The 133,659-nt window shown below is 43.4% G+C and overlaps 5 protein-coding genes and 1 long non-coding RNA gene across 16 annotated transcripts in view; 4 read left to right on the top strand and 2 right to left on the bottom strand.

Moving 5' to 3' along the window:
• Window positions 1–10,118, top strand: part of LOC140251726 (uncharacterized) — a 31,896-nt gene extending 21,778 nt beyond the window's left edge. For 5 of the 6 annotated variants that reach the window (XR_011903463.1, XR_011903462.1, XR_011903465.1 and 2 more), the window contains 7 exons: window positions 2,093–2,254; window positions 4,303–4,434; window positions 4,795–4,899; window positions 5,622–5,715; window positions 6,047–6,138; window positions 6,658–6,902; window positions 9,988–10,118. This is a non-coding gene — a long non-coding RNA (uncharacterized lncRNA). Of the gene's footprint in view, window positions 1–2,092; window positions 2,255–4,302; window positions 4,435–4,794; window positions 4,900–5,621; window positions 5,716–5,738; window positions 5,990–6,046; window positions 6,139–6,657; window positions 6,903–9,987 lie in introns of those variants that run through there. The other variant, XR_011903466.1, reaches the window with a different exon arrangement.
• Window positions 10,119–15,044: 4,926 nt separating this feature from the next.
• On the bottom strand, window positions 15,045–15,964 carry HELT (helt bHLH transcription factor). Of its 2 annotated transcripts, XM_072336312.1 has the most exons (4): window positions 15,938–15,964; window positions 15,758–15,862; window positions 15,569–15,665; window positions 15,045–15,469 (listed from the first exon to the last, which is right to left on the bottom strand). In XM_072336312.1, the coding sequence occupies exons 1-4, from the start codon at window positions 15,962–15,964 to the stop codon at window positions 15,051–15,053; spliced, it is 648 nt and encodes a 215-aa protein (XP_072192413.1). In that variant the 3' UTR covers window positions 15,045–15,050. The 2 variants fall into 2 exon arrangements, with proteins under 2 accessions (XP_072192413.1, XP_072192412.1); XM_072336311.1 differs by having other exon boundaries at window positions 15,758–15,964.
• Window positions 15,965–49,546: 33,582 nt separating this feature from the next.
• ACSL1 (acyl-CoA synthetase long chain family member 1) lies at window positions 49,547–86,075 on the top strand. 2 transcript variants are annotated; one of them, XM_072335493.1, is made up of 22 exons: window positions 49,592–49,674; window positions 50,086–50,179; window positions 59,213–59,440; window positions 64,383–64,497; window positions 64,892–64,956; window positions 66,208–66,309; window positions 69,123–69,222; window positions 69,373–69,551; window positions 71,699–71,731; window positions 71,925–71,976; window positions 72,695–72,768; window positions 74,035–74,112; window positions 76,111–76,245; window positions 77,802–77,936; window positions 79,832–79,927; window positions 80,999–81,071; window positions 81,744–81,832; window positions 82,606–82,722; window positions 83,276–83,419; window positions 84,018–84,119; window positions 84,200–84,271; window positions 84,454–86,075. In XM_072335493.1, exons 3-22 carry the CDS (start codon window positions 59,243–59,245, stop codon window positions 84,592–84,594), a joined length of 2,100 nt encoding a protein of 699 aa, XP_072191594.1. In that variant the 5' UTR covers window positions 49,592–49,674; window positions 50,086–50,179; window positions 59,213–59,242; the 3' UTR covers window positions 84,595–86,075. The 2 variants fall into 2 exon arrangements, with proteins under 2 accessions (XP_072191593.1, XP_072191594.1); XM_072335492.1 differs by lacking the exon at window positions 50,086–50,179 and having other exon boundaries at window positions 49,547–49,674.
• Window positions 86,076–86,751: 676 nt separating this feature from the next.
• CENPU (centromere protein U) lies at window positions 86,752–97,371 on the top strand. Of its 2 annotated transcripts, none has more exons than XM_072335659.1 (11): window positions 86,752–86,982; window positions 87,860–87,977; window positions 88,725–88,830; window positions 89,709–89,796; window positions 90,873–90,942; window positions 91,257–91,374; window positions 91,744–91,822; window positions 93,751–93,798; window positions 95,038–95,099; window positions 96,015–96,171; window positions 96,883–97,371. In XM_072335659.1, exons 1-11 carry the CDS (start codon window positions 86,932–86,934, stop codon window positions 97,018–97,020), a joined length of 1,035 nt encoding a protein of 344 aa, XP_072191760.1. In that variant the 5' UTR covers window positions 86,752–86,931; the 3' UTR covers window positions 97,021–97,371. The 2 variants fall into 2 exon arrangements, with proteins under 2 accessions (XP_072191760.1, XP_072191761.1); XM_072335660.1 differs by having other exon boundaries at window positions 86,803–86,982; window positions 89,709–89,769; window positions 96,883–97,146.
• Window positions 97,372–97,685: 314 nt separating this feature from the next.
• PRIMPOL (primase and DNA directed polymerase) lies at window positions 97,686–111,861 on the bottom strand. 2 transcript variants are annotated; one of them, XM_072335657.1, is made up of 13 exons: window positions 111,671–111,861; window positions 107,615–107,799; window positions 106,508–106,599; window positions 106,054–106,195; window positions 104,660–104,807; window positions 102,405–102,695; window positions 100,688–100,850; window positions 99,552–99,649; window positions 98,891–98,977; window positions 98,709–98,817; window positions 98,322–98,404; window positions 98,198–98,244; window positions 97,686–97,955 (listed from the first exon to the last, which is right to left on the bottom strand). In XM_072335657.1, the coding sequence occupies exons 2-13, from the start codon at window positions 107,792–107,794 to the stop codon at window positions 97,686–97,688; spliced, it is 1,710 nt and encodes a 569-aa protein (XP_072191758.1). In that variant the 5' UTR covers window positions 107,795–107,799; window positions 111,671–111,861. The 2 variants fall into 2 exon arrangements, with proteins under 2 accessions (XP_072191758.1, XP_072191759.1); XM_072335658.1 differs by lacking the exons at window positions 107,615–107,799; window positions 111,671–111,861 and having other exon boundaries at window positions 106,054–106,190; window positions 106,508–106,597.
• A 76-nt stretch (window positions 111,862–111,937) lies between these two features.
• On the top strand, window positions 111,938–122,937 carry CASP3 (caspase 3). Of its 2 annotated transcripts, none has more exons than XM_072335661.1 (8): window positions 111,938–112,006; window positions 114,386–114,525; window positions 115,964–116,056; window positions 117,484–117,608; window positions 118,090–118,218; window positions 120,326–120,501; window positions 120,945–121,062; window positions 122,173–122,937. In XM_072335661.1, the coding sequence occupies exons 3-8, from the start codon at window positions 115,983–115,985 to the stop codon at window positions 122,397–122,399; spliced, it is 849 nt and encodes a 282-aa protein (XP_072191762.1). In that variant the 5' UTR covers window positions 111,938–112,006; window positions 114,386–114,525; window positions 115,964–115,982; the 3' UTR covers window positions 122,400–122,937. The 2 variants fall into 2 exon arrangements, with proteins under 2 accessions (XP_072191762.1, XP_072191763.1); XM_072335662.1 differs by having other exon boundaries at window positions 111,944–112,014.
• The last annotated feature ends 10,722 nt before the right edge of the window (window positions 122,938–133,659 follow it).

The following is a 133,659-nucleotide window of genomic DNA, read 5'->3' as shown; positions in this document are numbered from 1 at the left end:
TCCTCCTTCCTTTGTGGATGAGACCTTCTCTAATATGCTGTGAAGAAGCAACTTTATCTCTTTCTTCAATGCAAGATTTTTAAGTGGTTGACTGAGTCCAGCTGATGTGTGATCCCATGGGGTATTTCACACCTGATTTGCAAAGTCAGTGGTAGGTCTTCTGAAAACAAAACACATCTTTACTGAGCGAGACTATTGTATAGGAATATGAGGTCAGTGCAGGTATGGTTAATGCCCTTGCTGAGCCAAGATGGCCTAATCTACAGTGTACTTTTACAAAGCTGGCAGCTTAACCAGGGTCAGTTTTGTGTGGGAAGTTATCTGTCTTACCTGCCTTACTTGTAAAACTGAAAGAAAATAGGTATAGTACCTGTAAGTATGCATAAAACAATCACCAGTGTCAATTTGCTGCTGGATTAAGGCCTACATTCCTCAGAAGCCAAAGAAAACCTTTCCTTCAAATTAAAGAGGAACTGATCTGAGCAGGAGGTGGCATCAGATTCCTTCTGCAATCAGCAGTCTTTGTGCCAGGTTTAACTTCCATGCAGTACTTTTGTATAAAGTACATCATCTATACTGAATGTATTACTCGGTAACGACTTGTACGACCAAATAGCTTTCAGAAGTCATGGTGTTCAGCTTATGCAGACAACATCCAGGACCAGGACGAGTTTAGTGTAACAAGTTGTTCCCAAATCCAGCTCAACCCCAGATGTTAGCAGGCAATACAATATTCATTTGATGGCTGCCAAGGATTTTCAAGGCACATAACAAATTCACCTTCTGCTATATAAACTGAATGTGTGAAGAGAAAGAAGCTTTTTGTCAACACTCTCAGTTGCTTAAAACAGCTGCCAGATGTGCTGTCATGCTCGTAACTGGTCCTTTACTTGCAAGTTTTATATGATTTATTGGGGTGTTTGTTGCCATTATATCAATATCTTGGGTGTAATCCTGCCACTTTTGGCACTGATTAGTATCATTTATGAAGAAAGGCATTATGCAAAGAAGGAATGGCAAATCTGAAGGCACTGTGAGAGAAATGGTGCTTTAAAGGAAGATGCTGATGAAGTAGCATCAGGAAACGGTGATGGCACAGCCCTGGGTTTCTTTTTAACAGGAAATCCCACTTACTTAATTGGAATGTGTGAAAAGACCTGTAGTTTAAATACCTTATCATTTGGTGTTTCTTTGCATGGTTTACAAAAGAACCAAAGGGAAAGCCTGTTTCATGTAGCTCATGAAAGCAGTGCAAAACTTAGACAAAGAAAACCACATAATGCTCGCTCAAAGGAAAAGGGTTCTGCAGACCAAAAGGAGAAAAAAATCCAGAACATAGTTCCACAGGAAACCCAAGTGCTGCTCTGGGACTTCTCTTCTGGGCTGCTCCTTTGCTCTCCCTCCACCTCTGGCGGCACTTTGAAAGCTGCCATTGCCTCCATCCTGTTGCCAGGTTGTCACGAGTTCAAAAGGATGAGGATGAAGCTAAAGTGAGCTAAGAGATGGCCTGTATCCTTTTACATAGCTAGGAGGTTGGACTGTGCAGAGAGGAAAAGTGCCCAGTGATGTGGTTGTGTTTCAGGGCAATAGTATTTCCCCACTGACACTGTGGTGACTGAATTTTCGGCAGGATTTGGCAGCTTTTGGTGTTTTCATTATTTATCAACAAGCCCCATCTGAAGTTGTTTGTTTTTATTTCCTTTTTACCCTCATTTCCCCCATCTAAAACAGTAGGTTCTTAGGTTACTTAGGCTGCATGCAGGTTATTTTGTGCCCTCTGCCCTTTGAGCTCACCAGCCTGTGCTCAGCTGGTGCATCTCGACCCCTTTGGCTGAAGGATAAAAATGAAATACTTTCCTGTCTCGGAATGGCTGCAAAACTGGTCAGGGATCCCCTGCTAAAGGAAACCCGTTTGGGGTGTGGGTTTTTCATGCCAGATCCTGGTTTGCCATTATTGAAACTCCACAACGAGGCATTTACTAGCTTTGTCCCTATATTTACAATACCTTTTGACTGAGATGTCTAAGAGCTTTAAACATATGCTTTGAGCAGCGGACAGTTGGGGCTGACATTTGTTACAAATCTTTTTCAGAGGGCCGTGTGGAATCGTCCTAATCCGGGAAGAGCCACTGCCTCCCTGTGTGATCTGACAGAGTGACATATCACTTGACCTCGGTCGCGGCAGCTGTACAACGAGGTGGAAAAGGCGGCTGACGGACAACCAGGGGATGCCTTGCAGCACAGCTTCCGCGGGGTAAACACCACGGGCAAACTTACAGCTCGGCTTCTTTCTCACTCATCCGTGAGTTTTAGATCAAATTCAGGTTTTGCAAAGTTTCTCTTGGTTTTTTTTTTTATTATTATTATACAGTGGAAGCGGGCGTGACGCAGTCACCTACCGGCGGTTCCCTGCGGCAGAACAGCAGCCAGGAGGCCGGCTGTTGCAGGTGCCCGTTCCCGCTGAGTGCCTGCTCGCCGCCTCGGGACGAGGGGCCGCGCTCCCCGCCGTGGCGCCGCCGGGACTGCAGGGGGCGCGGCGGCTCCGCTGCAGCCGCACGGCCAGCCCGGTCCCCTCTCGGCGTCCTCACGTCCCCGTCCGCTGCCTTTATACCCTCTTCGCTGCCTCCGAGCAGCGTGCAAGCACGGGAGGTGATGCGCCCTCGAACGCACGAACCCATGGCAGTTCTATCAACTGGTAGTATTTAGAACCTCGCCCTTAGGCGCTGCATTAGTTTCTCAGTGATGGTTAGCCATTAAGGTATTGCAGCTGGGCAGATTTTTAATCAAATCTGTACTCTTTAGTGTTTTGTTTGTTTTCCTGGCAGATTCTAATCAATACAAACTATAGGCCAATTGCCATTTTTCTGTCTTGAATCAGGAATGGTGTGGTCTGCAGGACTAGGGAAGTCATCCTGCTCTTGTACTTAGCACTGGTGAGGCCTCACCTCGAGTACTGTATTCAGTTTTGGGCACCTCAGCACAGAAGGGACACTGAGGTGCTGGAGCAGGTCCAGGGAAGGGCAACAAAGTTTGTGTGTAAAGGGCTTGGAGAATGTGCCCCATGAGGAGAGACTGGAGGAACTGCGACTGTTTAATCTGTGGAAGAGGAGGCTGCAGGGAGACCTTATTGCTCTCTTCCAATACCTGAAAGGTACTGACAGCAAGAGCGGGGCTGGTCTCACTGGTGACAGGTGACAGGAGGAGGGAAAATGGCCTCAAGTTGCACCTGGGTAAGTTTAGGTTGGATATCAGGAAACACTTCTTTACTGGAGGGTTGTGAAGCACTGGAATAGGCTGGACGGTAGAAACTCTCCCTGCACTATTTTATCTATTAGCTCAGACACAGTTGAGAAGAATTTATATTATATGAAAGAACACACAGAAGTTGTGACCAACCACACAGTCTGAATGAGAAGGATTCATCCTTCCTTCTGCACGAGGTATTTGAGGTTGTATGATGTTTTAATGTTTGAAGAGCAACTCGTGGTCCTGAAATGTTATGTTTTTTAGGACTAAATGTGAACAAGGCTTCAGGGAATAAATATGCTGCTGGTTGAAGATGCTGTAGTTGTTCTGACCCTCCAAATTTTGAAGCTGGGGATTAAATTGGTGTTTCACTAAGTAGCACGTGCACATCTTGAGCGGTAAGGAAAATACAAAGTATATCTGAAAATGCATGATAACACAGAATCATTGCAGTTGGAAGAAACATCTGCTAAAGCAGGTTCCCTACAGTAGGCTGCAACTGTCGTCATGGAGCAGACCCAAAAGGGCAGATCTGTCCTGTGCTTAGTGCTGTGATGTTTGCCTTGCTGAGCAATCAGCCAAGCCAAACTTCCTCTTCTTAAGGGTCTTTGGGTCAGTTATTGACATTTTTATTGGTGCAAACTGTCTGGCTTTGACTGGAATTTTTTAATAACATCTTTCTTCATGATGTCTTGCTTTTGCATGTCTCTTTTTACAGTCTTCTACATTTTGCCCCTTTGCCTGATGACTATTAGAACAAGAGTCACCATCCATTTAAATGTACTTTATCTGGTGTTTTTCTTCCTAGAAGGGCATCTTTCTGCTTTATTGAAGTCTGTAGATCTGTTAGGGAAGGCCTTGAATCAAAAAGGCAAAAATCTCATTTGATACTTGAGAGAGCATGATTTTCTTTCTTAATTGATTTTATCACTTTGTCTACCTTTTAATCGTTGAGGAGATGTAAAAATCTCAGCACCCAACTGAACGTAAAAACATCACACCAGTTTTGCATTGGCTTTACTCCTATCCTCACACAGAATGCCTTTATATGGAAAGGGCCAACATCCCAGGAGTCTGCAAGATGTAGGCTGTAGATGTTGCAGCTTGAATTCATGAGAGGACTTTGCTGGAGCCTGAACCACGTCCTTCCGGCCCAAAGAAGGGCCCAACCTTTCCTCTTTCTTCAAGGTTGGTATGATATCCAGGTGTGGTCCTTTACCTTCTGTGTTTTAAAAATGCCAGGACTGCTGAGAAGCTCTAGGCAGAGTGGATCTGTACATCCAAATCTTAGTCTAATGATAGAATTAAAGAAAACAACATTAAGCCATGATACATCTTAAAAAACCCCAAAGCAATAGGTGTTTGAGTGTCTGACCTGCATGCGGGAAAGTAGAGGCAGAAGCAATGCATGAGCTCATGCTTTGTCCCTTGGCAAGGATGAGACTGTAGAACAGCCTTTTAAATTCTGAACCTAGTGTACTATGGACTGGTCCATATGGTTTCTATATTAAAAATAGGTGGGATGTTTGTTTGTTTGTTTAACAACAGAGCGCTGAAACAAACCCAGAATGTTAGAGATCAGCATGAGATCTTTCCACTCAGTCCTGTTGTTCACATGGAAAACTAGGAGGAGCCTATGAAAGAAAACCTTTGGTAATTTTATATCCTGTATTTTGCAACTATATACGACAGGACTTGGCAAGAAGGATATTTGCTCACAAGATTCCCTTCAAGGCTAACTGTTGAATTCTTGGCATTCCCAGAAGACTTATGTTGGATTGTATGAATTTAGCACTTTGCCTATGTAACTACGGAAAGTTCTGGATATGTCAAGGTCTCCCTACTCTAGTTTGTCCATATTCCATTGCTTAGATCTGCCTATCTAGTGTCTTTACAATCTGCTATATTGCAGCTTCATGAGTCAGTCTGGGCCATCAGGTGCCTGGAATAGTTAATGGATGGCTGCCATGCAGTTAGGGGGCAATTGCATATTGCATATGTGTAGAGCAAAGGGGAGTGTCTCCCAAGCATGCCTTGGCCAAGAGTGCTGATGAGTGCTTAAACTAAGACAGTTTAAGCCAGAGACAATGCAGGTGAATTGGATAGTCTTTGAAACTTGAAATCCAGTATGATATGTGACACCTCATTACTACCAGTAAGTGCTTCTCTTGTGAGCTGGGACTCTCTCTGATCTGAAACTGGACAAAATGCTGAGATTTTATGTCCACGTGGCCAAGGGAAAGGAGAGAGAAAAAAATGGGGAGGGATTAGAATGCTTGGCTTCTTTAAATTGGTGACATTATGTGAGAGGTTATGGTGATCGTCTGTAAATGCAAAAGCTTTTAAAAATTGGGGACTGTAAGATTTTATCTTAGCAGATTGGCAGACTGGATTTTTAATAGAGCAGAAGGGATCATCTGATCTATATCAAATCAGATGGAACAGTTTCATCTGACCCAACTTGAGCAGGTATGTTTGTATTCTCTTTTCAGCAAGGCACCCTAGCAGCCTGCATAGTAACACCGTAGTTTGGTAAGCTCCTGATTGCAGCGTGGCCCAACAGGCTGCAGAAGGTAAGTGATAGCTTGCGTGTGATGTGCTGGCGTTTGTATCAAGCAAATTCATCCTTGCTCATTAGCATTTGAGGGAGAAAGGAAAGCTGTAGACAGGCTTTCTGCATAACCTGTGTTTTTTGTCTGGGGCTGAGAAATTATCTCCCTGACCTTTTAGTGGAAGTGTTTTGGTTTTAGTATTATTAAAGATGTTTGCTCTTTAGAATACCTTTTATTTTTCTTGTTAGTACCCCTTGCTCCCAAGTGGCATAAAGAGCACCGTTTTTGGAGAAGAGGACCCGAGGATGGCCAAGAGAAGAGAAATGTGAGCAAAGCTGAAGTATGTAAGGTAGCACTGCACATAAACCTGCCTGTCTTGTTTGAAGATGCATAGATTTCTGTTCATCTTGGGGGGCAGTTCTATTATCCTCAGTGTAGCTCCTGATGATTGTCCTGAGGAAAGATAATTTGTCATGATCTGTCCTACTGAAATACCTGCAATCTGTTTCTGGATCTGGAGAGAAATCTTCCTTACCGGTTGCAGCCAGCCTTCAAGTATGTCTCTGCAGAAGGACGTAAAACCCAGCAGGACTCCCTTATCACATGGCATTAACTGACGTGGTGCTGTCATTTTCGATACATTTGACTTCTTGCCTCCAACCCCCATGCTGAGATCTCATGTTCCTTTTTTCCCCAGGGTCATGTCTTACACAGAGTCCCCACTGTGGCTTTGCTCTGCTGGGTCAAGGGAAACATGAGATGACAATTTTTGCCCTTTCGTATTAATGGTTAAAATTATAGAAGGGCCAAGAAGAGGTCGGTATGGATTTCATCGTCAACACTGATTTTATCATTTCAGGGGAACATGGAAAGATGGATCCGCTCCAAGGCTTTTGACTTTGCACACCTTACAGAGGGGGACAGCAGGATGACATCTCAAGGCTCTCCATCTGTCCCAGAGTGGCTGTTTTCTTCTGAAGAGCAAATGTGAGATTCAAAGAGCACCTGGCAAAAGCTTCTTCTAGTTCTACAGCAGAAGCATGGGAAACATTTCATGTACGTAGGAGATGGAGCATCCGTGCAGACAGTTGTCAGCAACTTTTTGTAAGTTTGGGGAAAAGTTATCAAGTACTGCTTCTCTTTCTGTCTCTTAAAAAAAGACAGAAAAAGCCTTCATTTTCTGCCATTTCCCAAGAGGCTTTTTATCTGTTTAAACCAACTAGGGATTTTTCACATATTGACATAAGCATTCATTTGCTAATTTGCTGGACATTAAACTGCACAGCATTCTCGAATGAGGCTGGAATACTTGGGTACTTAGTGCTGCTCAGACCCCGCATCATTCCCAGTACACATATGGTTTTCCTCCTCTATCTCCTAGATAAAAGTCACTGTTTGATCGCCTTAAGGGAAAGAATGAGTTAAATGGACCAATATTTTAGCCTTGGCTCTAAAACTGGGCCTTTTCAGAAACTCCTCAGCACCTGCAGCAGCTAGGTCATTTGCACATACATAAATAAATAAATTAACAATGAATAAATAATTTAATCCCGCCACACAATGCCACCTTGCAGATCTGATCCTTTGCTCCCAGTGAATTTGTCCATTCCTAATTCTTTTTGATAAAGTCCTCAGATACTTGCTGACTGTCAGTCTAATTTTCTTATTGTTTTCGCTTGATTAGTTCTGTATGACCTAAGGTCGCCCTTAAAATCCACATCTCTCGTGAAGACTCCGAAAGGCCTTCTTTTTTTTCAAAGGGATGGAAAGTGCCTGCCATTTCTCCGGACAAAAGCCTGGAAGGTTTTCAGTTATTAGCCTCCTGAAGCAGCCCTTTCGCTCACCCAAGCGCAAAAAAAACTCATTAGGGGGCACCTTTCTTTCTGCCTTCTTCATCTGATGCGTGTAGGGTTTACGTGTTGCAAGATTTTCAGGTCTCGGATGGATTTGGGCAGCCTCCCTTTTAACCCTGCCGGACTGCGGTTATGCCCTGGGCAGAGACTGACTGGCTGTATCTCTGTGCACTGAACCACCTGGAGACGCTTCATCCTTTCAGCAGCTGTTTTACACCCCACCGGTCTGCTGTCCTGTTGAGCACCTCTGCCTGACATACAGCACTGCCATACCTGTACCTGTCTTCTATGAAAAAGAGCAACCCAAAAGTATGCTGGCAGGTATTACAGTAATGAAAAGTTCTTGCTTACCCACGATGTTTAGTGAGGGTATAGTTGGTACAGTTGTCCCCAGAGGTATTGTAATTGTAAAGAGAAGTAGGATCAAACGGGTAGTGTTTTCTCTTTCAGAAAGGGGCTGCCTGGTTTCTGATGAGAGATCGCTACTTTGCCTGGGATCTGAGCCTGGAGAGAAGAAGTACACAGGAGCAGAAGGAAAATAAACAGGAAGAGAGCAGCACCAATAGAGCTTTTGTGGACAGATACTTTGTATCTTGCTCCTGTAACACTATTTCTCCCTGTCCTGCCCTGGGGAGCTGCTGCTCTTGGCGCTCAGGTACTGAGTGTGCAAATCCTTGCAGGTTCCATACCACCAACTGCATTACTTGTTCTGACCAGCTGTTAGCTTGAGTTTAGTGTAAAATAGTGTAGAAGATATGTGACCAGGAGAAATCGTGTCAGCATGATACCAGGCAGTCTTGTTTATAACTTTTTGCATCAGTGTCCTTTTAGGGGTATTCAAGCTTTCTGAATAAACTTGACCCATTAATTAAGAAGAAGCTTGAAGCTTTAGATGAAATTAGCTCCTAGTGTCTCATTCAGAACACTGTGTGTATTCTGCTGAAGAAATGTTGCTAAAAATAAGCTAAATCCATGGTGGGTGATGCTGTGCCCGGAACTCCACTCGATGTCCCACATGGAGAGGAGAGGATTGGCTTCTATTGGAATCAATGGCAAATTTCCCCACTATTATGTATGTGCTTTAAAATAAGGATTTTCTGATTTTGTGTGCAGGTTGCTCATACATGGAGTTCCTGAAGCTGTTTGCATCTTTTGTCCATGTGTACGAATGGGAGGGGAGTACCCTGGCTATTGTCATGAAGGCATCTGGGAGGTAAACCAGTGCCACAGGAGCTTCTGAGTTTGATATTTTGACAACCAGGCTATGGATTAAGGTACACTGGCTTTCACTGAGCATCTGATGGTTTTGTTTGAAATGGTGCTTGCTGGAGGTGAATAGTAAAAACACATTCTTTCCTCCCCTGAAATTCTTCCCACCTTCTCCACCTCTTCTATCAGTACATGCAACAAGTACAGTAGAAATGTCTGTCACAGGATAAACAGCCTCTGGGGTACCCGTAAACATTCATCAGATGTTTCAGTTCATTGGCTTCACTTGCTACACCTTCAGTTTGCATAGCAGATGCACAAGAAGAGGGACTTTTTTTTTTCCTTTTCTTTCTTTTTTTTGTTTCTTTTAATGAGAAACAAGTCTTGTGGGTGAAATAGAAAAGGATTTTGGTTGGTAAAGTTGCTAAAGACTGAACTGAACTTCTCGTGATTAAACATGGAGAAGTATAGCCCCTCTGAAATACCTGAGCAGGTAAGTAAGATTATGTGGAAGGCAGCAGTGAGGATGGGATTCAGCTGCCCTGATTTTTCCCCTGCCTATATAAGTGATTCTGACCTATTGATCCTGCATTCCCTCTTGATTCAAAGGAAGGAAAGAGATATGTTCCAAGGCAAATCAGCTTATTTTAAGGGAAAGTCTGAAATTGGTCTGGTCAGTCACCCACTGGAAAGGCCCATTCTTTCCTCTTGACTAGAAAAAGATCTTAGAGTGATTAATTCACTCTTGCACCTCTACCTTTGAGATATTTAATGCTTGATTGAAGTCAGCTGCTCATGAGTTTTGGCACCTCCTTCTATTAGCAAACCACTGAAAGGTTTTTCCTTTATGGTATGACTTTGCTTTATGACAAAATAAGTTTTCCAAGAACATGAATGAAGAAAACCCATTGGTCTCGTCCCATCCTTGTCTGTTTTTGTTTTTTCATCTGGTAAAGAATTAAACTCACCAGTGTCCTGGCTGTGTATCGATGGACCCACAGGCATGCTATATCCTTATATATAAGGCAGTTCTGAGGAGGTGCTAAAAGGGGTTTTGTGCTCTAGTAAATAATTGTTATTTTCCAAAAATAATTTATCATCTTGTTTTTTTCTTTTTCTCTTTGCAGTTACATGACTGGAAGACTCTCTGAAGAGCCTTTAAGAAGCCACGTGTTGGCAGCTGAATTTCAATCCATCCCAAATCTCCACAGCTTCCTGCTAGAAGAGGATGAAACTGACCACGTGCTCTCAAAATTCATCTCAGTCTGAAAAGGCAAGTTAACTACAAATCCATTTTGGAAAAATATTATAACAACAACAACAAAAAAAAAAAAAGCAAATGATTTTCAAAGGTGCTACAAATTAATGTGGATTGTTTCTTTGAGAAGAATAACAGCCTTTATGTTCTCCCAGTTGCCTGTCCTTCTAGCTACATCACGTATTTTTTCCTCCTATTTATGTCCCTTCTCTATTGCTTGTGGATCATATTCAATACTGTATGTTGTTTTGTGGAGAGGTGGTAGAAGTCCTTTCTGACAGCTAAAGGCAAAGCTGAAAATAAGACAGTTACTAACTATATGAAACATGTTATGTGACTAAGAAAATGAGCTCTTTGAAAAGGAGAGGCTAAGGTACTCTATGGAGCAGCAGATGGATTTGAGAACATGAAATATTTAAGCTGCCTTGCTACTGGGAGCCTCCTCACAACAGAAGAGTGTTCCTTTGGCCTACATCCTGCACATGGATGTAGGAGAGTAGGTTATTGTGCCCAGTTGTGTCATCTTTTCTTCATGGGGGAACAGTTAATGCCCTCGGCACAGCAGGCAGTAGGACCTGCTCTGCAGTTGTTCTGCACACGACTTCACTTTCACCATTGGAGTAACTCAGTATTTAGGACCAAGGTAGGTTACTTATTTTCCTTACATCTTTGCAAACATAGAGCTGTGTGGCTCAGTTAGTAACTTGAGCACCAAGAGCCATTGAAATATGGACGGCTTACCTGTTTGGTAAGGTCTTTGCTGAGGCAGCTCCATCATGCCTCCTCCTCATGTAAGCAGGTCTAGCTTCAGGGGTCTCCAGAGAGCTTTGTCTACTTGCAGCAGCTAAGGATTTGGTCCAGAATATACACAAGTAGGTAAATAGCTTATTTGTTTGTTCACTCACTTTTATATACTGACTTTCCTGCAGACAAGAATTTGTAACCAACTGTAAGCACTGGCACCTTAAGCAACATTTAATTGGTTTTTGTGCAGCTTAGCCATCTAACAGGTTTTTTGGCTTTCCACAACAAAACATATACTTTGGGTCTTGTTCTTTTTCCAAATACTTTCCCTCCTTCTCCAGATATCAAAGAGAATTTACAAAACTTTCAGTAATAAAACTCCAATAAAAGGTTGTTTGTTTTTTTTTTTCCTCTCTCTCTCTCTTTTCTTAAAGAAATGAGAAGGTAATGTATGAATAAAGTATGTGGTGTAAGAAAATTGTCATTACATCCTTCCATCAGAATAAGTTTTATAGTGGAACACACAGGTCTGTGATTTCCTTAGAACTTTCCAACGTACGTTTGTTTTGTATGTAATGTATGTTGTTTCAGGTTCTCCAAAGGCTTGTGCAAATGTGTAGCCTGTTCTTGATGAAGCTCATTGATCCCTGTTAGATTGTCTCTTTCTTGAAAGTGAAGTCGTGTGAGGTTTGTTCTGTAGTTTTTACTGTTCTTGTTCTTTCTACAGATCCCAGTTCTGAAAACCCAGCAATGGGTTTGGTAGTGAGTGAACTGTTTCCATCCTATATCCTTTGACAGCGAAGCTCTGCACCCTAACATTCACTCACAGCTATCGTGGCATCACAGTTGTAAGTCAGTAAGGTTGTACAGGTGGACATTTTAGATTGGGGGGAGAATTAACAAAAAGATGAATCCTGTATCTTAGCCATAAAATACTGACCCTTAAAGGCTGATTTCTGTGAATTCATCCTCTGAATGGCACTGATGCAGCATACGTGGGAAGTTTTGAGGCTCTGGCAAACCCACATCTAAGCCAAGAATCAGCACACTGGACTAGGAAATGCTGAGAAAAATAAAATGGAATCCAACCAAACAGTGGCAGAGATCCTATATAGGCTTGATGTGTGTATAGGGTGTCCTTTCGGTATCTAAAGGGGGCCTGTAAGAAGGAAGGGGACAAACTCTTTAGCAGGGTCCACTGTGACAGGACAAGGGGAAATGGTTTCACACTGATAAAAGGCAGGCTTAGCTTGGACATAAGGAAGAGCTGTTTTACACTAAGGGCAGTGAGACACTGGCACAGGTTGCCCAGAGAGTCAGTGGATGCCCCATCCCTGGAGACAGGCTGAAGAGGCTCTGAGCACCTGATGGAGCTGTAGGTGTCCCTGTTCAGTGCAGGGCAGCTGGACCAGATGGCCTTCAAGGATTCCTTAAACTCAAATGATTCTATGATTCTGTGGTAGTGCTATTCCTTCATGTGGTACCCCAAGCACATGCGTGTCCAGGAGAGGAGTATGCTGGTGTGAGGGCAGTAGTCCTCCCTCTTCCCTGGATGGAGAAAGGACCTCGACCCTGTCACTGTCCCCAGCTCAACTTCACGCTTGCAATTCAAATTTGGGAGTCCCCTATTTGATGTCCTGAGCCCGAACCCTAGCCACCTTATGCCTTTCAGAGGGCTAACCATGATACACTGTTTCCTTTGAATTCAACAGAAGTGGCTTCACTGGGGCAGAGTGATTATGAACATGCTTTCCCAAAGAAGAGGACCCGGGTTTTAGCCTCCAAGACTTCAAACCTGAGACTTCAGCTTCCTAGGAGGATGCCTAAGTGTAGGGTTAGCGGGGAGCTACAGGCTGCTGTGCCATTGAAGGCACTTCCTGCCATAAGCTTGGCTGGGAGGGCTTGGATTGAGCTGCACCATCCTCTAAATGCCTGCACCCTTCAAGGGCTGACAGGGTGGGTGTGTGTTGATGCTCAGAGCCAGTGGGTGACTGAGAGGCTCCAAATAAAGGACTGCGGTGTGAGTGGGTGTAACTCTTCCCACAGGCTCTGGCTTCAGCCCTCAGCCTCCACAACGTTCCCCAAACATGCAGTGACTGAGTTGTGGATCCCGTCATGCATTCCCTGTTCCCCTGCAGGATGCCCTTGGTAAGGAAGGCTTTTATTATTACATACTCATTTCCTAGAAAACTGCACTTTGAGTGATGTTCTTCTAGGACAGCCTTCCTTCTCCAGTCCCTTATGCAGCCTATTTTGCTAGTAATAAATGTGGTGATGATGGAGGAGATGGATGTAGTAGACATATTTGTGAGCTCTGCTTCTGCAGCTCCTGCTCAGCAAACACACACCTGTCAGCTGGGAGGTCTCCTTCCCACAGACCCTCTTTGCAAAGGAATTGCTGGTAGGCGTGCAGCTGCTCCAGCACTAACGAGCTCTCTCCAAATGAGGCAGCAGGGAAAGAAGCTGCTGTGGGCAGAGCAAGCTTTGCACCCAGGTGCCACAGACCCTGTGCTCTCCTGGTGTGAGCAGTGTGACCCTGGAGGAATCACAAAGCTACAGAACCTCAGTGGTTGGAAGGGACTGCAAGAGATCGTTGGGTCCAACCCCTCTGCTAAAGCAGGTTCCCTGCAGTAGGTCACACAGGTAGGTGTCCTCTGTTCTTTAGGGGGAGCAGGAGTGTGGTGGCATCCCACGGAGCAGGGGCACCAGGGATGACAGACCAACTGGGGTTGAGCTTCTGTGGGACAAGGGGCCACAGCAATACCCAAAGTCAAATGAAAGGAACCTTGTCATCAGCTGACAAGCTATCCCCAAAGTACTCCGCTTGCTTCAATTTAGGGGCTGTGGTGTGTGAAACAGGCTCTGTATCTGAGGGTGGGAAGCGCACAGTGTGTCACTGCAGCCATGGTTGTGCACGAGGGCTGTCGCAAAGCCATGGGAAGATGGGAGTGCTCCTGCTCAGCTCACAAACCTGTTCTTCACAGTGAAGTAAGCATGGCACCGGAATGCTTCCTGCTGGTTGGTGGCCTGTTCGGAATGTAAACTCTGAATGTAGAGTGGATGGAAACAAGCTGCTTATGTGTCTCAGTGACCTAACTGAGATGGTTTATTCCCACAATAGCCCGAATAAATCCTCCCGATGAATCAGTGAGTTGGAGGTGTTTTCAGTAGCACAGCATTATGGAGATAAGCGGAACTTCATCTACCGCCCAGGTGAGTGACAGCCGCATCAGTGTGAGGTGAGGAGCACCCGGGGCTGTGGTGTGGGGCCGAGGGGCGCGTGTGCGGGGCTGCGGGAGGCTTATCGCCGGCTCATTGTGCAGCCGGAGGGGTTTATCCTCCGCAGCCAAATGAAAACGGAGAGGACAAAAAAAAAAGCCATCCCGGATAGCAACATTCGAGATACAAAGACTGTCACGGGCCAGTGCGAGTTGGCAAAATTGTATGTAAATGACGGCAGTTTTGTCCGTGGTGGCCCTCTGCTAATCCCAGAGAGAAAATCTACTTAGCCGGGGAAGTTCTGTCTGATTTGGTTAACAGTGCCCGAAATGAATCTATTAATAATTTATACGTCCAGAGAAACACCGTATCTTTAATGCTACAATGTCAAAGGGGAGGGAGGGGGTCACGCACCCGCCCGACGCTCGGAGCACAACTCGCGCGGGGTCCGGTTCGCACGGCGAGGGCGCCCGGGGCTGCGGGCCGAGGCTGTTCCCGCACGGCCCTTCCCCGCTCCTCTGCGGCGGCGCTTCGGACGGGAGGCACGCGGTGCGCGCGGCCCGCTGCGGCGGCGAACCGTCCGTCCGTCCGTCTGTCCGTTTTCCTGCGCGCAGAGGCGCGGGCGGTTCATGATCTGCGGTTCATGATGTGCGGTTCATGATGTGCGGTCATCCCGCGGCGCGCCCGGCTCTCGGCCCCGCACCGGGACGCGGGGGGGACCCCGCGGGTGATCGGCTCCGCACCTCCCCGGCCCGTCCCGCTCCGGGCAGAGCGCCGTGCCCCCTCCGCCGCTTCGGGCCCCGCACCGGGCAGCGGCGCGGGCGGTGCGTGCCCAATGCGGGGCGAGGCGCCGCGCCCCGTAGCTCCGTGCCGGGGGAGGCCGAGGAAACTCCCCCCCCCGAAACACGCGGGGCCGGGCCGTCGCTTTTCTTCCGGCGCCGTCCAGGCAGAGTCCGCGGCGCCGCGGCCCTATAGCACGGCGGGGGGGTGCTGGCCGGGCGGCAGCCCGAAGGCGCCGGGGGGCGGCGGGCCCAGCAAGCCGAGGTAGCGGCGCTCCAGGCCCTGCGCGGACGGGAGGAAGGCGGCGCGCTGCTGCCCGGGGCCGCCCAGGGCCGCGGGGGCGGGCAGGGGGCCGTAGGGCCACGGGAAGGGCTCGGCGGGGCACGGCGGGCGCTCGGGGGGCGGCGGGAAGGCGGCGTCGGGCTCCGGCGGCGCGGCGAGGAGCGGCTCGGCGGCGAAGCGCGCCTTGGACTGCAGGAAGGCGAGGATGCGGGCGTACTTGGTGTCCTTGGTCTCCATCCGCTCCACCGTGGTCAGGTAGTGCACCAGGTTCTTCATGCACTCGTGGTAGCCGTAGTGGAAGTAGTTGGCGAACTCGGAGAGCAGTTCTGCGGGACGGGGCGCGGCGGGGCGCGGCTCCGCTCAGCGGGCTGCGGGGAACGGGAACGGGTCGCCCCGCCGCGCCCCCCCCCCGCGCCCGCACCTACCCTTCTCCCTGCCGCGGGGGAAGTCGGCCGAGTGCAGCGCCCGCAGGTACTGCACCGTCATCTCCAGGATCTCCGCCTTCTCCAGCTTGCCCGAGCCCTGCAACGCGCCGCGCCGTCAGCCCGGCCCCGCGCCGCGCCCCGTCCGCCCCGTCTCCTCCCGCCGCGCCCCGCCCCGCCGCCCGCGCCCACCTGCTTGGCCAGCGCCAGCGGCACGGTGCGGCCCAGCTCCGCCAGGCACCGGTTGATGCGGTCCCGCCGCCGCTTCTCGATCACTTTGTGGGACACGGGCGTTCTCTGCAAGACATGCGGCGCGTCACGGGCCGCGGCGGGGACCCTCGGGGCGCGCGGTGCGGGCGGCCCGGCGCTCACCCTGCGCTCCTTGAGGCCCGAGGCCATGGCGGCAATGCGGAGCCGCGCCGCGGGGCCGCTTATAAAGCCGCCCAGCCTGGGGGGGACGGGGCCCCCACGGGCCCCTGAGCCCAGAGGATTAGGGCGAGCCGCGCCGCGCCGGGGAATGTATGCATTAAAGATCAGGGGCGAGCGGGAACGAAGGGGCGAGGGAAAGAAGGGCCGGGGGGGCCGCCCGCTCCCCCCGCGTCCCCCCCACCCCACCCCCCACCCGCCCCGGGCCGCACGTGACGCCCACGAGCGGGGCAGGGCCGGGCCGGGTCGGGCGCGGCGTGCGGGGCGCGGCACCACCTCCCCGCCGCACCGCCCCGCCGTGCCGCGCTGACCGCCTCGTGAAGCCTGTCCAGAGTCATTACAGTAATTAAGTAAGCCCTTAATAGGCTGTTCCGCCCGACGGCGGGGAGAGCCCCCGGAGCAGGAGTGGCCCCGTTTGTTCGCCGGCTTTTCTCACGCGCCGCGGTGACACGGGCGGCTTTATGAGCGCTGGCAGCGCGGCTTTGTGCCGGCGCTCCGTGCGGCGGGGGCACCCGGCAGGTGTGGGCCCTCGGCTGGCACACGCCCCCCCGCCCCGCTCTCCCCCCCCACCCCCCCCCCCCGGGACCGCGGGCGGCTGCGGGCGGCCTTTGGCACACGACGCCGCTTTTTGTGTCGGCGCGGTCGCGGGCCGGGCCCCCCCGCCCCGCGCTGGAGAGGCCCAATTTGTAGCCTATTATCCTATAGGAAAATGTGCCATTGAGGAGCGTGAATGGTCGCATCGGGCCGAAATTTTAATAATGCGGAGCGAAGAAAAGAGGTGCAAATAAAGCGGGGCCCGCAGCTGGCCCGGAGCGCATTGTGCGCCGTCACCTGCGAGCGGGGTCGCCGACAGACCCGCCATTCATTTGCCTAATTTTGGTCAATTTAACAAACTTCGGGAGAAATTATTGTGGCATTGTCCGCCGGAGTAAAGCTTTCTGATCGAATTAACAGCGTGTTTTGATCCGGTAAATGTCATTAGAAAGAAAGAAACAATCGCGTTTAAAGGGGGGCTCCGCGCGGACCGCGCCAAGTGGAGACGCGGCGCGCACAGCTCACAAAGGGAGCACGGAACGGCCACAGGGCACTTTTGTACGCTCACATTGCCGAGGGGTTGTACACAAAAAGGCATTATTTCATACTTGAATACGTTTAATCCAACAATTGTCTATTTTCCGCAAACATATTTTCACAGCCTTCTCGGCTCCTCTCTCCGCCGCCCGCCCGCGCCCGGAGCTGCCGAGCGCACACGGCTTCCGCCTCCTCTGCCCGGCCCGGCCCGGCCCGATCCGGCCCGGCCCGACGGCGGGACTCCCCCGCACCCCTCCCCGCCGCCGGGCCCCGCGCCACCGCCGCCGCCTCCGCCCCGCGCCCCGCCGTCCCCCCCGGCCCCGCCGTCCGTGCGCCCCCGCGCCTCTCCCTCGCAGCCACCGGCCCCGCGTCGCACGGCGGCGGGAGGTGCGCGCCCGGCTCGGTCCGCTGCTGGAACCCGGGCCCCGTTCGGGGGGTTCGGGGGGCTGCGGGGGAGTCGCGCCTTCGGGGACGGCTCCGGGGGCGGCTCGGGGGGGGACCCGCGCGTCGCGCTGCCGGCGGCCCGCCCGGGTGCGTTGCGCTACATTCAGTGCCGTACAATGGGATTAAACGCACACCGTTATCATCCAAATTAACCAAACTCTGAATGCCAAACGGGGGGCTGGGGGGGGGGGGGGGAAGGGGGGGCTTCCCCTCTCTCCTTTTCTCCACGAGCGAGGACGGAGTTGATCCTCTTACTGTCTGTGTTAACCGCCAGCTGCGGGCACCTGCGGGGCCGCTTGTTACCCGGGGACGCTGGTTATGGTCCGGGCCGCCAGACACGGCCGCTTCGCCCCGGGACGCGGCCCAGAGATACGATACGGCTCCAGGACACTGCCCCGGGACACGGGGTGCGGGGGCTGCAGGCGGGGTGCAGCCCTGGGCCCGCCCCGGGATGGAGCGAGGTGGCACGGGGATGGACGGGACTTCCCTTTCCCCGGCCCCGTGCCGGGTGCAGGTGGAGCTGCCTCTGGGGCTCACGCTCTTGTTGCACTGCTGCTGGCAGGCGCCGTCCCCCTCCTGCAGCCCGTGTCAGCCCGGGGCTGCGTGCCCTCAGGCTAAGCTGCGGTGCTGCGACCTCGAAAGCTTTCTCCAACACGTGCCTGGAGTTTGTACCATCTCCTTTGCTGCCTCTTTTGTGCCAGCAATGAAATTCCTAACGCAGGCGTCGTATAGCTAACAGATAGGGAATGTATAGATAGGAAAGTGTATGGGCATTGATGAGAGCAGCCAGCACTGCCGCATCCCTCAAAGCCACAGTTGGCACAACACCTGACAGAGCTGTCACCATCGGATTTCCTCACCTACGGCACAGCTCAGGCTGTGTGCACCGTGTGCTGTTCTGGGAGAGGCCCTCAGTTCTGCGCAGGGACCCGTAGAGTTTTCCTGCCTGCAGCGGTGTGCAAAGAGCCCGCTCAGTGCTGCCCACATTGTTTGGGCAGAGCACACTCGGTGGGGGTGCTGTGCTGGGGGCAGGTGTGCAGCGTGTGCACCGTGTGCCTTGTGCTAGTGGGTCCTGCGGGTATGTGCAAGAACTGCTCCGAAAGTAATGCCTCCTGTTGTACGACAAGGCCAGAGGCGGATGTTGGTGGTATGGCAGTAAAGGCTGAAGCTTCCCACCAGTATTCCGTTAGTTTGTTGCTGTGTGACAGATGGCAGCAGAGGGCACTCGGACAGAATGGTGTCTGACATGGAAGTACGTGTGAAGCAAAGGGGTGTCACTGAATCCTTCCACGCAGAAAAAAATGGCACCCGCTGACGTTCATTGACACTTGCTGAACGTTTCCGGAGACAAACAGTAGGTGTGAGCACGGAGAGGTGGTGGGTGATGCTTTTCAGCAGTGGTGACACTGACATCGAGTCACTTCTGCTGGTGCAAATTGTCATGAGTGCAGCATGCAACCTCTCGTGAAAATGCAGAGCTAATGGTGGTGTCTGGCTTGAAAAAGAACGTTTTGTAGTTGATAAAATGCTATATTAAATAATGCTATTGTGCACTTTGTATCTGTTGTAGTTTCCATGGAAATAAATAGAAGGCGTTACTTGTGGAGCAACCTAGAGAATTTCCGTGGAAATACAATGTCAATAGGAGGCATTACTTTTGGAGCAGCCCACATATAATGATAATAAAATACCTACCCCTCCACTCCAGTTGTGGGCTGCAAAGTGAGAGTTTTCCCCTCAGCACAGCCCCGTAGCGCTGGCATACGCCTCATACACCTGAGTACCTGCAGTACAAAAGAGACTTGGACATACCAGAGAGAATCCAGTGAAATGCCATGAAGATCATTTATGGGCTGGAGTACATTTTCCTGGAGGACAGGCTGAGGGAGCTGGGCCTGCTCAGCCCAGAGAAGAGTCTGAGGGGGGATCACATCAATGCCCATAAATACCAGAAGGGAGGGGGCAGAGAGAACGGAGCCAGGCTCTGTTCAGTGGCACCCAGTGCCAGGACCAGAAGCAATGGACACAAAGTGCTGCACAGGAGGCTCCCTCTGAACATCAGGCACTGCTTCTGTGCGGGTGATGGAGCACAGGCTGCCCAGAGCCTGCAGGGTCTCCTGGGAGAGCTCCCAAAGGAGCCTGAGCAAGCAGCTCTGGGTGTCCTTTCCTGAGTAGGATCGGGTCGGAGGGGCCAGAGGGCCCTGCCCACCTCAGCCATCCTGTGCTTCTGAATTGCCTGTGTGAACGTGTAGCCCTGATGTAATTCCCTCCTGTTTTGGTTTTGGCATGAAGGAAGCATTTAACATTTTTCAAGTTACAGACTCAGCTCTTTTACTCTACTCTGAATGGGATGTAACTCATTTAGATTCAGGGCTTCTGCACCTGTGTAAAGCAGAATAAATGGGAAGGAAAGTATGGCCTTTTTGTTTATTGTGCTTCACCACATGTTGCATTATAACTTGACTCATTAAGGAGTCATTAACAGCCATTATACTTCTGCCTACTGTGTAAACAATGCTAATTCAATGGGAATTCAGAGCCTAATTCCCTCTAGAGTCTTTTATAACTCCTGCGGGTGACTTTCTTTCTAGCTGAAGTGGAATAGCGGACCCCTGTGAGAGATGTATGAGTTCTGAGTATTCTACTAATTGAGAGATGCCATAGTTCAAGACAGCCATTATTACAACCCCTCGGCACTGAGGCTAACGTGTGGAATGGAGATTTGATGGGCTTCCTTTCAGCACAGCAGTACCCCTCTGGCTTCTCTTGCTTCCGAAAGGCTGAGCAGATCAGTGCTGCTCCCTGCTCCGCTGCCTTCCAAAAATGTGCCAGTAAGAAGCACTGGGAAGGACAGACACGTCCACATCACCATGTATTGTGGTGCCTTCACCAACCTGAAAACTTCAAGGATGTCATATGCAGGTCACACATGGCGGGACTAAACCTTCCCCTGTGTGGAAGCACAGCCCTGAGTGCAATCTGTGAGCTCTGCACAAGGCCTGCACTGTTACAAACAGTGGCTGTTGCTATCGCTTGAGGCACAGTTACTGTCCTGGAGGAGTGTGTTTCTGGGCTGTCTCATCATTTGGATGGCTTTTGGCTCCAGTTTGATTTGTCTGCCCTCTCTGTCAGTCTATATCTATCCACCAGAAGGCCTTGGTGAAGCTCTCTGAAGCCTGATGCTGGGGTATCCATGGGAAAGGGCCGAGCTTTGGAGGGGTGAGGCAGAAGTACTCCAATTTTGCTGCTCTGATCTGGGCAGGCTGCAATTCCTCTCAGTGTCAGGTAGGAAGAGGGTAAGGAGCTCTGTTAGACTGTTCAAAGGAGGGAGCTGGGCTTATTCAGCCTGGAGAAGAGAAGGCTTCAAGGAGAACTCAATGCAGCCTTCCAGTGCTTAAAGGGAGACTATAAATGAGAGAGAGACAGGCTTTGTACACGGCCTGATAGCAATAGAACAAGGGAGAAGGGCTTTAAACTACCAGAAGGGAGACTCGGGATAGATGTGAGGAGGAAATTCTTTACTCAGAGGGCGGTGAGGTGCTGGCACTGCTGCCCAGAGCTGTGGGTGCCCCATCCCTGGAGGTGCCCAAGGCTGGATGGGCCCTGGGCAGCCTGAGCTGGTGGGGGCACCCATGGCACAGGGTGGGGCTGGTGGGGGGATTTGAGGTCCCATTTCCCCAAACCCATGCCCCAGTATATGCACTCGGAAAGGCTGCTCAGCCTTGTGCTCGTGTTTAACCCTCCCAGCAGTGTGTGTAGAAGGCAGATTGCTTTAACCCTCTGGCACACAACGTTTCCCAAATTGCTTTCTGATGGACAAGCTGTCGCTGTCCCTTGCCAGCTCTGTGTGTGTTGGTTTGCAGTCGAGTTTGTGGAGATTAGGGGTTGGCTACTGCCCTCTAGTGATGCAGCTCATTTCACCGTAGCCTGAGGTTTTCTCCTGTCCATCTGCTAAATTTTACCTTTGTGTGTGATCGGAGTCATGAAATTCCATCCACAGAGGCGGTGGATGCCCCATCCCTGGAGACAGCCAAGGTCAGGCAGGAGGGGCTCTGAGCACCTGATGGAGCTGCAGGTGTCTCTCTTCAGTGCACGGATTTAGACCACATGGCCTTCAGGGGTCCTTTCCAACTCAAACAGTCCTGTGATTCTATGATATTACAAAGTAATGTTGAACCAAAATTCAAGCGGTCTCAGGATTTACATCAGGTGATCTGTCTGTGATGCAGGCACCGACTGGTATGTATCTAAAAGTACAGCTGTTAGAACCTAGACATGCCATGTTGAGCATTTGTATTGCCACCTAGGCTAGTTCTCTCCCAGTTATTTGCAAGAGAATAAGCATAGTGATTAATTTATTGCTTGTACAAAGACATTTTGGGGTTGTATCTCATCTCTTTGCCTTCAGAATTCAGTGGGGCAGAGGTTACAAAATTCTTGGCATCTGCCATGGGGTATAGGAGGAAATCAGCAGCAAAGAAGTGTTGTGCAACCTACAGATATTTTTGGAGGTATGTCCGAGCAATAAAACATTTGCTTTATCTGCTGGTGGAGTTGCTTCTTATGCAGTCAAAAATGCCTCTTTTGAAAGAGTGTTTTGGAGAGACCTGTATGGGATCAAACCTTGCAAAGGTGTGAGGATGGCTTACAAATTTACAGGTTTAGGTGATTTACACAGTAACAGCCAGCCAGTAAATGCCTTTTTGTGTGAACATGAGACTGTCAGACGATGGTGATTCACCATTCAGCTGAGGGAAGGGGAAGAGAGAAAATTTAGGGGTGGAAAAAAGGGTGAGGGAAGGGAGAGCGTGTTTCAGAGAGTGCTGTTTCCAACTGAGCATCACATACCCCAGAATGACCTCGAATGGTCCTAAAAATAGCTTGGTACTGGAGATGGCAGTTTTTTCCTCAGTCTCCCTCGGAAGCAGCAGAGCCTCAAACTGGGCTGGGCATTGTGGTACAGTGTGATGTGGCACGTGCAGGACAACCTGAGGTCTTCTGGCACCGTGCCTCTCTGCTCAGGGGCTGCAATGCAGGGGTTGGTTAGGAGCCTGCTGTATATGCCTACATTTAAGGCTGTGTGCTTTTTGATGGAATAGGTGCTCTTCCAGCTGCTTGAAATGTCTGTTCAGTGCTCAGCTCGACAGGCAGAGAGCTGAGCAGCTGGAGATCCGCTGCTGAGGGGTTTTTGTTTTGCTCTGGTTCTGGGAAAAGCACGTGCACATGCAAGGTGAGACAACCTGATCTCTGAACGTGCACCAGAGGGTAGTAAACAGCTGAGAGTACCTCCCACGGCATGAGGAAAGCTCTTCTAACACACACAGACTCACTGCAGCAATACCAAGCCTAGAACAAACAGCAAATTTGAATTTTTCCACTGTTTGACCTCATTCTTAGTGTCTTTTTTCAAGCCCTGCACAGCTGCCATTCACCTATTTTAGTGCACTGTGCAAGGAACCAGCCTTCTGGTGCCTGCAGCTGGGATCTCCTTTAATTCTACAGGGAGGTGGGAGCACCTCCAGGACTCTGTGACTGCCAGCAGTACTGGCTTCGTGAGTAGCCAAACAGAAGGTGTTTGACTCAGGCTGACATGTAAACACAGCTCTGGACTTTGTTCTTCATTCTGCGTGTTATATAAGTTGGTAGCCTAAATTAACAATCTAAAAAGTCAACCTTCTTCCAGGGAACAGAGGGAGAGGGAGGCCCTTCTGGTAGTGGCCTGGCATGCTGAAAGCGCAATAATGCTGACATATGTGGTATGGAAAAAACTGGCACCAGTCATCTTTCCAGGGTATTCTCTGCTTTCTGTGCACTTTGGCAGTGCTCGCCTTTGTGCCTTCCTGATGATCATCTGCTTTCCTCTGCCACATTATCACTTCTGTGTGCTGGCAGTGGCTGAGTTACCCTGTGTCAGCGTGTGGGGTGCCTGCTCTGGGCCAGCACATTTTCATTCCTTTCTCATTCTGCATCTCCCCATGGCATCTTGCTTTTTTTTGTCTCAGATCTCAGCTATGTCTCGTTAGTGGTTCACCAAGCTTCTTAGTCCCAGCTCTTTGTCTCCCATGGGTCACAGCTCCTCTTACAGCTTCCCCTTTCATTTTGTACTCAATAACACGCTGCTCACAGGTCTCCATTTCATAGGGCAAGTTACTCTTCATTCATTGGTATAACATTTCGCAGTCTGAGGTTTCATCTGCCTCAGTTAACTGGAAGTGCCTCCAAAGCACTTTTGGGCTGCCTGTTACCAGACATTAATCTGCTTTCTGACAGCCTTCCTCTTTGCAGGGTCTCCGAATGGTGAAGTGTAGGTGACATCTCCAAGGTGACTCTCCTGGTTTTCTGTCCTGCCAGTAGCCAAGGCTGTGATGCAGCTCTGCATTGTAGCGTACAGTGCTAGGACTGGTTTTGCGGCAGCCACCAAAGCAGTTTCCCCACAGGACTGCCTTGCTATTGCTCTCTCTGCTTAGACTGGGTGGGCAGCTCCAGGAAAACAGCAGAGGTGCAGTGGCTCTGGAGGAGCTGGGTTTGGAAGAAGCATGGCTGGGCTTTTGGTTATCTTTTGGTTGGTAATGTGTGAACTGGTAAACCATTCGGAGAAACTTTAGTTTAAACTCTGTACTTGGACTTCTGCTGTTCCTTAGACACAGGTGATGTATTTTGCAAGGATAATAGAGTTAATCTTGCATAAACTGGCATGAGGTGTGTGACTTTCCCCTGTCACACTTGCCTTCTGCCGCTCTGAGCAGCTGTGGTTTGGTATGCGGGCTGTCAGGAGATTGTTGGTGGCACTGAGTGGCAGTGTATCCCAAAGGCTCTGCCTGGGTGGGTTCTGTAAGCCCTGCCTGAACAGGTTGCCCTTTAGGTCCTGATGGGCCCACCTACAAAACACGATGTGTATCGTTATGGCTGCGCGGGCCCTGGGCCAACAGTGAGAGGCAGGCATGGATAAGTGAGGGTGTTGAAACATGCAAATGTGAGTAGCAGTGTGCAAGAAGATGCACGTCCCCGCATGCTTCTCGGTGAACACTGCACTTGTTGTATTCCTGAGGGAACTGACATTGTTGTGTGCTCTTTTGTGCGCTGGTGTAGAATCCCCACATGGGCACCCTGTGTGCATCACGCCATCATCCTGAAAATGGGAGTCAGCTTTGGTAACCTCCTCCCTCCTTTACCCAGTTCTCTCTTGCCTCTGTTATCCTCTCCCAAATAACCTCTAATTATCTGTGCCAATGAGTGCAGCGCAATCCTACTCTGTCCCCTCAGGGCACCTCAGCATTTGTGAATGGTTAACTCAGATCTCAGATAACTCACTGCATTCTTGCAGGAAGCCCAAGCCAATGGCATTATTTTAACCTTTTACCCACTTAGCTTTTCCCATAACAGATACAATTCCCTCCGCTCTAGGCAATTTAAGCAGAAAAGCTGTCTTCCCCCCACACTGCTGGTGAGGCTGCAGATAGCACTGCTTCAGACAGCTCCGTATCTCGTGGACGGGCACAGATTGCTCCAAGAGGCAGTGTCACAACGGGATTGGCAAAGAATGATGGAGAGACAGAATGGGCCTGAGTTGCTACAGCAATCTGTTGAAATGCTTTGGAAAAAGCAGTGTTGCAAGTCAGGCAGAGGTGAGACTTGGACGCTGTGCTGGGAGAGTGGAGAGGACAAGGCCAGGCCCAGTGCAACATTGGCTGCTGAAGCCCCAGTGAGTGGAAAGGTCACAAAGTCTGCATGAAGTATGGGACTGCGCTGTGCCCTCTTACCCGTATTCCTAAAGACACAGAGAAGGGAGCACACCTTGGTCTACTTGTTCCCCTTCAGTCTGATTTATGAGGCCAGGATGCACATCAGATGTCTTCTGCTGAGTGCTATGCTTAAAATATGGCTTACGTTCATGCCAGTTTTCACAGACGTGACCTTGTCTGCTCACAGAAAATGAGCAGGGGCTGATGAACAGCTGTAGGAAGGGCAGCTGAAATGTCTTGGCTGCTGCACACACAGGTCAAGGGGATGTGTCTAAGTACTTCGTATCACACCGCACAAATGAACTGAGCTGGGAGCTTTCTTAAGTCTGCGGGCAATAGCCAAGAGTAACATGTTACTACTGCAGAGTGGGCTGATGGAAGACAGGCACCGTTCAACTCTACAAACCAATGTCATTGCTTTGAATGCAGTAGTTGTCTCACGCAGTGCCCACGCGGGTATGTGGTTCTGGATGTTTGCAGGAACATCTCCCAGCTCTGCCCCAGCAGCTTTGGGACAGCCCTTTTGCACACAGTAATCGTCTGTGTTCTGGAGCAGCACGCCACCAAGGTGTGCTCACATAGGTGTATGGAATGGGAAGGTGAAGGGCCACCAGATGGCACTCAGGAATCTGCAGCGGGTTCCTGGCAGAGCAGGTGTCTTCCCTGCATGGCCAGCCCTGCCCCACTCCGGGGACTCGCAGAGCCTATGCAGTCCCTGGAAGCCCAGCTGGTTCCTGCATCATCCCTCACAAGCAGATCTGCTCCTAGCTGCGGGCACAGCTCTTCTCTGGGAGGACCGTTTCTCCTTGGGTAGATTGTCCTGTATTTCTCTTCCAGCAGCTTTCAGGAACATAGACTGCTGGTGGTGGGAGAACTATGGCAATGGCAACACTGATACTGGTGGAAAAACAATGTTGACGTATGTCCATAGCACCCCAAAACCAACAGATGTACTGTTTGGGCTGGGGTAGTTGTGCTAATAATACATATCCTTTTAATTTGATGAGAATAGGGAAAAGATGGAGATATGGGAACAGTTTGGGCTTTGGGTTTTTTTGCTGACAGAGTGGTCCTAGAAATCTACACAGGCTTGAACAAAACACACCTTATTTGCTTTCAGTCTGATTGCAGTTGAGTTTGGTTTGAGAGAATAATGTGAAACAAAATGGCAAACTTTTGTGTCAGAAGGAAAAAGAAAATGCTGTCGTGAATGAGCAGTGAGGTGGAGGCCCAGAGCTGCTGATGCTGATGCAAGTTCATGAGTGCTTTTACTGAGCTCCGGGAAGAACCACAGTGACCGGGGGTCTGAATTCTCTGTGTTTGGTTTGGAAATAAATCAGTAGTCATTGGGACGAAATTATTTACAGCATGAAGCCTGTTGCCTGTAGGGAAAAATGCCATTCTACCTATCCATCCTAAGGTACCTAAGCAGTCTTCTCCTTTCCTGCCATTTTGCCTCAGGATCAGTAAGACAGTGGAATAAAACAGAATAAAACAGGTGCTAGTCCTAGGCCAGAAGCAGGGTCAGCCGCTGTGAAGATGGGAGATCTCCTGTCTGGTGATGTGGCAGGATGAATCCTCGTTACAGGATTTCTTCCAGAGATGATCACAGAGTCAGGTGGTGGGTGGCAGGGAACTACTAGGGCTGGGTTAGCTGGAGAGAAGGCTTCAGAGCAGTGAGAGCTAGTGCCATGTTAATGGGAAAGTGAAAGTGAAGCCATGAAGAAAGGGGTGAAGTGTAATCATTGCTTGCAAAGCAGATCTTGCAGGGTAAGGATGTGCCCCATGAAAAACATCAGGGTTTGCCACCAGCAGCTGGCAGATAAAAAGCAGCAAATCGCTAGCTATGGAGTCAGAGTGGGTGATGTTTGCAAAGGATGTCTTAAACCCTTCTTTTAAACAGAAGGGTTGAAAAAAAGGCTGTGACTGGAATGAAGCTGTGATGATAAGATGCAGTTGAGGGATGGGTGGCTCCTCAAGCATACAGTGACATTGCTGTGGATGATTGCAATGAATTGAGAAGACAGAGAAAGAAAGTTCTTGGATCAGAAGGCTGATGTGAAAGAGCTATGTGAAGTTCAGATAACAACACAACAGAGAAGAGATTACATCAGGCTGTGTGGGGAGGATGGAGATAGTGTGGACTGCAAGCAGCAGCAATACAGCAGAGACTACCCACCTCCATGAATGTGTTCTCCTCCCTTTCTTGTGTTTGATCCAGCGTGAGAAGTGTGAGAAAAACTAGATACTGTAGAGGATTTTCAGGTCAGGGTATATTTGTGTTTGTAAGTCTAGCTGCAGTGCTTGAAGGCAGAAAGCTGAAGTGTGATTCTCTTTCTTGTCTCATTTTTGAATGTAGTCTTATTCTTTGAGCCAAAATGAATTGGGTTTTAGCATCATTTGGAATTATTTTGGACTTCAACCACAAACAATGTTTGGATTCTGTTTTGACCCACATAGTTTTATGTACTCTTAAGTTTTCCTGTTCACTTGCAACTCCTAACAAGAACAAATACTTTCCTTTTGTCTCCCTGAAACCATTCCCCTATGACTTTGGTGGCCCTGCTAGGCAGGGGGGTTGAAACTACATGATCCTTGAGGTCCCTTCCAACCCGGGTCATTCTGTGTGATTCTGTGTGATTCTGTGTGACTTCTTGGGGAAAGAAAATCAAAGAATGACAGAATTGTTTGAATTGGAAGAGACCCTTAAGGGCCATCCGGGCCAACTCCCTGCAATGAAGGGAAAACCTACAGCTCCATCATGTGCACAGAGCCCCTTCTGCCTGACCTTGGCATCCACCACCTCTCTGGGAAACCTGTGCCAATGCCTCACCACCCTTAGTGTAAAACTCTTATTCCTTATGTCCAATCCATCTTTTAGTATGACATCATTTCCCCTTGTCCTGTAACAGCAGACCCTGCTAAAGAGTCTGTCTCCTTCCTTCTTACAGCCCCCTTTAGATACTGAAAGGCTGCTCTCAGATCACCCTGGAGCTTTCTCCTCTCCAGGCTGCACAGCCCCAGCTCTCTCAGCTTGTCCTCTTAGGGAGGCATTCCATTCCTGAGATCATGCACTCCAACAGGTCTATGTCTCTCCTGCACTGAGGACTCCCCATCTGGATGCAGTGCTCCAGGTGAGGTCTCACAGTGCAGAGCTGAGAGTCGGGATCACCTCCCTGGCCTGCTGGCCATGCTTCTGTTGATGCAATCCAGGATACGGTTGGCTTTCTGGCCTGCGAGGGCATATTGCTGGCTCATGTCAAGATGCCATCCTTAAACTCTCCAACTTGTACTGATAGCAGGGATTGCCATGACCCAAGTGGAGACCTTGAGGTTTTGTTGAACCTCACGAGTTTCTCCTGAGCCCACCATTCAGCCTTTCTGGGTGTCTCTGGATGGAATCTCATCCCTCAGGTGTGTCAATGCACCACATAGCTTGGTTCATGCTGGCACCTGTGTAGATGCCAACTTTAAGATAAAACATGCCTGTGGTGATATGTAGGATGGCCTTAATTTTGAAAACACATACACTGAGATGTTGCACTTAGTTTTGGAACCAAAGTAAACAAATCAGATTACGAAGTGAATTAGAATTGGTTTTGCAAGAATACCCACAAAAACAGTTCCACAAACCTACCCGACAATGCAGAAAAGATGCAGAGAATGATAATGAGCTATCACTCCCTTTCCCTTCTCTTTCTCAACCTCTCTTGAGATCAAATCTGACTTAATAAAATAATATCAGCTGATATGCATTAGCTCAGCTGAGCTTCTTTATGTGAATTCTTTGGTACCAGTGCATGATGTGATGCCAGCCTAAGTATTCTGAAGTGTTTTTTTTTTTAATGTCCACGCAGGAGAGTTGAACAGACCCACCAAATGGAACTGGCTTGAAAGCTGCTTGGTCTGATGAGTTTGGTTTCTTTGTGCAGACCAGCTTTTGGTTTTCATGCAGCAGCATGTCTGTTTACACCACACTATGTCAAAATATCTTGATAGTGATAAGTACAAACACATGTAAGCACAAAAATAGTGTCACACCCTATCAACTACAAGGCCAATCAGTATATCAAGGGAAACAATCCTCTCTAAATAATGGACTAAATAGATGTTGTTTCTGAGGCTGTAACCAGTTTATCAGAGTCAATTGCCCAATGGAGGACAGATGTGAGTAGAAAATGACGTTCTGGAGAGGAGATCAGAAGGTCGTATGATCAGGCAGGGGGACCCTCTAGCTCACAGGTTCACAGGTTACACGAGCAGTGAACATGCAAAGAGCTGAACTAGGCCCTGGTCTGCTGTTACTGGGGTCAGGGAGCTTGCTTCAGTTCAGCACCCTGAGCCTCTCTAAGGGAGCAGTGTGTGAGCTTTTCTGCTGCTGCTGTAAAATTGAATTTTGACCCCTCCAATGGGGAGAGCAAAGTGTATTGCTCTGCTTCATCCTCAAAGCAAGCAAAATGCAACATTGTCTAGACTGCTGAGAAGTGCTGAACGCTCAGCAACTGATAAACAAGGCTGTGGGAGCAAAGTCAAATCCCTGGCTGTAGTTAAGCAGGTAACAAAAGGACTTGCAGTGCTGGACTTCTGCACTTTGCTTAGGGGTAGTAGTTGGAGTGCAGACTCAGACAACCTTAGTGGGACTCTGAGGAAATAAACAGTGCTTTAGGACGCTGCTTTTGGGACCATTTGCAGTGAGAGATTCCACGTGTTTCTAAAAGCAGGCAGGGCATTTCGGTGGAATATTTCTTTTCAGAGAATATTCAAGATCAAAAAGAAGTCACAAAGCAGTGACAGAATTTCATAAAGAAAACAGGCCCAGGAGGTTTGCAACGTATAATAAAAGGATGTCACCCCAAGTAACAGAAAAGCTGTCAACAACTGGTCATCTCTTGAAGTTTAGTTTTGTTCTTGCAACAGAAGAATCCCTTGCAGCAAACAGGTTTCAGGAAAATGGGAGCAGGATTCCTGAGAGCAGGAGGTCAGGAGAAGAGCTGTTTTCCTCTCACTGCTCCTGAGAATGTTAGAAGAACATGCTGAAGTTCATGTTTGGAGAAACGGCCTGTGCCTAATTTCATCTACCGTTAGCCAATCCATCCATTGAACAATCTCTGCTGTCCTAATTCAGAGGGGACTGCAATGTCTCCTTACCTTTCCCACTCACTAATCATGATGAATGGCAGAAGAATATGAAAAACGTCAGCAGCCCAATTATTGCAAATTGCCCCCCAGCCCATCAGTGGTGTGACGTTATTTGTTATATGAATTCATCTGGGGACTTGTAAGAAGCAACTGCAAAGATGCTCAGACACCTGCCTTTCTCAGCCCTCCCACTGCATGCTGAATGTTGTCCACGTACAAGCGCAATTTGTTGCCTTTCCAAGAATTAGAAGATAAAGAAGACTAAGGGAGAGCAATCAAGGTCATTGATCCTCGATAGTACAATAAATATTCAAATCAGTCTTTAAGGCTCTGCGTAATGTAGTCCACCAATGTGTAAGTACTGCCATGCCATTGTAACCATTATATGTATATTAAAATACTGCTTACAATTAAAAACCCATCTGAAAAAGTGATGTTGAGCTTGGTAAATACAGGAGAGAAGCAAGAACTGTTGTAAGAGCTATGTGTCTTCTCTTGAGCCAACTGATACTATTGGAAAAAGAAGCTCTCTGACACATATGTCCTTTACAAGTTAAACACAAGCGGCAAACCTCAAGCTAATTGCAACCAGAAAGTGTTGCTCTGAGCTAACTTAACCAGGGTTATAAATTAACCTTTTATTTAAAAGTGACTGTAGATCGGAGAAGGCTGTAAACAAAGGAAGAAATGATAATGTTGTGAGTTCATCTTGAGAAGAAGGGATCAGATGGACATCACCTGGAACAGCAGATGGCAAAATGATGGGCTGTGAAAGCACTGCCTCTCTGATTCTGGCATATCTAGTAGCTACTGGACTACTTAAGTTTTGTTCATGCATTCATTTCTGAAGGTCTGTGGTAGGCCTATTTTATAAGGTCAGGATTGAGTAATCAGATGTGGGTGAGTTATCCTGCACAATCTTTTTGCCAGTGATTATGTACTTTTGTATTGTTTTGACGGGGTATTTCTGTACATTTTGGTTGAGCTCTGAGTTGGCTGCTGTTTGGGTTTGTGCATATAACCTGTAGGATGAGGAAGTATATTACAGAATGTATGTTCATAGAATCAATGGATTCTGATTAATGTGTGGTGAGAGAGAGCTTTTGGAGGCAAAACATGTAGCCAAATGCAAAGTATGCTGAAAGACTTTCTTAAGAGTTTCTTCAAAGCTTTTATGATGTGCTTCACAAGATGAGGCCTGGGCAGGACGGCAAGGAGCCACTGCAGCAGTAACTTTTTGTAACCCCTGAAAGGAACATGACACGGCAAAGCCTGTACAGCAGCCCTCTGATGCAAGATAGTTTTAACTCAATAGCAGGAGCTGTGAAACTGGATTTATTGCATTGTGAAACCAGTCTCATATCCAGGGTGGTGACAGGCTGCTCTTGTGAAAACCTCTTGAGCAGTTTGTATGGGAGCAAAGATGGGAGTAGCAGGTGCTCTGGTGGGTGCTGGGCCTCCTCTGCACGGCATCCAGCCCATGGGAGGGATGGAGGGCACCCCTCAGTGTTGCAGGTGAGGGCAGCTGGCCTGATGCTCTGCCCCAGCTGATGCTCCACAGCTGTGACTGGAGTACTTTACTGCCAGCAGCAGTGAAAGTTTCCTGCAGTAGTGCTTGGTGGCTGCAAGACAGGACAGCTCTATGGTGTGACATCTATATTTTAAATACTATCTGTGCTGTAGGTTGTGCAGAAAGGATGGGGTGAGGGGCTGTGGTGTCTGAGGTGTAACTGTACACCAAGGCTGCAGTGTGGGAAGAGGGAGGAAAAAATGAGCAGAGCCTCTTCAAAGCACCTTTGGGAAACAGGAGGTTTGTGCTGGAAGATGCATCTCCTATTTGCACAGAATTGATTACGGAGGGCCTGCAGTGCATATATGAAGCATATATGTCTCACTCAAATGGCAAACTAGCAATGTAATGTTGAATGAAAGGTTGCACGTCTGGTTGGAATCAGTTCCACAAGCGTGCAGGAGGCACAGTGCATGTGTGGTGCTCCGGGTGCACTTGTATGCATGGGCACGCCTGGCTGGGACAGAGCTGGAGTGGGGGGCAGGAGGGGCCGCTTGATTGGATGTGAATAATGGGCTTGATTTCCAAGCTTTTCAACATGAAACCTCGTCCCGTCTGAAAACCTTCCCGTTCTTCCTGTCTAAAAGCAGATTTCATGGCAAAACAATTCCAAGACTTTGGCTGTCATCCAAAGGTACTTGGGGCTGTAGTATTCCAGCTGATCAGCAGGCTCCTTTAATTTTTCTGTCACGCAGCCAAGATCTGGCTGCATAAAGATAATCCCCAGTCCTGCTTCACCATCTGAGATGACTTTTCCTTAGGAGCAGCACTGTATGAAGAAGAGTTCTACGCCTTGCTAAGTCTGGGCCTTCTGTAGAGTGCTAATGGAGATTACAGAAATGTTACTCTGAATTTAATATCTATCACTGTTTTGCCGATGGACAGAGTCAGCACAAAGGTCATAGACACCAAGTTAAAGAAGCGTGTTTAGCTTTACTTACATTCAAAGCAGTGAGATCATAAGTGAAATGATATAGCAAGACTAAAATAGAACAAGGCAATGCACTTAACCATTACTACATAAGATTAACTACAGTGATTAAGAAAGATGCATCACCAATTGCCTGAATACCATCATCCAGATCCTCTGTCAGTGGGGAGCTCTGGTTGCAGCTAGGATTTGGAGTCTCTTTGCTGGCAACTGGGAGGTCCTACGCAGTGAGTCCACTTGTAGGTGAGGTCTCCAGCTTCTCTACAAGCGGGTCCAGCTTTTACATTGTTGAATAAATAAGTTGACATGACAGTTAGGTGGAAACATCTGATTTCATTCTGCCTTGTAGGATTCCACCTCAAACTTGGCGAGGGCTCAAGGAAGAACCAAGGAGGTTTGTGTACTTGTAGACCTTGACACTATGCTTCTACACAAGGAAGGGTAATATATTCTCATAACGCTTTATCTAAGCTACGCCTCTTGCTAATTATACGTTTTGTCCAAGATACATATTACACCAGCGATCATACATATATTGCTAATGATTGGATACTGATGACATAATGCTTTGTGCTGAGGTTCATCTAGAGGTCAACTTTGGTTCGAGGCCTACTGTTCAGACCTTAGTACTTCAGTCTCTCTCTATATATACATATATGTGACAATATGTATTATGGATATCATATGTGCCCATCTGTATTTATATATATACTCATGTATGCATATATATATGACTTGATAGGAGTGTTGTGAACTGAACTGCAGCCACTTTGCTTTTTTGGTCTAGTCTATATGTATCTTGGATCCATTTGCTGAGTAAGGGCACGATCCAGGAACCGTAATTCATAAAAATAACCTGCCCACAGGCAGCAGCAGGCATCACTGAAGGAACAACAGGATTCTGGGAAAAGTTTGGAAGAGTCTGCCCTTATATTTGAGATGTACCTGAACAGTGCTGGGGGAGGGCAGGCAGGAAAGAGGAAAAGGAAGCCAAATGCAGCCCGGCAGGATGTAAAGCAAATGTAAGTAAATGTAAACTTGGTTCGTGCATACTGTGTTGCTTCCTGACATGATTCGCTCACAAGCAGAAGAAGAGTCATGTTCATTTTGAACAGATACATTACTTTCTTTTTAAACAGAATCAACATACAAACAAGGAACACAGTGAACTGAAAGTCTGTGTTGTTTAGAAGACAGTAAACATTCCTCTACATTACTAATACGGCAAGCGTGGCCAGTGCCTTGCATTCAGCGGTGGTCACAAAAATCTGCTAAGTGACAGCACACGTTGAAAGCAAGTGCAGAAATTTCATGGAGGACAAAACCTGGATGTCACTGCTGGACCTGCAGGCCAGGCCCAGGCTTGTTCTCATCAGTGCAAAGGCAGAGCCATCCCCCAGAGCTCCCTGCTGTTACCTGAGAGTTTGTAGGCGTAAGGGGCAGACCCAGTGTGTTCTTATTATCCCGAATTCCAACATTAGCATCTTGTCGTTCAGGTGTTCTTAACTGCAGGGAGGTTTTCTCTATTTATGCAGTGTATCTGACACTTCTAACGACAGCTTGTGTTATCACAGTGGTGAGGAGCCCCCGACTGCAGATAGGGATCTTCTTCTGCAAACAGAGAGCAGAACAGGCAGTCCCTCCCAGATAAACTCTGACCTAATTCGGGCTAATCCTGGGAAGGGTGACTGCTGCTGAAAGCTGCTGGGGAGCCTCAAGAGGAAGAAGACACAGAAGAGCTTTGTGTTAGGGTTTGACGCAAGGCAAAGCACAGCTATGCATCAGCTCAGCGTTGATGAGATGAGCCACTGGACGTGCAGCCTCAGCTTCATTCCTTCACAGGCCTGCTTATGTATTCATTTGCTGCTGGAGTAACATCACATAAAACATCAGCTTTATCACATCATTCAGTGGGAAGAAACCAAATATCCTTGGCTCGCAATCTCCTGTCCTTCCATTCATTTTTGCCTGAACATGGGTATCGTAGACCTTTTTCTTTGACAACAATCTTTGAGATTTTGAAATGAAGAGATTTTAATGCTGAAATATTCGTACACAGGGAAAGCACAGGGTTCGAGCTGATGGTTTTGATGTGTGCTTGAATGTGAGACCTGCTGGCCTTGGTGTGTCTGCAGTGCTGGCAGTGCCATGGTGTCAGCACATCAACTGCAAGGATGTGTACAAGAAGAGAAATACTGTGTGTGTTCAGCTGGGAGCAACAACAGTAAAAGAAGTTGCTCCATTTGCAGCAGGAAAACTAGGTTTTGTTCAGACTACTTTTGCATTAGTAATCTCAGATATCACACACATTTTATGCAGTGATAAAGGTCAAAACTGACAACTGCAAAATAAACTAGAGCACTGACGCTTGGAATCACTTTTATATCATTTTTTGTGTGTTCTTTAATGTAGTAATGGGTTAATAAAGTTTTCCAGGCACACACTTACCAGTCTGGGAGTGGCATAGCTCCTTCTTTTTGGAGGTGAATTAAGTTATACCAGGTCTTTTGAGTATCATGATATCGACACCGATGACCCATAGTAAATCCTATAATTGATATGGGATTGTGTCGTTGGCCACCTTTCCCTGAATTGCATCATGGAAGTTTTGCAATAAAGATCCAAACTATTGAATTTGAAATACAAGTAAAAGATCCCTGTTTTTTCAGGCTTACTCTCTGATGCCAGAGTAATAGAAAACAGGTACATACATTTATCCTGCTGCTTCTTATTGAAGCGGCGGGTCTTAGCAGCAGACACAAAGGTGAAACTGTGTCTGGGTTTTGTTCATATCTTCACCGTTCACTTATTGTGCAGGCAGGTCCACACACTTCTCTTTGCCCTTCTTTCTCAATCTGCAAAATGCCTGTAACGCAGCTCTGGGATTTGAGATTTGGGCAATGCTGACCAACGCAGTCCCATAGCAGTTTCAGGAACCTGGGGGAGTCAGCATCACTGTGACTTAGTTGGGAGCAGTCCTGGCTGGGGCTGTGTGTGTCAGCAAAAAGATGACCTCAGGAGGGTCAGTCTGAAATGGTGACTTTTCTACTAGCGACAATAACTCAGTGAAATAGCAGCAAAGATCTGTGCTGTTACGGAAGCAGTTGCTCTTGATGTAATCAAAGATGTACGTGCCTTTGGGCTGTTCCTGCAGCAGCTGAAAGGAAATTAGGAAATGCGGTTGTGAAAGAATAAAAACGTTGAGAAGAGTGCTAGGAACTGATTACCCCCTTGTCTACAGGAAAACAAGAAGTGACTGTCTTCTTCAGAAACCTGAAATAGAGTATGTCTGACTTCAAAGGGAGCAGTGGCAAGGCCGACTTGCTCCACCACCACCTCCTTAGGCAGACCCGGGCTGCAGGAAGGCCACAAGAAATCTGCACCAGGGTTTCTGTCTGATAGCCTTGTGTTGGTGGGGCTGGCATGCCTCCGGGAGGAGGTGGGGCTCACTGAGAACTGATGCACACAGCAAGAAGTAAAATCATAGTTGAAAACTGTTTCCTTTCAGATTTCAGTGACCAGTCACTACACTTAGAAGGAAGTTCCCTAACACGTCAGAAGCGTGTGCGGATCCAGGGTATGTTACATCTTCCCTTTCTGTTACTACATCCATCCCATGCATGACAGGCTGGTGATCCCTTGCAACATGTGGTGCCAGCTCCATCTTGTCTGGGCAACTGCTGTGGGTTTGTGTGCAGAAGCACTGAGCCCATGTCCTTCTTTCTCAGGTGTGTCCCCACTTTTCCCCTTACTGCTGTGTATAAGGGGCCTTTGCTTCTTGCTGTCCCCGTGTTTCTCTGATGGGGGCGAAAGCTTTCTCTCTCATGTGTAACTTAGCTGAGCTTACTGAAGGCTTCAAGGCCAGTTTGGCCTCAGTTCTACTGTGGCATGGGATGCTGCAGCCACATCTCGCAGCCATTCCTCACCCCCAGGCTCTCCGAAGCACGTTCCCAGGTCTGCTGTCCACAGGCCCCACACCTGTGTGCGGATGTGAGTAGAGAACAATACAGATGAAGCCTTAAAAATCATACGATCACAGAATCATTTGAGTTTAAGATACCCTAAAAGCCGTCTGATTCACCTGCCCTGCAATGAACCACCACAGCTCCATGAGGCACTCAGAGCCCCTCCAGCCTGACCTTGGCTGTCTCCAGGGATGGAGCTAACGTTTTGTTGACTGATAACTGATGTGTAACGCTGTCAGAATATTTCCTATCCACCATAACATGTCAGGGGCCATCTGTCCTCAGATCTTACCTGGCATGATATTACTCAGTGCTGTCTCACCAGGGGTTTATTATTGCGGGCTGTAAAATACTTGGATAGTAAAAGACTCCAGGCATGTAAGATACAGATATCAGTAACAGAATTCATCAGTCACCTACATGCTTAACAGTGGGTATTTCCTAATGAACACAGAAATGCATTTCCTGCAAAATGGAAACATAACTGGTTAAAGGAGTGAAAAATAAGGAAGCTTACCAGCAAACCTCATGCACCCTGGGACTGTCCAGTCAGTGTTGTTTAATGGAAGCTGATGCTGTTTTTGGATGTGCAGGTTGAACCTGGCCCTTCACAAGAAGATCTGAGGAGCAGAGGACAGCAAAATGTAAATTTCCGTGTGAGCCAGTGCTAGAGCATTTCAGAAAAATAACACTCAGTCATTTGGACTAGCAGCAGGGGATGTGTGCGAGCAGCGTGGCATGCCTGTGCATGTAAGTAGTTTCAGAAGTGAGGTCGACATGCAAGTGACGCTGGGAACAGTAGGGTAGAGCAGCCTGTTGCTGCAAAGAGACACTGTCATCCAGAATGTCTGTGGAGGCCTGGGGATGACTGAGCTTTGCTTTGGGCTCAACTCATTAGGGAGAAGAGGGGATTGCTGGAAATAACTGCTGTTGATTGTAATCTCTTACAGAACTCAAAGTTTAAAACAGAAGTTTATCCTGTGTTCTCATAAAAATGCTTGCAAGCCTAAGGAGAAAATTGTGTGCTTTCTTGAAGGAACCAGGGAGAGGTAAATGCAATGATATCAATGTTGGGCAGTTGGTTGGGCCTCGAGGCTTTGCAAGGTATGGGATGCTGCAGGGTTGCACAATGTCAAAAGAGAGCCCTGTAGCTGGATACACCTCTGCTTTTACCTTCACGCAGAATGGTATGGACAGCAGTAATCACCTTCCTTTCTTTGAATGGCAACAAATGAGAGTGAGTAGGTGAATGCAGTGCTGCTGGCCTGGAACATGAAGCGAAGGCACACTTTCAGCTGCACTTCGCCTGCAGGTAACTAACTCAGATTTAGATTGCTACACTGGCTGCAGCATTACTCGGCAGTGGTGCCTGGAGAGCTGTGTCCTGCCACGACATGGTGACACGTGGACTGGAGGCTGAACCATGCTGCCTCTCCAACTCCTAGTGACCACTGGAGTGAGCTGCAGCTGCTGTGCTCCTCAGGTTGTGCTTGTTCTGTGCAATGAGGCCAGATAATTGGCTATTCAGAGCCATCTGGGCTGCTCTGCCTATTGAAGTGGAGTGACAGCTCTAGACTAAGCTCATCAATTACCTAATCGTCTTGTGCCACTGATAGCACCAGCTCAGAGATGGCTCTGTAGCACTTACTCACATGGGAGTTTTCACTCTCCTTACATCTATGGGTCTTTAATACATCATGACAGGATGCATACACTGCCTGCAGGCCTGGGCAGCCTGATGGAAAGTTTCTGGGCAGCTCCCTTGGGTTGGAGTTTTGTACCTAAGGCTTTGTATGAAGCTTTGTCATGAGGATGATGACTTTCCTAGCCTGCAGAAGACCATTGGTTTTCTCTCCTTCTCACCTTACTCAAGGAGGGGCTGCACTGGAGAGCTGTAGTCTCTGAATTCACCTTCCCTGGCTGACAGCTGTGAGGTTATCCAGCAGCGCTGGTGTCAGCTCTGTGCTAATATTGGTTACTCCCTACAGAAGCCTCCATTAAAAGCTATTTAAAACACTGCATCTTGCAGCTCAGTCTACATTTTACCCATATACTATAGAAAATGTACAGCCCTGATAATTTCTAATGACACAGAGTGAACATTAGTTTCCAGACTGGCCTGTTGTCCTGTTACAGGAGATGTGGATTGACCATTTTGAGGTGGCCAAGTGACACGTAGCTGCGGTGTGACATTAGTGTGCAGGGTGCCAGTGCACAGAGCCCTACAAAAACAGGATAGTAAGTAATAATTAAGACATTAACAAATTTTCATCAAGTAATATATTTGCCCTGCTGAGGTCTTCCTGTCCAGAAGGATAGATATACCTGCAGGTGCCTAGTGCTTCAGTTATGATGTTAGAGCACTGATAAGGTGGGTAGTCACTATGTACTGTGCTTGTTTGTGGGCCAGCTCAGACAGGGCATGATGTTGCCGACTGCACACTTTTACGTTGTGCAGAGACCTTTCGATTAAACATTACTCCCTAATCTTTCTGAATTTCATGTACACTATGTACTTTGAGTTGATGTCCATATAAACGAGAATATTCCCCTCTTTTTTTTATCGTTTGACAGACGTGGGTATTGATTTAACATTCTTTTCTTTCCACTCAACCCAAGTATTCTTGTCGCTTGTGAAATTATTACCAACTCTAATGTTATGAAATAGACACAGGTTCCTAAATAAATCTCCTTCAAATGCACACACGCAGATGAATGAGCAAAACAGATAAAGGAACGTGATGGTCTGCAAACTGGAGTCATGCTGAAAATGAAACTTTCATAACAGTCCTGGGGCAGAGCATTTCAGTGACAAACATATTTCTAACACTTGCAACAGCAAAAGGAATTGCTAATCCTGACTAATCTACCCGAGCAAGTGCTTTTCTATGACTTGCGGGACTGAAATAAAATCCCATTTGTTTGCTTGCTTTGGAAAAGAATCAGTGTTTCTGCGTGGAAGGAAGCTGGACAGAAATTTAACTGCTGGGGAAGAAAGGGGAATTTAACAGAGTTGCAAATCCCCTAGTTCTCCCCACTGACCACATCTTCTCACTCTTGGCCCTCTTTCCAACTCTCAGAAAAACCCCTAAATCCTAATATGAGGTTTTATTTTAAGAAAAAAAAAAACAACAAAACAACCACTTACCCTAACTCAGAGGCTAGAGCAGTTTTGTAGTTACTGGAAAAGTGAGCAAATGTACATAGAGCTGGTGAGGGCGTCTAGAAGAAAGAAGAATGAACTCTTTTTTTAATTAGGGATTTAAGTTTGGCTTTGGTGTTGTTGTTTCAAAGAGGAAGTGTAAAACAAATTAGAGAAAGTCGTTCTGTTTGCCAGACCTTGCTGCGTTGAAAGCCATGGAAATCTTGTCTCGGGTTTCAGTGGAAGTAGGGCTGGAAATGTCAGGTTAACTGAGGTGCTAGGCAACAAAACTTTGTTCATTCTACAAGTTTTCTTATTATGCACTGTTTCTGCTGGAGTCCATTGTGGCACTCATTGCAGTCGATGGAAATCCCTCCTTTGGCTTTGGCTGTCTGGAGAGGATATTCCGAAGAGGTCTGACTGGAAAAGGCCCGTTAAAGAAATGGTGGGTGTGTGTCTCAGACACACCAGATAGAAAGGAAAACAGCTATTCCTTATAGCTGACAGGCCATGGCTTCCACATACTATGGCTGAAATCCTGGCTTTACTTCATCTTGGTTTAATATGGGAGGAACAGCACTCTGTATCCCTGGAAGAAATCAGTAACAATTCTTTCTTGAAAAACTATTTTTGTTGTGAAGAATGTGGATACTTGAAGTCTTTAATGTGTCAGGGAAACTTTGTTCATACCCATTCACATAGGTACTTTAAAATTCTATGGGAATCTTTCATGGATGTGGAAGGGAATTTTTCACTGCCTGGAGAACTTGTGCTTTAAGACATATACATTCTTAAGTTCTGGGTGTGTTTAAAATCTGACACATACAACTACAAGCATGGAAAAGGAGTCCTACCTTACTGTGGTTAAAATCCCCAGTAGACCAGTAAACAGCAATGGAGGCAATACACTGCACACAGTCTAATTATTTACATCCTAATCTAGACCACTGAAGCCACGAGAGAGATTTTCATCATCTCTAGGAGAAGCTGAATGAGGCTACTAACTAGCACCAGTATTCGTGTGTGTTCTTATACTTAAAATTGAGTTATTTCTAGTTGGTGTAGTGAAAATAAGGGGACTGTTACTGTGTGTGGGCTGGGCTGGACTTGTTGAAAAGCACCGAAGATGGTCTCTGCATTTTTATTCCATCTTCGTGTTTCCATTTCACAACTCTTATCAAATTCACCTGTCAGAAATGCCCTTGTGGTAGCAGCCATTTGCTGCAGTAGGTGATGACAAATTGCGGGAAACATCTGTTGCCATGTTTTGGCTGGGTGGAATTCCACCCTGAAGGTTAGGAAGGTAAAGTTTTTCCTTCATGTTCTCAAAAGGCTGTCGGTCACTGACAGATTTCTGTGGCATTCTCCACAAGAGCAGAGTGGGAGGAAAAGCTCTTTCAGCATAGGACAAACCCATGTCCAACATTGCTTTCTGGGAATGTGATAAAGGCCCTTTCATCCCTGTGAGAGCCAGAGCTTTTTTGATGTCGTGTGCCGGAGGAGAAGCAGTAGGTTGCAGAGCCGACCTTCGCAGTGGAGATGTGCTGAATGAACGGTTGGGAAGTTTGGGGTTGGCTGGAAGGCATGCTGGCATCTGACCAACACACGTTGTGGGTTTTGTAGAAAGAGCAGTGCACGTATTTAACCTTGTAGGTGTGCAGTCTGTAGAGTAAGCACAAAAGCGTTCAGCCAAAATCTTCCCTGCCTGTGCTTACTAGATAATATTCAGGTCATTGCAACTCAGTCAAGGCAAGCTGATTTCTGCTGCATTCCTCAACGATTTGTGCCAAATCATATATTTCAACCCTTACCGATTTCAGCTGCAAGTCTATTTTAATCTTACTTGCTTATTTTTTTTTTGTTGTTTTTGGTTGTTGTTTTTTTTCCTAACGTACTCAGCACTGCACACTAATGCCCCTGGGTCCTTACATTCCATGGTCACTTCAGACAAATAAAAGCTAAACTAAATCTGCCCCAAATGTGTGCTTTCTGAAGTTCTGTCAGCAAATCCTCATCCAATGGGAGCTGTGAGTTCAAGTAGTGCAGTGCTGGCTGGCTGCCACCTAGGTGAGATGGGAATGCGAATGGGACATTACGCTCATGGACCACCAACGTGACTGGCAGGTGTACTCCTCCATGACCTTGGGGCGAGCATTGCCACCTCTTGCCCTTTATACACAAAAGCAGCATGTGCCAGCGAGGGAGAGCCAGCTCTGGCTTCTCTGTAGAGCAGCAGACAGAGCCCAGTGTCAAAGCAGTCCCGTTTGGAGTGTGAGAAATGCCTGTGGCTGGCACAAGAGCCCAGTTTGTCACCTCCTGTCATTGCCCCCACCGGCCCTTGTCTGCTGGCCTTGCCAGTCCTGCCTCAAGGCGTCTGCATCCAGAAGTAGTTACCCTGAGCACAAACCACAGGCAGTGCTGGAGGCTCTCTGTAAGTGTTAATCTGAGAATGTGCATGCTCCTTTCACCCACCCCACTGATCTATTGATTTCTTAGCTCCTAAGTGTGTTTCTTCATCCAGGGATATGTTGCCATGTCTCCTTTGCCTTTTGGGGGGGAAAAAAAGTTATCTAAATAGTGACTCAGCTTCTGGAGTGCTTTTATTTTATTATATAGCAAAATTTAGGCTGGCTGTGTGTTTTCAATGCAGTTTGATTGTGAACATCTGGGATTTGCTATCCAGCTCTAATAACTCTGAATCTGTTTCATTAATCAATGCCTAGGAGCTCGAAAAAGGCAAGGACCATCATCCTTGTTGATTCTTTCAACAAAAAGCAGAAGTCAAGCATCGTGAAAACAATGGAAACAACAGTGCTGAGGAAGCCTGGGTGGGATTTTGAGATGCTGCCATGCAAAACTAATTCAAGCAATAAAAGATCACTCTACAGAAAATGTAGAGAAGCTGAGAGGAAACAATGCTGGAATGTAAAAGAGTAAGTAAGAGAAACAAGTGAATGTGCCTTCTTGTAGTCTAATATGGGCCAAATGAATTACAAAACCAGTGGGAAGGACTGGTAGAGCTGGACACTTCGGGTCACTCTATCATCAGGTGACCAAGAAAGTTAAGTGGGTCAGGAGAGGTGGGGGATAAAGTTTAGGGATGAAAGAAGAGAAAATAGGAAGATATGGTGGGCACTGTAAAAAGTTAGTGTGAATGAATGCTGCATGGGTTAGAATGATGACCAGCTGAGAGGTTTACAATAAGCCTTTGATATGGAAGCACTGCAGTAGTGTTGTATTGCTTGAAGACATTAATTTATGTTAAATCAAAACTGCTTTAGATTTTCTTTTAAACTTTTTCAGCATGGAGCTCAATATGCCCTAGTCCCCAAGAAGGGTGAGGCTAACTTTTTTCCTTAGGAAAAGGCAATAGCTGGAAAAATGGAAAGCTGGACATAAACTTTTCTTTGTGCCTGTAGCAGAAGCAGTAACTTTGGACACTTGTCCCTGTTTTGCTAGTGACTTTATGAAAATGGATTTTGCTATAGGTCATATGCCTAAGTGCCCGTAGCTGCTGTGGTGTATACGTGGCAGTAACTTATAGTTCTGTTTTTTTAAATAAAATATGGATCTGTATATTCACAAACTTCCACACCCATTAGATTGCCTTAGGATGAGCAGTCTTGTTGAAATCACTGAAAATTTCACTATCAATTGGAACAAGGATGGGATTTCACTCAGCGTGAAATCCCACAGTGCTGAGATTTTAGCTAGCTCCAGCAGAATGCAATGCTCAGGATGAAGCCTGGGTCTTAGTAGGGAATGCAGAATGCGCGTGTGTGTTGCAGAACTGTATCTTTTGTTTTTCTTCTTGTTAAAAGAGGACTGGTGCTTTTTGCAAATATTGAACATGTTGTGCTTGGTTATCCTGCTGGGCCAGATACATGACAAATTGGCTCTCAGGTCTTGCAGTGCGCATTAAATTCTGTAGTAAAATAAACTGGATAAGGAAGAGATACCCAAATAGATGATGAACTGTATGTCTCACCCTTAAACAATTGAAAGAGCAGGTTCCTTCCTATTTCCTTCAGAAAAGGCTTTTCAGAGATAACATAATCAAGTATGTTTAATGTTGAGGGGGAACATGGTATCTTCCATTTAGTCATATAAAGTGTGTGTTTTCACACAGAGGTTAAATGACCTTGAAATAGGATCTGCCATTGTTGCTTAGCAGAAAATATAAGGAGAGAAATTATCTTAAACACAGGACAATTTAGTTTTCTTCGTCTCTATCAGAGTTTGTTGCTACTAGATATTTCTAGACAGAGATTTTGGAAAGTCAGGTCTCTTAAGTACCAATATGTAGGTGCTCACACTATTAGGTAGAAAACAAAAAAGTTAAGCACTTCAAATAATAATGTTTTATAATAGTAAGTAGTTTCTTACTTGAAATATTTCTGAAGTATTCCTCCAGGCCCATCTCTATGTAAGACAAAGAAACCTCTTTAACAGGATGCACATTAAAAAGGATAGACAAAGAGGTATCAAAAGCATTCTGCACACTCTGGTTTAGGACCCTCCAGTCCAGATGATCACCTGAGTTCTGCATGTTTGTACTATCCGAAACTCTGAGGTCTCTGAGCTGGGGCTGTGAGTGTTGTATGCAAATCTTCAGGATGGGATGGGTGAGGCACCAGGTCAGAAGTGACAGCTTGACCTACCTGTGTTGTTCAGGAGCAGGATAGGGAAACTATATTTCTAAGAATGGCATAGCTTCTCATCTCTAATTCTTGGGTCCATGCGTGATTCCAGGCTGCATGCTGCCCGGTGCTCATCAGCAGGGAAACTGTGTTGGCACAGTACCCAGTAGCTGGTTTCTGTAGACAACTGGTTATGTGTTCAACTTCTGGTTTGATTAATGGTGATTCCTGGCAAGATAGATGTGGTCAAACAATGCTCATTTTCTGCTAATTAACAATATTCTGCCGGAGAGTATATTTAACTTGTTTTTCATGTCCATTTCGTTTAGAAGGGAGCTTGGATGGAAAGGTTTGTTATTCAAAAGCCAGACCTATTTGCCTTACCACACAGCATACCTAGGTGAATCACACCAGCGCAGAGGGAGGGTGGAATTGTTTCCACCCATCACAAGGGTCAATACAGGTAATTTATGATGAAGAGCTTTGACAAGATGCCATTTTAATTCCCAGATTGGCTTTTATCCCAAGTGAAAATGGAGTTTACTTACGCGCCTTGTTGTCAAATACTTTCATGGTTTGAACACTGGCCATCCTGATCTTATCCATGTCTACAAACCCTTTATTAAAAATATTCCCAAGGCTCACCTTCCCCACCACATTAGCCTGCACACTGGCTCTCCCTCTCACACTTTCTCAGCACAAACTTGCAGCAAAGTGTGAAGGACACTATACCACATGCGTATGTTCTTGCTCCCCATCATTTCTTCTCATAGTCCCCTTTTGGAACCTGTAGGTGCTAGCATGGAGTCAGAGGGGTCTGAATGAGGCCATGCAGTGCAGTGCTGTGCTGGTAGATCTGGGGAGGGATCACAGCTCCCTCAGACATCCTCTAGAAGCAGACATTTCTTGCTCACTCCTGGGGCTGAACTCACACTTGTGCACCAGCGCTCTTTGCAGTAGTTAGTAGGGTTGTGAATATGTGAAGAATGTGAAAATACGCTGTGTGCTTAGAGTTCATTTCTAGCAGGTACTTTCGATATACCATAGTCTTGCACTGTTTTGGGCATGGCTGCCCCTTATTGTGTTCAACATATTCCTGTGAGCTGCACCATGTAGCAAATAAAACAACACAACCTTTTCATCAGCCAGAAAGAACTGTGCTCAGGATATATTCCCGAGACAGTCTTTTATTTGTTTTTGGATGGAGACTTCACTTCCCAGCTGGAGTTGAAGCATAAATAAATATTTAACTTCTGAGCTTTCTTGCTCAGTTTATCTTTGTGTAATATTTCACTTAGTATTCAGACTGTGTTATGATCAGTTTATGCATTTCTGTAATGTGGCTTCACATGTCGTAGCTTCTCTGCTCAAGTAGATTTTAGGTGAATGCAACCTTTTCTCTCCTCTGTGTGGTGCCTTCAGCCCTCAAAGAGACAGACAGGGGAACAGCCATTGGGAAAATATTTTATAGAAGGAAAAGTTAACAAAAGGGCATGTCTGTCTTGTTTGTATTATGCTGCCATAAACGAGCAGCAGAACATCCTTATGCCTGGGGTTTCATTTGAACGGCTCAAATCTGAAAAGCTTTCTGTTGATTGCTTATACGAGGGAAGCAGTAAACTTGGGATTAGGCACAGCCTGGGAGTGGAAGAGGGGCAAAATGCAGCATGTGAAGCAAATGGACCAGCTTCAGCACAGTCGAATCTGCTGCTGGTTTATGTTTGGTTTTTCCAGATCTGTGTTTTTACCTTGGTACCTTATTGTATGAAGAAAGAGCATTGTCATTAGCCTGACGTGAGCAAGCTGAAAGAGCTGTGGCCAGGATGTCTGTTTTTCACTTGGTAGGGTGCTATTCCCCAAGAGCCCGCTATCTCCTTCCCATTCTGGGGGGGATCCTGTGTTCTCAGCGGGAGCTAGGCAGGGACTCTGGTAAACAAAGACAAAAACAGAAAGTGGAAGGAATAGTGGGAGCAGCTGGAAAACCCTTTATATATTTGGAAGTAAGAACACAAAAACCTTGAAAGTCAACAGTGCAATTACATTTGAAAAAAACATATGTTTGCAATTTTAGGTTGGTTTTCTAGCTCTGTTTCTCCTTTCTCCTCAAAATATCCCAAGTAAATTCAAGCATGCACTTATATATGTATCATGTCTCTTTTCTTCTATGCAACAGAAGTTTTACACTTTTCATTTCTCTCTGTGCTTTTATACTCTGCACTGGGGACACTGCTGCTGCTACAGTCCCCCTGGACTCCTTGCTCATCTTCCATCACCGAGGGACCTTCTTCCTGTGCCCCAGCAATTACCATTAGCATTTGTAATCCATTTCCCAAGTGTATTAAACAGTTACAAATGTAAAATGATAATTTTTCCATTTCCCACTATGGAGAGAGTTGAAGAAACATGAGAGATTATGCCTGTTCCAGTAGCTCATGCTTTTTAAGAGCAGTATATGATCGACATCTTGAAGTGTTTATTTACAAGGAATTTCTCTGGTTTTTCTTCCCTTGATACTTTAAGCAAGTGCAAGCAGATGCAGTTACAACATGGTAGAGGCTAGACAGCCCATTTGTTACATAAATTATGCACTTGGGATGGCTCTCAAAGAGAAGAGACCAGATTCAGCACAGCGATATGCATGCCCAGTAAATCTAAGTAAAAATAACACAGCTAAGTGATGTTTCTGTCAGACGCTTAATTTACTTCATCCATGATAGCTAATAGATGTTACTTCAATATCAGTGTTATTGTATCAGCACTGGGGAGGCTATGGCGAGCATGTTGGGTCCAGCCTGGACTTTCCAGTGCAAGAGGGACATGGGCATCCTAGAGAGAGCCCAGTGAAGGGCCATGGATATGGCAAAGGGATTGGAGCTTTTATCACACAGGGAGAGGCTGAGAAAGCTGGAAGGGCTTAGTCTCAAGAAGGGAAAGCTTGTGATGAGGGCACATCTTGTTGGTACACAGAAACATCTACTGTGAAGATAGAAAGAATATGGAGAAAGACTCTTTTCAGTGCTGCCAAGTGGAAGAACAAGTGACTGTGGCACCAATAGGAATATATCAATCCACAGGATTGTTTCCCAAGCTCCCCTGCATAAGACAGTCCAATATTGCCATAATGGATTTTATTTTCATACATACAGCTGCTACTTCCATTTTTCTTTATATGTTTTTCTAAGTAATCTGGTTGAAACTAGGACCCTTTCTTTTCTGATCAGAAGGAAAAAGCCAATTTCAAAGGGGACTGCAGTTCCTGGATGCATAGTCAGGTGAGTGCCAAGTAGAAACAGAGAGGTGTTGTGCAAGGCATTAGTGAGAGACACATTCAAATACCTCTTAGCTGGTGGGTTTGCAGTTTCATGTTGATGGCAGGATTCACAAAAGGATACAGATACATGATAGAGAAAGGTGGACACACAGATACACCTACTAGGAACCCATTTTCCAGTGGGAGGCAAGGCAAAGTTCACTCCAGTTTCTCTGAGAGGGCTGAAAAATGTGATTTCCATCCTTCAGAAACCGAGATGTGGTGAAGGATGTGATAATGAAGGATTAATTTACACGGTAGATTAAATCAGTGTGAGTTTTTGGTGGTTGGCAGATAGAAGCATTCATGAAATGGAAAAAGAAAAAAAAAGAAAAAGAAAAAAGAAAAAAAGAATTGACCATTGCCAGAGTTGTTTTTTTTCCACATTACTTGATTGATGCCTTCATCCAAAATTATGGACATGATGCAAAACTCAGTTGGCAGAGGCTGGCTCTGTCTACAAGAGCACAAAGTGCCACACAATAGCCAGCAGAATGCCACTGCTGCAGATAGATGATGGCCATGCTGTCTGTGCCCTAGGGCTTAATTCCCATCGCACTGACTGTGCTATGGCCTTCATGCCCATTGGCAGCTGGGTGTGCTCCTGGATGACAAGTTTCCATTTCCTTTCAGGAGAAAGGAATCTGTTTTGCATTTGTGAGACTCTCCACAAAGTGATTCAAGTGCAGTTAAGTGGGACTATGGGCTGATTCACAGTACGCTTCTCCTTTCCTCACTAAGAAGTGAACTCAGGCCCTGTCCTTCTGTCACACTTCCATCTCACGGGATGTCTCCTTCCTGCTGTACTCCAGTAAAAGCTGGAGCACCAGGAAAACAGGGGTTGTCTTTACACAAAATAAAAGAACCTCCAATACTTGACCAAATATTATGTATGTAAAGGAATGTGTGTAGTCTTAACCTCTCTCCCCCTAAAATAACCCAGGTAACCCATTAAACACCAGAGGGTAAAAACCAGGGCAATAGAACATGTACAGAGCAGTGGAACTTTGAGATTTGGGTTGATGATTTACCAATCAAGTGGGCTCATGAGGCATGCGGCCAAACCAGGACAGCGCTCAGGGCTTGCTGATATGACCCCACATTCTAGTCAACAAGCCTCCAACCCACGGTCCCCTCACAAGCAACATTTAGAGTTGGGTAACATGATTCTTGTGACCGCCACGAGCTCAGTGTCCCTTCTGAATGCTTTCTTCACAAAACGTGCATCTTTTCAGCAGAATAGTACCGGATGAAGTGCCATTTGCAGAGGTTTAAGGAAACGTTTCCCTCACCAGCTGTCACCTTTTGTAAGGTATAAGGGATTTGTCAGGTATCAAGGGGTGCGCCCTGTAGCGTGTACACTTTGCTTTGCTTGTGCGTCCTCTGCAGCGTGTGCCCACGCACACAGCAGCAATCCCACCAGCCTCCCCAGCTTTCTGCGCGGCTTAGGGAAGCGCAGCGCCGCTTTCAGCGCTGGGCAGAGCTGCAGGCGCGGGGCTGGGCAGGCCGTGAGGGCAGACAGCACTGGCCCGCAGGCCCCGGGAAGGAGGCAGGGAGGCAGGGAGGCAGGGAGGCGGGCGGGTTTGGCCTTAGCGCCCGCCGGGGGGCGGTGAGGGCGGAGGGGCGGGCTCGCCACACGCACACGCCGCTCCCGCCGTGCTCCGCTTAAATAGGGCGGCGCCGGGAAAGCCGCGCACAGTGCTGTGTGTTGTTGCCGTCGCTGTCGGAGGTGAGCGGGGCTCGGCGGTGCTACTAGGGCGGGGGGCGAGGAGGCCGCGGGCCCGGCCGAGGGGCTGGCGGCTGTCAGGGCCGCGGGCTGCTCGGGCGGGTGGCCGCGGCGGGGCCTGCCGGGCTCCAGCACGTTTCTGCCCCCCGCCTCGAGGCCGGGTCGGCGGGCTGTCACCCGGCCGGGGCGTGCCGGCAGGGCTGTTTGCCGCTCGGCTGGCGGCGGAGCGGTCGGTGCCCTTGCAGAGGCAGCCTGGGAGCCTCCGCGGCGCGGGCCGGTACGACGCGTATTTCAGCCTGAGCCGGGAGCGCTGTGCCCCGCGCTCAGTTGCCGGCCCTCGCCTTGTCCGTCTCGAGGAGGCCGTGCTTGCAGGCGTGCTCTTGAAATAACGTTTTTTTTTTTCTCCTTTCTAAGCACTCGAGCGCGTGCGGTAATGTGGTGTGAGGCAAACTGGCCTAAAATGGAAGGCTGAGTGACTTTGGCTTTGCAGGCCTCCTTTCCCTGTGAGGTAGGAATACAGCGCTACAGGGATTTAACCGAGTTGAACGATGCTTTTGTTCTGAGGTGCATACATTTCTTGTTCCTGTTGAACAGGACTGGCGACACTTGGAGCCTTCTGTTTTTCTAAAGGGCACGTGTGTGAGCCGTCTGGGCTGTTAGCAAAGCACTTGTGGACCCAGCGGCCCATCGGAGTGCTGGCCTCCATTGGGCTGGTGTCAGAGATAAGGTGGCCAGGGCTGTGAGAGAAAACAGTGACATCGAAAGTAACTGCTGCTGGAGCCTCATGGTGCTGTGCTTGTGCCCAGGCAAGAGTTAAACCATGTGGTAGCAGCTTATTTTTACCACACTGCTTTACAGGGAACGGGGCTGTCTCCTCAGCCAGCCTGGGAGCATTTGTGTTCACCTCCGCTCTTTGGAACGTGCCCTTGGACTTGAGACCTGAAGTTTCTCAGATCAAGAGATTCAGGTCAGATTTCTTGGATCAAGAAGCTTGAAGTGCAAGAAGGCATTAAGGTTACAGGGAAAAAAACCAATATTTTATCAATAATAGCATTACTAATAATGCAGAGACCTAAATGCAGAGTTCCTTGTGGAATTACACAGTTGCTGACTGATTCTTTAAGCCCCACCAATATTTAGCTTTTTTTGTATTGGAATAAAAAAGCAAAGTAGTAGCTGATTGGGGGTGGGCAGGGTCTAAAGCTTGTAGTTACAAGTAGCTTGTGTACTCAATTCAAGGTCTCAAGCATGTGGCCTTAGTTTATTCTGAGAGCTGCAGTGATTATATTGAATTCAAAAGGCAACTTCTAAGCTTGGTTGGTGCATTTTACAACTACAAATTGGCCAGCTGGAGTTTGGAAGTAGGTCAGCAGTTCTTGAAGCAAGCCCCCAAGTAGCCTTTTGCTTCAAGGTCAGGCACAAGGTTGGTATCAGTGGGCAAACAAAAGCAGTGATTCAAATGGAAGGAAAGAAAAGGTTTTAAAAATAGCTATTATTTGGGTAAGTAATTCTATTTCTTTGAGTAAAGTCTCCATAGTTGACTCTCCTACCTGGTCACTCTACTGCAAATTAATTATACATTGAATTTTTAGAGGAGATGAAGGTGTGTGCGCTTGGATGTGTTAGTCTCCAGTGAGAAGGCATGAACTTCTTTATTTTCCCTCCAAGATGTTTTAACTGATGTGTGAGCAGTGGAACACAATAGTGTTCGTTTTGGTTTTTGTTTGCTTTGTACAAATATTTGTAATACAAATGACTGGGAATGGGTGAACTCAAGTAAGGTTGAAGACATCAGATCTTTCAAATATGCAACAGAGGGTCAGATTCTCTCTGTTGGGAAATATAGTGAAGGGTGTACGTAGTGAAATAAATTGGAGTTCTGGTAGTCTGATGTGAAGCTGGCAGTTCTGTTCTATTTCCCTACTGTGCTAAATTATAAATGGAAATGCACAGTTTCTTATATTTTGCTCAAATATAAACAGTGGTAATGCCTCAGAAGTCCTCATAAATAGGAGGGGAGGTAGTTTGACCACTAGAAAATGGCTTTGTGTGGGAGTTTACTATGCTGCGTGACTGAAGGAAGCAGTGCTGTATAGTACTGACCTTTGCAGGCGGCAGTCTGAACCCTGCCTGCAGGCTGGGGGCTTGCATTTCTGCAGATCCAGCCTGACTCCTGAAACAAGGATACATGAGAACACAAAGGCTGCTGCAGTCCCTTGCTGCCTTTTGAGTTAGGAGTTACTTATCTGTGCAGTTGAAAGTATGATAGCAAGATATTAATTTCTGGTAGATCTGATTCTTAGTAGCACTGATACTCTGTCCAACACTGACTGAAAATTGTTCATATGGTTTTATAAAAATCTGGAGGAAAAAAAGCTTTTTTTTGTTGCTGGATTTTCCTAAAGTTTCCTGTGAAAATGCAGGAAGCTCTGTGGTAAGAAGCTGCAGAAAAGGACTTCTGGCTTTTTATATAAGTTACAGTTCTTAAAGCCGGACCACTTAAGCTTTTTTATCTTGATAATGTATGTGCCTTGTTTTGTCAGCTTGTCCTCTGCACTCAGGCTGCATTAATAGATGAGTGAGGTGGGATTAGTTTTCTGCAAAAGCAGGACTTCCTTGCAGGAGGGAGCACCTTAGTACCTGGTATCAAGGGACTGCTTGACTTGGCATAGCTTTCTTATGGCACTAGCACTGGGAGATCACTCTGAATCAACTGCTTCTACTAGGCACTTACTGATATGCCTGGCCTCAGTGTTACCAGTTCTGTTTATTTTTAAACTTTATTTGAATGTAAACATTATCTGGTGTGATGCAGCCTGGCTTAAGTGTGCCTGATCCAGGTTGCCCTTTGCTATGGAAGTCAGATGACAGAAGGGTGAATAAAAACCTGTTACTGTACAGTCACACATGAGCACTTGATGTGCACAGAGGACATTCTCAATGGTCATGCTCCTGGGACAAGTAGCAGGAGTAAGTTGGTGCAATTGAGTTGTTTAATGCCCCCTGAAAGCTGCCCGTTCAGAGCAATTGCCTCTGCAGAATGATTGTCATCTGAACTGTGTTTGGATTGAGATAAGTGAACACAGTGCTGTGATACACTTGCAAGCTTGAGCTTTAGGGATGCACGTCTAGTGGGGAGAGTAATTCAGGCTTCAAAATATATTTGTAAGCATCTTTTGCAATCACTGAAGGTGGGAAAATAAGATTGCTCAGTGACCTGTTCTGAGCATGTAAGTGCAGATCAAAGGGAACACTTAAGTTGGTCATTGTCTCAAGTTTTAGTACAGATTTCCTTGATACATAATATTACTGAGTGCTGCTGAAGGATGCCAACTGCACTGAAGACAATGAACCAGATGATTGGAATCCACTTGGTTTCTGCACTTAAACTTTAGTGACCTTACTGCTGTGTGCTCAGGTTTCTTGTTGGACAACACTAAAGGGTGGGAATACAGGTGTTCTTCCATTTGATAGCAGGAGGATTGTAGCCAAATGCCTGAGGACAGGGCAGTAGCTTTACTTGGTGGGGGACAGAGCCTTCACTCATCAAGGTCACATGTAATGCTTCTAGGTTGCAGCAGGAGTTTTCATTGCTTCAGTTACAGCTTATTAAGTAAGTGAACAGGTCCTGCTGCACAGGGCTGAAACCAACTTGCAGGCAGCTTCCTTGCAGTCATCTGCCTTGCATAAGGCTAAGCCAGCAGAGCCAACCTAAAGCACCGTGTGATGCCTGGTGTTTGCTCTGAGCCAAACTAGGGGATGCGAGCAGGTAAGAGGCTGCGAGTTGGGTTGAGGGAGGGGAAATGTGAGGTGAATGAATCCCTAATGAATATTAGGGACCTGCTGCTTCTTCTCTGTGTGAGGGATGGGTACCTCACTAACTTCTTGGTTCTTTCCTCTTCACTGTTGCAGGAAAGCGAATCTGATTGCTAACTTCTTTGAAGTGGGGTTTATAGCTCTGTAGGCTGGTTGAGTCGTTCAGGTGGTTCTAGGTAAGATGAGTTCTAGGCGTTTTTTAATTAGGAAAATAGAAAGGGAAAAGGAAGGCAGAACAGTAGATGGAACCTTGGTATGGTTCAATAATATTTTTGTTTGGAGAAGTCCTTTGTGGCTGAGGACAGAGTTAACATGTTAAGTCACATGATGAGATGCAGCACCACAGGAGACCTCTTACTGTAGTATTTTTGTTAAAGGAGACTTCAACTGAGAAATTCCCTCCAGGTCTTAATTACCAATGCTCCTTTGCTGTGCCTTGAGGGTGCTTGTGGTTTCCCTGCTGGTTACAGCTGGGCTCTGACACAGGCAGCTGTAAGACTTCATCCAACATACTGCCTTGACTGCAGGGTAGGGAGAAAAACCTGGGAGCACTTGCAGGCAGTATTTAGAGTTGCATGCTTAAGGTTTAATTAAAACTGGCCTTGCTTTCCCCAGCTGTGCTGCTTTTTCTAGGAATTAATGGCTATCTGGTCTTCAAGATGAACAAAAGCTGATCTAGCTGAGAGCTGTCATCAGTACTAACCTATGAAAGACTTTCTTGCTAGACCATCTCTTGATGTGACTGCACTGCCAGATTGGTCCCTGACAAGAAGGGGTGTAGGAACGTGCAGCTGGGGCCAGTGGAGCTGAATCAAATTTAAGATGATTACAAACTGCACCATGAGATTAGGATTATGCATCTATTCAGACAAGTGGTTTTCTTTTAGTCAGTAGCCAAAGCTATTTGTTGCACCCTCTTGTACTCTGTAAAGAAGCTAGAACATGATTCTACATTGATCTCCTGAAGGATGAGTGGTGAAGAACTTCAGTAGTATGGATATGTTGGGATCTCTGTGGTGTAACCTGTAGCAGTAAGAAAAACAAGATAATGCTCAGTAGCTTTGAGGCTAACTAAAGAATATATGGAAGGCTAATCACCTATTTCAGCATTTCATAGTGAAAATATCTTAGGGCCATACTGATAATGGTGAGAAACTCCAAATTACTGGAGCACTTCTTCTACGAAGAAGGGCTGAGGGAATTGGGCTTGTTTAGCTTGCAAAAGACTGGGGAGATCTCATTGTGGCCTGCCAGTACTTGAAGAGAGTGTATGAAAAGGAGGGGGAATGGCTGTTGACATGGATTGATAGTGAATAGGACAAGGGGGGAAGGTTTTAAGATAGGATGAGAGATTTAGGTTAGATATTAGAAGGAAGTTTTTTACACAGAGGGTGGTGATGCAGCACTGGAACAGGTTGCCCAAGGAGGCTGTGGATGCCCCATCCCTGGAGGCATTCAAGGCCAGGCTGGATGTGGCTCCAGGCAGCCTGGTCTAGTGGGTGGCGACCCTGCAGAGGGCTGAAACTGGATGATCTTTGAGGCCATTTTCAACCCAGGCCATTCAATGATTAAGCTGCCTTTCTGTCTGTAAGAGGCTCTAAAAATAGTGTGGCTGCTCCTTCTCTACTGTGTGGAAAGCTTGCATTTGTCACAGGCCACCCCAGTGCTGGTGTGCTCTCAGTGTTAGGGTAGAGGGGAGAAGGCCATTGGCTCTTGGGGTTGTTTTCTTGTCACTAAAGAAGCTGACGGCTGCTCTCCTGTTCTTCCGTTGCACTCGAACGATGTCTGGCTATGGATGGACAATAGGCAGGCTGCTGCCCTCTGTAAATAGCCCATTGTGTGCTGCGAGTAGGAGCAGCAAAGAACGGCCGAGAGCTGCCAACTTGGGTTGTTGCCTTGAGATACTGGCTCCACTGTAAAGAATGGGCCTGGGGTGTTGCGGGCTGTGCATTTGCACAGAGAGCTTGCTTTGTCTCAGCTGTGCAGAACTCAAGCTGAATTGTAGGATCAGTTTGGAGGGATGCTTTCAGGGCTGTGTTTGGGGAACTGCTATTGCCGGAGGGGACAGGTGATTACCTCTGACATGGTTAATCTTCCCTGTTATTAAAACCACTTACAGGTATCTGGTATTGTCTCCTAACTAAAACCAAACTAGCCAAGCTCTACTGGTTGCATCAAGGATGAAGTGTTTATGAGCTGCTTGGATGTTGTCCTTTCTATTCCATGTCTTCTGCTGCATTTAACAACTTGAGGATCACAGACTGGTACTTTTCATTCCATCTTTACTTCCTTTGTCATGTTTCCAGCCATGACACACAGTCAATCACTGTTTTCCATCAGGGCCTGGTTTCAGAGTCTATCTGTAGTCCAGACCCCACCTGGATAAGGAGCAAATGCAATAGTTGCATTTGTAGGAGAGAATGCTGTTTGTCAATATATCTTGTTGGCCTTGTACATACAACTTTGCCTCTGTGTTAGGTATTCCACTGCCAAGAAGTTCAAAGTGCTTTTCTCCAAGTGGATGATCTGTGCTGATTTTGCAGCTGAAGTTAATAACTTACTGTTATCAACTAATATGAACTATTTATTTCTGAACTATTTATGAACTATATATGAACTATGAACTACTTAATATTAACTATTATGAACTAATAGACTGTTCATTCTATTAGTTTTTTTTTATGGTTGAAGTGAAACGTGGAAGGAAAGCTTAAAGTCCAGAAGTGTGGAGATCCATAAGTGGCAATTAGGGGTGCCCAGACGTGAATGGGCTGCATAATTGGAAGAGTGTCTTATTAATTAGTGTTGGAGGGTTAAAGTAGCAGAGTGGATTGTATAAAGTGTTGCTAACCTCTTTTACTTGCCTTGAGTAGTCAAACATAGCTGGGCCCTTCCTTTTCAAAAAGGATTGAAGGCCAGATGATACCTCAGAATCACAGAATGACCCGTGTTGGAAGGGACCTCAAGGATCATGTAGTTCCAACCCCCCCTGCCTAGCAGGGCCACCAAACATACACCTTTACTAGATCAGGTTGCCCAGGGTCCCATCCAACCTGGCCTTGAACACCTCCAAGAACGGGGCATCCAAATACCTCCACTGAGAATACATTTGTATCTAGATATAACGGCTTTGAACTGCTTCCTCTGTTCATGGGGAAGGCCTTGGATGTCTGATGTGATTGGGACATGAGCTCAGTAATTACAAAGAAGGGCACTGAAACCTTGTGCCTTTTTTTGAGGGGCATATTCAGTTGCACATGTTTGGAGTATATTCTCCCTCTTGCATCTGAGTTTGCCTTAAATACAGGAAACAAGAGTTGGTATGACCTAGCAGGTAGTGTTAAAGCTAGGAATTGCGTAGTCTGGCTGAAAGCGTCCTAATGTCGTCTTTTTGTGCTGATAAAGCAGGAGGTGTAATAAAGAGTTTCCTTTGAGATAAACATTAGCAGTAAAATATATTATGTAACTGGAATTCTGATACATAACTGCTCAAGAATATTATATGTTGTAAATTACTCTACAAACAACTGGCTATGGAAATTGAAAGTGGTAATGCTTTTTCTTTACCTAGCCCTAACTTATGCCAGCTTCTTGGCTGCACTGGGACTTCTGTGTGAATGAAATGAGCACGTTCACGTCTATTCTTGGTAACTATAATGACGCAACAGCCTTTGGAAAGAATAATTCTCAAACTATGCTGCGTTTCTGAATTATGCAGTATGTATGCAGGACACATGACTAATGCATGGGGGAAGTAAGTATCAGTTTTTAAGACAGAGGTGTTTGTAGTGAGGCTTGGGGAGGAAAGAGTGAAGCCTGCTCTTAGCCCTCCCATTATAGCCCCCTCTTCTTCTGATTTGATTGCATAGTGCATAATAGGATATCTACTATTAACTTGTAGGCCATGCTTTCCATGTTGGAAAGTCTTTATTCTTATTATTCATCTGTGTATGTCTCATACTTCAGAGAGATGTTCTATGCCTGTGATGCAAATGAACATGATCTCATGCATAAAAAGCTGTGGCGTAGTAGTCCTAATTATTGAGACAGTAATTGATTATTTTTCCTATGCTAAAGGAAGACAGAGACTTTTCAATTTACTGTTCTTCTTTACCTTCCATTACTACAGCTTGCTGTGTTGCAGCGGGCCATACCCAAAGGCTGTGTGTCACAGTGCAGATAATGGAAAGGTAACTTCTGTAGTGCTGCTGTACAGTGTGCCTCGTGGTGCAGTCAGAGACACAACAGTGAGGAAGAGAAGAGGGCAGTGCCTACTGGCCTGGGAGCTCTGGGGTCTGGAGCCTGCCCAGAGATGGCATCAATCCCATCCTAACACTGCTCCTATCTCTGACCTGATTTCAGACTGTCCTTCGAACATTATGAAACTGTGGGCCCTTTGAACTGTTTTATGGTTTCTTTTTTGCTGGCTGTAGCAAATCTGAGTCCAAATACTAGTTAGTCTTTATGGACCAGATGAATCCTCTGCTGCCTAGTTGAATAACTGATGATAGCAATGAAGATTTCAATAATAGATTATAAATTAGAGATTTTTTATTTTCTATAGAAATGAGAAATCTTGACCTGGTATAGTTGGTTAGAATATGCATTTAGTTCTGGCCCCCTGCACTCTTGCCCCAAAGCAGTGTATTGTTTCACTCCTGAGCTATTCAGGCACATCTGATGTTCTGTGGACATCTTTGCTTTGCTGTCTGATGTGGCTCAGCCAAAATGAGCCAAACAAAAGCATCTCTTTTCTTGAAGAAGCAGGTTGGATACAGGACAAGGCAGTTCTGCTGCCCACTCATTCCTGGTGTGGCAGGTGATGGCTGCAACTGGTGTGGGTTGTCATCTGCCTGCTGCTCACCTCTAACCTAGTGGGCAGGAGCTGGTGACTGTGGCATGTGACAGACGTCCCCGGGGACCTTGGCTGTGGAGGAGGGCACCAGCTGAGCTGGCAGCAGTGCTTTTTTCCATGGCTGGTTCTTGCTGCCGAATATGCATGTCAGGCACAGGCTGGGAGTTGCCTCTGAGCTCTCTGTATGGATGTGACGAGCAAAACGTGCTTCCTGTGCTTGTTGATGCTGCTGCTCCTTGCATGCTGCTTTGTTCTGCTTTGTGGCCGACAATAAACTGGTGGTGTGACGCTGAGAGAAATGGGAAGCTGGCCAGCATAGCGCAGCCATAGGGAGATGCCTTCCATGAGCTTTTTAGCAGAGTTTTCTGTGTGTAACCGAAGGGAGATTGGAAAAGGAGAGGTCTTCAGAGGTAGAGGATCCTGCTCCTGTGGGGTTAGGGTGCTCTCTGTTGGCTGGTGCAGGAAAGCTAGCAGCCCTGCCTCCCTCCCTTGGAGTACTGTTTGACACTGACTGTAAAAGCAGCCTTGTAGTACAGCTACTCTACCAGTAAATATTTACTAGTTGTGAAATGCTGCCCTTCAAAAAATAAAAAAAAAGGCAAAAAAAAAGCAAGTGATTTGTTAACATGTGGCATCTTTTAAATGATCTCAAAGTCAGAAATTGCCTCCTGTCACTCTTACCTGATTTTTCTGAACCTAAAATTGCTTTTTTTATATAATTCCATTACAGAGTTCTAAAGATATTGTCTGGTTAGTGGCAGATAAAATCTTTTTGATAGGGAGAAGCTAGTAGGACAGAGCATATGTTGTTCTGCTACAGTAGTGAATCAAAACAACTTCAAATCTGTACAACTTTTCTTGTGTCGACAGGTTCCAGCACTGGGACAACAGCACTGAGCTATGATGCAAGCACACGACTTGTTTAGGCACATGCGGATTCCTGAACTTGTGGATGTCAGGCAGTATGTGCGCACCCTTCCGACAAATACCCTGGTGGGTTTTGGTGCTTTTGCAGCCCTCACAACCTACTGGTACGCAACAAGACCAAAAGCATTAAAGCCACCGTGTGACTTAGCAATGCAATCTGTGGAAGTAGAGGTAAGTGTCATCTGATACAGAACTCGTGAATGTTAAAACTGGTAGTGTTGTTCTTGCTTAACTGTGTGTTTAGGTGGTGACCTATTAACATAAACGTTGGGGTCAGATTATGTATGCTAGGGTATACTTACTGGACTAATACTCTTCTATTACAATATCTAGCTTATAATAGCTGACAGATGAGACTTTATATTAGGTTACAAGCATCAAGAGGGTACTATCTGTCCTGAAATGGTCTGTGGAAAGATGAGTCCTGCCAAGACATCCCAGCCATAGAGTAAGCTGAAATTAAAGCAATCATGTAATAATTTCTAGAGAGGTTAGCTTAGTTTTGTATTCTGATTTCAGAGGCACCGTGTTGCAGTTCAGTGGTGTTTAATGTTGCAATCTGATATCAAAACAGCCTGACGATTACCCAGAAGCACATATAGACAATTGATTATGTGGTTGTTTTGTGAGCAGCAGTCATCAGTTTTCCTGTGTGGCTTTTCCCTTTTTTGAAGGGGGGAGATAGCATTGCAGGGTTGAGATCTCCAAGTGAGATGCTTACTTTATGTAGGAATACAAAGATGACAGGTTGTTTGCATTTCTTGCATTCTTCAGAAACACCAGTTGTGGATTTTTCTTATATATGCTTGCAACCAAGGTGTCCCATTACAGCAGATTCTGTGTCAAAGGCAGTTTACGTAACTTCTTAAGCTTAAGAGTAGCAGTGACTGTAAACTAATGTAAACAAATGTGGCAGTAGTTTAAATTTTATGCATGTAAGCTTTCATGGGCTTTAGCAAAACAGACTCCTGTCAGCCTCAAATTGGGCATTTCTTTCTCTGTAGTGTTTGATACTGGAACTTTAAGAATGAAGCGTTAGCTGGTCCCTCCATCCAGAAGCTTATTTAGTAGCTGTTTAGTTCTTAATTCTTTTTTCATATGGTATACTGGTGAGCTAATGCACAGCTCTCTTTACTATAGGGAAAACATAGTAAGTAATGATCTGCTGTTAGAGTTGCACAAAAGGGAGGCAAAAACGTGATCTGATGAGATAGCTACAAAAATCTCTTTGGAGCACGTGTATATAAGGATCCAGAAACTAGAACTCACTTCTGGCAACTTTTCCTAATCTGGATAGCAGCTGTTTAGACACTGTGGGGAATAGTCTTATGGAACAGCACGTTTTAGTGGCAGCAGCAAACTATCAGTGAAAGTTCTCCAGCTGTGGAATGCCTTATTAATCAGCGGAGATTATATCAGTAGCGGACTGGGAGCTTAGCATTGGAAGGTAGTGGAACAGTGGCTCTAAACTGACTATTAAACCAGTGACAAATGTTTATGCTTGAGACTAGCCAGCAAGTGCAGCTCATGACCTCTTAGAGCTAAACTGCTTTTTGTCGCCAAATTCTATGATAAAAATTGTTTTGTTCTTCACTATGTGACCTCAATGAAATATTTAATTCAGTTATCTTTGTTGTGCTGATTGACATCTGCTCTGATCAGAGTAAGATAGGTAGAGCAGCATTACTTCCTACTGCCCCTTCCAAAAATGCATCAATAAATGACTCATGAGCATTAGATGGGAAACAGCTGAAGGTATTAGCATGTTTTGGGGATAAAGAGCTCAAATTTTAATATGTTGACATAACCAGAATCTGTCCTGTTTAGCTTGACAGTTCAGATAAAACCCTTCACAATATAATGTTATCTATATCAGAAAGTGGAGCAGAACACTATTCCTCTCTATTTTTTTAGTAGCAAATCAACCTGTTCATTATTAGTTAAAAATCTTTGAATTACAAATATTCTTTTTAATTCTATGTACATTGTTTTCCTGGTCTTTAATGAGGTTAAGTCAGTGATTGGTGTAGTGTTTCTGTATGTTCTGATGATAAAAACTTTTTCTTCTCCCGAGAAGCTAAAAACATCCTATTTACTGCTGTTCCAGGTCACTTCCAGCCTCTGAAAAACTTTGATTAGTAGGTCAGCATCCAGTAACCTATTCTAATTGACCCTGAGCCAGCACTTGGTTGTATGCTGAGTTGAATATGAGTACAGAGTTGCTGAAAGTATCTGCTTTCTTCTAGACTAATGTCCATTAAAATACATGGAGTGCAGTCCTTGAAGTATACTTGCTACAGTTCCACTTCACTGACATAAAACCTGCTTTCAAAGTTCCCGACTTGATCTTTTTTTTTTCCAGGAGAGTCTCTTCAGAGATAAGTGAAAGTTTCTCAGGATCCACTTGAATCTGTCATCTGTAGAAAGGAAGGCAAGATTTAATTAAGAGTAGTTATAGGTAACTATGATCAGACTGTATTGCTGAGACTCAGGCTGAATTGTGTAGCATATTAAGAATTTTGGTGCAATAATGATGCTAGCAGTGAGGCCTTAGTGTTTGTGACCTAAGCATCACTTACCAGTACATTTTTCCTTAGGAAAATAGAGAGTGGGTCTTGTGCTCTAGTGCACAGTTGACAACAGTATGTTTTGGCAGTAATGCTCATCCTAAATGGTCTGTACAAGAAGTTTCGTGACTTAATGGGGCTTTCCTAACAGTGTGACTGTGAATACCTGTTTAAGATATACCTCTGTTACAGAATAAACCTGTTTACTTCAGATGCACCTATTTCAAACCTGTGCCAAGGTTTAACTTTCAGCATGTGCAACTTAATGCATAATGGATCAGCTTCTTGTGACAGCCTGAAATGCTGCCTTAGCGAGTAACCCAAGGCTGTTCTCAGCATTAGTGAAAGCCTTGTTGTTTTTGGCTCCTCAAGAACACTTGAAAATCAAGAACCTTTTTGAGCAATTCCCTCTCTGCTAGGTGCCTCTGGGCCTCATTCAAATAGCATGTATGAGATCAGTCAAAGATTCTGGTCCTGAGGTCTGGATATCTGATTTATTATTATTTCTTTTTAGGACATGTTCTAGCAGAGGTGCTTCTTAGAAAAGCTTGCTGTGAACAAACCCTTGCCTAATGGTTGCAGAAATATTCTGGATAAGGACCTCTAAACCAAAACTAGACCAATGCTATGATGCTGCTTAATAAATGACTATCATTAAACTCACAAAAAAACCTCTTGTTGTCTCACAAGCAACTGTATTCCTCAGTGGAAACTAGATTTCCAGCAATCTTTGAATTTACTTTGCTTTGGGAGGAGGAATCAAGTAAGCAGGACCTTATGTTGGTTGTGCTTCCCTTTATTGGTAAAACTTGAAACTGATGGTTTGTTTCAATAGTAGTCTGTTATAATTTCTCTAATGTTCCTTTTTAAAAAGGAACAGTGCAGTCATCCCTGAATCTAAGCAGTGTGCTGTCTGATGAAGGCCCTGTGAAAACTGCTTTTGTAGTTCTAAGTAATAAGATGTGTGAGCTTAACAGTATGAGCTCTGATTAGAAGAAAACATTTCATGTCTGTTGCTGAGGAATGGCTTAGGGTGTGGTATTTTGCCTGATGTGTGAATTGTACTGCCTCTAATGTGATGCCAATACATTATGCCATAGATGTAGTGACATCTACAGTGAGACTCTGATTATGAACTTTGTGGCATGATCTTCCTCTGGCTAACACAAGAGGTGGTGAAACTGGGAAACATAGAAGCTGATCTTGGTTATCTGTGGTCTGCTTAACAAGTGAAATAAAACAAGCAGTCCTGCATCTTCTTTCTGGACAGATGTCATTGCCTATAGAGTAGGCACTAGTGTGAGGGCAAGTGTGCTCTTGAATTTCTGATGTATGAGTGTTTAGAGGTAAGCCAGTCATTAATTTGTTCTGGGCCATGCTTGGTGTATGCTTCTGCTTACAGTCAGAGGAGTGGCAAGAACTGCATTACACATAGCTTTTTCTAAAACAAGTTAGACTTGTTTTTGTATTTAAAATGTTTTTCTGTCTCTGGTGCACTGCTACTGTGCTAGCTCCTTTCCAGGTGTGTGTGATATGACACACAAACCTATGTCCCTGCAGATGAACTTGTGTCTTTCTATTTCGTATAAAAGTAGATGCTCTCTGGTTTTGGAGGGTACTTTGAAAACAAAATAAATCTTCAGCCTAGGAAGTGTCAGTGAGTGTACATGACTAGCCTTTTGACACCATCCATGATATCACAACACAAGCATAGCTTTAGGTAGTCCAAGACCTCTTAGTCAGCTCCTGTCTCTTTCACAGCAACCACTTATAAAGAGGATTTTTAGTAATGCTTCCTTGAAACTGTTTAACCAGCTGTACTTGTCATCTGAGTGTCTACTAGTACTTGCATAACTGCCGTTTGTGCAACTTCAGTTGGTATAAAATGAGGTTATTTAATCTGCTACCATAAAATGGACTATGTTGAAATTATTCAGTTCTTCTAGGCTACAACTGACAGTATTTTCAAATGCTCATCTGCTGAAAAATTGTGGTATTATCATAAATGCCTGTAGCAGGTCAGGAAATGACTTTCTGAACTCAGTTTTTATCTGGTATGAAGCATTTTACTGATGATACCGCTTGTTTTGAAGTCATGCTGATCATGCCTAAAGTATTTAGGTTTTGAAAGCTCAGTTGGAGCATGGTTGGTTTCTAAAAGTGATTGGAAACTTACTAGTTGGAGATAAAGATCTCAGTGCTAAAATGTTCCAATTGAGATTGGAGGGGTTGGAGTGCCATCCCCAAAGAAAAGTCCTGTCAAGAGTAACCAGTGTCAAAAGGCATTTTGTGGTACTTGTTCTGTGCTGTCTTATGTAGATGAAGGTAGTTTTGCCTGATACATCTGTGGTAATGCAGGGAGAAATCTGCCATACCTCAGTGATGTCCAGGGAAACCTTGTAGATCTCTCCCTGGTGGTGAAGTTCTCTCAAGGAATTTACCAGGGCTCATAGCAAAAATGTTAAGATGGATAATAAGTTTCTATTTCCTTCAGAATATCTTGTTCGTCCATGATGGAGTCTAACTTTCCTCACTGGTTTTCATAGGGTGAAGAGTATGCTCGAAGGTCCTCTCTCCTTAACAGTGATGAACTGATAACTTGCTATTATGATGATGTGAGAACAGCCTATGATATCTTCCAAAGGGGGCTACATATATCCAGTAAGTTGAATTTAAAATGCATTTTGTTAAGAGCTAAAGGTCTGAGCTCTTGACAAGCAGTTGGGATTGGAGAGTGGGGAGTGTCTACCTAGCAGTAAGATAAATACACTGAATGTGAGCATCTAGAAGGCAAGTCCAATTATGACTTCTTCTGAAAAACAGGGTTGTGTGAATGAAGTCAGTGCCTTGTTACCAATGTATCCTTTTCTGGCTTCCTTCCCTGCTTGTTTTCAACCTCCAAAAATAATAATAATTAAAAAAAAAACAACACCTGTCTTCAGAAGGTATCTGCAAAGAATCTCAAGATGTCAGCTTAATGCTGGTGAATGTGTAATGTAGTATCGAGACAGGCAGGGGTTGCATTTTGTTTAACCTTCTTTATTATTGTTTTTAGATAATGGTCCATGTCTAGGTGTTAGAAAACCAAACCAGCCATATGAGTGGATCTCCTATAAAGAGGTAAGTAGTCTTTCTCACTTAGATCTCCTTTTACTTGCTGAGACTATTGGTGCAACATCCAGTTGCAGTATGAAGTCTTATTTATGGGTGTTCTTAAATTGGTATCAAACCATTATGGGAAGACTTTTAGTTTCTAATAGAGTATCTTAAAAATAGCCTCAAAAATAATACAAGGGGAAGAACACCGCCTCCTGCACTTAGTTTACTTAATGTTTTGTTCCTGAATGTTTTTGTCTCATCTTTGCAGCCTAGCTGCTGAATTGCTTAGAATTTGGATGCTGCCTCTAAAGGGCTATGGCTTTAAGCTGGTATTCAGGGACTCAGACTGCTACTACTTTTACAGTAGAAAGGGCCCTACCTATGAATGTTACCTGTGCTTCCTGACTGCCTGTCTCTGGAGTGCTGAAGGACACATTACAGAGTGCTAGCAGATGTACTTCTACCTACGAGCACACTGCTGCTTTGTCATCACTAAAAATATGTATTCAAAAATATATCACCATGATAAACTTGAACAGCTCTGCACTTTCAGGCTGTTCCTGATTTAGTAAGCTGATGTCTTCAAAATTTGCATAAGCTTTATCTAGTGCATACTGCTAGGGTCACTTAAAGACCTTGAGTAGATAGCAGAGGTGACTTTCCAAGGTGATTTTACTGGGCATCTGTTTGGTACAGCCACATTAGCAAAGCATTTCTGGTTGAGGCAAGTGACTAATATGGGCTCAGGTAATATGCTGTGTGAAAAGAGGAAATATAAAACTGCCTTACCAAAAGGTTTGTTTATAGAGTAAACTAGATTTTTCCTTTTTATTCTCTTGCCTCTTGAAGGGTGAAATAGTGGTCTTGTAGGTGACTGAGTTCAGTGTTTTTCTGAAGAATGAAGCAGAAAGATAGCTTGTTTAGTATTGTTGTAGAGCAGCAGCATAAGGCTGAATCATTGCATTTCTAGTCATTCCTGCTTGTGTGAGCGTGAAATCAAGGTTTTTGCTTAACAAATGAAAGTCCAACTGAATTAAACATCTCTTCTGCAGCATATGGGATATAAGTGTTGTCTGTGTTCAGTTTATAGTAATGTTACTTCAGTCTTTAGTTTCTTCAAAATAAGAATATATAAAATACTCTAGAAAACCAGTGCCTACTTGACATTAGTTATTGTCCTTGTGAGACTTAAGGGGAAAAAAGTTTCAAGTATGGGTATTGTTGGAGATTGTCTCAAGTTTTCATTTGGCTTCTCTTTGTTTTCCCCCCCAGGCTTCAGACAGAGCAGAGTATGTGGGCTCTGCATTACTTCACCGAGGCTTCAAACCATCTCACAGCCAGTACATAGGCATCTTTGCACAAAACAGACCTGAGGTAACTGACGGTGTTTCTATTGGTGATCTAGCTGTTACTTCAAATGGCCGGCTCTGTTACTCAATTACCACTGTACAAAGCTTCCCTACTAAGAGTGCTTTTGGAGTCAGGGCAAAAGGCTGAGCCATTATTGTAGACCTGTAAGCCATAGACAGAGCATCTTTATCTAAGAATTGAAATGGATATCTGACATAATTGTTAATGTCTTTTATTTATATATATATTTATTTATATATAATAAATATATAAAAGCTGCATGCAGAAGATTAGAAGACAGTAATTATTAGGGAATCCAAATGAACTTAACAAATTCTTTTATTCTCTCCTCAGTTGATAGAGGAGGCTTGTTTAATAGGAAGTTAGTACAGTACTTATTTGATTTAATGCTTACCACAATTTGCTTTCTCTTAAAATGGCACTGGAGTACTAAGTAACAGAGAGATTGGAAGTCATGAGGTGTTTAGACCTTTAATGATGGAATGTTTGCACAAAGTTCTATCTTCCATCTTTGTTTTCTGTGGAAGAGGCCCTGGACATCAAGATTTTGGATTAGAAAGCCAAAAATAGAGAATGATTTGAAACTTAAGAAGACAGACTAGAAGTAGCACAATTAAAGATCATCTAGCAAAGCCAAATCTCGCAAGCCTGAGACACTAAGGGGATGTTTAGATTGACTTAATCTATCATAGTATTCTGGCAGTGATTCTAGATTGCTGTTATTAAACAAACATGTACCAGTTCATACTGCTTTTATTCTTAAAACTTATCCTGTTAAATCAGTTGAGTGAATGGTATTTCTGTAACCTATGTTTGTGATTAATAGTGTGAGCTGGTACTTGCTACTTTAAACCAAACTTGTATCAAGATAGGAGGATGGCTGATAAATTTTGTCCAAAATGTTGACCCTTTTCATTGAATACCAGCAACTGGATACTGTTACTTTGGGCCACCTAAAATGTTGCCATTCAAACAGTTGTATTACACTTTAGATATCTTCTGATTTTTAAAATTTATTTACTTATTTTTCTTCAGTTTGTCACTAAGCCATCTCTTCTGGAACTTAAAAACAAACAACTCTTCTCCCCCTCCCCCCCCCCCCCCCCCAAGAACAAACAAAACCACTAAAAACTAATTTGACAAATGACATTAACCTTCCTCTCAACAACTTTTCTTAACTCACACTACAAAAAACCAAACCTGTACCGACAAATAAATGCTTTTTCTTGATCTTAAATCTGGTAGTTTGCTTGCATTTTCCTGCTGGAATATTAGTTCTAACAGCTACAGGTTTTCCTCAGTAATAAAAGCAAACAATTGGAATGTCTCCAACTAGCAATCTTATAGCTTGTGGACTTTCTGAAGGAGGGCATGATGGTATGTTTATATATATCACAAAAGCCAAATGTACTTGAGTTTTATTGCTCTGGCAGACTTTGAGTTGGATCAGAGCTGGAAATAATTGTTTAAACCAGCAGTTTTAAATCTGGGACTTTCCCTACTGAAAACTACTGAACGAGTGTTGTGACATTCAAAATAGAATCATTAGTTCAGGTTATATAAAGATTTTTGTCAATGATTCATACTTTTCAGTTCCAGGAATGGTTGCTGGGAAAATCCCCTGGAGTCGGGGAGTTGAAATCCTAGCATGTTACCTCCAGAAATATTCACAAGAAAAATAAACCTGGATTATTAATGTCTACTTTTATTAACTGGACAACAGAATCTCCTCTGCAAGCAAGGAAATAGTGTTTTAGATTGAGAAAACAGCACAGTGAAATGTGCAGTTTCCCTCAGTTCACATTCTGTATCAGGAAAGAAATTGAAACTTCTAGCCTGCTGTCTCTACTCCATACTATCTGATTGGGGTTTGAGAGAAAGCTGAAGTGTTGAGGTTTAATAGTTCTATTTAAATATGGTTTTAGCTTCAGAAGCTGAAAAGGAAGAACCATGTTGTGGTGGTCCAGAAAACAGGATGTTGGTCGTTGTCTTGACAGTCACAGCATGCACAGATGGTTGGAGGCTAATGGGAAGCTTGACTTGTGTGTGGCTTCCAAAGTCTGTTACTGTAGTAGACATACCTACAGCAGAAGAACCAAATAGAAACTGCTGTACAGCTGCCCCTTCTGGTTGCATCATTATAGAATTAACGTCTATCATAGAATCATACAATGGTTTAGGTTGGAAGGAACCTTAAATATCTAGTTCCACCCCCCTGCTGTGGAAGATGGGGTTGCACCCTGTTATATCAAGGCTGAAGGCTTTGAATGCCTCTAGGGACGGGGCAGGTAGGTGCTGTCTAGGGAAAAAACAAGTTCAGTAGACCCCATTATGGCTAATGTAGATGTGCCTGCTTTATCTTTAATGCAGATAAAAAACATACCAGTAAGTTAGCTGGAATTGTGCTAATTTTATCAGATATTCTGTTATCTGTATATATTGCATGTCTGGTCCTCAAATGAGATGTAGGTAATGTACAGGTGAGAACATACTATGTGTGTAGAAACTTAGAAGTCCTTTATTGATTCATAAATAATAATAAAATTTTGAATGCTTCAGTGGCTTCCTTGATAACCTGAAGACAGGAAACAGTGTATTATTCCTAATCAGATTCCTACTGCTAGTAGGCAAGTTAGAGTTAGATAATTCTAATTGTTCTTTTAAGACTACTTAAAATTGCTCTTAAGAACAGTTTAGCTTTTTTTTAGTGAGAGCTTGTTTAAATGAACTTTGTCCTAATAGCATTATTATTATAATGCCACCGACTCTTTCTTAGAAGTTTAAGTAAACACAGTGACTTAAATCTTTTCTTGCAGTGGGTTATCATTGAACAGAGTTGCTATACATACTCCATGGTGGTGGTGCCACTCTACGATACGTTGGGAACTGAAGCGATTACTTACATTGTGAACAAAGGTAGGACATTTCTAATAGTTCAGCAATTGAATGTATGATGGGGCTAACTAAGAACTGATCTGTAGTTGCCTTCAGAAGTCTTCCATTATTGACTTCTGTTGTATGGATTTAGTCTGAGCTTGTTGCATTGATAATGTTGTTCTTCATCAGCTGACTTATCACTGGTTTTCTGCGACACACCTGAGAAGGCTAAACTTCTGCTAACTGCTGCTGAAAAGGGGGAAACTCCAATTCTCAGCACCATTGTGATCATGGAGCCTTTTGGCACAGATCTTGTGGAACGTGGCAAGAAGTGTGGGGTAGAAGTCTTCAGTATGAGGGAAATAGAGGTAAGCGTGCTTGATCTACTGCTTTAATCTCCCATTTACTTGTGAAAAAATAAGAGTGTCTACTGAACAGATTTCAGGACTAATCAGAGCATGTTGAATTAATTTCAAAATACCTAAATTCAAGAGACGGTTACACAAAGAGGGAAAATAACTTGCTAGTGTTATTTCACAGTACGCAAAGCGTCAAAGCATATATGCAAGATGATGGAGAAGCATGGTCCATGTGTAACATCTGATTTTAACATAAAGCCTTGCATGCATGGGTGGCTGAACTTCATCTCTGGAGGTCTCTTCCAACCTCTGCAATTCTGCGTGATTCTGTGATTAAGATGTAACTGTATGCTATGAATAATACTCCAGAAGTACTAATGCCTTAGAGTTTGTCTAGGCTTTCATAATGTAGTGGAAAAAAGGCATCTTCTGTACAGTGAATGCAGATGTTTCCTCATGCAGGAGAATGGTAGTATTATGTTCTGGTGTATGCTTATAGTAATGTAAGGGGGTTGTGACATTCGGGCTTTAGAAGTGGGAACTGCTTTCTTTAGCATCTTAATGTTCAAGTCTTAGGTTTTTATTTTTCTTGCTGGTAGTTTAGTCTGTCTCTCTGCTATTTTGTTCTGCATTATCATTTAACAAAAAGTCTCAGCTGCAAATTGTGTAGAATTCATCTTAATCCTGTTTCACAGTTTCACAGTATAGCCTATTACTACTGCTAGTGAAGGCTTGACTCACTAGGACCCAAGTATCTCCAATTAATTGTGCTTGACTTCTGCAGGAGTGTCAATAATTGCTGCAGGGTTTTTTGCTGTTTTTTAAAGGGAGGGGAACACGCAGTTTGACTGAACTTGTTCTCCTGGCAATCTTAACTGCTAGGTTAATAGAGCCACCTTCTGATAATGATGCATAACTACTAGCCTGTTGTCTTACACTATACAGTTAACTGTGTCTTAGCTAACTAGCCTCAGCAGTGCTGCCATGTTGAAAGATGTGATGCAGAGTACATGACTTAAAATGCTCACTGGAAAACAGTTGTATTACATGGAAGGGGGTGGGAGGAACTGCATTTTAATAGATTGTTACACTAAAGTCAGCTTCTTTCCTTGATTTGAGCTCTAGTTTTAGTATAGGAGGATACTTCCCACTGAATCATCTAGCTACAGTAAAACAAAACCTATCAGTAAATAATCTAGATGCTTAAGTGAATACTTTCAATAACGTGTTAAGGTCTTCACCATGCTGTTGTAAGAACACATGTTGGTGGGGGGTTAATATATAGTAATAGGTATAAAAGTGTGTAGAGATCTCAGCTGTGTATCAAAAGTAAATATTGGGTCTTGCTCAAAACAGACTGTAGGGAAGTACTGAGCTGCTGGTAGCACTTGAAATGCAGATGCTGTTGTTGTGTCAGCTATGTTGTCATAGTGGCAGGTTTTTTTCCTGTAATGCCTTTGAAAAGGCAGGCTTACTGTTTAAATGTTTCTGGCTGCTCCTTTTTTCCTTAAACTTTGTGTGTGGGTAATATAGAGATCTAAAAATTACCCATGCGCAAGGAAGGCTAGGGCTAATAAAGGAATGCATAATAATACTCTTGTGGATTTAGAATGTAAAGATAATCACCAAGTTGATGCATTCACACTCTGAGGGCAAAACTACATTTAACAAGAGGTCAATTTGAAAATTACCGAAGCCCTTAAATATCAGTATAAAAGGACTGTAAATCATCAAGAACACTTCCTGGGGAAATTTCAGTCTTAATCATCACAAGCAGTGATGTAACCTGCAAGATGCTTATTGAGATGAATACTGCTTTACTTGTTCAGTGACACACATCTTCTGCATGAGGTGCTGGATTTTGTCATTATGCTGCTCAGCCTTGAGCTTCTCTCATGAATGGCTGCTGTCTTTCTAGCTAGAAGGGGGTAGAGTGAATTCTAGTTATGTTGTATTTGTAGAACACTAATTCTCCTATATTCTTTAACATATCTTTTACAGCCTTTGTTCTGCTTCTGTAAGTTTAAAAAAAATATACTGTAACAGGCAATCTAATGATAGAATGTTATGGTATTTAGTAATGTAAATTACCAAATGTAGTCTTGTAAATTTAAAGCTCGTGACTCATCTGTCTCTCCCTTCTTTCCTTACTGTAGGAACTGGGAAAAGCACACAGACAAAAACCTATGGTATGTATGCAATTGATTTAAACAATTGAATCTGAAGTTAGGATGACTTGCTGGTTTGGAGTTTGGTCTATATAACGCTGTCTCCCATAGGTCAAAAATAACACTGTTATTTCAATGCTTGTATTCAAAGTCTTTTTTTTTTTTTTAAGCAATATTAACAGTAGTAATACTTTCTTTTTCTTCATTCTCATAGCCTCCAAAGCCAGAAGATCTAGCAGTCATCTGTTTCACCAGTGGAACTACAGGTATACCTAATTACATTCCGCATGACTGATTAACTCAGGAAGCCCTCCTACTTTGCTTTCCAAGACTCTCTCCTGCTGCTGCAACCTTTTATTTTCTAACAAGTGGCAGCTGGGGATATTTTATGATAAAGCTTTTTTCAGTTTTGCTTGATGATTAATACAGAGTTGCAATATTGTCAGACAGGAATCTTACACTTTTGGGTTTGAAATAAGTACTGAAGCTGTATTACTGTTAGGCTCTGGTTCTAACTTAACTGTGGTTTTGTAATAGCAGGAATTCTGTAGCTCATATGCACTGTGCACCCCTCCCCCAACTACTGAAAAACTGAAATGGAAAGTCAGCTGTTTAGGTAACTGCAGATAATGTGAAGCATATGACAATATCTTTCACTGGTAGGGAGTGAGAAGGAAGAATACAATGATATTGGTTATACTTCTAAAGCAGATTTAAGAGCAGAGTTGTCTGAGCTCTCCATAGAAATTTTGAATTTAAAAAGCTGATCTAAGAAATGTCTGTTTCTAGAGGATTTGTTCTTATTGAGTACTTACACATGAATTTAATGCTTTAGCTAGTAATAACTTTCTTAAAAATACATTAGTTAATTCTGTCTTTTCTTTAATGACCAGGATGGAACTGATTGAAATGCTATTAGCTTAATTTGGTAACTTAAAGGACCTAAGAAATTCATTGTTGTGTACTGATGTGCTTCTTCTTTAGGAAACCCCAAGGGAGCTATGATCACTCATAAAAACATAGTCAGCAATACTTCAGCTTTTCTGAAAACTACGGAGGTAACTGCAAAGTTAACATTATGGGTTTACTTGCATGGAGGGGAGCAACACTAAAATTCCACTAACTTCGGTCATAATATAGTAAGACTGAACTGAAAGTGTAACTTGTCAGCACTCAGTCCAGCTGGTTCAGAAGAGAATGTTTACTAAGGCCCCTTTCCTTTTACTTCATAGGATATGTGAGAAGCTGCATAATATAATTCATATTAAACTGAATAGATTTTTATTTCCCCATGCATGAATGAATGAATCCATAAGACTTGAATAGTTTTAGTTTGCATGGATCTTAGTGGTTTTTTTTCCTTCAGTCAGTTCCTGCTTAGTTTCTTATGTATGTAACTTGTGGATCAGGGATAGCAAATGTGTACCACTCTTGAATTAATGCAGATCTGCTAGCTCTTTGGGGAATATTCTTCCACTCCAAGGTGTTGATATGTTAGTAACTATTGGTCCAGCACAGCTGGGGAACTTGAAACTCTGCTTCTGGTTGTGTGGATGTGGCAGAAGATGGGCCATAGGGTAACTCTTGGACTGTTCCCCTTGTATGTTCATCAGTATGAAAAAGTCTAGAATAGTATAATTGCACTGCTGCCAAAGCCCATTCTGCTTAGTTAGATGTGGGCTGGTGTATTCAGCTGTGGTCACTGGCATGTCATTATATGCTGTTGTCTTAATGGGGAAACTATGAGCAGAGGACTGTATTTAGACCCCCCAGTGGCAAAGTCCTTCTTTACTTAGGATGTTGTAGGCCAGGAGTGTGTGGAGAAAAGAAGACTTTTCCTGTGGAAGTTCTGGCATATCTACTTTGTGTACACTGTGTGTAGAATTAATTCTAAATTAAGCAACTGGTCTCATGTTTAGGTCATGTGAGGTATTGCTGATATTAGCCTTATAGTAAACTGGACAAATGAACTTTGTGACCTACAGTGAATGCGTTTTCTTTTTTACCGTCCAAGGACAAACCACTTTAATCTCCACACCATTCTCTGCAGTGTGTATAATGATGCTTTATGTAGCTTCTCTCAGAACTGGTTTCTATTCATAGTCATGTATATACATTGTGACAATCTGAGCAGTTAGTGTATGTAGATGTAACATGATTACAGCAATGACTTCTAATACATATAGCCTCTTTAATGAATGAGAGACAGCAAAGCTCTATTTCAAACAAAACTGTAGTGAGGGCTACGCTCTAGAATTCAGGTGCCTGGTTTCATTGTTTAGCTTAACCAAAATAATTCTCTCTATTTTGCTTAACACTTTCAGAAAACATTTATACCTAGCCCTGAAGATGTTCTGATATCATTCCTGCCCTTGGCTCATATGTTTGAGAGAATCGTTGAGGTAGGCATGTTTGTTTCACAGAACTATTAAGAAGGTTGTTTTCTTACAGAGGTATACGTGATACAGTACTTGTTTTTGCTTTTTACACATACGTGAAAACTTGAGGTAACGTTCTGGAAAGCATCTCAAACATTAATTTTAAAGCTAGTGTTAGTGAGAAACTGGTTTTCTAGAACAAGAGACAGTCCTTCTGTATTCTTGGTGTCTAGAAATTCCCTCTTAATATAATCAATGCAGCACTAGAATTCCATGCTATTCTTTTGTCTACAAAAGCTATATAAATATTAATTGTATGTGGTGTCCTACTCTCTTAACCAGCTTTGTCTAAGCTTACTATTGCTTCCAATAAACTTGAATAAGAAATGAGGTATTTTGTTTCAGTTGAGTTTTTCTTCCAGGAAATGAAAACGGGTTTTGTCATTAGATGGCATTGAAAGCCAAAGTCTTCTTGAGTAGTTTTTCTTGCCTGTAAGGCAAAACCTGGAGTTGCACTTCTGGGGATGAGGAGACATCAGCTCTTCTCTTCATTGTGTGATAGAAAAAGATGTTTTAAAAGATGAAATGAGATCCAAACACTTTGTTCTGTATTCCTCTGTTGGAGGGCTCTACAACGTTGGTCCTTACATATGTATCTACACAAGGAGATAAAAAAAAAAAGCATTTAGAAGAAAGATAAATTTGTTACTCTTAAGTAGGTATGAATACAGGGTCTGTGAGGAACTGTCTTGAGTGTTCCTCTTGCAAAGTTGGTGTTAGCTGATCCAGGCTTCCTAAGGAAACTAGCTGGGGTGTCAGTAAACTTGACAGGACAAACATGTACTTGCTTAGCCAAGATGGTTGCTGCCCTCATGCATTTGCTGCTGCTTAATACATAGTGTCAAAATACAGGTGAAGAGAAGAGTAACTTGCACATTTTGTACAGGAAAGGTTAAAACATATGGCAGAGCTTGAAGGAAGAAGTGTTGAGGATGTGGAAGTAGTAAAAAGCTAGTCGGTACAGAAAAACACAAATGAGTAGGGATGCTCTTAAAAGAGAATAAGTAAAACTCTAACAAAATAGATTATTTTGGTTGTAATGCTATAATGTTATGGAAAACACAGCAATGACAGCATGGTAGCAGAGTCCCAGGCTGCAGCAAGTGAGAATAAGACCAAGTGCAGCAGCTCTGGATGCAGAAATGAAGGAAGAAAGCTGCTTACCTTTAGAAGGCCTCAGGTAGTCAGGGATCTCCAGAAGATATGCTTGCCTCCACTGCCAGCCATTCAATGAGGTCTGGGAAGGGGTGGATCCTGGCTCCACCCCTTCCAACACTCAGGTTCGTTGCATGCACCTAAGCTCCTCTGGGTTGGCCCTGCCTTCCACCAGGTGCTCAATCACTGTTCCAGGACTTACCATTTCCATTACATAGGCATAGTGGGTGGAGCCTCTAGACTATAGAGAGCATAGAACACTGCAGGATTAAGTCTGCCTCCGTGGATGCAAGTCTAAAATGATGCAGAAATAAACAGAGCCACTGCTTACGTTTTTCAACAAACATCTCGATCACCTAATAACAAACCCTGTTTGCAACCTTGTTGTGAGACAGGAGGGGAAATCAGAGTGTAAGAGAATACTGCACAAGCAGTTCACTGCAGGAATGTGAGCGACTTCAATTCAGGATTTTCTAGTACAAATAAAGGCAAAAAGTTCTAGTATATTTTTTGAGTAAGCTTGTTAGATATTGCTTTGAATCTTTTGCTACCTCTGAGTTCCTGGCACCAATTTATATAATCAGCTGCTTGTTTGATTAGGGGCTTTTATGTGGTATTTGTCTTTAGCCCATGTGCAACAGATGTCTTGCCATTTATCTTTCCACTCATTTAATAGTCAGAGAATGCTGTAAAACTTATCCACATCAGTAGATCCTGCACAGTCCACTCCACATTTAAAAGAAAGTATAGTAAGCATGATGCATTCTAACTCTATACATTTTCAGACGTCTTACTTTTCTTTAACAGTGTGTAGTTTTGCTCCATGGAGCTCGGATAGGATTCTTTCAAGGGGATATCAGACTACTTATGGATGACCTCAAAACACTACAGCCAACTATATTTCCAGTAGTACCACGCCTGTTGAACAGGATGTTTGACAAGGTAAGTTTAAAGCTTAGTCTAGAGTTGCTCAGAGTTTTGTGGGGCTTCCTGAAGTCTGTGCTGACATAGCAGAAGTAATTGTTGTTCAATAGCATCCCAGAACACTACTGTCTTTTTCTGACAGAGCAGAAAGTACAGGGAGTAGTGCTGGATGTAATAAAGCATTTTCAGGCAGCCAGCACTGGCATAGAAAAGTCTGACTAGGAGACTTGGTTCTCTCCAGCTTTATTAAGGGCTCACTGTTCTGCTTTGGGCAAGCTGAAGTCCAGTCTACACCATGAACTTAAGGCTTAGCATTTGCATGCTGCATTTCTAGTAGCTGACTCATGGAAGGGGATTTGCAAATCAAGGTCAGGTGTCTGCTATGTTTGCATGGACACGTACAAGTTTCCTACATAGCAGCCAGCAATTTCTAACAAGGTGAACTACAAACCAGCCAGTCTGAAGTGCTGGAGAGACAGTGTGTCAGTAGACCTGTGCTCTCCTGTGCTTGCTACTTGCCTTCTCAGTATCTTCTGCAATGGGAATTCAGAAGTAGAGTCTTTCTTGGCTCTTTTTATGGGATATTTTAAATGATCCTTTATATCAGATGGTTGACCTCTCTTAGGGTACAGGCAGAAGAGCTGAAGGACACAAGTAATCTGTGGTTGCCAAATAAATGGCAGACCTGTCTATGCTGTCTCTTTCATAAGACTAGAAGAACAACAAGTAATGCAACACCTGTTTGGTCCCAAACAAGCAGATAGCACAACTCTGATCACTTTGGAAGGGGAGGAAATTCCAAGACCGCTTGCAAGTAGTGCTTAGAACTTCGCCCCTCCTTATGCTCCAGTGTTCTGTATTGGAATTCTAGAAACAGGGCTAAGGTTTGGGCTTCCCTTTTCCTTTCACTGTGTTCTCTTGCTTGTTGTCCATGGTGCTATTATGATTTCATACCACTTCAACACGTTTTCAACCTCTCACACCCGTGTAGTAGCTTGGCATGTGAAGTTAGCAAGTGGAAAATCAAGGTGGGAACCCCCATAATGCTGAAGACCTGGGTCTGTCTGTAAGTGAATATGCTAATACTGGTCTGGTGCTAAGGCTACTATGAAGCTTTCTGGGAACAACCAGAAGGAGCCTTTAAAAAATGATCTGAAAAGCAAACTGATGTATGCAAGACAAACTGCTATTAGGCATCTCTTAACAGATCTATCTCTTAGAAAACCCCATGTTTTATTGAGGCGTGTATGTACTTTAGAACATAAGGATCATGCTTAATTGGCATTTCAACCAAGCTAGAATTAAAAACTGATGTTTTTGCTGCTAATATTTTAATGTATTTCTTCAATGGATTAACTTGTTCATGAAAATGTTGTGTGCAGTTGGCTGGGAAGAGAATTCAGTGCTGATTTAGATGAACACAAGGTAAAAAGGCCAAATGACAAATATCAGAATTATTGTGCTTACTAATAAGTTGTTTAATTGCTTGTTTTTCACTGAGACCTTATGCATGCTACTGTAAGGAGAAAAGTCTCAGACTATTGCACTCTAATTCTGTATAATCTTTTTAATAGATTTTTGGACAGGCAGATACATCACTGAAGAAGTGGATGCTGGATTTTGCTTCCAAGAGGAAAGAAGCAGAACTCAGAAGTGGTATAATTAGAAACAACAGTTTCTGGGATAAAGTTATCTTCCGAAAAATACAGGTATACTTGGAGGCCTAGATCTCTATTTTATGGATGTTGAACCTTTTTTTACTGTTGCCCTTATGTCTTCATTTTTATCTTGAAAAGAACTCCAAACATGCCTACTTTCATACAGAACAGCAGTGTGATGTGCTCTTAATGCTGGAGTCTGAAGCATCATTGTCTCATCTACTTTGTAGTTTATAGGTATCACTTTGCAATTGATGAATTTGATATGGATGTTTGTAGTGTGATATGGCTTTCATCACTCATTAAAAACTATCTAGCTTCTCAGAGTAAAACTAAACTCTTGTTCTTGACTGCATTAGGGGAGTTACTCTAAAAGTCTGGTGCTTCCTTCTTTAAAATAGAACACTTCCTTTGAAGGGAGGTGAATGTTAGTATTATATGGAGCCCCTACTGTCTCCTCACTGTTGGTCACTAGTAAGTATGCCTGCCATTGTATCTGGTGCTTTCTTGCAGTAGCCCTAACTCTGTTTGTACAGCACCCTCCTGTGGCTACTTTTATAGCACTTAGAATGTATGAGAAACTGATAGAAGGCAGGCTAAAAATAAAAACCTTCACTGCAAGGTCATAATTTATATCAGCTTCTGTCTGAGTCTGCATTGCAGCGATGTCACAGCATAGCCTTTGTAGATGTTATGTATTTGAGATGCCATTAAAAATATTGAAACATTTCTGAACTTCCATCTCTAACATTTATGGGTGGCACTTTGTAATCGGGTTATCTAGATTTATCCGTGATAGAGGCTGCTGCCCCTAGAAGGGGAGAAATGAACAAAAACAACGGCAGCAATCTAAGGAAAGAAATTATTTTACTAAATACGAGACACAATATGATACAATATAACTACAACTACTATATCAAACAAGGCAGAGAAAAAAGAAAGAGAGAAAAAGAGTCCCGGAGAACCGGGGGCCTACTGCAATCTCTAGGCGACAGGCTGGAACGTTGCTGATAGAGCGAGACGGCAGGGATGGAGCGCTCCAAAGCGAAAGACAGGGCGAAAAGAGGGACGTTCCAGCCTGGGAGCGAGATTATATGTGTGTCCTCCTCCTCTGGTGATTCATCTCTGGCCGCGTTGTCCCCTGGGATATGTAGTTTCCTCCAAGGGCTGAGTACTCGGGATGCTGCCATTCCACAGATCTGGAGCATGAACCTTCCACACTTCCGCATACCCTCTGTTACACTTCCACATACCCTCTGTTACACTTCCACATACCCTCTGTTACACTTCCACATACCCTCTGTTACACTTCCACATACCCTCTGTTACACTTCCACATACCCTCTGTTACACTTCCACATACCCTCTGTTACACTTCCACATACCCTCTGTTACACTTCCACATACCCTCTGTTACACTTCCACATACCCTCTGTTACACTTCCACATACCCTCTGTTACACTTCCACATACCCTCTGTTACACTTCCACATACCCTCTGTTACACTTCCACATACCCTCTGTTACACTTCCACATACCCTCTGTTACACTTCCACATACCCTCTGTTACACTTCCACATACCCTCTGTTACACTTCCACATACCCTCTGTTACACTTCCACATACCCTCTGTTACACTTCCACATACCCTCTGTTACACTTCCACATACCCTCTGTTACACTTCCACATACCCTCTGTTACACTTCCACATACCCTCTGTTACACTTCCACATACCCTCTGTTACACTTCCACATACCCTCTGTTACACTTTCTTATACCACCAAAACAGTTCATACCGCACATGATGTCATGATGTAGAATATTGACAGCACAAAACCATGACACACTTGTAGGTGGATAGTGGCTGAGGGTAGAATGTAAAAAGCCTCTAGAAATCTCTCTAAAATGCTTTTGGTGTCTGCAGTATCTTGTATCTGTTCTAGGCAAGTCTGGGAGGAAAAGTACGGTTAATGATCACAGGAGCAGCGCCTGTATCTGCAAGTGTACTAACCTTTCTGAGAACAGCTCTTGGCTGTCAGGTGAGTTTCCTAGCCTTCATTGAAAACCACAGTGCTTTTAAGGTACCTGATTAAAGACTTAATATAATCTGATCACTAGAAATGCTCTTAGATCGGTAGTTTTCTAGCATTCTTGGAAGCTATACAAGTGCATATTGTCTTCTAGAGATTCTCGTACCTCTGAGACTTCTATATTCATCTCAGGGTCTTTATGGTAACTGAAATTGACAGCTAAAGGGGAAAAAAGATTCATGGGCTGCTGTAAGCAGTAATTAATGTTCTTGAATTAAGTTTGTGGGTCTTGCTGTGCTTACAGAAGTATTCACAACAGGACCATCCCTGTCCACAGCAGGAAAGTTGGAGCTAGATGATCTTTACGGTCTATTCCAAGCTAAGCCATTCTATGATTCTATTGTAGAGGATCTTTTCAACGTCATGTATTGTTGCTTTAGGGATGAGATGGGTAGAATTAGATTGCTCAATTGCATTTTTCTTCAAAGCCTCTTCCAAGTATGTGCTTCTTTGAGGTTAAATCTGAAGAGGCTAAATCTGATGATGGCACAGGATGGAATAAATGTGGTGAAATAAATTTCAGTGGTAGAAAACATTGAAGTACTAAATGTTGATGCTTCTGTCACTTGAATTTCTTCAGTAGTGTTAGTATAGCAATGTTGTGCACAGAAAAGGAATTCTGTCTTGTATACAACAACAGAGCTGTGATGAGATACAGGGATTCTGTTTCTGGCTTTCTTGAGCAAACCTGTCCTTAAATAATAAGTCATTTCTAGTGCCTTTGTTCTTAGTCTCTTCCTGTTGCACTCTGTCACTTTCAGTTCTGATCTGTGCAGGTGTCACACATGGCATGTGAAATTCTGTGAAACACCGAGTAAGTATTGGAACTGAGGGTGGAATAATATTACTTGAAAGTGTGTATTGAAATAAAGCTTCTTAATACGGCAGTGTTATTTAGAAGATACTGAGGATTATGCTAAACTCAAACTTAATCTGGATTAGGAAGAAAGCAAAATACTTTAATGAAGAAACAATATTGGAAAGTAGGAATTCTGAGTAAGTGTTGGTTTTCCTTCCTAGTTTTATGAAGGATATGGACAGACTGAATGCACAGCTGGATGCTCACTGTCAATGCCTGGTGACTGGACAGCAGGTATAGTATTTAATGGTCTACATGCCTGTTGAAGTTCAGATTGCTATAGAAGCCCCAGCTGTGTGATTTTTATCAATTACACATGCTGTGAAGAATGAGACTATAGGTTTCAAGTAATGTAAGAAAATTTTGAAAGGCTCTTTTGTGGTTATTACTCTTGAAAGTATTACCAAACATTTTTAGCTATTTAACTTCAGAAATGTGTTGCCTTGTGAATTAAAGTAGGTGTAGGAGAGAAGTGGCTGTAGTATTAACTTCTAGTCTTGTATAATAGAAACCTGTTCGTAAGCACTGGAAATTCAAATGATGCTTTCTAGTGTTGGAACAGTCTCTGTTTGTTATCTGTTTTACTTCTAGCTCCCAAACTGTTATACTCCTGATACTTGGAATATAATGTAATAGTTTTCCTAATTTAAAATGTCTGCGGTATGGCTATACAGTAAAGATAGTGAGCCTAGGTACACAGTTCAGTTAACAATGTTCTGTGGGTATCTGAGAATTTAATGTTTTAGATCCAACAAATTAAAACTATTACTATACCGGTGTTGGTGTGGTGTGTTACCGTTAATTGTTTCTTTTTTTCATTATTATTACTTTAGTATATGGACAGCTTATTACTTCTAGAATCTGACAAAAATCCATTCAGGCTTTTAAAGAATTTCTGTTAAATAGGTCATGTTGGAGCACCGATGGCATGTAATATCATAAAGCTTGTTGATGTACAAGAGATGAATTACTTGGCTGCCAAAGGAGAGGGTGAGGTGAGTAACTTCAAAATGTCAAGTTTTCTTGGAAAGGAAAAGGAAAAATTCCCCAAGCAAGTAACTGATTTGTAGTCACAAATGACAAAAACAAGCAAAACGATTGTGCATTATTTGCCTGAGTAGAGTTGAATTGTTGGACTTTAATTCCTGGAAATGTTGAGGGGTTATCTTTTGTTGGTAGAAGGCTGTCTTTTGGCAAGTGGAGAACAGCATTAAGATTCTTGCCAGTTGTGTGTATGACCTAATTGCTCGCTCTCTTCAGCAAGTTTGGTTTTAGTCATTAGTCAGTTGCTTGCCTATTTTACAGTTATATTAATTCCCTAGAGTAATAGTTGGCCTACTATTTGTCAGTTGCTGTTAATATTTATTACCAATTTGGACTTGACTTAGAACTGGATTCTCTATCTAACTCTTCCAGGGTTATTCTAAAGTCCTGATGACTATTAATAATGTAATATAATTGTGTTGGCACTTTTCATAGCTTTAAAGGCATATTGTTATCATCAGAATCCCCTATACCCAGTTATACCCTAAGATTGCTCTTAAAGCTTTCTACTTGCAAAAGCTTTGTATTATATTTCATACCAATGGAAAACATCTCAACCTATGCCTGCCCCTACACCAAAAAAATAAAGCCCCTAAAATGAAAAATTGGTTTGTTTTTTTTATTACTGTAGTGGTTGTTGAAAACTGTTGGAGAGAGCATTCCTTACAAAAAATGATTAATTTTTGCTCATAGTAACGTGTATCAACAAATGGCTGTCTTTCAGGTGTGTGTAAAAGGGCCAAATGTATTCCTTGGCTATTTGAAAGATCCTGAAAAAACAGCAGAAGCTCTAGACAAAGATGGCTGGCTTCATACAGGCGATATTGGGAAATGGCTACCAGTAAGTTCATGTATATAGCTGAAAGGTATTCTGTGGCTATTAGCAATAATTTAACAAGTAATATATATATGATATATATAAAATATATTAAATACAATGAATTAAAACACAAATATGTAACATTATGAAGAGAATTATTATGTATAAAATTTGGGGCTAAAAATAATAAAAATATAGTGTAAACACGAGACTGTCTCTAGTTCAGGTTAGATGGGTGCAGAGCCTGTTTTAACCTTAATTTGACAGTGCTCTGGGTCTAGCAATATTCTTCTGTATTGTCTGCTAATAGCTTCCATCAGTAAACTGTCTTGAATTGTGCACAGCATTTAAGCTCATGTTAAGAAAGAACCTCAGCAGTATTGCTTCTGAAAAGCAATACTTTGTTCTTGAAAGCCTAATAAAAGGCACTTATTTCTGAAATAGAGATAAGTAGAGGCAAATTCTTGTTCATACACTTTAGTTCTGGTGCATTATGTGATCTGCTGTGATGCATTGTGTAGACCAGTTATCACTTGAAGTGCCTTTTCTGAGTGGAAATTATTTCTGTCAACAGAATGGTACGTTGAAGATCATTGACCGGAAAAAACACATATTTAAACTAGCCCAGGGAGAGTACATAGCACCAGAGAAGATAGAAAATGTGTATCTGAGAAGTGAAGCACTTGCTCAAGTGTTTGTCCATGGAGAGAGCTTGCAGGTGGGCATTCTTTTGGTTATTTAAAAAATAAACACAAGGGAGAGATGGTAGAAGAGGATTTTTCCTTTCCTCTTTCCTCTTTCCTCCCTACCCCTGACTCAGATTAGTCTTTACACTTAAAGTAGGATCCTAGAGTGGTTTGAATTAGAAGGAACCTTTCAAGGTGATATAGGCTACCCTTCTCTTTGCCATGGTCATATTTTACTAGACCAGATTGCACAAAGCCCCATCCAACCTCACTCTGAACACTTCCAATGTTTGGGCATCCACAGCTGGGCAACCTGTATTAGTGACTCTGTTCAGTATTGCACACTTTAGTTTTCCACCCACTTTGGATTCCACCAGTTACAGAATATGCTTCTGGATCTAGTTTCAGACCAGGTAGTAGAAATGAATTAATTTAATTGGTTACTCAGCACTATATATAAGCTGCTAACAGTGTACATGGGAACTTTAAGGAAAAAAGTGACATTGTTAAAACAGCAACCCAAAACCAGGCAGAAAACTAGTAGGAAGCATTTAGGAACCAGCATTGCTTTAAGCTTGAAATGAATAAACAAAACAGGGGGAAAAAAAAAGCACTTAAATTTCTTTTTAGGCCTTCTTAGTAGGTGTTGTGGTACCTGATCCTGAGGCTTTCTGCAAATGGGCCAAGAAGAAAGGATTTGAAGGCTCATATGAAAAGCTGTGCAAAAACAAGGTGAGTAAATAGCTCAGTAAATAGATAGCTATTCTGCATCAACTTTTTTTGGGCTGTACAATGTATTTTTGTATCCACAGGAGGTCAAAAAGCACATCTTAGAAGACATGTTGAGAGTTGGTAAAGAATCTGGTTTGAAGTCATTTGAACAGGTAAGATGCTGATTAGACTTGAACATCTAATTCTTTAAACAGTCTCTAACAATATAGTCAAACTAAGAACTGGTATTAATTTGCATTTGGAAATATTTTAAAGTAATTTTTTATGGCGACTTATTAAAAGTCTTGTGTATTCCAAAGGATGTAGCTTGGTTATTAAACTGTTTGTTTTCCAGGTTAAAGACATTATCGTGCACATGGAAATGTTTTCTATTGAAAATGGCCTGCTGACACCAACACTGAAGGCGAAGAGACCAGAACTACGGAAATATTTCCAGTCACAGATAGATGAACTCTATGCTAATACCAAAATGTAACAGTAGAACGAGTAAAGTGGCACACATCTGATGTCTACTGTTGGTCTTCATATCTGTAATTTGACTACAGTGAATATAGGGAAGGAAACTGTGCAATCATAAACTTGTACAAAAATGGGATGGGTACTCGCCATAGGAACACTGAAGAAATGGAACACTGCCTTACTGTCAAGTTGTGTTGCATACTGTTTTTATGGTGACCTACAATTTCCAAAAAGAGCCTTAACTATAAATGGTAACTATATATAAGTTATTTAAGACTTCATTGGCCAAAAAATGGGACTCTCCTTAACCAAGGAGCTAAGATTTTCTTATTGCCAGCATGTTTGCTGTCTGCAGTGTATCTTGCAGTTGTCAGTTCAAAAAAGGATTTGGCAGGCTTGAAAATGCCTCTAAGCATCTTGCCACCTCAGGAGGGTTACTTAGTCTGGGGGTAGGGGAGAGAAAACCCATCAACACAAAACCTCACAGTTATATAGCTGATATTTTATCTTAATTGGTCCTAATATTAACTGGGGTGAGGCAAGGGTTTCTTCCCTTCTTTATCTACAGCCAGTTCTGAGGCTTACTTTTGTAAGGTAGAAGTCAGGACTCTATACAAAGGAGACTGATTGATACAGGTTCAAGCTAAGCTTGCATTTGGTGACTCTGCACTAGAAGTGTAGATACAGTTAATTCAGCAAATGTAGCCTCTGCTGCATTAACACAATTCCAGAGTAGTGCCTGTCCAGGTAGTGGGCAGATTCTAACTCTGGCAAGAACACTAGAGATCTAGAAATAAAAATGATCTAAGGGACTGGGCTATGCGACAGTCAGGTAAGTATCGCACCTGTACCAGTCACTTGTTTCCCCATGGTGAATGTGGATTTAAAATGTGGTTTTTAAAAAGTGCCAGGTCCTCTAAGCAGAACAGCTTCTGACATAACCTCCATTTTCTGCGCTTTGTGTATGAGCCACTGAGTATTCTTCATGGAATAGCAAAATAGGTCAGGTAGAATGTTTTTTGCCTGATGCTTTGCGGTAATTGGAAGTATTCAGAGGTGCCAATGAACAGTGTTGGCACTGGATTGGTATTTGTTCAGGGATAAGAAACAAATTCCTAGATAAACTACAGAACGACTTACCTTTTTGTTTCAGAAATCAGCAGAAATAAGCCTTATGACAACAAGTCTTTTGCTATCCTTAACAGAGTTGGTTTTGCATTAGAGCTCATTACTGTTTTTTGAAAACATGGATATATGTAAGATACAAGCACAACAAGGTTTGCACTAAGATTTGTGTGATTGTAATGCACTACTCTGTAGCATAATTTCATACGTGTGTGCAATTAAGGTACACAAATCCGAGTCAACTGTTAGAGCAGTAGTTTGTTACATTGGAATTCAAATGTTTGCTTAGTGTTGGCTATTTCTATGTTTTATAAAACCAAAACAATTTTCAAAACCAATGAAGGAAACCAAAATAAATATTTCTGCATTTCAACTCCGTGAAGTGTTTGTTTAATCAAGTGAAGATGCTGCTGACTGACAGGCTGGGGTGCAAACTGGTAATTCTGATGAGCTGTGAAACCTCGTTAGTACAACCATACTTGTTAACATACTACTTACTACAAGATCAATGCTGTCTGTAGATGCTTCGTTTGGAAGGTAAATCTGTTTGATCTGCTATTTAGGTGCAAGATCTTGACCAACATCTGTAAAGAAGATATCATTATGCAAGCTGCCCCGGCAGTATTCTGTCAATGTTTTTATCATCAATATTGCCTTTGACACATGATGCACTTACCACTGTAATTTAAGTGAACTCTGTAGCTTCACCAGTCTTGCACTGCTTTTGGGTGGTTGGTGGCTTTGCGCCCTTGTGTGTGTTTATCCCTGCTCCCACTGTGCGTATACTGTGTACCTAGCTTTAATCTGGGGAGCAATAGGAACGAGCCCCATGGTAGAGGAAGCGTCACCAGGACACTGCCAGCACCGCACAACACGTGACCTCCAGCTCCGCTTGGGTGCCGCTTTAGATGCCGTGCAGGAAAGCCCTTCCCCCACCTCACCGCGGCCCTGGAGGCGTGACGGGGCGGTGCTGAGGCGGGCAGGGTTCACCGCCCGCCAATTGCCTCAGCCGCTCCTTCCCGCCAGGGGGCGGGGCGCCTCAGCCGCTCTCTCTTCCGCTTCCGGTGCTGCCCCGCGGGCCCTTTGAATCTGAGCGGCGCGGCCGTTGGGCGCTGTGAGGTGAATGAAGGCCCGGGGCTGCCCGTAGTAAGACGAGGGAAGCGCATCTGTACGCAGGGCTGTTCTTCGGCAGCTTTGTATTCAGCTGTGAGCTTAGCGGCTTAGTGAGATGTCTTCTAAGAGAAGAACGAAGAGAAATCGTTCTGGAAATCAAGTCAAGGTAAAATTCTCCACTCTGAGCTTAATTAACCCTATGCTGCTTTACCGTGCGTTTGTGCCGTTGGAGCGGGGCTTTCTGTCAGTTCCTTCTCCTCATGCACAAGCGTCAGTGAGAAAACGTCACCCCGTGTTTGCAGGTGAATGGAATGGTTACAGACGTTTGATGAGCGTATGTCCTGCCCTTGCTGTTGGAGTTGTTCTGCGGAATACTGATGTTACAAACTAATTCTAAGCTCTATGAGAAGCTGCGCTAGAGCTTTTCATTTTTAAATTGAAAAGCATTCGATCGGACAAACCAGGAATGTTGTGTGAATATAGAGGTGAAAGGAGATGCTTTAGTGCCTGAAAAGGGGAAGGCTATTGGTCATAGGAAGCAAGTATCAGACAGCTCTCAGATTACTAGGCGTATGTGCTTGGCTTTACAAAATAAGATAAACTTTACACTATGTATGATGCATATCATAGAAACATCCCATAGAATGGTGTAGTTTGGAGGGGACTTCAACACTCCCCCTGCCATGGGCTCAGGCTGCCCAGGGCCCAGCCAACCTTGGGCACCTCCAGGGATGTGGCACCCACAGCTCTGGACAGCAATGCCAGCACCTCACTAGCCTGTGAGTAAAGAATTTCTGCCTAACATTGAACCTAACCTAGCACAGTATGCTGCTTTTATACCATTACTTCCTTCTAGGGGAAAAAACGTGACACAAGGGGAAAAATTGTGTGCTCTGAATGTTCTGTTTTGTGGGCTGGTAGTCAATGCAGTCCATGTTAAATTAATTTCTAGTAAAAAAAAGAAAATCTTGAAATTCATTGTCTCATTTTGTCTGTTGTGCACTCAGTGGGATGACTGAGCTGTTAATGTTGTACCCTACTAGGTACACAAGGGCAGTTCTCATCCTCGCTGGAAATTTCTTCCACCTGAGGAACCTGATGTCTCAAGGATATCAAAAGTAGCAGGTGTAAACCAACTCGAGGAGCTCTGCGATTCATTTGGTTAGTATGAACTTGAATGTCTGACTTTCATCAGCTACGTAAAGGTGCTTCTTTGTCGGAGAAAAAAAGAGCTCAGTGAAAAAAGTCAGGTAAATATACGAAAGACTGATACAAACTAAAGCAAGGAAAGACTTAGTAAACCTTTCATTTATACCACGTGTACATATGTATATGCTGAGCTTTCATGTACTGTTCAGTTTGTAAAGAAATAAAGTTGTAGCAGCATTTAGGTTGGAAAAGACCTTCAAGATCATCAAGTCTCATTCCACTGCTAAGCCACATCCCTGGGTACCACATCCCCTTGTAAATCCCTCTGGGGATAGTGACTCTATCAGCTTCCTGGGCAGCCTCTTCCAGTGCCTGACTACCCCTTTCACAAAGAAACCATTCATGACTTCCAATCTAAACCTGCCCAGTGCAACTTGAGGCCATTGCTGTGACTTGTCTGCTGAGAAGAAGATACCAACACAGCCTTGCTGCAGAGCAATGAGGTCCCCTCAGCCTCCTTTCCTCTAAACAGCACTAGTTTTTTCAGCCACTTTTCATAGGCCTTGATATGAGTATAGACACTGAAACTTTTGACCACGGATACTTTTCCTAACCTTAAAATGTTCCTTATAGCAGGTATAGCTAGAGCGAGCAAACCTCAGTAATTCTAAATGCTGAATGGTAGACAGTGTTAATATACCTCTGTTTGTCTCAACAGATGGGAACAATTTTATACAGCTTATTTTCTCTTCTTCACAGATCAGCCTTTACACAGTACTGCTGTGGATGCTTGTGGAGAGGAGCACTCAGAAAATGCATCATCTAGTTATGGTCCAACTCCACAAAGGACAAATACAGAAAGCAGGTCTGGTGAAAAAATAATTGCCAGCATTTAATTTTTGTGGGTTTTTTTTTTTTAGATTAAATGGGAAAAACGTTCTGTTTGTCTGATTTCCCTAACTGCTTGTTAGACAGGGGCTTAAAATCTCCCAGATGGGGGGAAAAAATGAAAGAGTAAGAAAAGCAGGGAAGGTGAAATAGATAAATGAATAAATGAGTCTGCCTTCTAGTTGGTAGTACACTGGCTTAAATATTTACTGAATGAGGTTTTTTAAAGAAAAGAATGCCTTTGTGAGATACTAATTTGTCCATTAAATCTTGGTGTCATCAAAGGTTGAAAAGTGGTAAAATGGTAACAGTGGGCTAACAAGGTTACAGGTAAAAACCTGTTAAACTATACATGAGAAAAATAACTTAAAGCACATTTTAATGCAAGTTTTAATACTTTTCTTGTCGGTTAATTCTGGTTTGGTGCCAGTTTTAAATTCAGTGAAGGTCTTATTTGAAGGAATTAACTGGACAGTTATTGTCCTTGTGAGGGTATTCATTTCTCTTCTATTTCCCCCTCAGCTCTTCAATCCCCAAAGGACTTCTTTGTTCCTCCTAAAATATACCAAGTAATAGTTTTGTCACTGCTTCAAAGTTTCTCCTCAGAACAACGTGGCTATCCCAGTGGTTGGTTAGAAATGATTTCTAGACTGTTGTGAGCTTTTCTGTTGAGGGATCAGGATTCGGCCCCCTTTATGTGCTATCGGAACCTTTTAGCATGGTTTATTTCTAGGAATCAAACTGCACACAGCAGTACAAAATGTTCCCCAAATATTTTATTGATTGTATGTGGGAAATAATTTTTCTTCCTCAGTGTGTGGTTGGTTTACACATGGGTATTTTTCTTTTTTCTAGTGAAAACATGCACTTGAAGATGCCTGAAGGCAACGTTCACGACTTCAGCCAAAGTGGTTCTGTACGTGAGCCCCTTATGGAGAAGCTGGTACAGAGAATGCTGCGCGAGTGTATTGGTCAATTTGATTTTAGCTTTATGCCATACCTCCACTGGGTAATGGCAGGGAAGGAAGACCTTTTCTTTGCTGTATAGTACTTAGTTGTGTCCCACATAGGTAAACCTAATAATATTCTTGTGAAATGGCCAAGTGTTAGGCCATATTAAACCTGCAGTGGTCAGATCAGTGGGGAAGGTAATAACCGGGGTCCTATAGTCCATTTTATTGCTCGTTTGGGAATACGTGACTTTCTCATTTGTAATTTTTCAAATGAGTATCATTACATCTAGAAAATATTTTTTCAAAGAATGCCATGCTACATAATATATGAATTGCTTATTCTTGTTTGGTACTGGAGAGCACGCCTGTGGGAAGAGTGAATTTTTCACTGATTAAAATGAATTTTGAAAGTACGTTAGAATTAGACTAAAGCCAATTGATTTTGAATGAGTGTTTTTCCATGCTCAGACCTCAGTCTGCATTAGCAAAATACTTCTGACCAGCTGAGCTTCTGGGTCTATGGAGAACTACCTATCCACAGCCTTGAGAAAGTAAGCCTGTGAGAGAAGAAGCTGTGCAGTGGTTTGTGTAAAAGCTTTTTGTGTCCTGAAATTCATTGGAATTATTGAGTTACGTGTACAATTCAGGGCATAGTGTTAGCCTTTCATCAGTAAGCTGCACATATGAAGAGCTGTTGTAGGATTGTATGCATGTTACAGAAAGCATTCAAAGTCTGAAAATAATTGAGGTGAAAAGGAGCTGTTATCAGAGGACTGTTACTATTGGTACTTGTGCTGAACTGAGGGGCCTTAAGCTGCTTACCGCTTTCTTCCTGCTGTATGGCCTGTACCTGTTGTGTGGCTGGGCAGCTGCTGTCCCTTTGCATCGTAATCACTGTGCTGTGATTCTGGTGAAACAGACCTAAGTAAATGTTACTGACATTTCTGTCATGAAATACTGGAATGCTTCCCTGCATTCTGCCTAATTACTGTCTTACAGAATTTTAAATGAATGCACTTAGGTTCTTCTTAAAAGTTAAAAGTTAATCTTCTTTTTTGTATTGCAGAACACTCCAAATACTACTCAATCCGGGGTGAAAAAGAAGGGACCCTCAAAGAAGAGCACACCAGATTCTGGTAAAGTAGGCCTTTTAAAACTCTTGTATTTCTTTTTCTCATTCAAGATCAATATTGAAATGATTAAGAGTAAGTAATAAGTTTATATGATTGATCATTCAAATGTTTGTGTTCCCTGATAAATTTATAGTTTCCCAAAATTCTTATAATTGCTCAGCCTAAAACATGGAATAAGTTAATATTTTCCTTTATGAAAAGTTTTATATTAAAATGTTATTAATTCTTAGAAGTTATTGAACCCAGCATTAAAATAACTGTTATTTCAAAGCGTGTACCTGAGCTATATAATTCTTGTCTTTATTCTGCTGTTACAGTTAACAGCCCATTATCTGTAGAACTTTGGTGTCCCAATGAGCTGAAAAGATCATCCAGGGATATCACAGAACTGGATGTTGTTCTGGCTGAATTTGAAAAGATAGCAGCAAACTACAGGTAAACGTTCTGCTTTAGTTTGACTGAATGCCCAAAGGTGTATAAATAAATAACATGTTTTTTTGGATGGTGGCTTAGTTACGTTCTGGTGTTGTTTTAAAGACTGATAGGTTTCTCTGACACATTTTTTTACACGTGATCTTAAGGAGGTGATCCTCAGGAATTTGGAATGTTTCTAAACATAAGAGCAACACATCTTAGTTGATGTTTTCCAGTGTAGAAAGTAGATTGTTGCTAGCACATGGATGCAGCTTCTTGTACTACTAGCTGTTTAACATTGGGCTGTACTTGTATTCGAAAGAGTATTTCTCAATGATATTTCTCCTTCACTAAAACAAATGAGTTGTTTTATCCCTCTGATTTCTCCAGACAAAGCATAGAATCCAAGACTTGCAGAAAAGCTATCAGTGCCTTCTGTTCTGCTTTCAAGGACCAGGTCACTGATCTTGTAAGTACAAAGTGAAGATCGGAAGTGGTAATGGTTGTAGAGGTATGTATTACACAGCAATGTGTATTTTCACTGTAGTGAAAATGCCAAAGGCTTTACATTGCCCTTTAAGTGCTTGCTTTATGATGCTTCACACTATCTCTTGTCAGGTTGAATTAAATGAAAGCACAGTTGTATGTTGTGATTTGTTGCCTCTTTGCTGACTTATATAAGAACTGCATTTAGACATGAAATCATGAAAACACATAGCAAAATTATCAGTTTTTCAAGCTGTGGACTTATCTATCAACCATGGGACCCTCTAGAGAGTCTCCCCCTCATATAACTCCAATGTTGCACAAAGGGAGACAAAGGGAGACAGGCACTGCCCCAGTAAGAGAAAACGGTAAAGCACATGGGGTCATTTAACAGGAAGGGGGGGCATGCTGGGCTCAGGAGAAAATTAAAACAATGTAAAAGGGATATCAAAAATTTTCCTTTCCCAGACAGGTGTACCAGCACCTCAGTGTACCCCTTATGGGAGGTCCCACTGGGACAAGGGCAAATATGCTATGTAAACTCCCTACTCACTAGTGGAGAAATTAGAAATTTTAAGAAGGAAATGAAATCTTTATTTGAGGATCCAATAAGAGTAGCAGAACAATTAGATCAATTTCTGGGGCTTTCAAAACTTTGGTCCCACCAGGAGCCTCTGGTAAATACAAAAGTGGGACCTGAAGGGGAAGAAGTTGTGATTTTAGTTGATACTGGGGCAGCTCATTCGTTGCTGGCCCATAAAGTATCAGGACTCAAATTAACAAATGAGGCCTTAAAGTTATCAGGGGGAGAGAGAACCTGGATGACAGTACCAATTTTTGAGAATATTAGTGGATAAAGATGAAATTTGGAATCAAGAAAAACATGAAATAAGGTCATAAAGATAAGGGTGGAACAGCCCAGGGAACTGAACAATATGGATTGCTAAGAAAAAGTTGTATGGTATTAAGGGTGTGGAAACTGAAAAACTGTATTGCTTGATCTGTGGGTTTTGAAGGGAATGGGACAAACTGCTTTGATGGTCTAAGAAAGAGTATTTGCTAATGGCATACAGGAGTATAATTGAGGGTGTGTGGAAGTGTATCTGAAGGTACAAATAGTGGAATTGTGTACAAAGGAAAAAGGGTTAAAGAGAAAGTGCGTTTATCTGTGCTGGTATGAGAGCAGCCCCCTGCACTGTCCCCCCCCCGCAAGAACTCTTGAGTGAGAGAGAGCCGGGGATGGAGACTGTTGCTGTAAACAGCAAAGGGGGAGGTGGAGAGGAAGGGGCAATGGAAGTGAGAACAGCCTTCATGTGCAGAGATGTAGGAAACCTGAAATCCCAGTGTTAGCACTGGACACCTCTGGAGAGAAGGAGGTGAAACTGAAATAGAATGTTAGTAGTTTATGTAACAATGAGAGTTTGGAAAGTGAGAGAGCATGGGAAGACCTATCGCGTTACAGCACGAGATCTCGCTGATGCCTAATACAACACCCCCCCCCCACCAAACTACTAGCTTGGAAGACTAAAAACTAATCTCACTAATTACAGCTAATAAATAAACTTTGTTGTGATAAGTAAAATGTATGAATACTAACATCAGAATTCTAAATGGTTCACTGGAATAAGCAGGTTTAATATGATAGATGAATACATTAATTGTAAAAGAAAAGATAGCTTAGGTAGTGTTACACAGTGGATGAAATGCTAATTGGTGCAAGGTGATGAATGGTGTGCAACAGTCTTCCTCTGGCATGGGGAAAGAACTGATAGACCACTAAGATACCTGTAATATTAACAGTGTTTTATTAAATAGCTTCTTGATGTGATTGCAAAGTAATTCTTGCAACTGTGTTTTTTGGAGTATAGAGGTGAAATCCAGATTTATCACCAGTCTCCTCTTCTTCCATAGATAACAGAAGTCCAGGAATTAAAGAATATGAAGAAGAAAAATGCTAAGGTAATTACATGTCTGAAATATATGCTACCACTGGAATCTACAGCGGGCAGAGGTGATGCTGAAAATTTAGACAGTAGGGTGGAAGAAATAATTGACAAAAAAGTGCACTGTAGTACAGAAATGAGCACAAATGCAGGATAAAGAACTTCTAGAACGTCTGAGGAAAGGGTCTGAAGTAGCATGGTGGGATGCAAACTGCGCATGTGTGCTGCTGGACTGCAGATGTACATTAGGGCTTGCATGGTTTTCATGCACGTGAACTACTCTATTTCTTACATGCTCGTTTATTTTTAGCAAGCACTGGTGAGGCCTCTGGAGAACCAATTAAATATTGGAAGCTCACCTTCCAGAAACATAGGTGAATGTAAAAGCAAAGACCCATGGGGGTAGCACTGGATTGTTTAAAGGAGAGAAGTCTAAGGGAGATGCATTTTCTTAATTCATGCAAGGTTTTTGTTCAGAGAAGGCAGTTTCTCTGTTCATTCAGACTTGAAATGCAGAACAGGAAATGCAGGTAGTTGGAGAAACTAGTATCAGAGCAGAGAACTTTGGAGTGGTTTCATCAGAGGAGAGCTGCCCCCACAGAAGGGAGATTTAAGAGCAAGTTTGGCCCTACCTTCCGGTGACATATTTTAGGTGCAGTTGATCTCTCATGTGAGAAGTGTCTGTAGAGCTTTCTGCCTTTGGACCTTGTTGTGATTCTAAATGTGAAAGAGCAGTTGGGCCAAACACAGCAGACTGAAATTTATTTGCTTTTTCCTGAATATTCCTGAGTATTTAATTATTAAACAACCTTCTTAGCGGCCTCAAGAGGTGTGCACATATTAACCTCTTCAGCAAGCTCTTTGATCACTATACGGCTGCTAACAAAAAGAAAGCATATTCTGACGGGTAGCATGGTTCATGGGCTGGGGATGAAAAGCAATTTGAGCTCATATAGTAAATGACTCTGTCAAAATGAAAATTTTAGTATGCGTCCAGCATTCACAGTTGCTGTTTTCTTATTTTGAGCTTCATATGTTTGTTTAAACTCAAGTTTATAGCTCTAAAATGTAAATTTTAAGAGAATTTTTTAAAAGTATCTGTTAGAGAAAGCTTCGTTATGCTTAATTCCATAGTTCCAGCAGTCGTACTGAATCATACACATTAAAACCTCAAAGAAAAAAACAGCCTTCAGTACTTGAGTTGTTTGCCTGCAAAGTCACAAACAAGTTCAAAGACTTTCCTCATTTGTTACAGGTGGTGGCAGACATCAACAAGAAAAGGCAGCGACTGCTGCAAGTCAGAGAAAAGCTAAGTAGGTATGTTTCTAATAATGCACAATAATAGCTTGAAAAGCTGGAGGACGCTGGTATTTTTTTTAAACTCTGAAGCAAAAGCAACTTTTACATTTTCTTTTGGTGGAGCTCTAGTTCTGTTCTGTGTTGTTTTGTGTTTTTACAGAAGCTTAGGGTAACCCTGCCGTGTTTCAGTTTGCTAGCTAGGGTAGTTCTTGCATTGTTTTCTTTGGTAATTGTAGTTGCAGGGATGGTACTTCAGGCAGTGTTTCTAAGAAAAACACTGTTGCAATTGGAATAGTAAAAGTAATTAATCAAAACTTAAGAAGACGGTATGGAGCTTGTTTTTGATGGTAGGAGAATTTGATGTCTCTAGCCCCTCTCAGAGGTTGAAAGCTGTCTTCATGTTTCTTATTTATTGTGTTTTAATCATTTGATCATTTTAAGAAAGCTTTTCTGGGGCAACACTGAAATGAAAATGGCTGTCAGGTGTTGTGTTTATGGAGTGCCCGTCATGTTTCAAACACTGTTTAATAGATTGAGCCCTTCAGCTTTCTTAGGCAGCAGTATCTAGTTTGTAGCTCCTGAGTATGCTTCAGCATAGACACAGAACCTGCCTGCAAGCTGGTGTCTGCAGAAGCAGGTTGCCTATTTAAGTAACGTCAGGGGCACAGAAGTGCTTAAGAGATTTGCTGCATTGTCAGACTTGATGGTAAGGTGTGGAAAAATGTTGTGAGAAGGGTTTTTGTTTGTTTTTATGGATTTGGACCTGTACTCTAAATGGAGTAATATGCTGATTTTTCTGTTTAAACACTATGTTATTCTAACCTATGCTTCATATTTCTGATCAACTTTTTCCTCACGTCTTTCATAGAGGAAATGTGTTCAGAATTACTCATAAATATTCAGATATAGTGATCAAAGCATAATCTTTTCCAGAACTGAACCACAACTGGTAAAACTACAAAAAGAATATGCTGAGGTGGAAGAAAGACAATCTTCCTTGAGGCAAGTAGTTCAATTCCTTACTGATTTAAAGGAACTACAGCACGACTACTTGGATAGCAGAGAAGAAAACCCAAGAAAGAAAGTGGTAGTAAGTACATATTTCTGCATGTTTTTGAACTGTTCTGGATCAGCCTCCTTTCTGCTTTTTTCTTCTGGACAAATATGCATTTCTACTTACGTTTGGCTTACATTAAATAGCAGTATTCCGATAAAAACACTTCCATAGAACCAGCTGGAGAGTCATTGCTCTAACAACATCTCGCTCTTTTTCTCTTGTGTTAGAAACTGACACATTTGAGAGAAAATTCTGATCCCTGTTTCTATATCCAAGAACTAAAGAGTATGTAAACATAGCTGTTATCCTCAGGTCTAGTTTGTTTGTTTTTTTTAATAGAAACTGTAGAAATTTTAATGGTGAGAAACAGGTAACCAAGTCTTTGCTTGTTCAAAGTTAGGGAAGGCTTTGGTACTGATGTACATGTTCTATAATGTGGCTAATGGTTGGTAAAAGCAGCACTTGTATTTTGTGACTGGGTTAACTTACCAGTTAGTAAGGATTAGTCCCCTCTTACTGTGCCTGTTCCTCACGACCCAGTGTGCTGATCAGTGGACAGTGCAAGGTGCTTGCCTGCCATATATAATAGAGCAGGAAAACCCGTTCTTTTTAGAAGACTGTTGAACTCGGCTTTTTTGCTTTTAGAAGCTACGTTGTAAAAATAAATACAGATAGGTATGTGACTTTAAATTCTTGGGGAGTAAAAAACCAAACATTGCCCTGTATCTTCTTCCTTCACAACAGTACGGAACTTCCAGCCTACCTGCTCTTCTGATGGAGTCACAGAGAATTCTACAAGCAGAAAGACACTTTCAGAATATTAATAGGAAACTGGAATATGCCCTGGAGGTACAAAGAGGGAAGTCATCCAAGGAACATTAAGCTCTTTTAGTAGGCTTTTTGTCAATAATTGATCATTATTGTAATGGACTGTGCTTTGCTTGGTTAATTGCTGTTCCTTGGTGTTTAAAGGTCAGTGACTTCATCAGATAGTATCTTTCTATTGTAAAATAGCTTGCCTAAGAACTTAATTCCGAATGAAAAAACTATTCCAGTTATATAGTAAAACTTCCTGTGCTCTGTCAACAACACTTGTTTTTTAATTTTCGGTTATTTAAGTAACATGACATTGAAAACAATATGTACTTTAAAGAGGGAATGCATTGACTTTAAATGAACCAGTAACAGACAAATCTCTTTATTAAATCTGTATCAGAAATAAATAGTTTTCTTCCATGTCTGGAAGTGAAGAAATAGAGTATTTGGCTTATCGATAAAAGTTGAATAAACAACTAAGAACATTGAAGGCTTACTGCCGTGCAATTTCTAAGTGCTAAATGTCTTGAAGCAGCCTTCGTGAGGAGTTTCCAGCCCAGTCTTTAGCCCTTGTGATCTCATTAGACCTGTTTAGTCTGTTACTCACTTTGTTGTCCTGGAAGAGTGCTTTTGAACTCTGTCACAGTATCTTACATAGAAGGCATGTGATACCCACGCTGTATTAAAGCAAGCTTTGTTGCTAGTAGTCTGTTTGCTAGCCGAGTCCATGGTTAGCTGTCTTCTTTGTTGCAAGTGTCTTGTTTCCATGATATCTCCAAAAGAACTTCATCAGGAATTTCTTCTGTGTCATAACCCAGGCTATCATCTGCAGCTTCTGCCAGCTCCACATCTTCAGCGGTTTCTACCAAATAGGCATCATCACTTGCACTGTCCCACAGAGTGTCTTGCCATGTGCTTTTTTCTAGAGAGGCTGAGCTTTCTGACAAATCTGCAGGCTCGGAATGTGATGTTATTTCTGTGTTCTCATGTTCATCTTCCTCCTTTTAGAAACAAGAACATTCTTTATTCCATTTTTCTAACTGAACTCTTGCAACTGTTGCATATAATGAATGCTGACCAACAAGAGTTTCCAGTGAGTTTATAGCTACGTTACCAGTGGAAGCCTGCTTTAATACTAATGGGAATGTGTTTTCAGCAAACTAAAAATAGTATACTATATACAGTTGTTTTTTCTTCTAAAGAAGGCTTTGCTTTTAGCATGTTGACAAGACAAAACACATACCTCTATGAAAAGGGAAGACAAACATATCGTAGGTGGCAATGCAAGACCTAAAATCAAAGGTAAGGTGTTTAATTAAGATTCCAAAGAGTGTTAAATACAATTGCTTAGCAAACAAGATACATACTTTGTGATTTGAAGTTTTTTTCCCTGCAGACCGGATCGTGGCATTTCTGATACCAGACTTCCTTCTTTAGATCTACCAGAATCCTAAGAATGAAATGATAATTATGTTTTTTGCTAACACTATGTAAAGGAAATAAATATACGCAACATGGAACTCTGACTCTAACGGAACAGATTTTGTTTATCCCCAAACTGTGGATATTGCTTTCACACTGACACGTGGCCCTTAACATCGCAAAGTAAATTTAGGAGAACTACCCCCATGGAGTAAGAGAGCAGAAATTTTAACAGGTGCTAAGAATTTCTGAGTATTCTTATAGAACTGCACCTGAGCAGGAAAATACGTACAGCTGATTTGAAGTGAAAATGAAATAGTTAAAGAACATACATGATGTTGTTACTTTTGTGGGCTCTTCCAATATTTTCACACCAACGGTAACCAGAAATGTCATAAACAAGTATTTCTTCCCCCGAGAAGTAATTCCATTGCCTTATCACTGAAAGAGAAAATTACTTGTTTAAAAATACTGTTGCTGAATTTTCATCTGTAAATAATGGCGCGGTCGTTACCTCCTTGCACCCCGTCTTTATTAATCAACGAACGAACAAAGCAGTCAATCTCCGGGTATGGTGAATCCTGGCAGCCTTCCATGGGCTCTATTTAAAAAAGAAAAAAAAAGCCACATACACATAATGTTCTGTAATTGTAACATGTAGTAGTAACATACTGTTATATGCTATATAAATCACAGGCACAAATCTCTTACATAAAAGCAGGGATAAATCCAATGATCAGTTCCTGTAGAGCTTTCTTCTAAGTTTAGTTAGGCACTTTTGAGGCAAAAGGGTCAGAGAAAAGAGCCCTCTCTTAACTTGTGCACTCACTCTGCTGAGTATCCAGCACCTGCAACCACACGTGCTGTGGCAGCAAACTGGTGCTTGATGTGGGATGGCAAATAGAGACCTCTCCCTGACCACTACCAGCAAGGGATGGGGAACTGGGACAGAGTATGACTGCTTTGTGACCAAGAGGAAAGGTAAGTGGCATCTGGGTACTGCAAAGTGCTGGAATTGGTACTGATCAATACATCCCTACTCTGCCTTCTGTAGAAATCTAGCTGTGGAAGAGCTCTCATACAAGCTATCAGGACTGTAAGTCATAGCACATCTAACTTAAGTGTACATTTGTTTTTGTGCCCCCGTCCTATGGAGCAGAACAGGTTTTCAGTACCTCTGGTGCTTTTGGTGGTTTTACTTCTTAAAAAAGCAGGCACCTTCATCTCTTCTTCTAGAAAGTTAGATGATAGAATTTTTGTTCCATCTTCATATCTGAACAAAAGAGAGAATGCAAAGGAAAACGCATGATTCTTGCAGCATAGCACACTATGATATAACACAGCATGGTGTAAGAACAGCCCAGGGCAAACAGCTCTATGTACCCTGCCTGAGTGGAGGGGTTAGCCCAGAAGGCCTCCAGAGAACCCCTATTAAGGTCGTCCATTCTGTCACCCCCTGTGCTACCTCTTGCTGTCCTTGCATCACTTTTGGACACTTGCCTCTGATCACTCAGCAGAGGGCAGGGTTTACTCCTTCAAAAAAAGCCAAACTTTCCTGGCAGAAATCCCAGGAGCCAGCCATTTAGAGACTGCTGGTCCACATTCACAGAAGTATTTGCTCTAGATGTAATATTTGAAAAGCTTAAACTTTATTTTTCCTCCCATTCTGTCTTCACTGAACTGCAATTAACTGCAAGCCTTACAGAAGGCTAAATTCAGTGTAGCTGAACTTCCCATCCATCTTTATGATATACTCAGCTGACTTCTGTAATATAAATGCAATATATGATTTGTGCTATCAGGCTACTGGCATCAGTTCAGGAAAATGAGCACTTACAAAAATGGAAGCAACAAAAAAAATCTTGTATCTGTGTATCATTTTATGAAAACCGTTTTAACCCCCTTTCTGTAACAGTATTTTTACTGGTATCATCTTAAGCTACATGTCACTACGGGGCAAAATATCCCAAGGGTCAGGTTAGAAACAGACAGTTTAGATTATTATGTGAGGTAGTAACCAACCTAAGGAGGTATCTGTACCAAAGGGGAAATCTGGTGTGCAAGTAAACATGTACAAAAATCTCCTAATTTTTTAACATACTTTGGACATTTGAAGGTAGGTTAAAAATGGAAACCGAGTCCTAAGGTTTCTTTCTTCAAAACCAGGGCATTCCAGGAAAAGCAGCAGTGTAATGATGTTCATGGATTACCTGCTTGTTCATAGCGCTTGCTCATAAGTGCTGTAGGAGAAAAAAATCACTGAAATGTGTATTAAAAAGTATTTAAGATTCTAGTGGAATTAAACCATTACCTCACATTGCAGACCAAAGAGGAAAGAAAATATGCTTCCTCCAAAGAAATGTTCTCCTCGCAGTTGGGGACAAACTTATTATCCTCTGCTATTGTCAGAATCACGTTTTTTCCTGCTTTTGATGACTTATACATCCGGAAATTTCTGTTCCTTGTGTAAACTCCTACAGGAAAACAAGTATGTCAGAACATAACAGTGCTTGCTAGGATTTACTATTTGTAAGTAAAACAATTTCACTGAGACTGAACTAAGGGATTCAGGTATGGATGAAAACGTGGCCAGCTAAGACTATGCAAACACAAATTCTTACATCATAAAGACACTCAGCATTTCCACTTCAGCATCGTTCTGCCATTACCATTGCTGAAGGTTTCTCTTCAGGGTAAAATACGATTTCACAATAACTTTGTGAAATACAATTTGGAATAAAAAGCTGCAGTTATTTTAATCAGAAATGACATCACGCTTATCAGGCTTCCTGTGTTCTGCATACCAGACACAACTTGTCTGAAGTGTGTATCAGGAAAATGTAATTCCAATCTCAAAAGCAAACAAAATTAATATGGTAAGCATCACCTAATCTGTCTCAAGCTTTATCAGAGAGGTGGGTGCTTTAGTTGTGGATTGCATTTAATGCGTATGAAGGGAAAGGAACTGAAAATTACGTCACATGCCTTTCTATCACAGCAGCCTTGTGATGTAACTCAGTGCTCCAGCTAGCCTGGTTTAGCTTTCCAGTTTTGTGGTGAGGTGGTAGCAAGATGGTTCATTTGGGGGGGACTAATATCAAAAACTTAAAAGATGCATCGACACAGTGAGCAGTTTGTTTTCCTTTAATTTCCGTTCTCTAATTAATATCTCAAAGGAATTTTAGTTAGTAGCTGTATAAAGTGATCCTGAATCAGTAATGGAGAAGCCTAACAAAATACCAACTCTGGAATTATGTTTCAACAGATCAGACATACTTGAGAGCCTTAAGGCTAGCAATAGAAATGATCCTGCGTACTCCAGTAGAAGAATTTGAAGTCAGAGGGGTTCTTCAGTGAAGTGTAAGAAAAACATGATAATTTTTCAGATAAGTATATCGCTGAGGTACAAAAGTGTGCAAAGCTATTTTCATTCAGTGCAAAGATTTCAGATTATAAGGGTGAAGGATGGTGGCAAAAACTTCAGTTTGACCATGTGTGTTGTGCTTGAGATTACTGACATCTTAATGCCATGAATAGGCAAAGAACAGGTGGGGCATGAAGTGCCCAACCCTAATTTCTGTTATTCTGTCATCAAAATCTAATAGCTGCCATTCCAAACAGGGAAAGACATCTCAGTTTATATGTGTATAACAATACAAAAGACCACACCTTTAATGCTTGCAGTTTCTAATCAATTGAAACTATAGCAATATGTCCCCATTTGATTGATCAAATAGGAGCAGTTAGTCCTTCAGACCAAAATCCATTAGAAAGAACTGCATAGCAAGAATTTCTTCAAACTTTTAAACAAAATAATTAAATACAGCAAACATATAAAGTTCCAAAGGCCAAGAACCTGTGATTCCTTTGAATTACAATGTTTATGATCGCTGTTTAGGATTTGGTTTAAATTCTGAACTTAAGAAAAACAAGAATAGTCCTAACAATTCTATAACCAAAGGTTAAAGGTCTGATTTCTTAACTGTTGCTGCATCCTAAGCAGGTTTATAAGAACTTCTTATACTTACCTAGATCCACAAAAAGCTGCTTGTCTCCTTCTTTGTTATTTACTATTAGAAAAGAAAACTCAGAGTCTTCTCCATGGCGTGATGTTTCTGCTTCCTTCCTTTGGTCAGCAATGGCTGGCCAGGCTTTGGAAGCATCTTTGGCTGCTGTGAGGTTTGTAAGAGAACCATCTGACTCAACCGCTGGTGCAGAACACTGGAAAGTATATCCTGCTCCTCCTTCTGCAATGGGAGCAGTGACGTTACTCTCCATTAACTTTATGGCAGGCTGCAAAATGGTTCTTACAAAGTGACCTTATGAACAAAACAAAACACAAATGTATGAGTCAAGAAAATCTTAATCACTCCTGTGCAAACGTTTTGAAAACAGCCAGGATGGAAGTTGATGCAGCTGTTGGTGGTTTTTTTTCATCCCCTGGACTTTGCTAAGTCATGGCTACTGAATAAGAAATCAATGCTTGGCAAGAATTTATACCAATTTTTAAATTAATTTTTGTTAAACGTGAGAAAATAAACAGTTGTGTGTGCATTAAACGTACCACATGGCTGCTGTCTTCTCCTTTGCAATTTCACCGCTGAGAAAGAGAAATGAATTGCTTTGGCAGCCACCTCATTAGAAATAAAATAATGAAAGAGAAATGCATGGGCTGTCCACTGCAGTTTCCCAAGCCAAGATTCTGAACCAGATTTGGGCTCAGATAGAAGAGGAGCAAAAAAGAAACAAACATCTTTTGTAACTTTCAAATCCTTTCCCCTACCCCTCGCAACACCTGTAATGTTGCAGTTATTACACACTGGCAGTCAAGATCTCATTTTTAGGACATCATTCTGTGTGTGAGCCCTGACAAAATGCTTGTGCAATGATATTAACAAAGATCATTCATTTTCAAGAGCAACAAACTGTGATAAATTTAAAACTATTTGAATGAGTCTTAAAAATACATCAGCTCTTTCAAGTTCAATATTAGACCAGAATCTTCCTGACACATTGAAGAACATGCATTTTTTCATGTAGATTCTGTGAAGTTATTTTATTAAACTGCATTTCTAGATATTTCTTACCACAGAGCACTTTGCACCAGATATGGAGTTAAGTTCTCAGACATGTTTATCATGTAGGTTACTAAAACGCATCAAAGAAAGGTCTGGATTGTAATATTACTGGTTAGGTGCATGTGCTTAACTGATAGACTGCAATTATAAAATGCATTCATACTATGACTTCAACATTTGTTGAAAAGGCAAAGGCCTTTTTAATGAGAACAGAGAGTTCTTTATATATTTAAGTCTGAGAGTAAATGTCAAATTCACTCATCAGTTGAGAGACAAAACTCATAGCTAATGAGCTAGAATAAATAGTTTAAGCTTCTACTGAAAGAACTGACTAACATAATTTAGTTATCAGGATCACAGGCTAAAATTTCTGTCATACCAAATTATTTATCATCCATGTATTACATAAGAGTTTTCTAGTGGCACAGGAGTTAAAGACCATGCTTTTGAAATAAACATTGCAGTGATCCTGTTCAGCTCCTTTGTGTTTGTTGCTGTTGCTATGGTGTCACGTAAGAAGCAACTGTTCTATGTCACATTTGGGAACAGCAGCCAACATCCTAAGCAAGTTGCTAGTAATTTCAGCAGTCTGTTTACCTTGCCAAGTGAGCTACTCCTCAAACTTTTAGTGACACGGATTCCAGTGCTCCTAAGAATTAAAAATGGTCCAGAGACAATCCTGACTTGGCAGGTTTTTGTGTGTGCTGGAGTTGCTCTATCCCAAGAAATCCCAGCTTCCATCCATTATAGTTGCTTTCAGCTTTCTCTAAACTGTGTTTATACACACCAGTGGCTTGAAGCCATCTTTGTCTTGGCTTTCTGATGCTGTGCGCAGCCCAAACCAGTTGTATTTACAGACAACAGTCTTAACTTTAATTGTTAATTAAAGACTTACATTAATCTGAAAATTAACTGATTATCGTAAAATGATTTTCAAGCCAGATAACAGTCTTGCCAGTAGTTTTATAAGTCAAATAGAAACCCAAGAAGTTATGCTTTTACAAAAACAAATGCTAATTATAGAAAAAGGAAGTAAAAGATGAGATGAGGAATAATGACACTTAAATAGCAATAGTCATTTTTGCTGGGATAATCGTTTCCACAAACTAATCAATTAAAATACCTATTTGAATATGAGACGGCACTGTGAAGAGTCAAAACCTGACCTTTTCTTTCTAGCACGTGAGAGAAAAGAACACACTTACCAACGTGAATGTTATCCTTAAATACAGTCTTACAGGGTAGGAATATTAAGTGCCGACTAAATTTTTCATCAGTGCTGGAATCTAAATTCAAGACGTCTCTGGCTGAGCAGTTAACATCATACAGTTCTTTTAACTTCTGGCTGACCAGCTGAAAATTATATGAGCATTAGTTTGGCTATTTTCTCTAGTATTTGTAAAGTGCTGTCTGTGAAATCTAACACAAATGCAGATCCTGGTTGTTTGTTTTTTGTTTTGCCTTTTTCTCTCATTTTGTGGGTACAATTAATTAACTCAGAATATACAAAAAATAGAACTATATATTTGGTACATATTGTACCTTTTTAATTGAGCAAATCAGTGAATATACTACCAATGATAAGTTGAGCAGTCTTTCAGGTCAAAATTGAATGTAGAGTGCCTTTATCCTCACTTCCCCCCTACTGCCTATAAAACAGTTCACGCCCACAGCTGTGCACAACCACTACAGTCTAAACATTTTTAGGACTGGGATTCAGAATCAAAGAGTCTGGAAGCTTAACTTTATAGCATCTCCTGTCCTCCACTCAGCAAATCCAAAGATCTCTTCCTAACCCTAGAAATCTCTCCATTCCAGAACTTATCTATGATGGAGTAGAGCCCTCCAGATTCTATGTCACCTAAAGGTTATTTACAAAAGAATGGCCTCAATCACCTTTCTTTCCCTTCTAGCTCGAGACACATGACCATCAGAAGTCTTACAAATAAACAGCCACTGACAAAGAGATGTTGTGATATGATGGAATGTAAGACATTTTTCTAAGAGCCTACTTTCTTTCTGCAGTTGCACTGGGTCTCGTTTTCCAATCAAATTTGCAATAGAATAGAAATTTGTACGATTTAATTGAATTGACAGCAAACATATTTAACTTCAGGTATCAAAATTGATGAGTGCAGTCACCTGGTTTTCTCTGCATCATTATCGAAATCAACTCCAATAAAGGTGCCTAAAATTAGAAGGATTTTGTCTAAGCTTTGTAGTGACTGCACCCGTTAGCATAGGGAATGAAGAACATTCAAATGGAACTTTTATTGATACTATTCTAAAGAATAACTAAAACACTCATTCACTTTTACAGCTTTGAAGTGCCAGAGCACATAAAACAATCTGCAAGCAAATTCACAACAGTAAACCTACCGTGAATACAAGCATTCTGACACCCGTCATGCTCTAGCATGAAGCAGGCGACCTAAGCTGTAATTAAAATGTACTTTTCACTTCATTAAAAGTACCCGCTAACTCTGTAATTCTTCATCTTACTACAGAACAATCAAGATGAAGTGCTAAATACTTTGTTTTTATATTAAACCAAACCCAAACTTGCATTAGTCTACAACATGACTGTGTTCCAGTTTACCTCGATTAGTTTTGCAACCATATCCTTTCCATCGGCACCAGGATTTGCTGCTTTGTAGAACTCCAAATCAAAATAAAGCTTGCAAGCGTCTTTTTCAGGAATTACTTCATAGCAATGCATGAGACTTGTTTTAAAACCTTTGCTAAGGAAAAGCAAAAACAAACCACAACCTCTCATGATAAACATTATAGATCCTTATCAATTGTGAACACAAACCCCACAAGTCCCAAACATTCTTATATTTTTCAGTCAGCCACTCATACTCAGTGGGATCCTTAATTCACAGGCAACAACGGCTGACTTCAACTCAAAGGAAAATTGAAAATCACTGTAGAATCGATAGATTTGTCATTCTTAAGATTATTCCTATGACCAAGATCAAACCTGGGCCGTCCCATTACAGTTCTGTGGTACTTCACCAGTAAAGTATGGGGTATTTTATTCAAACACTTACGTGTAATAATGCCAAAGCTCTTTATATGTAGTCACAAGGTAAAACCTCTGTCCATTTTGTGTGTTCTTTTCCAAGGCAAATACATGAACATCCTTTGAAAATAAAAACAGAGATGTTATTTTATTTTACTTTATTTTTTTAATTCAGAAGGCTTCAGAAGTTTTTATTCAACATTCATTTTTTGGTCCAAAGTCAGTAAATACAAGGAAATTCTACGTAGTAGATCATTTATCCTTTCTCAACAGAAGTAGCATACGTTTTTAATTAACGTCATCCTGATTTTATTTACATGAATGAAAACAAGAAGCTTTACTTTGCTGTGCATCAACAGAAATTCTGTAAGTCCTGTTTTCCTGATCAGCAGCAAATACGTGTAATTGGAGGAAGGCCAGTGTCCTGACAGGACATCACTGACACGATGGCAGCATATGGCTTTATAGTAAATGGTCTTTAGACCCCATGTCATTTAGGTCCAAAAATGGAAATCTGAAACCAAAACCAAAACACCACCACAGCCGACACAGCAAAAGTACAATCAGGAAGGCTGGCCAATCAGGGTTACCTGAACATCTAATGCAGCAGAGAGAAACGATACATTGCATTATGTTTCTTTAGAAGCAGCAATTTGAAAAGTATTAAATGCAGAGAACTGGAAAAGATACATTTTGCATAATATATTGATTCGCATCATTACCTCACAGCATCTGAAGTTGTTACCCTGATGGTAGTTGTACTGTTTGTCTTATTGTCTCTGACTCCTGTCATTTCCTTTTTCTTACTTATTTTTGCTTCTCTTTCTACACAACTCTCACTTCCCTCCCATTCTCCTGCCAAACCTATAAGCTTCCTTCTCTTCAGAAAGAAGAAATGATCACTACAGGGTTACCCAAAACCACTTTTCCTACTAGAGGTTAACTCTGGGCATCAATTCTTCTATTCCAAGTAGTACTTCTTAAAGCCGTCTCCAGAAAGATTAAAACAACGACATATCAGGACTGCAAAAGAGGGGATCTTGCAGCGTGACAAAGATTTCATTGTTCACCAAGTTTTTCAGTTGAGTTCAGCCTTGCAAGCACCCAAGGGTAGATGTATTCTCTAACAATTTACCTCCTTGCAGGTTTTCACAAATCTGAAAGCTTCAGCCTGCCGACAAAATATTTTCCAAACACGGGATGGCTGATAGGGTTTGGACAGTCTCGGCTGATAAACAGTAGGCAGAGGGTTTTGCTCATAGTAAGACGCGAGTTCTTCAACTTTCTTCACTCTTTCCTCCCATTTTCTCTTCATTTGTCCTGAAACAATTAATCACAGATAGATCGCTATCAATTTTTGTGATTCACTTCTAACTTCTTTGATACTCATCATTGCTTTTGAATCCCTCTCTTGTTAAGCATACTTTATTTAATGACTAGGAATAGACAATACTCCAAATCAACACCTAACCTTGCCTACGATTCTCCTTTCAACATTAAATACTTCCACACAGTTTTGGAAGATGATTTATTTTCCTATTAATATAAACAGAGATCAACACAACAGATGTAGTAGGAGAAGGCTTACAGAATGGCGTTAATACATTCCTCCTGAAAAAGTATACGGAGCTGTGTAAAGCAGCCCAAACCAACACTAGTAAGGAGAGCAGGAAAACCTGTTTGTTGTGTTTTACATGTGGAGAAAGAAATGATAAAATTGATTTTTTTTGTGGGGAAAAAACATCACTTGGGTTCCTGATTTGAGATTTGAGTATGAAACCCAAAGTGCTCCTTTACTTGCTGCCAACCCTTGCTATTGATTAGTATTTTCATCTGCTTTACAACCTCACATTCTATATCATTTCTTGCAGATTTAAAACAGCAGTCCTATCTGTTATCAAGAAACAGCACGTGATGCTGCAGTGCTTGCTATCACGCAACCTTTAAACTCACAGTCATATAAAGTAATCGAAATGCTACTAATAAGGTAGTAAAGCAAAGAAAAAAGTACATTAACATGACACATGTATAATTATTTTTAAATTTTATTAACTTCTTTTTTCTCTGGGAAAATTCAGTGCCCCTCAGCACTTCTGCAAATGGGTAAGAGCACTGCTAAGAAAACATGAAATAGCAGCGTATGGGAACCGCTGGGTCACAGCCTGACTGAGCAGCTGCTGAAGAGGTGTAGCCGGCCCTGCGAGCACAGGTGGAAGCAATTCACTTGTGTGACTGGCAGGGGCAGACCCTGGCTCCACCTCTCCCTAACTTCATTTAAGGGCTGGCAGCCACCGGGGAAGTATCTCTCTCTGAAGGTCATCTCCTTTGGGGTGTTTGGTGAGCCCTGGTCCTCAGAAAGGGGGTAAGTGATTCCTTCTTTATTACTGGACTGTGTCTGCTACCTTTTTGTTGGGTTTAAAGCAACTATGCCTGCTGCTGCCTTACAAGCAGGAAGAGGAAGAAGTAAAATAAAAAAGAAAGCCCACAAAAAAACCTGGAAGTAACACCTTCTGTTCTTCCTGGCTCAACCACTGTCTAGCACTTGCATCTCATAGCTACACGGCAGCTGCAATCCAGGGTAAAAAATGAAACTAGCTGTATTCAGAAGCGTTCAAATCTCTAACAACATGGATCCCCAAGGTGAGTTCACACATTTAAATATCCTTGTGGGCCTCAAAGACCAAGTGTTAGGTGTTCTGAATCCGCCGTCTGACTTTTCTATAGTAATGTTTCCTGCATGCATGTGTTTTGATAGCTCAGTGCTTATGTCCAATCTAAGTGACAGAGTACTTACTGATTTCTTTTATAGGGTCAAACATGTCTACAGATACTACCAGTCTGCTGACATACTGATTTCTTCTACTCCTTTTAAGGCTGTGAGTTTCTTCTTGGAAATGGAAAGAGAAATCCTAACAGCAATCAGCATTTCTGAGAAGTATTAGCAAATCTTTGCTTTCGCTTTGCTGATGGCCCTGCTGTAAATGAAAATGAAGTGGGTGCCAAAGCACAGCAGTCGTTCCCTCTAGATCAGAACCTTCCCATGGCCAGAGCTTGATGGTTCTGAGATCTATTGCTGTTACTTCAGTCCAAGCAACCCTTGGCTTCTCAGCAGTCCAACACATCAGGTTTTTCCTAGGCAAGTACAGTTCCTGTGTCCACTATACCTAACAAAACACATCTATCTACAGCACATAGATTTATACGACTTAACGGATGTGCATTTCATTTTCCCTCTTTGATGGAAGACTGCCTCTTTTAGTGATGAGAACAGTGGAGTTCTTAACTATTTATACCTTAGCTTTGTGGTGGTGTTTTTAAATAAGTGAACTTGCTATTTCAGATGTGACAAATTTCCCCTTATTGCTACAGACAAAAGAAAAAAATGCATTATTTTGTCATGTGTGACCGCCATTTTTATTAAATAAGACTCATACTCAAAATCTATTATGCTTAGGGGCAAAACACCTCTGCACCTGCTGGGAAATGAAGCTCAGACATGCAAATCAGCCACTGTTTAAGATAATGCCTTTTATTTACATTGGCTTCCTGGCCTACATGACTCAAGCCATGTAGCTCTGTGCTGGAGCTCCCATCACCCAACACCAAGAAGTTCATTCAGCCTTAGAGGGATATATTAGCTAGCTTTCTCCCTAGTGATACGTTTCTTAATGTGTGAGAAGAACAGCTTGATTGTCTTGACCTGTGCTCATTTTTCCTCAGCGGTAACAAGGAACATCACATAGAAGAATCATAATATGGCTTGAGTTGGAAGGGATCTCAAGGATCATCTAGCTCCAACCGATATGCCACAGACAGGGCTGCTAACTGCTAGATTGAGCACTAGATCAGGCTGCCTTGGGCCCCATCCCACCTGGCCTTGAACACCTCCTGGGATGGGGCATCCACAGCCTCTCTGGACAGCCTGTGTCAAAGTCTCACCAACCTTTCTGTGGAAAAACTTCCCCCTGACATCTAATCTAAATCTTCTTTAAGACTCTTGTCCCATTTCCCCTTGTCCTATCACTATGTATCCTTGTAAAAAGTTGATTTCCTCCTGTTTATAATGTCTCTATACGTATGTGTATATGTCTCTATATGTATGGAAGGCTGTAACAAGGTCTCCCCACAGCCTTCTCTTCTCCAGATTGAACAAGCCTAGTTTCTTCAGTACCCCCACCTTCATTCCTCTCAGCATCCTTATGGGCCTCCTCTGGACCCTCTCCAAAAGTTCCACATCTTTCCTGTGCTGGGGGGCACTAGGCCTGGATCCAGGACTCCAGATGGGACCTCAGGAGGGCAGAATGGAGGGGGACAGCCCTTTCCCTGCTGGCCACTCCTTTTCTGATGGAGTCCAGGATGCTGCTGTCCTTCAGGGCTAAAAGCACACACTGCCAGCTCATGTGAAGTCTTCCATCTAACAGGATCCCTGAGTCCTTCTCAGCAGGACTGCTCTCAAGAGGTTCTTCTCCCAGTGTGTATACATAGCAGGAATTATCCCAACCCAAGTGCAAAGTGTTGCAGCTTGCCTTGTTGAACCTTATGTGGTTTATTTGAGCCCACCTTTCAAGTCTGTCAAGGTTCCTTTGGATGGCATCCCTTCCTTCTGCCATACCAACTGCACCGCTCAGCTGTATCACATTCCTAATATAAGGAGTAGCATCTCTTACAGATAAGATCCTGGGAATTCTACACCAAAGGCAGGATATCAGAAGTAGGATAAGGACCTATTGTGAAAGGTTGGAAACTTTATTTCTAACCCTAAGCTTATATGCTGATTCTGGACACTGAAGGTGAAGGTACGAACAAGAAACTAAGGTGACCTGGAAGGTAATGATGGAGCTGGTGCAGAGATTCCACGTGCTGTTGCAGAAGGTGGGCACTGAGACACTCCTAGGGATGAGCTTGGCCTCCACCCGGGAATCAGCTGCACAGTTATTAATCATATAACAGAGAAAGATGAACCCACGTTAAATGACTGTCCTGCTCTCACCCATCTCAGTACTTCTGCATCCATTCAGCGCCCTGAAATGAGGACAGCCTCTCTCCGGTGAGGCTCCTCACAAATGCCTCAAGACTAACTTTATGAGCGGCCGTTCTGACCGTCAGGAATGCAATTGCTCCCAGCAGACAGCAGTGAAGCAGAGCGCGAGGCCGCACGGCGCAGCATCGGACACGGCCGGCACATACTTACAGAGCAGAGCCCAAACTTCGCCCGCAGGCAGTACGCCCGAGCCGGCCGCTCAGGCCGCGGCGGGCAGGACGCACGGCTGCCTGCTATTCGCTCGCAGCGAGCATTACCGCAGCGTTACCGACTGAAGCACAGGGCCGTGGCCCGGCTGCCGTGGCCGTGGCGCCGAGACCGGCTCTATATCCCGCCTCTCTGAAGCCCGCGCGCTGCTGCCGCCGGCGTTCGAACGGCGGCCGTTGGGAGGCGGGGCCGGAGCGCTGGGGCGGGGCTGCCTGCAGCCGGCCTTCCCCTGGCGGCGGCGCGGCGGAGCGGGCGGCGGTGGAGGAGGAGGTGAAGGAGGTGAGGAGGCGCGGCGGAACAGAACCGGCTGCCCGGCGGGAGGGGTGGGAGCCGCGCTGCCCGGCCTTGCGGCGGCGGTGCGGGTGGACGAGACGGGGAGGGGCGCGGCGGGGCGTGCTGCGCTTTGTTCCCTCCGAGCGCTCCGCCATGGCGGCGCTGCGGCCACAGGGAGCGCAGCTGCGTTAGCGTTACCGCGTGTATACTAGGGCGTAAAATAACAGCTTTCAGCCTCGAATAGTCCCGTAACTGTGCGCCTGCGGTCACGCGCGGCGAACTGTGCCCTGCTGTTCGCCCGTAAGACGCGTTGTGTGATGGCGGTTTCTGTTTCGGACACGCGCTTCGTGGCTGTGACGGGTTGCTTTGTAGCAGCTGGAGGGCAGGAGGGCGAGCTGCCTGCCCGGCTGTGAGGGCAGCTGGAGGCGGGTCAGCTCGAGGCTTCCCTTCCTCTCTCGGAAGCTTGGCTGTTACTGTCGGTGCTGCACGGCTTGTGCGGTTCAAAATTCAAGCCAACAGCCTCGGAGAGAATCGTGGAATCGATTCGGGGACCTCTGAAGGCCGCGTGGTCCCCTCTCGGCACTGAACAGGGGCGCCTACAGCTCCATCAGGTGCTCGGAGCCCCTCCAGCCTGACCTGGGCTGTCTGCAGGGTTGGGGCATCCACCGCCTCTCTGGACAACCTTGGTGGTTCTTATGTGGCAGCAGTGATACGAAGATCTGAGTACGATAAATAAATCCAGGATGGAACAAATTAAATACTTACATCATCTCCCTATCAAAACAAAAGCTTTGGAACAACTGCATCTAGATAGAGCAAAATATGCTTTTGGTTTCATTGCTGTCTAGGAGACGCTGGTTGTTTCTCATAGCTTGCTGAGCGTTGTGGCTCTTTCAAGCACTGTGTTTTACCACATTGTACTGCTGCAGATCGCTGTCTTTACACCCTTTATCTCCATCTCACAGTCTGTTTGCTTAGCCTGTGTGACTTGAAACAGCGATCCTGTAAAACAAGTCATAAAAATAGGCTTCCTGACATCTGCAGAACGTACTCTGCTGGGCTTTTAAAAAAGCTGCTGCTTGTATTTGCTGCTTAATTTTTTGTTTCCTTGTGATTGAAAGCTCTTCTTACCAAAGCTTTCAGGAAAGGAGCATCAAGGAGCAGAATAAGTTCTCTTATTAATTTTTTGAAGCGTTGTCCTGATTTCTTTCCCCGTCCCTTTCAGCATGAGATCATTCTCCACAGGGAAATGTGAATTCTGCTTGGCAGAATATGACATCATTGCATTACCTCAACTAGGATGAGGCAATTCTTAGTCTATTTGAATCAGCATCGTCCTGCGGGGAGCATTGCTGTCACCCTGACTGGTGCTTTAGAGCAGAAAGCGTGCGTTTGAGTGCCTAGCAAGGAACCAGGTCTCTCTTTGTGTTGTGGATGTCTCTTGCCTTTTAGAGAAGCGCACGTGACTTGGTGCATTAAGGCATTCAGAAACTCCCAAATGTTAAAGGTGAGTTACGGATTCTGAAGGTGAAGAGCACATATTTTAAATGGCTAATGTAGAATACCAAGCCTTTCTGCATTATGTCTCTTTGAAGACACTTTGACAAGCTCCACTCGAGCTGCAACTGAATGCAATAGTCTTTAATGCTTGATTAAACAATTGAAACCATCTGTTAAAAGGTAAGCTTGCAAGTGCTATAGTAAGGCATACTTTGGTAGTATGGTACTGCAAAACGTGTTTTGGGAACAAAACTGTAACTCGTTATAATCCAATTTTACATTGGATCAATGACAGCAATTCTTAATCAGGGCTACAAAAGCATCAAGGAGATGCCTTAGTTTAAGGTCACTGAGTTGTTGAAGATCCTTTTTTATTCTTACTGTTTGTGGCAAGTGTTGATATCCTTGTTAGTGAAGCATTCAGTTGCTGCAGACTGTGCAGGTGGTCATATATTTGTTAGTTTACACTGCCTGGGCCCAGCCCTTAAGTGCTGGCATTGCGGAGTTTCACAGTGCTGGAGAAATATCTGGGCCAGAGCAGGGGGACATCAGGCATTCTTTTCTATGGCAGCTGTTCTTGCCAATTCCCAGCACTGTCAAACTCTACAGTTCACTGCAACTGAAAAGCAGAGAGTTCTATGCTTGTGTTACCCTTTGGAAGCATGTGTCTTATTTTTCATGTAGGGAACTTCTAAGAAATTAAACTTGGTAGCTAGGCAGAGTGAATCCCAATCATGGTGCTAGGCAGGGAAGTTCAGCATAATCAACTGGGTTCCTGCCTCATATTTAAAGTGTGTTTCTAAAGTATAAACTGATAATGCATTTGATGAACTTTATTTCTAAAATAACAGCTTTTTTTTGATGCTTCTGTAATTTGTTTTTCAGGAGATCTCCTATGTATTATGATATAGTTCTCGAGTCTGTTATCATCGTATGAACCATATTTCTTAATTACGTCAGTGCTTCAAGATACAGTGAAGCAGTAGTCAGAATAACCTTGAAGATCTTTTGGAGCTACTAAAAATGTAAGTAACTGTCTTTTAAGAAACAAGGAAAGCGAGAAGTTCATACGTACCCAGAATAGTGCTTTTCATGCATTGGCAATTGCAGCCACAGAAAATACGTGGTCCCAAGGAGGTCCCATGGTGTATTATTGAGAATATAAATAAGAAGAAAGCAGGTGATAATATGATAGTACGAGATGGCAGATTTAGTTGTGAGCCTCACATTAAGAACCTTTGCCTTAACTTCATCATAAACTGATAAGTTAGCCTGGTTACTTATAGATCCCAGTTCACCATAGGTCTGCCTGCTCAGCAAGTTAGAATACTTGCCTTCTCATGCCTTGTCTTTTTCTTGAGGTCTAATCATTCATCCACTTCTGAGTCATTATTACTTTGTCCTGTGCAGAGATTTAACTTTGTGATGCTTAGACCTTTAATGAATCCCAAGTTAAAGATAACTTGTGATCATGGCATTAAACTAAGAGGGTAGATTTACATTAGACAATGAGAAGTTGTTTGGTTTTTTTTGTTTTCTTTTTATTCAGAGGGCAGTGAGGTGCTGGCGCTGTTGCCCAGAGCTGTGGGTGCCTCATCCCTGGAGGTGCCCAAGGTTGGATGGGCCCTGGGCAGCCTGAGCTGGTGGGGGGCACCCAGCCCATGGCACCGACTGGGGCTTGGGGGGCTTTAAGGTCCCTTCTAAATCAAACCATCAACTCGAACAAACGATTATTGCTTTTAAATTAATTTCTGCCTTGATATCATTCAACATTTTTTTCCCTATGCACTGATCAGAATTAAGTAGCAGTCCACAGTGCAGGACTCATTCCAACAACTATTTAAAGTTGTGTTGTTGGATTTTTACGTTATTTAAATTGCAATTGGCTTCACTTATACTGATGAGAATTGAATTTGAATTTCACCATTGTAGTGAGATAGAATGTTCCAATTATGACACAATATTCATAGTATTAAAATGCCACTAAAGCATTTAGGGATGTTTATAATATTTTGGAGATTACTTTAAATTTCTTTGTTACTGTCTTGCTTTTATGAGATCTACACCTTTTCTTCCAAAGATGCTTTAATTCAGGAAAATATTGACTGTTCTTTACAGTACAAGATACATAGAGATTACTCAGAAATGCTTACTGTTGCCTACTATTACTAACATCCTTAGGCTGAAGTCATTCTGTATGAATATTTCCTTTGAACTTATTTGTATTCTCCATAATATTAATATACATATATATATATACATATACATACATACATACATATATATATTCTCTGATTGTGCAGAGCTTTAAGAAGAGCTAACAAAATGCTGAGTTGATGGTTGAACTAGGTGATCTTAGTGGTCTTCTCTACCCATGGTAGTTCTATGGAAAATGTTAGCAATCCTGAAGGTATTATGCTGCATGAAAATTGTCTTATGTTTCTTTTTGCTTGTGTTTTCAAGCTGATAATCAAGAGCCAGAATGACAGACTTAAAAGATGGACCACACTCGGGGGAAGATCTGTCAGATGCAAAATCTTTCCCTGGTTCCAAAGGGTAAGTGAGATACTTTTGGCTTAAGTTCTCAATGTAAGTGTTGAGGAATCTTGTGCTGTAACTGAAGACGAGAGCTGTAGAAGAGATACTATTAAAAATTAAGCTTTCAAATATGCTAAAGTATGCTAATCATTTAAAAAGGAAAAAAAAAGTATTAAAGTTTCTGTGCTGGCTTTGCAAGTATACCATCTCTGACAAAACAGGCCATATGTATGAACAAGGAACTAAAAAGCAGAATACTTAAGGTGCAGCTAGATATGGGTTAGCAGTTACCAAGCCATTAACTATAGTTAAAAAGAAACTTCTCTGTCTTAACCTAGGCTAAATGTTCACACCTTTCCTTGAACTGCTTCTAGAGCTCGCTGGAACCTGCAGCAGACAGTTCAGTCTCTTAAACTGGCCTTCTGTAGACCTACATGTGCAGAAGGAGTAGTGCAAAGGGGATTTATAGCAGTGGAAAGGAAGATGAGCAGTCCTGTTTTTCCTGGTGACATTCGTTGTTCCATTGGCGTAGCACTATGATCAGATTATGCCCTCCCTGGGAAGATAATTTCCTTCTGAAGTCATTCATTCAAGTGCCTCAAGGAAAAGTTGATTTAAGAGCATTACAAACTCTTTATTTGTAAAACTCAATGTGATAGCAGGTCTCAATCTTGTAACCGCTTGCATGTATGCTTAAATGAGGAAAGACAGACAGACTTCAGTATGTGTTGACTGTGTAACATTGGAAGTGGCTTCAGTCACAAGGGATGGTGTGATTAGTGTGCTCATTGAGGCAGAATTATAGCTGTGCAGAGTCTCTGTCGTTTTCTAGCTTTAGGATGTTTACCTGTGAAAACGTAGTGGTAATACAGCTTTTAAGTGGAATTCATATCCAGGTTTGGCTTAGAGTCTTAGAGCTGACCTTGCCTCCAGGTACACAGCTATCAAAAGGCAGTAGTAAACAAACAAACAAAAACAAACAAATCCACAACTGATTTGTTAGTGGTACGATCATTGGTTTCATTAAGTTAATGTTTTAAGTATTAAGTTATTCTGTGCAAAGATATTATCACTTTGGAGAGTTTGTCCTTGATGCTTTGAATTTTAAGCTTGCTACAAATTGCACAGAAAAATACTACAAATATGAATTACTTTTATTGATCTGTTTATGTGCATATGCAAAGATTTAACAGAACTTGAATCAATCATATTATTTGGGAGCATAGCCATACAGAGCGGATTAATGGGGTACTTCAACCTCTGGGCAAATGTGTTCTTCATTAGTCTCATGTCAGATCTGTCCACTGATTTTACAGGAATCACTTTCACAAATCAGATAGCAAATTGACTGGTTTTGCTTAAATACCCATCTATTTATTTAAATATTAAGAAATCTGAGAAGAAAAACAGGAATTAATACGTAAGTTTGTCTGGTTTATGTACAGAATGAACTTACCTGCTAGCAAGTCTGTGGACTCTGGAATTCTGCCTGATGACAGTTACAGAATGGATTATCCAGAGATGGGATTATGTGTTATAATAAACAATAAGAACTTCCACCGAGATACCGGTACTGCTTTTAATTATTACTTTTTTTCCTGTACTTCAGATAAACTTGAGGCATGTATTATTCTTCAGAGTTAAATATGCAGTCCAGTTTTGATCGCGTTCTAAAATTAAGTGGTTTGAGTGGGTAGGATTTGTTTCAGTGTATTCTAAATAAGCACAGAGGGAGTAGTGGGGAGGAAAAACTGATTGGCAGTGTGCAAATCTGCCGTGCCTTTTAGTCATGACTTCTGTTATGCAAATAAGATAATTTTCTCAATATGGATAGGTAGGTATAAGTAATAGATAAATATATGAAATAGGCATGGGAGGGGGGATGGGGAGGGGAGTGCATGTATAATAGCACAATGTTTTTTTCTTGGAGTGGATCTGGAATGATGGAATATTATTCTAGACTGATGCGGGTATAAAAAAGAAAATAATTTGGCTCAATCAGACTGTGCCATTTGTATCACATCAAAATAATACCTGGTTTTTATGTCTAGGACTGTCATCTCGTTCAGGCACGGATGCAGATGCTGCAAGTGTCAGAGAAGTTTTTATGAAGCTGGGATATAAAATCAAGCTTAACAATGATCTGTCAAGCAAAGATATTTTTAAGCTATTAAAAAATGGTAAGTTCAAGTATGATCAGAATGTGTGTTAAATTCACTGTTTCTAAAATCACTTCTAGTACTTAAATCTCTTCTTCTGTGGTTCTTTTACAGAGCGTTTCACACCTCCTTATTGCTAAAGAGAACATAAACATCATAGTTCTTATGTTAAATCATCTTTGCTGTCTCTCCGTCTTTTGTGCCGTCACTGTTGTCTCAGAATCCTTTCTCATCTTCTAAAGAGGGCTGGAAAAACAGGCTGAAATTTAAATGCAGAATGATTTATTTTCTGACCTTTGGATCACCAAAACTGTGAGCTGGAAAGAAACCTACTTAATTGGGTAGAAGGGTTCTGGGCAGTGTGGTCCAAGAGGTGTTCTTATCAAGGGACCAGAACTACAAGTGTGTGGACTGAATTACTCTTTTAGGGAAGTAACTCATGTTTTGCTTGGCTTGTGATGCAAAACAGCTGTCTTTCAAGGGAGACCTTTATGCTGTTGTTTGCATTGGTCTTGTTTTGTTTGGATGTGACTACATCTAGACTAGTAAATTATATGGTGCCTGGAAGTGTTCTGTTGCTCTGAAATAGTCTACTCCAGTAAACTGTTGGAAGGTTCTCTGGCACAATTGTGGCACTCTCTCAAACTGTTTCTGGTCACAGTTCAGCAGTGAAAATGTTCTAGGGAGTATTCCCAACAGTAAACTAGTCTGCAGCAATCCTGTTTTTTAAATATATATGTTTGCTAGCATAGATTTGACTATTTAGTTCCAGGTAATGTTCATGCCAGAGAAGACTCCTAGGCATAGGTAACTTGCAGCTTATTTGTTGACAGAAGCTGAAAGTGGAAGGCACATTCTCTGATTCCAGGCTTCTCTCTTACCTGCGGTATACCTCCAAACGGATGGTGTAAACTACGGCCTAGTGAGAGATTCCCCAAAACTAGCTTTTCTTGACTCTTATAGATGTAGTGCTTGTCCATAGATTATAGGAATGCCTGAGCATGCATTGATTGGGAAGAATAAAAACAGTTCAGTTTTTCTAGAATAGAAATTCAGCAATAGAATAGTATTTCAGCAAGCTGAGCAGAAGATTTCAGCTTTTGGGACTATGATGTTTTTTCTGTCTACTAACTCTTGCATTTTCTTGAGATTCCCACTCAAAATTCCTTTTGGATCCCTTCCTTTAAACCTTGTTTGTATCTTCTCATATACTTAAAGGAATCATCTTGGTCATCAAGAACAATCCTCACAGTTTCAGGGAACAAATAACATAGTAGAACGTATCTTCTTTATCTTTGCATACCACAAGATGAAAAGCTTTAAGTCATGCTTAAAGGTCTTTAAGTGCAAAACACAGAAACCTGTAAAGTCTTGCTAGACTTTCACCATCCCTATTCAAGGGAATCCCTGGCCTATTCAAGGCCCGGCTGGATGTGGCCCTGGGCAGGCTGGTCTGGGGGGTGGCGACCCTGTACATAGCAGGGGGGATGAAACTAGATGATCTTTGTGGTCCTTTTCAAACCGTGCCATTCTGTGATTAAAAACAACAGAGCAATGGCGTTAGATCACATAATTTAATATTGCTTTTGTTATAACACTGAATTCTTCTATGATAAAACCTTGCTTCTCAAAGACAAGAACAGATGGAAAAGTGTAATGTTAGTACCTAGGTCTATCTAGCATCCTCAGTTTTCTTAGTACAGTTGCCATGTAATCCAGACGTTTGAAATGTATGGAGAAACAAGACTTCCCTGTCCTTTCACAAAGCTCAGAACTTCCCATCAGCCTGATCCCATTGACCGTTACCATGTGAGTGAGGTGTATCATTTGAAATCTGAGATAGTGTGCTGAATCATTACCCCCAACTTACTTTGTCTCTTCACAATGTTCATAGCCATTTTTTCCACGTGGCCATGTTCTACAATGGGTAGGATCAGCCTTAAGTTTAGGATTTTCTAAGTCTGACCTTCTGAAGTAAAGTACACCAGCTCCTTGTATTAGAAGTGAAAAGTGTTGGAGGTTTCTAGATCTGGCAACAGTTGTTCTTAGTGAGTTCTGTCTCATAGGAAGTATACAATGTCCAAAGCTTCCTGGAGAATGCAATAAGTTAATTCTCTTTTCTTCCAAGTTTCTGAAGAAGATCACAGCAAGCGGAGCAGTTTTGTTTGTGTGTTGTTAAGCCATGGCGATGAAGGACTCTTCTATGGTACAGATGGCCCTCTTGAACTGAAAGTACTAACAAGCCTTTTCAGAGGTGACAAGTGCAGAAGTCTGGCAGGGAAACCCAAACTCTTTTTCATTCAGGTGAGGTACAACTCAACAGTGATCATCAAATCATAAGAATACTTCAGAACATTGTTTCCCACTAGTTACAACTACAGAATATTCCTTAAACTGCTTTATAGGGATTTACTTCCAGAATAAGATTGCCTTCGGGTCTGATGTTGGAGTAGTCTGCTCTCTTAGTATTTATAATAGCTGAAATCACCTTAATTTGAATGAGTTAAGGTGATTCAAAATCTTTCTGAACACTAGCCAATATTTCAGTGAGCTTCTGAATGTACTTTCATGTGAACATCCATTCTAACCAAACCACGGGTAATATAAATAAATGCTAGTAACTTTTCTTATGAGTCTTACTAGTCTAACCAGCTTCAAAGCTGAAAATATTGACAATATTCTTGTCATTACGATCACTGCCTTTTCTCATTTATTTTTTATTGTCCATTCTTCTTTCCAACAAATAGGCCTGTAGAGGAACAGAACTAGATTCTGGTATTGAAGCAGACAGTGGACCAGATGAAACAGTGTGTCAGAAAATACCTGTGGAAGCAGACTTCCTGTATGCATATTCTACTGCTCCTGGTGAGAAACTTGCAAACAAAGACTTTGTTGCTGAAACTGTATCTATGTATCTGCTTGCAGTGATGCTGGCAGTTGGCAGTGTTTTCCATTCAGTGGCTGATTACTCCGAAGTTTCTGATGTTCTTTGTATTACTTGCTGCTCTCATTTCCTAGAAAAAAAGCTCATTATAGGTCTGTCTCAAATGTTAATGTGCTGCAGATTGGTTTAATCTGAGTTATGCAAATAATTTGCAACAGGAAAAAAGATTCTGAAAGAACAGAGCAATTGGACATCTATGTGTATGATATATATATGTATATGCATACATATATATATCTGTATATATATATATATATATATATATACAGATGTCTGTATATTTATACACACTGAAATGGTGATAAACACCAAGTATTATTTGGCTGTCAGCTCTGTTTCATTGCAACCTAAGTGAATTAGTGGTATCAGGGCCCTTAGTATGCCCATTGCATTATCAGTTATCACAGAATCACAGAATTGTAGGGGTTGGAAGGGACCTCTAGAGATCATCGAGTCCAACCCCCCTGCCAAAGCAGGCTCCCTACACCACGTCACACAGGTAGGCGTCCAGGCGGGTCTTGAATATCTCCAGAGGAGATTCCACCACCTCCCTGGGCAGCCTGTTCCAGTGCTCCGTCACCCTCACCGTAAAGAAGTTCTTGCGCACATTCATGCGGAACTTCCTATGCTGAAGTTATCAGGAATAAGGTCTATTAATCAATTCATGCTTTCAGAACTGAAGATAGTGGCTGTGAAATCTGTTCTGCGTCTTGGCTCTCGCTGTGCTGTCGCTGCTCCTGCATATGCGTATTCTGTAATGAAGTAATAAATAATTAATGTGTAAGAGCAGAAGATCATTCTCCTGTCTTTTGATTTTTTTCACCTACCTAAAATCTTCTCATATTAGAAAAACAGATGGTTAGAAAAATCTTTTGGGTTGAAATTTGAAGGGACTGTCAAATCTAAACTGTGTTGATTAGGGGTTTTATTTTGTTTACCTTTTGGGTGTGTTGTGTCGTTCTATAACTGCTGTCCTGTCCTGTGTCAGAGACTGCTACATCTGATCAGCTTGGTCTCTTTGTCTTCCACAGGCTATTACTCCTGGAGGAACGCAGCTGAAGGCTCCTGGTTTATTCAGTCTCTGTGTAGAATGCTGAAGGAACATGCCAGGAAACTTGAACTCATGCAGATTTTAACTCGTGTCAATCGCAGAGTGGCAGAATACGAATCCTGTTCCACTCGGCAGGATTTCAATGCAAAGAAACAGATTCCATGCATTGTGTCTATGCTTACCAAAGAATTTTACTTTCCTTGCTAAAGAAAATTGCCAAGTGCAGTTTTTCACTTTGGGTTTTTACCTGTAATTTATACACTGTTAGTACAGAATACCACTTTTCAGTCTGAATTACTGTTCACTGCCATATGAGGCACAACGAACTATCTGAGAGTTGGAGATGTCCGTTATTAGAAGTAACCCGTGGTACGGCTCACTTAGAATTGCAAACTGGTGTAGTTGAGGCACAGGAAAATTTGAACGTAGTAAGAATGTGGAAAAATGACAAGGGGACTGAAGAGAAATCACATCACTTACTGGACCTACTTGGTGCTACATTTCACTTTGCAGAAGGAGCGGCTAAAAGAATCAGGTCTTGTAAATGGTTTGGTTTTGTATCTTTGCCAGTAGGAAGAAGATTCAGAGTGTGATCTGGTTGCTAATTGCAGTAATGTGGTAGTAGTGTCATTACACGTTAATTCTTAACAAAAGAATAATCAAGTTTTTCGAGTTTAGGTTATAAGGTAGCCTAAACTCCTTGTATTAGGAAATAAACTGTGAAAAATTGCCATTTCATTTTTTACATATGCTTAGGAGGCGTTTTCATTTTGTCTTAATTATTTGATAACCTTTTATATGGAGCATTAGGTGAGGTAACTTTATCAACACAGTATCTGTTTCTAAGTGAATTTGTGTTTTTGGCCTTGAAGCTGAGGAACTAAGGGACCGGTCTTCCCAAAATGCCTTTTTTATTGCAGCTCCTAGGGAGGGCTTTAATACTCTTTGGGCATGTATGAGGCCACAAGATTCAATGCAAAAGAAAATCAGCATTCTGAAAAGCAAGCTTTCCTCTTTCTGGCCCTTAAATCAGGGTGGTTCTGCTTTCTGCAGGTGTACATACCACATTTGATCTTTGTGGAAGCCTGAATGTGGTGCTACCAGAGAAATTTCCTTGTTTGCTATCAGTTGGGTTAATTACGCATGTCTTTTAAAAGATCTTAGTATGTTAATGAATAGTAAACATAAGTCTCTTAGTTTTGACCCTGGATTTTGTGGAGTAGGCTTTTAGAAAATGGTAAAGCATATGTGCTTTTTGTAATGTTTCAGCTTGTGACGGTCTTTCGATGAACAGAGGAAGACATTGGTAAATAACCATCTGGTGCTTGCAAAATAAGACTTACAATCCTTTCTCTTGTGTAGCATAAATGGTGTTAGCAAATTGATGTCTTCTTCCGGAGCCGTTTGGATGTTTTTTAATTAAATATTGTCACCTGAATTGTATAGTGCTTTTCTCTATGTCTTGTTTGTTTAGGATCTGAGCAATTACATCCCTTCTTCTCAAAATAAAACCCCAAAAAAAACCAAGAGCAGCATTCCCTTTTCCCCATCTGCTTTAACACCAGAAGCTGAGATGCTTCTTTAAAGCATTACATACATGACAGTTAGGTAATAAGGGGAGCAAGTGAAACATGGGGATTAAAGGTTCACCAGTCATGTAGGGGAGGTGATTTTAAACATTGTAAATGGGCATTCTGATGACTGCTGAATAGGAGGAAACTCATCTCTCACAGAAATGCTTTGGGAGAGAGGGTTAGTCTGTCTTAACATTTGCAGAAACCCCAAATACGTTGAGAACTGCAACACAACAGCTGTGCAGTTACATATTTGAAAGGGCTGATAGCAATTCAGTTAATCTACTTTGAAGTAACTGGGCACAGGAATGTTCCTTGAATTGTTTGCTGTGAGAATGTCATTCATCCTGTCCCAGCTAAAGCAGTATTGTTTCAAGCACAGGTGAAAGAGCACTAAAGAACACAAAGTTTTGGCAGTTGGTTTTGATCTGTCAGACATTCTAGTTACATCTGGGCAACATTTTTCCTGCAGGGGTATTTCAGCCACACAAATACCACTCTTCCAAAGTAGCTGTTACGACTGCAGGAGTTCCTGCATCTCCAGACCCTGAGGGTATTACAGAGTTCTACTCAACTTGTGTGAGCTGAAGCTGGGGTATACAGGCTCTGGGCTTGGCTCTGCTACAGCGTAGTGAAATGCTGGGTAAATCTCATCCCTGTCTTTTCCAGCTCTGAAGTATTAGAACCAAGACTCACTAGCGAATGCTTCACAAGAAACACTGTGTTAATTTGGGTTCTGTTGTAAGGCAGGACTAAATAATAGTTCTGATATACAAGACTTGCTAAAATGGAGAAGAACTGAGCTGAAGCTCGGCTACAACAAGTGTAGGCTATTGAGGAGGATACAGAGGTAGGGCGTAGGGAAAGAGTAATTTGTGCCCAACAGACTTCTGAGATGGGAGGGAGGCAATTGTTGTATGGTTGTGGGTTTTGTTTCTTTGTTTTCTGGAAGTTCTTCACTGTTCTGGGGCAGGCGTTCATACCAAACGTTGCAGTTCTTAAGCTGAACTTGGAAAACAAGTGCTTGTGTTTTCAACTAAACATATAGGTATTCTCACAGCTACCTGGATCACTGGTGTAAATAGTATCTGAAAAGGCTTTTAAGGAGCCTGACCTTAGTCTGTAGCTGATTTGAATAGCTAACCAGAACCACAAACCTGCTGTAAGGAAGTTAACAAAGATGACACAGGAGAGATGAAATGATGTTTGTCTGCTTTCCACTGGGGAGGAAAAAAGACAACCAGCAAAACCCAAATGTTCAGTGTTGGTTTTTTAAATGCAATCGATGCCAGGCAAAGGAAGAACAAAGAGGATCAAGACTCAGGTTGAAACTGGGTAGGCAATTTGTTGTGCTTGGTTTATTATAGCAGGTCAAGAATTCTGTTCTGGCAAAGCGAATCTGTATATTCAATGCAGTTGCTTTGGCCTCTCCTACGACAACCTTTGGGACTGTATATTTTCAAATCTACCTTTATTAAAAGGATAAAGAAAAAGTGAGTCAAAGATAGATGCTAGTAAATTGTTATAGTCTGCCCTTGAGCTACCCATAGAACGGAACTCACACACTTGGTACTCAAGACATCAATTTCAGCTATGGCCATGTACACGTCTCTGTCTTGCAGACGTCTGACACCGGTGCTTCGGGAGCAGTACCAGGAGCCTTAGCTCTGACAAGGCTGTCTGCTCAGCTGCTGGCTTACTCGTGAAGTGGTGGTTGGAGGGAGCCTCTAGAGGGCGTTTCCAGCGTCCCAACCAAAGCAGCCCCATCACCAGCGCTGCAGCCTCCCAGCAGCAGTCTCCTTTAGTCAAATCCTGAGAGCCTACAATGACCTTCTTGTGCAGTGCCATGTTCTGTACCGTGCTGTACTACTCACCCAAGAACGTAGCTAAAACAGCCCCCAGAGTGTTCCCAGCACCCATCCTGAGCCTCCCGAGCCGCAGCCTGTGGCCTTGTTGTGGCGCTTCATCTGGATACATACTGTAATCTCTTCCATTGCAGATGTAATTTTATATCCAATTTATATTCTCAAATGCTATGTTACTTGTGGTTGATTTCTGCTTATGAAATCGCTTTTGGAAATATTAACTTTATAGGTAGTAAGGGATAAATTACATCGCGGCAGGAAACTTTACTCCTTATATCATAAAAGGAAGTATGCTTGTTCTGATGGGAAACTGCCTTTCAGTGGTGTATCTCCTCCTGTTAGAGAGGGTGAGCAGCAGGACAGTCATAGCAGAGCCTGTTGTCGCGAGATAAAGGGTTCAGGGATAACTACCCTTCACCACCACGGGGTGTCACCGTAGATAGCACAGTAATCTCCCAAACTCCCATTAACAAACAACTCAAAACCAAAACCGAAACACTCCTGAATGAAGCAACTCTTATACAGCTCTTTGTGGCTTCGTAAGCCACAAGTCTTAAAAACCTAATATTGTAGTGAGGCCTAACTTTTCCGATCAAATCATGTCTGCTTTCTTGTCTGCTTTCATGTGTTCTGTCATGAAGCTGGCCATGTAAAGTGTCTCAGAAGAAAGATGCACAGTATTCGTTTTCCAGAGCATTTTGTTCAACATTTGCAGGCAGTGCTTGGAATTGAGCTCAGTAGGTCACCACTGCTGCAACAAAGCTGGGAGGACTCACTGGGACCAGCGATGGTGCTCTGTCTGCTGTGAGGCCAAGATGCTGCTGTCTGCAGAACATGGTGAGCTTCATATGGACTCAGCCAGTGAAATTCAGCAGCATGGGGTGTGAGAGGACCAACCTAGATGATATAATTAATCCTTCTGGACTCAAACTGTATATAGAAATGGGCCATCCCATTCTGAGTTGTCTCCTTCCCTCTAAAGGAGGCTGAAATTGCTGATTTTCTCTCATGTGCACAAAGTGATGATGTTGTGATGAGCGGTCTAAGAGGACCTGATGCGAGGGTGGACCTGTGTATGAAGAGAGCCACCATAGCATTTCATAGTCATCAAGGATGTACAGGGTCTACTTAATTAACCACAACACCTTTAAGGAGAGCAGTGGAAACAACCCGCACTCTTCTATACAAGAACGTAAGTAAGACTAAACATTGACAGCTACCTTACAGAGAAATTTCTTTCTGTAGGATCCCTTGTAACAGACACGGGCATTTCCTCTTTCTCTCCCTTTCAATTTCCGGCCCTAAAGTGATGATGTTTTGCCTTCCCTTTTATCCCATTCAGCTAAAAGCAGCTTCCTGCAGTCCGTACCCCCTTCTGCATGGCACCATGCAACAAGGCTGGCTAAAAGGAGATACCACCTTGCTTTGTCAGCAGTTGGCTTGGGGTCCTGCTGGGGTTTATGGTGTGCAGACCACAACGTGGGCTTCATCTGCTCAGCATGCCAGCACAGAGGTTTGAACTGCCTTTCACATCATCAAATGAAATCACATTGGCGAGCGGGCCAGCAGGAGGGAGGTGGCACATAGGAATGAGCACATTCTGTGAACTTCTGTTGGAGGGGAGAAAACTGCAGCAGAGCTCAGGCCAGACCAAGTCTTTTGCGCTGGACGTTGACCTTAGGAATGTAATCAGAGAGCTGATTATAAATAGTTGGTGCAGTTGTTGATGAGATTAAAATGTGCTGCGGCAGGCAGGCGGTTGGAGGCAGGGGTTACTCCCGTGTGTGCCCAGGATGCTGCATGCTCATTTGTCTATGGCTGCGTGTTGAGCCTGAAAAAGGGAAGTGGCTGAAAAATGCTCAGAAAGTGTTCCCAGGGAGGGGGAAGGAGGAAGTCGTGTGGCTTACAGAAGAGGGGTGTGGGATGTGGGGGAAGGGGCCAGGGAGCAGAGAATTAATGAGGAGGGAGGATGGCCACTGCAAGTGTTTAGAAAGCAAAACCATCGGACCAGGGGAATGCCCTGATAGATAACAGTGCTAAAATCCTCCAGGTAAACCACTGGTGCTGACCTGTGTTCAGCTGGTGATGCGTGATGAAGCTGGGGGGAAAGGGAGGGAAAACAAGCAGGGAGGGAATTGCAGGAGCTGGGTAATGGAGGTCAGAAATAGTATTTTATCAAGGTGAAGATTTTGCTACTAAGGGGAATCATCGGGGAGACCGTCTGGCTTTTAGTGTGATGGGGGAACTGTGTCTGGAGCAGGCAGTGGTCCATCCGTCAGCAGGGCAGGGGATGGAGCTGAGTTTGTGTCTGTGGATGAGGAAATCCTGGAGGTGAGGTGTGCCAAGACAAGAGAAGGAGGAATTAGAAAGCAGATAGATGGAGAATTTAGGAGAAATCGATCATCTAATCCCAGCACCCCCAGCGCAAGGGTGTGAGCAGTCACAGCTCAGTGCCACCGTGCTGTAACGTGGTGAGAATCAGGCTGGGGAACAGTCCATAACCTGGAGGGAACATTTTACCTCCCCGAGTTCTTAGCAGGGGGAGAAATCAAACGCTCTTTCCTGGCACGAGGCACAGCGATAGAAGTATTACAAATAATGCTTCTATGAACACTGAAACTTCTGTAGTCGAACTTCCTGTGGCTTCGTGTTTCCTGTTTATGTTCCTTTTGTGCCACGCATGGTGAGGGGTGAGCCCTGATCATAGCCTGCCTGAGGCTCTGCCTGCTCCTGCCCACAGGGCTGGAAATGGGCATGGAGCTGCTGAGGGCAGAGATGGGACATTCCCTGTGCCTCCCTGCTTTGGGAACACAGGCTGGTAACAGTCCAAGTGAGCCGTCCACTTTGGGCATCCAGCTCTGAGCTTACACATACAAAGTGTGGAGAGCCATGTGTTCAGTTCACTCCTTGGCTTTCCTCTGGACTTCAACTGCGTCTTCATCACCATCACTTGAGAGATAGCACGGCTGTGGTGGAGCTCACCACTTCCCTCCTTTCTAAGGGACCATTTGTTTGGCTACCATGTAAAGCACTGGCTGCAGCCCCATGCCAACACAGCTGCGGGAGCCTTCCATTTACAGGCCACTTTTGGAGCATTAAGGACATGCTTTTGGAGCAGCTTGGAGAGGTGCTGATGTGACACTGAAAGCAATGGAGCTAAACATGGCATGGCTTTGAGCAGTCCGGGATTCCTGAGGGTGACGGGTGCTGGCAGATCTGCTGGGCCACCAGGCTGCACCCACAGAGCACTGCGGGCAGGGAGAGATCGGGCAGAGCATCACAGACACTCCGAATACCTGAGTGGAGAGAGGGAAGCCTGCAGGAACCTCACCCACAGAGCTAAGGGCTTTGTGTAAATGTTATTTGCCAGAATTCCACCAAGTATTTACAGCTATTTTATGTGCGCTAAATGTTTCCTTGCCAAGGAATGACAGATTACCCCTGCTTTGAAGCTGATTGAGAACTATTATCATTACCACCTTATCAGGCTGTTACATATTAGCCCAAGGTACAAGACTACAATGCTTTCCAAGAAAGAAAACTGACTCGACAGCCAGACTCACTCCAAAAGTGAAGTGATGGTGCAGGAGCAAAAGAAAAGCAAGGAAATTACATTTCTCCAGCTCCTTTATGCAGGGAGCAGGTGACTCAGCGCTCCCTTACAACTACCTCCATGGAAGAGGTGGAGCTCTGCCTCCACCTGGCAGCCGCCTGCCTTTGCTGCAGCTATCTCTCTGCTGAACCTTCCCTTGGGGCGGCTGCTGCTGCTTAGCAGCTCAATAGCATGCATACCTGCGGAGTGCTCCTTTCATTAAAAGGAGGATTTGCCGACCCGCATGGAATGCTTTAAAGCAAGGTGCAAATATGCAAATAATTACCACGAGCATCTGAGCTTTATTTATTTATTTCGGAGTCCTCCCCTTGACTTAATGGGCTAGCGGTGTCCAGCTGGTCTCCTGGGCCCAGCTGTGACCTCCAGAGCCAAGGAAGCAAGCCTGTCTACTCTGCTGCCTCCTAGCCCTGGATGACCTTCTGGTTGTTGCTGTTTACATCTTGGAGGCACTGAAAACACAAAGGCAAACCTGTCACTCTGCTGGAGAACTGCTGCATAGAGCTGTGTTAATTCTCAGCGCTACACGAGAGCGGGGGTCCCTCCAACAGCAGGACGCGTTCGTACCGGGCACTGTGACACTGAACGTGAGGGTTGCTGTCTCAGGGGACTTACCGTCCACGCAGACACAAAGAGCGAAACGAGAGCGGTGAGGAAACCCAATGCCGGCAGTTGGGAAGGGGAGGGGGCTGAATTCCCTGAGCACAGGCTGGCGCTGAGGCTGTCTGAGCAACATCCCCAGGTTGTTTCTGAGTCTGGATGTTTAGCCTATTTAAAACTTCCCTGCTCTGCAAAGTTTGTTTAATCTGTCTGTCCCTCTCTGATCTGTACGTGGCAAGTCAGCAGGTAAAGTGTGTTGCGAGCCTTCTGCACATCACTGATTAAATACGGCATTCAAAACAAAGCTGCTACTCATATTTGCTATTAATAGCCAATACTTTTTCTTCTCCCTCCCTCCATCCCCTGCCTTGACCTCTTTCGGTTACAGATACAGAGCAACCCTGCTGAGGGCTGACACACGAGGATTCAGCACCTCCCGCTGCTTTGCTGCAATGCTTCCCCACGAGCCCACCCTGGCAGGACCCCAGCAGGCAGCCAGTTCTGAGAACAGAGGGCTGCAAGTCGGTGCTGCCGCTGCTGGTTATCTGCCCAGCCCTGGCATCCCGCCTCGAGAGCCTCTCCCGGGCTGTGTTGGCTGAGCAAACCTGAGAGCGGGGCAACGGTCAGAGCGACAGAAATGACTGGCTGTGGGAGCAGTGCAGTGAGATGGGCTCCAGGAGAGATGAGTCACTGCCGAGCTGCACTCCAGAAACAGCTCACTGAGCCAGATGCTGCTGTTCAGAAGATGAACTTACTGGGCTCTGCAGGCTGGCAATAGAGGTGTGGTAGATGAACTTGGCTTCAGTTATTTCAGCACACGCAGAAGGTGGATCCATTTGTGACTGAGAAGACCGGGAAGCCGGGTGTGCAGAAGCTGTCCTGAAGCTCTGGAGGTCAGCCTGGGCAGCTCCAGCGCAGGCAGCAGGCAGCACTCCTTATACAGCACTTACTCATCTGTTAATCATTAAACACTGATTAGAAAAGGCAAAACAGCCAAAACCTCAAAGGTGGTTCTGACTCTGTGGCCTTCCAGTACTTGAAGGGAGCTTACAAGCAGGAGGGGGAGTGCCTTTGTACATGGTGTGATAGTGATAGGGCAAGTGCAAAGCTTTAAACTACAAGAGGGAAGATTGAGGCTAAATGTAAAGAGGAAATTCTTTACTGAAAGGGCAGTGAGGTGCTGGTGCTGCTGCCCAGAGCTGTGGGTGCCCCATCCCTGGTGGTGTCCAAGGTTGGATGGGCCCTGGGCAGCCTGAGCTGGTGGGGGACGCCCAGCCCACAGCAAGGGCTGGGGACGCTTTAAGGTCCCTTCCAACCCAAGCCATTCTGTGATTCTATGATTCTGTGTCTTGGAAATGGCTCTGTATCTTGTAGTGACCATTTCTGCTTAAGGTAGAAGAGCCTAAATTTAAACATTTATTTTTCACTCCCTTACAGTTGGCTGCTTTGTTTTCAGGATCACATTCGGCCATCGCCCAGTCCGTGCTGCAGGGTGAGACAGGGACTGTGCCAAAGAGGAAAGGCTCAGCTGTCTGTACCTATCCCCACAGATGTGTGGGCACAGAGCACAGCCTTGTTTGCCATCAGGAGGAAGCCTGAGCCAGAAACGCTTTAAGACAACTTCAAATTCTTCTCTCTGTGCTGCTGAGGTAGGAGCTGGTGGGGTGACAGCCTGTGCTGCTGCTCTGCTGCCCAGAGCAGGTGTGCAGGAGCTATGGAGGCAATGATAAGAGGTGGGGAGTTGGTTAGTCCATGCTGACCCATCTGACCAGGTGACACCCTGGGAAGGTGCCACAGCTGGTTTGCTCCCCATGCCCCTCGGCCCTACAGTTCAACACCCCTAGCGTGGAGTTTCCTACTGGGAGAGCTCCCAAAGGGGCCTGGGCCCCTGCACTGGGTGTCCCTGCCTGAGCAGGATTGAGGCAGAGGGGCTAGGGGACCCTGCCCACTCAGCCGTGCTGTGGGTTGTTATTGTGTCTGGGCTCTTTCTGAGCGAATCCCCTAGCGGCTGGGTAAAGGAGCAGCTTAATGAATGAGGGCACCCACCTTCACAGAAAGTGTGAGAGGCTTTGCGTTGCGAAAGAAAAGCTTTATTCTTACATCTGTCTTTTCTTTTGTTGGCTCATTTTTTCTGGCACGCTTTGCAAACTGCACTCACTGCTGGCCACAGAGGACTGTGTTTACAGTGTCGATTAAAAATATCTTGCTCGGAGCACTTTCTTCAGCTAATTCAGACATTCCTGTTGTGAAGTCACCCCGACACATCCTTTCACAACACTAAAATAGCAACAGGATTTTTTTTTATTTTTTTTTTTTAATTTTTTCCATCCTGGACTGGTTTTATGTCATTATTACCAACAACAACAGAGCAGCTCTCCTGCCATCTACATTCTCAGCAATCAGACCGGTGCAGCTGAAATAACACGAGAGCTGAGGAGCGCTATGTAATTAAGATACCCTCTTCAGGCTCTAGAGGGCAGAGCCTGAAGAGGGTGTCTTAAGCCTAGGCCAGCAGCACCTAGCTGAGAGCAGAGGTGCCACACGGATGTGTTTGCACTGAAATGCCTTAAGAAAGCACTCTACGTGCTGCAGATAGCGTCGGGGTGCTGCTGCTGGTGTGCGGTGCTGAGCAGTTCCCTGAATGTTATTAAACTACAAAAATAAGCTGGATGGCTTATTTACCCTCTGCAACTTCATGGATTCCCATTTTGAAGGATATGTTCTTTTCTTCTCATAGAAATCAAGGGCAGGCCAGCACAGTTAATCTGCGAGCGGTGGGCAGGGTGCTAATGGAATCAACTGATTCCCTGTGGAAGATGATGAATAGCACAAGCTGCAAACTTTGGCAATTCTGGAGAGAAAATGCTCTGAATATGAGACACTCTGCGGTTAAATGTTCTGATTTGAACGTTGCCAGGTCTTACTGAAACAGCAGAGTTAGGAAAGCCAGAACTCTGCTCTTGGGTGAAGTCATGGTTGGAAGCTCCATGTCAAAAAGCGCTCCCGTTTACCTTCCAGCATTGTGAAAGTACCACTGCAGAAGATTTAACTTCTAGTACATCCCAGGAACTTCTCATTGCAGAAGACATGGAGAGGAATGTCTTTGTTAATGCCTTTGCGTGAGCCCTGTGGAGATCAGAGGAAGGCAGCGGGAAGAAGTGGAAAGAGAGAGCTGGAAATTCTACTGGTTATTGTTCCTCTAGGAAGGCAACTGTGGTTTAGGTGGCCCAGAACCACGAGTGTCATTCACAGGCTGGCCACTTGGTGAACGAGTTGTCCTCTGAATATGAGATGAAATTATTAGCGAGATTGTAAGCGTTCTTCCCACAGCATCTGCTGTCGCATCAACTACGGACTTTCATAGCTCACTCATTCCGCAAACAAACTAAGAGCATACACTGGAAATGCCAATAACCACAGAGTACTGCAAAACCAGCCTGGACAACCTTTCCCTCTGCAGGCTGAGCTGTCCGAACAGTGCTGGGCAGACTGCAGGCATTCACGGTTGGGCCCTTTGCGCCACACAGCAAAGTGCTCGAAGCAAAACCCATTAAGAAAACACAACCCGCTGAGATGGAGATGCAGAGATCTATGGATACCATTGCAGCCTCAAAGCAGCTCCCAGCCTCTAGAAATCTCTTGCTTAGGGGGTAGTTTGATGCAGAGTCTTTATGTTTAACAGCACCTCGTGTTTTTTCCTTCTGTGAGCGTGCTCGGGTGCTTTTTGATGCCCTGTGACCTCTTGGAACTTTAAAGCAGGAAATACCACTGTTCAATTAACTGCTGTGCAGAGAGCCTCCTCCTCCTGACTGCTTTTA

The sequence above is a fragment of the Excalfactoria chinensis genome, chromosome 4 (assembly GCF_039878825.1).
Source record: "Excalfactoria chinensis isolate bCotChi1 chromosome 4, bCotChi1.hap2, whole genome shotgun sequence".
Classification (NCBI taxonomy): domain Eukaryota; kingdom Metazoa; phylum Chordata; class Aves; order Galliformes; family Phasianidae; genus Excalfactoria; species Excalfactoria chinensis.
Note: the sequence above shows the minus strand (reverse complement) of the source record. Positions and strands in the feature narration are given on the sequence as shown.

Coding starts and splice junctions, on each gene's coding strand:
- HELT (XM_072336311.1), bottom strand. CDS start 15,964: ATGGCCTCGGGCCTCAAGGAGCGCAGGGTGAGCGCCGGGCCGCCCGCA. Junction 15,666..15,757: donor CGCTGGCGCTGGCCAAGCAG/GTGGGCGCGGGC, acceptor GGCGCGTTGCAG/GGCTCGGGCAAGCTGGAGAA. Junction 15,470..15,568: donor CCCCCGCGGCAGGGAGAAGG/GTAGGTGCGGGC, acceptor CCCGTCCCGCAG/AACTGCTCTCCGAGTTCGCC.
- CASP3 (XM_072335661.1), top strand. CDS start 115,983: ATGACAGACTTAAAAGATGGACCACACTCGGGGGAAGATCTGTCAGAT. Junction 117,609..118,089: donor GAACTTCCACCGAGATACCG/GTACTGCTTTTA, acceptor TTTTATGTCTAG/GACTGTCATCTCGTTCAGGC. Junction 120,502..120,944: donor CCAAACTCTTTTTCATTCAG/GTGAGGTACAAC, acceptor TCCAACAAATAG/GCCTGTAGAGGAACAGAACT.
- CENPU (XM_072335659.1), top strand. CDS start 86,932: ATGTCTTCTAAGAGAAGAACGAAGAGAAATCGTTCTGGAAATCAAGTC. Junction 91,375..91,743: donor AAGATAGCAGCAAACTACAG/GTAAACGTTCTG, acceptor TGATTTCTCCAG/ACAAAGCATAGAATCCAAGA. Junction 96,172..96,882: donor ACCCAAGAAAGAAAGTGGTA/GTAAGTACATAT, acceptor CCTTCACAACAG/TACGGAACTTCCAGCCTACC.
- ACSL1 (XM_072335492.1), top strand. CDS start 59,243: ATGATGCAAGCACACGACTTGTTTAGGCACATGCGGATTCCTGAACTT. Junction 76,246..77,801: donor TGAACAGGATGTTTGACAAG/GTAAGTTTAAAG, acceptor TCTTTTTAATAG/ATTTTTGGACAGGCAGATAC. Junction 81,833..82,605: donor CTGCCAAAGGAGAGGGTGAG/GTGAGTAACTTC, acceptor GCTGTCTTTCAG/GTGTGTGTAAAAGGGCCAAA.
- PRIMPOL (XM_072335657.1), bottom strand. CDS start 107,794: ATGAAGAGAAAATGGGAGGAAAGAGTGAAGAAAGTTGAAGAACTCGCG. Junction 106,600..107,614: donor TTGTGAAAACCTGCAAGGAG/GTAAATTGTTAG, acceptor TTATTTTCAAAG/GATGTTCATGTATTTGCCTT. Junction 98,405..98,708: donor CACAAAAGTAACAACATCAT/GTATGTTCTTTA, acceptor TTTCATTCTTAG/GATTCTGGTAGATCTAAAGA.